Source organism: Trichomycterus rosablanca, chromosome 9 (assembly GCF_030014385.1).
Source record: "Trichomycterus rosablanca isolate fTriRos1 chromosome 9, fTriRos1.hap1, whole genome shotgun sequence".
NCBI lineage: Eukaryota > Metazoa > Chordata > Actinopteri > Siluriformes > Trichomycteridae > Trichomycterus > Trichomycterus rosablanca.
In genome coordinates, this window is record NC_085996.1 from 1035977 (window position 1) to 1178949 (window position 142973).

The window sequence follows — 142973 nt, forward strand, 5'->3', positions numbered from 1 at the left end:
GAGAAACCAATCTGTGAGTAAAGATTCCCATCCAGTTCTTCTGGACATCAAACCATCATCACCGAACCGTGTTTCATTCTTCTTCTCTCATCCAAAGGCATCAAGATGAAGAAAAAGAAGGACCAGATCCTGGGATTCTTCAGGAGATCCTGGCAGAGGGTGAAGAGGATCTTTAACAAGAGATCAAACAAAGTTTCCCCCCTCTAATTTCCCCACAATCCCCCAAATGATATTCCCTCCTCAGCTAGATAGCACGTTCTCAGAGAATTCTCCATGTAAGATCATTTGGTGAGGAGCAGAAGACTCAGCAGACCTCAAACCAGCTTTTCCACCTTCAGGACTTCAGCTTTTATCAACGTGAAGATGCCGTTCCCTTGACCATCCACCTGGCACTGCTGCGTTCTGCCCCACGTTGGTCCCTCCAGACTTGGACCGGTCCATCTTGTTCCCTTCTTGCTTCTTGGCTGAGAGCTTTGTGGTTGAGAGCTCCGCCGTACCGGAATGTTCTCCGGTGCTCTCAGGGTCAGGTCCGTCTTAAACTACTCTGTGCAGGATACGATCGCTGTTCCAGACTTGGGTTCCATCTTGGTACCAGAAGTCCTCATGATACCAGAGTCTGTGGTTCCTGGTGCTTCTGAGAACTGTTGGTTGCTCGTGGTGGTGGTTTTGGATTTCTAAAGGAATTCTGGGACTTTGTGAGCTGAGCTTGATGTTCTTAGATGTTGGGCTCCTCCAGTACCAGGATTCTGTCTTCACCACCCCATACAGAGCATCATCGGTTACCTCAGCACCGTCGTATACTTGATGTACCTGCTCATCATGGTTCTACCCTGTGGAACTCTTAGATCTGGAGGATGAAATCATTTCCTCTTGGGGGCAGAACAGTGGCTCCGTGGCTCCGTGGCTAGAAAAGCCGAAGACGTGACGCCCGCTCCTCACCCAGGTTCTGAAACGAGACGTGGATCTAGCTGAGGACGTGAATATCTCCGACCGGCTGCTTCCTTCTCTTCCCTTTCCCTTCTTCTCCATCTAATAAAGCTGGTGTGAGATGAACGCTGGTTGTTGGAATCGTGTTTGTGATGAGATTTTACACACAGCAGCATCATTTCTCACGGCAGAATCAATCAATCAAGGAGGGTTTATTGTCATTCACATCATATGTGGTACATGAGGTGGAACGAAATTATGACCCAAGGTCCCAGTTACACCCAATAAAATATCTAATATATACAATACAAATCATCTAGAGAATCGAATCGAACCGTGAGAAGCTCAGCAGAAGCTCAACAGAAGCTCAGCAGAAGCTCAGCAGAAGCTCAGCAGAAGCTCAACAGAAGCTCAGCAGAAGCTCAGCAGAGGATCAGAACCAACATTCACAACAGAGACTTTCATTCATACTGAGAATTCTTCAGGTTTCTTTTAGGTTTTAATTCTTATAAAAAACAGAAGCTGGAAAAACTAAAATAAACACAAAAAACTGAAACATCAAAGAATTAAAAGATTTTCTAGTTAAGAGGAAATGAATAAATACAGCAGGTTCACTGGAGTGTGTGTGTGTGTGTGTGTGTGTGGATGTTTCTTGCCTTTCGCTCAATGATTCGGACCCACCGCAACCCTGACCAGGATAAAGCAAACAGAATAAACATATGAAAACTATAAAAATATACACCGATCAACCATAACATTATGACCACCTCCTTGTTTCTACACTCACTGTCCATGTTATCAGCTCCACTTACCATATAGAAGCACTTTGTAGTTCTACAATTACTGACTGTAGTCCATCTGTTTCTCTGCATGCTTTGTTACCCCCTTTCACCCTGTTACTCAATGGTCAGGACCCCCACAGAGCAGGTATTATTTAGGTGGTGGATCATTCTCAGCACTGCAGTGACACTGACATGGTGCTGGTGTGTTAGTGTGTGTTGTGCTGGTATGAGTGGATCAGACACAGCAGCGCTGCTGGAGTTTTTAAACACCGTGTCCACTCACTGTCCACTCTATTAGACACTCCTACCTAGTCGGTCCACCTTGTAGATGTAAAGTCAGAGACGATCGCTCGTCTATTGCTGCTGTTTGAGTCGCTCATCTTCTAGACCTTCATCAGTGGTCACAGGACGCTGCCCACGGGGCGCTGTTGGCTGGATATCTTTGGTGGACTATTCTCAGTCCAGCAGTGACAGTGAGGTGTTTAAAAACTCCAGCAGCGCTGCTGTGTCTGATCCACTCACACCAGCACAACACACACTAACACACCACCACCATGTCAGTGTTACTGCAGTGCTGAGAATCATCCACCACCTAAATAATAGCTGCTCTGTGGTGGTCCTGTGGGGGTCCTGACCATTGAAGAACAGGGTGAAAGGGAGTAACAAAGCATGCAGAGAAACAGATGGACTACAGTCAGTAATTGTAGAACTACAAGGTGCTTCTATATGGTAAGTGGAGCTGATAACATGTGGAGGTGGTTTTAATGTTATGGCTGATCGGTGAGGTCTGAACCGATTAAAAACACATCTCCATACTTCCTCCACCACACTTCACACTTGGAAGAAGTTCCAGCAACAATAACTGAACCAGATTCTGTTCTGACGTTTGATTCGGGCCGATATGAGAACAGATTTCTCTTCTCAGCTTCTCTTATAAATATTTATGAATAAAAACCGTGGTTGATATTGCGGCCGCTCTCGGCTGATCTGCAGTGCGGTGATGAGGCAGGAAGACGGTGAAGACGTTGGTAGAGGGCAGCCGGGCGGACGCAGGAGAAGCCGCCACAACAGTTTACAGATGTGATGAGAGAGCGAGAGCGAGCGTGGCAGCACAATCCTGCGCCGTGTCGGCTATAACAGGACGGATCGTGATCTACATCCAGATCCTGCAGCTCCTCCAGCTTCACTAGTACACACCGTTCCATCAGCTCCAGTGGAGCTTTGTTGTTTGGTTGTACCTGATGTGAGCAGGACGCTCAGAGCCCACAGGAGTGTACGTGTGGGCGTGGCTGAAGAATAAGCGTTTTGTGTAACATTCACCTTGAAATTAGGCGAATACGGACAATTATTGTGGCGTTTAATCCCTTCACAAGAAGCCTGCAGTGTCACATAATGCTGAGTACAAATCAGACTGGATGGTCACACATTTTTATCATTAATATTATTATTATTAATAATAATAAACAAAAACATTTACAGACAAAAAAGATCCATAAGTGGATTTAAACTTTTTATAAAATACAATCTCCCCTCGGGCGGTTCGGTGGGTAGCACTGTCGCCTCACAGCAAAAAAATCCTTGGTTCGACCCCCAAGGCGTGGAGGTCCGGGTCCTTTCTGTTACCGTGTGTCTTGCGCCCATTGAAAAGCTGGGACGGGTTCCAGCACCCGTCCCCCCGACCATAATTGGACAAGTAGATAAGAAAATGAATCAATTTCCCCTCAATTTTCCTCCCAATTTAGTCGTATCCGATGCCCTGATGGTGTTTCCCCTCTACTGCTGCAGACCTCCACTCCTGACCGAAACGTGCAGTAATGACCGCTTCTTCTCATACAGGAAGATCCGTATCGCGCACACGCACTGATCTCCAATAACCCCCGTCTCTGTGCAGCACCATCGATCAGCCAGCAGAGGGCGTGACTGCAGCAGTTATGAAGAATCCCCTCCCTCACACGAGCCGATCGTTGAGCAGAGCTGAGATTCAAACTCATGAACACGTAGGAATAAAAATGAAAGAAATCTGGAACGTGTTGTAGTTCTTGGACAGTACAAATGAATGAAAGGTCATCTTAGGGAGAGGGGGCGTCTGTGCATCTTTTAGTAAACGCGCTGTATGATGGCTGGTAGACGAGACGTAGACGGCGATGTGTCTGAGCGGGGTTTAGGACGCAGGTATTCCTCCACCGATGGGAGGGGTCGAGAGTGGTGGCAGCAGGAGAGATTTGAGTTTGAGCGACATGGCGGCGATTTCTGGATCCTGAGACTCGTACATCTTCACCACCCGGGCAAACTTCAACACACCTGAGGGACCAAGAGGGCACAGAGAGCTATCAGCCAACATGCCAAATTTCTGGACTGGAAAATGGACTGAGCCAAACGTCAGTCTGAATTATTCACTGTGATCCGGTGCTGTCAGTAAGTTACAGGCTAAAAATAGGGCGACCAGCAGTGGGACTAAAACCGAGTCGATCGTCCCAGAGAAACAAAGCAGTAACGGTAACGGTAACGGTAACGACAACAGTAACAGTAACGGTAACTGTAACAGCGGTAACGATAACAGTAACAGTAACGGTAACAGCGGTAACAGTAATGATAACAGTAACAGTAACGGTAACAGTAACGGTAACAGCGGTAACGGTAACGATAACAGTAACGGTAACGGTAACAGTAACGATAACAGTAACAGTAACGGTAACTGTAACAGCGGTAACGATAACAGTAACAGTAACGGTAACAGCGGTAACAGTAACAATAACAGTAACAGTAACGGTAACGACAACAGTAACAGTAACGGTAACTGTAACAGCGGTAACGATAACAGTAACAGTAACGGTAACAGCGGTAACAGTAACAGTAACGGTAACAGCGGTAACGGTAACGATAACAGTAACGGTAACGGTAACAGTAACGATAACAGTAACAGTAACGATAACGGTAACAGCGGTAACGGTAACGATAACAGTAACAGTAACGGTAACGGTAACGACAACAGTAACAGTAACGGTAACTGTAACAGCGGTAACGATAACAGTAACAGTAACGGTAACAGCGGTAACAGTAACGATAACAGTAACAGTAACAGTAACGGTAACAGCGGTAACGGTAACGATAACAGTAACGTAACGGTAACAGTATCGATAACAGTAACAGTAACGATAACGGTAACAGCGGTAACGGTAACGATAACAGTAACGATAACAGTAACGATAACAGTAACAGTAACGGTAACGGTAACGATAACAGTAACGATAACAGTAACAGTAACGGTAACAGTAACGATAACAGTAACAGTAACGGTAACAGTAACGATAACAGTAACGGTAACGGTAACGATAACAGTAACGGTAACAGCAGTAACGGTAACGGTAACGATAACAGTAACGGTAACAGTAACGTAACGGTAAGCGTCCTCTCACCTTCCCCTTCGTTGTTGAAGCCGTAGGACTTGATGACCTCCTGCTGGATCTGCGTAGCGACGGGCAGGACCAGCTGCAGCATCTTTCCCATGTCGTTACAGGTACTCTCCCGCGCCTCCTCCATCCGCGCCGCGTTCTCCGGTACAGAGAAGGCCTGGATCACCTCGCTCAGGACCACTGCAACACCAACAAGCACCACAACGACACCGCGAATCAGAGTCAGTGATTAGATGGATGATTGGATGTATGGGTAAATGAATGAATGGATGAATTAATGGATAGATGGATGTATGGAATAAAAATAGATGTATGGAAAGGCAAATAATATCCCAAATCAACTGATGGATGATGGATGGATGAGTGAGTGGATGGATGGATGAATAAATTAATTACCTCTGGTTTGCTCTGTAGTGAGAGTGGGTGGGTGGATGGATGGATGAGTGGATGGATGGATGAGTGGATGGATGGATGAGTGGATGGATGGATGGATGAATTACCTCTGGTTTGCTCTATAGTGAGAGTGGATGGATGGATGGATGGATGAGTGGATGGATGGATGAGTGGATGGATGGATGAGTGGGTGGATGGATGGATGAGTGGGTGAGTGGATGAGTGGGTGAGTGGATGGATGAATTACCTCTGGTTTGCTCTATAGTGAGAGTGGATGGATGGATGGATGGATGAGTGGATGGATGGATGGATGAGTGGATGGATGGATGAGTGGATGGATGGATGAGTGGATGGATGAGTGGATGGATGGATGAGTGGATGGATGGATGGATGGATGAGTGGATGGATGGATGAGTGGATGGATGGATGGATGAGTGGATGGATGGATGAATTACCTCTGGTTTGCTCTATAGTGAGAGTGGATGGATGGATGGATGGATGAGTGGATGGATGGATGAGTGGATGGATGGATGGATGAGTGGATGGATGAATGGATGAGTGGGTGAGTGGATGAGTGGATGGATGGATGGATGAGTGGATGGATGGATGGATGGATGGATGAGTGGATGGATGGATGAGTGGATGGATGGATGAATTACCTCTGGTTTGCTCTATAGTGAGAGTGGATGGATGGATGGATGAGTGGGTGAGTGGATGAGTGGATGGATGGATGAGTGGATGGATAGATGGATGGATGGATGGATGGATGAGTGGATGGATGGATGGATGGATGAGTGGATGGATGGATGGATGAGTGGATGGATGGATGGATGGATGAGTGGATGGATGGATGGATAAGTGGATGGATGGATGGATGAGTGGGTGAGTGGATGGATGGATGGATGAGTGGGTGAGTGGATGAGTGGATGGATGAGTGGATGAGTGGATGGATGAGTGGATGAGTGGATGAGTGGATGGATGGATGAGTGGATGAGTGGATGGATGAGTGGATGGATGGATGGATGAGTGGGTGAGTGGATGAGTGGATGGATGAGTGGATGGATGGATGGATGAGTGGATGGATGGATGGATGAGTGGATGGATGGATGGATGAGTGGATGGATGAATTACCTCTGGTTTGCTCTATAGTGAGAGTGGATGGATGGATGGATGAGTGGGTGAGTGGATGGATGAGTGGATGGATGGATGGATGAGTGGATGGATGGATGGATGAGTGGATGGATGGATGGATGAGTGAGTGGATGGATGGATGGATGGATGAGTGGATGGATGGATGAGTGGGTGAGTGGATGGATGAATTACCTCTGGTTTGCTCTATAGTGAGAGTGGGTTGCTGGGCAGGAGCTGATGCCATCCTGGTCCTTTAATACTGATGGTTCTATTAAACTAAAATAAAACAGATCGAGTCATTTATCGTTGTTACAGTAACACACTGCTGTAAACAACACTGTACAGAGGAGAACATACCAATCAACAAATCATATACACACAGCACTGAAACACATCAACCAACGTGAAATTTACTATCACATAAATTTACGTTTCAACACTTTAAGGCTGTTATTAGTGTACATTTCCCTGAATTGATTTACTGATGAGATGATAATATAATAAACTGCACCGTTTAGAACGAACCGATCCTCTCCTGTACCCACACCACAGCCAGTAGATGGTTATGAGCTTTATCCCACCCGTATTCCGACAGTCCAGCTGCTGTACTCTCCAATCGTAACGCCGCTTCAATTCTATCAGCCAATCCTAACTAGGATCTTGGTACCTCACTGGCCAATCACAGCATAGAGGGCGGGACTTCCCAGAAAGCAGGTAGGGAAAGAAAACAACACGACGCGTTGAGGTACGACTTTTATAAACGTCCGTGTGCAACATCATAACAGGAACTATTATTATTATTATTATTATCACTATTGCAGTAGTTCAGGTTGAACACGTAGCTCAGCGTGATAAATATTGAAGCTTTTTTCATCTCTATTTTATTTACATTTCAATGTTTGAAGATGGAACAGAAGTTAGCAGAGTTCAGAGCCAGGAGGAAAGTGGAGAAGGAAGAGAAGAAAGCAGAAGATGTGGAGGAAAGTGGTTTAAAAGCAGCCGAGTCCGAGACAAACACAGAACCGAGTGAGAGGAGCACCCAGCCTGAGCAACACCCACCTGTACAGGTAAACATTATACAGGTAAACATGTCTGACTATACAGTCTGATTATACAGGTAAACATTATACAGGTAAACATGTCTGACTATACAGTCTGATTATACAGGTAAACATTATACAGGTAAACATGTCTGACTATACAGTCTGATTATACAGGTAAACATTATACAGGTAAACATGTCTGACTATACAGTCTGATTATACAGGTAAACATTATACAGGTAAACATGTCTGACTATACAGTCTGATTATACAGGTAAACATTATACAGGTAAACATGTCTGACTATACAGTCTGATTATACAGGTAAACATTATACAGGTAAACATGTCTGACTATACAGTCTGATTATACAGGTAAACATTATACAGGTAAACATGTCTGACTATACAGGTGTGTCTGATATCATCCAGCATGTCTGATAAATACTGCACTCTACTACAAGGTCTTACTCTTGGTCTCAATGTGTGTCCTGGCTTGGGATCGTCACTGAGAGCGCACCGACTGCTGCAGCAATCTGACTAAACTGAAGCAGGTGCATTATGGGAACTGGAGAACAGAATCTGAGAAACACACAACTGGTGCGTTTCAGATCAACCGAGGATTGTGTTTGCTCCAGAATAGAATCAGAAGCTGCTGCAAAATCACTTGTCGGAGTGTGTGTTTGAGATAGTGTGTGTGTGTGTGTGTGTGTGTGTGTGTGTGTGTGTGTGTGTGTGTGTGTGTGTGTGTGTGTGTGTGTGTGTGTTTGAGATTGATTGTGTGTTTGTGTGTGTGTTTGTGTGTGTGTGTGTGTGTGTGTGTGTGTGTGTGTGTGTTTGAGATTGATTGTGTGTTTGTGTGTGTGTTTGTGTGTGTGTGTGTGTGTGTGTGTGTGTGTGTTTGAGATTGATTGTGTGTGTATGTGTGTTTGTGTGTGTGTGTGTGTGTGTGTGTGTGTGTTTGAGATTGATTGTGTGTGTGTGTGTGTGTTTGAGATTGATTGTGTGTGTGTGTGTGTGTGTGTGTGTGTGTGTGTGTGTGTGTGAGACAGCAGTACCCACCGTGCCATATCCTCATATCACAGGTCGACTCTGGCCCGATGGTACTGGTATGTTGGACTTGGGTTTGGATCAGGATCCTTTCTGGTCTGGTGTTAATTGTTCGGATGGCTGTAGAGTTTGAGAGTGCTGTTGAGAGTGCTGTTGAGAGTGCTGTTGAGAGTGCTGTTGAGAGTGCTGTTGAGAGTGCTGTTGAGAGTGCTGTTGAGAGTGCTGTTGAGAGTGTTGTAGTTTGATTGTATTGTGCTCTGCCCTGTAGCAGGACAGCTCGGACTGGTTGCTGGACAGCGCGGTGGGCCGCTGGCTGGGCGTGGACCGTTTGGCCGTCACTAACCTGACCCTGCTGAAGGTGCTGCTGTGGCTGGTTCTGCTGGGTCTCTTCTGTGAGCTGGACTTCGGGCTTCCCTTCTTCCTCATCTCTCTGTTCTACTGGCTGTACGAGGGTCTGCGCAGCCCCACGCTCAGGAGACCCGGAGAGATGAGCGCCTACTCCGTCTTCAACCCCGACTGCCAGCCCATCCTGGGGACGCTCACCGCCGAACAGCTGGAGGGAGAGATGGGCTACAGACCCCTAAACACCGGGGCACGGACGTAACGCTCGAGACCCTGACAGAACCGCTGGAATTCGGAACATCCAGGTCCGAGTGCAGCGGTCAGACTTCAGCTGGAGCCTCGGGGGCTGAACGAGGACGTCGGTACATTTATATAAATTAATGATGAAAAAAGAAGAATGTTTTTATTTTATATATTTATCTACACATGAAACTATGAAATTCTTTCTTTGTATATCCCAGCTAGTTTGAAAGCTGGGGTCAGAGCGCAGGGTCAGAGCGCAGGGTCAGTCATTGTATGGCACCGGAGCAGACGGGGTTAAGGGCCTTGCTCAAGGGCAATTTTCTGACTGATAGCCCAAAGCTCTACCCACTAGGCTACCACGGTCCAATAAGAACCTTTTTTTAAAACAAGAATTTATGGCGTGTCTGAGGGAATTTGTGCCTGTTCAGTCAAAAGAGCATGTGACGTCGGGCACTGATGCTGGATGAGAAGGTTTTTGATCACCATGACCCTGACCAGGCGGTAAAAACTATTTAAAACTGTAGTCGTGCCAAACAAGGGCCATAAAGTATGTAGATGTAGAAAGTGTGTAAGCATGCAAATTCTTTAGCATAATTACTAAAACACATGAGCTTAATTAGGAAGGACGTCCACATACTTTTGGACAGGATTTTGTAAATGGCAAGTTTATGTTTTTTACAGGTTCTAAATTCCTATTTCACGTTCAGTTTGAACAGTTTGTAGGATAAACCAGAACATCATCATCATCAGTACCCAGCCTTACTAATGCTCTGTTGTACTACAGAATGAGCACAAATTCCCACAGACACACTTTAAAGCCTTGTGAGAAGCTTCTCAGAGGAGCGGCTGCTGTTCTAGCTGAGAGATCACACAGAGGATCAGTCAGTTTTTTTTTTTAAATGGGACGTCCGACAAGCTAATGGTCGGGCGTCCGAATACTTTTGACCATACCAGCTGAATACAGATCAGCTACTTACAGTTCAGAAAGTCATTTAAGTGAATTTAATAAAGTAAAAGTCGTGGGTCTCAGACTATAAATTGATAATAATATAATTCATCTTGTTTATAAATGCAGAAAAACTGCAGTTGTGGTGACAGAACTTGTACCAAAGATCAAACACAGTTTAGTGAAGATAAACTCATATTTTTTTTATTTTTAATGCTGAACAAGAACCTGAACCTTTTAATAACAATTTAAATATTTTTTGATGAACTGAATTGAACAAAGAAACGGAACGCATGTGTGGGTCAGTGTGTGTGTGTGTGTTGGTGTGTGCGTGTGTGTTGGTGTGTGTTGGTGTGTGTGTATACGCGGTGCGATTATTTGATATCACACAGCAGGGCGACACCGCGCAGGATCCAGTGGTCGGGGGGCTGCACCGTACGCAGCACGATTCCGGTGATGTAGGTGAGGTCGGTGCGCCGGGGTTTCTTGTAGACGGGGCAGACGTACAGTCTGGGGTCTTTCGGGGCGGTGGAGTTGATGGCGAATATGTGCACCACGGGGAGAGGGGTGAACAGCACTTTGGGCGTGGCCTCGACGAGACAGCAGTTCTTGCGGTCCCAGCCGGCTCCGTCCAGATAGAGGCCGTACACGTACACGCCCTCCTACACCACAAACATAAATACATGAATAAATATAAGCATGGACAGTGTTGAAATTAGGAGCAGGCTGTGCTGTGGAATAAAGCATTTACCACCTTAGCTACTAAATCAGAATCTGCTTTATATAAAGTATGTTTACACACACGAGGAATTCGTTTCCAGCTGTTGTTATCTCTCTACAATATACAGACAAGATTATACAGATAATGTACTAGACAGAATTTTGTATATATACAGAAAATAGAGAAATAGCACAGATAAATAGTAAATAATTCAAATGAAATTACAGCAATGTACAGTATGTACATCATTTGGTGTTGAGTGTTCTGCCCTCTGTGTGGCGCTCTTACCGTGGGTGCGGTGGTGATCTCCTCCTTGGTTTGCTTTAACACCTCGTTGTGTAGAGTGACGGTGTCCAGCGCCCAGCCTCGGTGTGCCCTCGTCACCTCCTGCATCATCGCTGTGAGGAAACCTGCAGCGGTCACACACAATAATAAATACTAACCATGGTACGGACGGTTTATTTACATGCAGTTGTTTAGAATACGGACTTCGTCATTTGGACACGTGATAAGATAAAAACGTACAGCACTAAAGATGCACTAAATCTTATTAAAGAGCTACGATGTGATTCCAGGATTAGGAAATGTACGACTGCTACCTATAATGCAAACCCGCTCTCACCTTTCTGTGTTTTTCCCACAATGCCATGGTTCTAATTGGGTTTTGTGAAACAATGCTTCACTTTTCACTGTCCTACTGGTGGTGCTTTGAAAAGGTAAGTGACAAATCAGATTAAAGTTTGAGTGTAGTGGCGAGCGGTAAAAACCGAGCGTCAAAGAATAAATGGAGTAAATGTTACTTGAGGTAGCACCGAGGCAAGGTAAACGGCACGGCCTCACAAGAAACTAATGAGTGTTTAATCCAGCCTTAGAATTAATTCTAGCCTTACTCATGCAGTACTGGTTTGACGTGAGCTGGTGTCTCATACTGGCTGGCTTTTCATTCATTCTAATTCCTAATACAATCTAAAAAAAACTCCAAATTTAGTGATTAAATGTGCATCTTCTCCATTTTTAATAAACAGATCAAAGTGATTACAGTCTGGTTACCCTGGGGATTGAAGAATCCGGTCATCCAGAATGTTTTGGGCCTCCCATCGAACAGCCAGCTATGGAACTGAGCGTTTCTCTCCAGGAGCTCGGTGAACCAGAACCCCAGGGTGGACGACTCCCAGGAGAGCTTCTTCCACAGGTTTGGGACTCGAGCGTCGAACATGTTGTCCAGCGCGTCCCTGAGGCTCTGCAAGCCAATACAAACGCTCGTTACTGGCCAGGCAGCCTCAGAATGACCGAGCTTACAGTGGTGGTGAAAATGTGCAACAGTGGGTAAGACCCAGTCATCAGTTCCTACCTCACTCATGATGATGGTGCCCTCAATGGCCAACTTGAGATCGATCAAGCTAGTCCGGACCACGCTGATGACCCTCTGCATGCGGTCGATCTCCTGCCTCAGGAAGATGTTCATGGAGGTCAGGGCTCCCATTTTCACCAGCCTGGCTTTCACCTGGTCAGTGATGTTACACAGATTATTAATCGAGAACATTTATGCGTGGCTGTAATTTAATAATCACCACTTATAAATTCATTTCTTTATAAAGTAAACGGCACTGTTAAACACTCTTATACCTCATGAGGTACGTAGTTGGGAGGGAGTTTATCCAGCATGTCCTGGGCGAGGCGGTAGACGATCGACTCTCGCGTCTCTCCTGAACCTCCGGCGCTCTCTTTAGGCTGGATGTTTGTGATGGTGTCCAGGACTTCGGCTGAGGTGTTACCCTGATACCTGTCAGAAGTTCATTTCTAGCATTTAGCAAAGACAATTATCCTCACAACTTACCAGTAACTAGTAAACACAGGATTGCTGGTTTGGGCTCCTAAACGAGGCCCTTAGCCCTTAATGGCTTGAACTGTGTTCGGTCACAGTTGTAAGCGTAGACGTACACCGATCAGCCATAACATTAAAACCACCTCCTTGTTTCTACCCTCACTGTCCATTTTATCAGCTCCACTTACCACATAGAAGCACTTTGTAGTTCTACAATTACTGACTGTAGTCCTTTTATGCTGTTCTTCAATGGTCAGGACCCCCACAGAGCAGCTATTATTTAGGTGGTGGATGATTCTCAGCACTGCAGTGACACTGACATGGTGGTGGTGTGTTAGTGTGTGTTGTGCTGGTATGAGTGGATCAGACACAGCAGCGCTGCTGGAGTTTTTAAACACCGTGTCCACTCACTGTCCACTCTATTAGACACTCCTACCTAGTCGGTCCACCTTGTAGATGTAAAGTCAGAGACGATCGCTCATCTATTGCTGCTGTTTGAGTCGCTCATCTTCTAGACCTTCATCAGTGGTCACAGGACGCCGCCCACGGGGCGCTGAGGCAACAGTGTGCCGCCCCACTAGTTTGTAATGTTGCAGGTAGGAAGGTTTTCTAATGATTCATTTATTATGCAGTTGTAGCCGAGTGGTTAAGGTACCGGACTAGTAATCGAAAGGTCGCTGGTTCAAGCCCCACGACTGCTGTGAGTGTGTGTGAGCAGCTCTGATGGACTCTTACGTGATATCAGCGTTGGGATGCAGACCGAACACTTGAGGGGTGTCGACGTAGGGCAGAGTGTGAATATACTCCAGGTATTCCTCCACCGTCTTACACACGGGAACATTGTAGTCGGTGTAGAAGCAGAACGAGGGCTCGAACAGCTGGTCGCCGAACCACACCTGGTAATCAGAGCGGCGGTTAGGATTAAAAACGTCTCTCGTACATCATACGCTAACGTTATTATATTTATTATTAGATTGGGGGGGTCGTGTGTTACTCGTGCAAAACAGTTCAGAAGTCGTTTGTCGTAGTCGTCCGTCACTCTGCCTCCGTACTGCACCTCTCCCAGCATGTAGCGCACGGTGTCCCACGACACGCCCTGCAGATAAACAAGCCAAACTGGTCAGCACGAGCACAGGACACACACTGAACCTAGTGACCCGCCCTGCTCCCCACTGTAAACCTGATCAGCTCCCTCAGTACAGAGGATTCTAATCAGACATGGAGCTCATAATCAGATTATTTAGACGCTCTACTTACTAAGCTCAGGCGGCACAACCCACTAGCACGCCAGCAAACATCTCCCTCCTGCACCTTTATACAAATTAAACATCAATGTGAATTTATTTACATGTCAAAGGAACTCCGTTAGTTGCTCTGGATTGATTCATCCGCCACGTTTGTAGTTTTTTGTGAGCAAAGTTGTGCCGCACTGAATGCTGGGATTGCCTTCAGCACTAAGGAGACGCTCAGTCAGATCATCACTCAGAATTAAGGCGCCTCAGTAGGAGCATTTTAAGGGAGCTAAGAATTTAGACACGCCCTCTTCTCGGGAGTGTAGAATGATGGGAAACGCGTCTATGTACAGAGAGAGCTCGGTTTCACACACACCCAAAGACTTTTTATCAAAGCAAGACATTTTTCCGAACCTTTTTGGGACTGCACTCATCCAAATGGTTCTGGATGAACTGCACACTGGAGCTGAAGTCTGCCGAGTTGAACTCGTACGGAATATTCCAGCCCAGGGGTCCGAACTTGCGACGTTCCTGCATCAAAAAAAGGTGAAGACTGTGTAATTCTGGGAAACCACGTATCCTGTAAGCGCCAGGTCGTTCCTACCTGCACCACCGTGTGCAAGAACGCGACGCTGTACAGCAGCGGCTTCCACATGGGCAGGTTGCTGACGTCCAGCTGATCCTGAGAGATCCCGACGAACGTTCGCTTCAGTCCGGCTTTCACTCCCTGAGGAGGATCGTTGGAGAACTTGATGGAGGACTAAAACGACAAGAAGATTCTTTGATGATGATGATCGGAGACCTCGACCCCCTGGTTTCCCCCAAGTTTCCCCCCTGTCGATGATGTTACATTACCTGCAGCAGCGTGATGGAGAAGCGGTCGTGTGGCTCCGTGGTGATCCACACCCTGAAGCTCTCATGAACGTTCTCCACTGTGCTCACGGTGTCCAGCAGCTCGTCCATGAACTCCAGACCCAGGTGGCAGTTCTGCAGCAGGACCCAGCCTCCCTGTGGACCACAGACGGTCAGACACACAATTACTGGTGATGAGCTTTAAACTGAATGTATGACAAGAAGGTTTGTAAGGTCTTCTAAATAAGACTTGATGTTTGCTCCATACAGAAATGCTTTAGTCATGGCTATGCCAGGTCAGGGTCACGGCAGGTCCGGTTTCACAGACCGCACACTGGGTGCAAGGACTTCCTTCTATCCCTCCTCCCTCAGACACAGCCAATCATGTATGTGCAGACACCCTGTCAGCCTATAGCATCACTGAGACTGGAACCCCAGTACCCTATACCAGTTCTCAGACTTATCTTTAGTGTGATTAAATCTTATTTACACAGGATTTAATTTCTGAATATAATAAACGTCTCTGTAGGTAGTGTTGGTACCTGTGCGATGGACATCTGCACCAGCCTCCTCGCATGCACTTCCTGTCCCTGTCCCATAGATATAGCTCTGCATTCTAAACAAGCAACCCAACATACAGTAAAAAACAGTCCTCCACTTTTTGCTCCACTGTAATTAGTTACGGCTTTATTACCGAGTCCGAGTTTCTTGGAGAGAGCTTCTATCTGGTTGGTTGGATCCGAGCCCATGGAGAGGAAGCAGATCAGAGGGGTACGAGGGTCGCTCTCCTCCCACGTTGCCTCCAGATTGAGAATAACAGACTGGGCGAACCTCGCACCCAATGCGTGCCCTACGTAGCTCCTGGCCTGAGACAGCGTGCGATCTGGACTCCAGGATCTGTCACATGACATTTGTTTTAATTCACTTCATTCACAATGGTGGTGCTTTAAAAGTCCTGGTCTGCTGATACTGTAATGATCCACACATGGTTAATCACAAGCGGTGATTAATTTTCATCCTCTTTTTAACTGAGAAAGCAATTTAATGAATGGTTCTGTTAATAAACACTGAAACTATCACAAAAGTAGATTTAGGGCACCCGGGTGGCACAGCGATATATTCCGCTAGCACACCAGTGCTGGGACTCTAGCGGGCACAAATCTGAGACAAAATTGGCAATCGAAGTCTGTTGTGTGGGAAAAGACGGGACTAAAAAGTAGGCGAGGTCTCCGATGCTGTGTAAGGACCCTGATAAGTAGCCCGAGGCGCGTGATATTCGGCCTCATGTGCCAATCCACTGAGGCGTGGGCAAATAAGAAGGGGTTAAGGGACTGTGCATGCGTCAGAGGGGGCATGGGACAGGCGAATATACCCTCCTCGGACGCAGTCGGGATCCCCAGCGGTGGAAGACTAATTTGCTATGCTAAATCGGGAGAAAAATGGGAGAAAATAAAAAAAGTAGATTTAGATTTAAAGATCTACAGCATCTTTAAGGTCACCCCATCTGAAGTCATAAAAATAAATACATTATTAATATCAGGAGTAAGGAGAGCTGAACTTTTCTCTGGTTTGGAGTAATGGCATTAATCAAAGCAAGACTCGTCCATCATGAGCAAATCAGAGCTCATGTATCTGAATGAGCCCATTTACTTAAAACACAGAATCAGACCTGATCCAGACCCAGACCCATCTTCCAAGTAAAATGAGGTGCATTCTGCTAAATTTTACACTGATTGCACGGCTGATGATGCTTTTTGATGATGTCTTGAGTTGATGTAACTCTTGATGTAAAACTTTTGGCATCAAATTAATTTGCAGCAGCCAGAGGGAGAAGAATCGTACCCTTAGACGACTGATATTGTACCTGATAAGCAGTAATTTGTGGAAGATCTCCAGTGAATCATTATAACCATCGGGAATCACTGCGTCCTCTGGTGCGTCCATATCGAACCACGCCTTCCAGCCCTTTTCATTCCGGGACACCTTTGTGTATGAACAGGAACGTGTGCATAAACATCAATATAATAATACTATTTATTAACTGTATGCCAATAAAACTCAACACAAATGTGTAATCATCATTATTCATAGGCTACAGTGTGTCAGAGTAAAAAGCAAGCTTTGGGTATCAACTGGAAGGCTGTGAGTTTAAATCCCTTTAGTAGGGCCCTTAAATCTCTTAGTACAATGACTGACCCTGAGCTCTGACCCCAGCTTTCAAACAAGTGTTCATATTAGTTTAAATCATTTTTCTATCTGCACATTTTTGGTGAATTTGCCATTAGAAGTTATTATATTATAAAACTTATTTTACAGGATGTTACTGACCTGGCTCATGATGTTGGTGAACTGGGGCAGTTTGCTCAGCTCAACCAGGTTCAGCCATGTCATGTCCAGAATCCAGCGGAAGGGTTTACGAGGACAAGCTTTGAGATCCAGGGCGGCACCACCTTCAAACAGAGAGAGTGAAACAAAAATCAGATAAACAATCACTGTGAAATGTTCTCAGTTCTGCTCTGATAAACTGAACCTGGCTCCAAACATCAGAGGGATCCACAACCATTAATCCTTATATTTCACTGTAAGCTGTCGTGTCAAAGTGGGGACATGAAGAAATACTACTTTTTCAGTGTTGTAGGGAGTTTTAATGAACGTTTTAAATTATATCTCCCGAACTCGTTATTAAATCAATGTGCAGGATATTTTGCTTAATTAAAAATGCATTTTAAAGCCGCTCAGGTGGCGCAGCGGTAAAAACACGCGCTAGGACACCAGAGCTGGGATCTCACATACATCGTATAGAGTCTCGGCTCTGCCTGCCGGCTGGGCTGAGCGGCCACATGGACAACGATTGGCCTGTTGTTCATATAGGGGTGGGATATTAACCCGGATAGGGACTCTCTCATAACTGATGCAACTATGACCTCTGCTGGCTGATTGATGGCGCCTGCACAAAGACTGGGAGAGAGTGCGCTGATCAGGGTGTGTCTCTCCGTACACAGTGCTGATCCGCATTGCACTCGTCAAAGTGTAGGTGATGAGATGCATACGGCTGCTGCCCACGTGTCGGAGGGGGCGTGGGTTGGCTTCGTTCTCGCACTTAAAGTTGGGAGAAAAAGGGAGACAATGCATATACAGTATATATATTATATATATACAGTGTATCACAAAAGTGAGTACACCCCTCACATTTCTGCAAATATTTTATTATATCTTTTCATGGGACAACACTATAGACATGAAACTTGGATATAACTTAGAGTAGTCAGTGTACAACTTGTATAGCAGTGTAGATTTACTGTCTTCTGAAAATAACTCAACACACAGCCATTAATGTCTAAATAGCTGCAACATAAGTGAGTACACCCCACAGTGAACATGTCCAAATTGTGCCCAAAGTGTCAATATTTTGTGTGACCACCATTATTATCCAGCACTGCCTTAACCCTCCTGGGCATGGAATTCACCAGAGCTGCACAGGTTGCTACTGGAATCCTCTTCCACTCCTCCATGATGACATCACGGAGCTGGTGGATGTTAGACACCTTGAACTCCTCCACCTTCCACTTGAGGATGCGCCACAGGTGCTCAATTGGGTTTAGTCCATCACCTTTACCTTCAGCTTCCTCAGCAAGGCAGTTGTCATCTTGGAGGTTGTGTTTGGGGTCGTTATCCTGTTGGAAAACTGCCCTGAGGCCCAGTTTTCGAAGGGAGGGGATCATGCTCTGTTTCAGAATGTCACAGTACATGTTGGAATTCATGTTTCCCTCAATGAACTGCAGCTCCCCAGTGCCAGCAACACTCATGCAGCCCAAGACCATGATGCTACCACCACCATGCTTGACTGTAGGCAAGATACAGTTGTCTTGGTACTTCTCACCAGGGCGCCGCCACACATGCTGGACACCATCTGAGCCAAACAAGTTTATCTTGGTCTCGTCAGACCACAGGGCATTCCAGTAATCCATGTTCTTGGACTGCTTGTCTTCAGCAAACTGTTTGCGGGCTTTCTTGTGCGTCAGCTTCCTTCTGGGATGACGACCATGCAGACCGAGTTGATGCAGTGTGCGGCGTATGGTCTGAGCACTGACAGGCTGACCTCCCACGTCTTCAACCTCTGCAGCAATGCTGGCAGCACTCATGTGTCTATTTTTTAAAGCCAACCTCTGGATATGACGCCGAACACGTGGACTCGACTTCTTTGGTCGACCCTGGCGAAGCCTGTTCCGAGTGGAACCTGTCCTGGAAAACCGCTGTATGACCTTGGCCACCATGCTGTAGCTCAGTTTCAGGGTGTTAGCAATCTTCTTATAGCCCAGGCCATCTTTGTGGAGAGCAACAATTCTATTTCTCACATCCTCAGAGAGTTCTTTGCCATGAGGTGCCATGTTGAATATCCAGTGGCCAGTATGAGAGAATTGTACCCAAAACACCAAATTTAACAGCCCTGCTCCCCATTTACACCTGGGTCCTTGACACATGACACCAGGGAGGGACAACGACACATTTGGGCACAATTTGGACATGTTCACTGTGGGGTGTACTCACTTATGTTGCAGCTATTTAGACATTAATGGCTGTGTGTTGTGTTATTTTCAGAAGACAGTAAATCTACACTGCTATACAAGTTGTACACTGACTACTCTAAGTTATATCCAAGTTTCATGTCTATAGTGTTGTCCCATGAAAAGATATAATGAAATATTTGCAGAAATGTGAGGGGTGTACTCACTTTTGTGATACACTGTATATATATATATATAAATATAAATAAATAAATATATAAATGCATTTTAAAGATTCCTGGGGACAGAAATGGCACCGATTCGGCGGAATGGTCCTACAATAATGTCACAGTATCGTCAGGTTTAAACATTACAGCAATGAAAACATGTTACTTCCAAAAGAGTTCAGCTCTAGGTCTACTACTGCATACAATCTTCTATAAGAACTCATCAATGCTCCTTTTATATCCTGTCAGGACAGCATCACCTGCTTTGTGTTGTTTTTACCGTGTTTACAGTGTTAATTTGCCCTGTGCCAATGTTTATAATGAGTTTAGGGCATTAAATTAGAAAGTTAAAGAGACAGAGGGATAAATATCGTGTGCTGTAGCTTTCTGTCTCGGGTGGCACCTTTAATAAGAATCTGGAACTCGCTGTGCTTGATGTTGCCCTTCTGCAGATCGATCTTGAGAGCCAGCAGCAGAGTGAAGATGAACTTGTGATTCTCGTACAGGCCTCGGACCGTGTATCTGAACACCTCGTACGTCAGACAGTCGATGATGTTAGCGATGCGCTTCTGGGTCAGGGGTTTTTTTTCTGACCTGGAAAAGATTCACTCATAATTAAAAGACGCACTCATAATAAAGTGGTTGCAGATGGAGGTGCGGGGTTAACGGCACCTCGACATGGAGAGGTCGAAGATCCTGAGGAACTGGGCGAGCGAGGTCTGGTACATGACGTTGACCATGCTCATCTCTGTGATGAGGAAGTAGAGGATGCTGCCGCGGGACGCCGCCGGACGGTACTCCTCCTGAGCGGCGAGGATCTTCGTCTCCGTCTCGGTGGCCACGTTGAGCTTCTCGCTCACCTCCGCTGCTGTTTCCTTAGTGACTCTCAAGATCCCGATCATGGACTCGTCGTCGACCAGAGAGCCTGAACAGACAGAGACGGCGGTGGACTAAACAACAAGTCTGTTTTCATTTACAAGACCTCTAAAAGTTTCTTTATTACTTACTCAAATAACTTACTGTGACCTTGTGCTACATGGACCAGCCCATTTAGAAACTAGAATTTGTAAGTTTACTCAAGTTCAACTGGTAATAAGCTGTATTTCTTGTTTGGGCCAGATCTACTCCTTGGTTGACGTGTTAGTTTACTCCCAAAAAACTAAGAAAAGAAAGTAAATTAAATAAATAACTTTTTAACTTTTCATTGCTGAGACCATGCTGGTTTCCCATGCCAGCAGAGAGCTGGACACATCAATCATCTGCGCCTCCGTGCCCCCCTCTGTCAGCCAACATAGCAACACAGAAGGACATGACTCTTTATTTATTTATGAGGATTTTAACATCATGTTTGACGCACTTCATTCATCAGTTCACAGGTTTAATATCAAACACAGTCATGAACAATTTTGTATCTCCAGTTCACCTCACTTGCACGTCTTTGTACTGTCGGAGGAAACCGGAGCTCCCGGTGGAAACCTACGCAGGCATGGGGAGAACATGCAAACTCCACACAGAAAGGACCCAGACCGCTCTACCTGGGGATCAAACCCAGGACCTTCTTGCTGTGAGGCGACAGTGCTACCCACTAAGCCCGACATGGTAAATTCATTCCGCCACGTTACAGTAGCGGTTGTTAGACCTGATCTGTTACAGATGAATACATGAATATACTCATGACTTCATGACTAAATACTAAATTATTATTTTGGTATGATCTTATATACGCACCTTTTGTGGTGCTGAGCTTGTAAAGCAAATTATCCTCCAGCTCTTTCATCTTCCTCTTGTTGGCCGTGACGTCCTGCATCAGATTCAGCCTCTCAGCCTCCAGTTCCTGTGTAACATCAGTCAGTGATGGACCGGCTCATTATTTATCACTGAAAGGAATGTAAGGGATGACGTGAAACGTGTGCAGACGTACGTATTTCTCGGTCAGGATGACTCTGCCCAGCAGCTGGTTCTCCAGGCCCTTCATGGTCACGGTGAAGTCGATGATGGAGGTTTTGGCACAGACCTCGGGCGTGTAGGACGGGTTGGGCAGCTTGGTGGCGATGTAGAGTTGGAAGCCGTCCATCACGTCGATCTCTTTGTCTCCGACTTTAACCTGTCGTACGCAGTGTTTCGGTTAACACTGAACAGGATATGCAGGCACGTCCTGATGTAAAAGCTCTGGTACCCACCTACATCTGCCCTGTGATTAATCCATTCATTGTTTATTTATTTACATGCATGGGCAGTGGTAGTTCAGTGATTAAGGTACTGGACTAGTAATCATACGGTTGTCTGTTTAAGCCCCATCATCACCAGGCTGCCACTGTTGGGCCCCTAAGCAAGGCCCTTAATCCTTAAATGCTCAAACTGTATTCAGTCATAATTGTAAGGGCCTTTGGATGAAATGTGATAGAAATGATTGACATGTAGGGCAGTTGTAGCCAAGTGGTTAAGGTACTGGACTAGTAAGCAGAAGGTCGCTGGTTCAAACCCTACCACTGCCACTGTTTGGCCCTTAAGCAAGGTCCTAAACCCTCAATTGCTCAGACTGTAAGTCGCTTTTGCTAAATTCCGGAAATGTAAATGTAACGCTCACCTTGTAGGAGGATCCAGACTTGATGAAGTTCTTCTCCAGCACGTTATCCAGCGCTGGGTCCAGCTCCTCGGGTACATCCTCGATGAGCAGAGGGCGACCCAGGGACAGGCTGTCCTCCAGATGGGTGCGGAAGTACTTGTGATTCAGAGACGTGACCTTGGAACGATACGGAGCGTTCGTTAGCATCATGTCGTGTACCTAGTGCTGACGTTAGCTAGCCTGAGCCACGGATCTGACCTGGAGCTCGTTGGCTTTCTCCTTCTTCTTGATCCAAGCCTTGCCCTGAGTCTGGGGGTCGATGAGGAGGGGGAAGCGGGTAGCTTTGGTGACAATGATGCCGTTCTGCACCGACAGGTCATCACCCGGAAGGCCCTGCAGATTCCACTCGCTGATCTGAACGAGGGGGGAGAAGATACCACCTGTGAGGGTCTTCCATCAACAGCCTTGACTGATCCCACTCTCATCAGGCATCAGTACTGACTACTGATTAATCAGGGCTTCTCTTTACACTCAGAACATTTACTGTTTTGTTTTGGATAAGTAATCATAAGCTTGATGGTTCAAGCCCCACCTTTGCCAGATTGGTGCTGTTGGGCCCTTTAGCAAGGCCCTTAACCCTTAATTGCTGAGACTGTACTGTCACTCTACTCTAAGTCGCTTTAGATAAAGCACCAGTACCAGCACTGTAACCAGAACTGAGTATCTGGGACTAAATCCCACATCATGTAGTTAAATAAAATCCTACTGTGGGCTGGTCCACCAGCATGGAGATCAGGTTCAGGTTTTCAGTGAAGGGAATGTTCTTCTTCGTGAGCTCGGCCTCCCAGATCTCCTTCAGCAGCATGTTACGGAACTGTTGGTTGAACGGGCCACAGTAGGACAGGAAGCCGGTCAGCTGCAGGACGTCTCCAACCAGCCTGAGAGCAGAGCAGAGACAGACACGTGAACCTCGGTTCGACCCCAGGAGCCGTGGAGAGACTGAGAGAAACCTGCCTGCTGATCTGTGAGGTGAACTCTCTGCTCTGCTCGGTCCAGCGCACTTTCTCCCCGCTCAGCCCGTCGATCAGAGCGGAGGCCGTCTGCATTTTATTTCTGCACGATTCGGCGTCGTTCAGCAGATCCTGAAAACAGTTAACGTTATTCCAGTGTCTCGTAAGCATTAGATGCACGTTTACACACACAGTGATGTGGAAACTGTACTGTACTGAAATAAAAAGGCCACGAAATGCTCTGATTGGGCCCAGGGTATTAGGGAATGTGGACTTGGATCAACAGCTAATGTTAGTACTGTGGTACCTTGTAACTGTACGTCCCCTAAACTCAAAATCTGAAACTCGACGGCCTTCTTTGAGAAATTTGTACCCTTAGACTCAACGTTTCCCTCAAACTCAACGTGTGCTTTGATCAGCGCTTGGCTTGAGCGGTGTGGTAAGATGTCATGTGAACATGAGCTGAATCTGCATTAGTGTGGAATAAGCGTCAGATCCAGGGTTACAGCTCCACATGATTCTCCTTCCTGTTTCACTTTTAAACTTGTGTTACAGCTCCAGCTTCTGAGAAATGGTGAGAATCAGAATCAGCTTCTCCCAGAGTCTAAAACTCTTAACTTAATGTATTAAAAGAACAACATAAAAACACTAAACCTCTCTTCATTATTACTGCTCATAAGTTCTCTCCACTCATTAAAAAGCATAACAAAACAATAAAGTAAAGCTAAAGTGCAGCTTTTATTGTATTTTTAACAGTTAGTAATTGTATTTCAGTGTGTTTATATTATATTTGTGTTATTTTCAGTGTTTAAGAGTCAAAAACAACCTCATTATTTTACATGAGACTAAAATATCTGCAGCTCACCGGGACCATGGACGCATTAACAGGTTCCCCAAACATCCTTATGGGGGAAAATACCTCGAAACTCAACGTCTTTAAAACTCAACGCCACTCCCAGAACCCACTGACGTTGAGTGTCTGAAGTGGAGTCTGACTGGTGACTGGAAATTTAAGGTGGTAACTGCAGTCTGATTGGCTACAGTGAATTTTAGTGCAGGTAGATGGACTGATTAGGTAGGAAGCGCTCACACACACACACACACACACACACACACACACACACACACACTGTGGGCTGAGTGCTTGATCTGTTGAGATGAAAATCCCAGTATCTACAGTTAAAACTGATGTATGATGCACCGGTCACCAGTAGAAGAGGACGTACCTGCTTCTCCTTCATGGCTGCTTCGAATTTGGCCAGCACCATGTCCAGCTCTGCCTGCTTTTCATCCAGCTGGGCCTGAGCGTTAGCCAGTTCCTTATTAGCTGCCGTTAGCCTGTTCTCCTGAACGCTGAGATTAGCCTGGGTAGGAAGAAGGCAGGACATGCCAGTGTTACTAATAAAGTTAGAGAAGAGTGTGTGTGTGTGTGTGTGTGTGTGTGTGTGTGTGTGTGTGTTGGGATGCTGGTAACGAATGTGCTTTTGCCGCTGATGAACCAGAAGTGAACATCACACGTTACATTTAGGTGCAGGGGTATCGTATATTACGCTCGCCCATCACAGCTGAGATCTGGGACTGGCACCCTGCTCTGCAATGGACTGGCACCGAGTTCAGGGTATTCCTGTCTCGAGGTTAATGAAAATTAAATTTGCGATCGTAGCCCAAAATCAAACCCCCTGCACCACTCCAGCTCACAATTTAGGAGTCTAATGACTGGCAGTGATTTAAGTCTTGCTGCCTCAGCATGTCCATATTTATAATCACACAACACACAAAAGTGAGACCTGTAAGAAAAGCCTTTAATCTTTGAGTTTTTAATCGTATAGATTGTATATATCCATGATTAATAAACCACCGTATGTATTTTGAAGTGATTTCTGTGGGTCCGGCTCTCGTGTTTTACCTTCAGTGGCAGCACCTCCTTGTTGATGCTGAAGAAGGTGGCCATAGCCTGTGTCCAGGACAGCAGACCCGCCACGTTTCCGCACACTTTACTGGCGTTCTCCAGCGTGTAATCCTCCATCTGGAAGTACGGCTCCAGCAGCTCCATCGTCTCTTCGGTTATCGTGTCCTTAGGAAACTGCTGCAGTGACGCCAGGAAGCCGCCGCCGCTCATCAGCTTAGGGGTGAAGAGAGGAGACTCGTATCATTAGTCTCATTAGAACCATCAGATCTCGTGAGGTCCTGCACGGTGTTTCAGGGATTTTACCTTCATGGCTTCGCTCCAGGAGGGCTTAAGGCAGTGCCTCTCTGGATCCATGACGACGGGGTCCAGCTTCTTGCGGAAGAGAAGCAGACAGCAGTCCATAATTCTCATGATTAAATGTGGTGGCTTGGACAGTTTCCTCACTGTTGCGATATCGGCCGGTTTGATGGTCTGTTAAAGACACGAGGTCAAAAACGATTTACAAATCTAGGATATAGTGGTTTCAGATCCTACAGTCGTTCCAGTGAACAGGACAGGACAAGGGTAGAAAGGACAGGCCACACAAACAGAACCACACACACTCGGCAGGGAACCGAACAAGTCAACTCATAAAACAGAATCAAAGACCCAGAACGACTCTACCCTGTATCAACTGAGTTAATGACAAAAGTTAGAGAGCGCTAGCAGGAGATCTAGCAAATAATTCAGAGGGCAAAGCCAGTCAGTCAGAGGTACGCTGTTAGACGGTGCTTCTCAGGTAGTGAGGAACCTTTAATGAGGCGCAGAAAATGCTTTGAAGTTGAGTTCAGAGAGAACTACGCTTTCTGTCGGCCTGTGTGGGCGTGGCAGGTTGGGTCTCACTTAGCATTGTGCTTCAGAAATCGTTTTATAAGCACCTATAAGCGTTTCCTGCTTATTTCTATTTTAGGTTTCTTCTGTCATTAAAATTTAAAGAGAGGTAACTCTTGGATCTCACTTCTTCAGGTTTGTATATATAGTACAAAAGTATTTGGACACTTCTTTTAATTATCGAATTCATGTGCCGAGCCATACAAACGCTGTCATCTTTCGACTGAACGGGCACAAATTCCCACAGGCATTCTGTATTTCAAAGTCATTTAAAGAGGCTTTATTAGAAAAGCCGCTGTCGTTCTAGCTGAATAGATCAGACGCCACTGTGTGTTTTTAAAATGGGAGGTCTGACAAGCCCATGGTCAGGTGTCCAAATACTTTTGAGCTGCTACATCAGTTTTTGGAACTCACGTTTAAAGCCGCCTCAGCTTTCATGAGTGCAGGTTCGGCCGCCTGCAGCTTCAGCTCTGCCACACCTTTTTCCTTCTCGATTTCCTCCACGATCTTCAGCGCTTTATCCTTCACCACCTGCACCTCGTTTTTGACCACAGAGGCGGCCTCGGCGCTCACAGTCACCTCCTTGAGGACCTGCACGATCAAGTCCATGAGCTCACGATCGATCTAGCAAAGTGAAAACGCTCTGCTCAGTTCTGATCGAATGATGTACCTTGTCGGCTCGGACCGAGGCCAACGCCAGCTCCTGCTCCTTCACCACCAGGTCTCTGGACAGCTGCGCGACGGATTCGCTGGCTTCCATTAGCTTGGCTAGACCTGGGAAACGAGCAGGGCTTGATCACTCAAACACACTCGTACACACACAAAACACATTACAAATGTACTGGCCTTGTCCCTACCGACATTCATGCGCTCAACAAGAGTGTTGATGTGGGTGTGCTTCTCTGTATAGAGGGTTTTGTACCCATTGATGAAGGACAGGTAGGATTTCGGGGTGACGTGGGCCCTTCGTCTGAATCTGAATTAAAAAAAAGAGGAACAGAAAGGTTGACTCCAGACTTTGGACCACAAAACCTGATCTGTAGCAAAAGAAAGGGACAGATGTCATGAATTCAGCTCGATTATACATGAATACCTTTTGGTATAAGTGGAATTGGTATGACCAAAGGTATCTGGACACCTGACAATGAGCTGTTTAGCTAGAACAATAGCCGATTCTCTAATGAAGCGCTTCAAATGACTCTGATATTACAGTATGCCTGTGGGAATTTGTGCCCGTTAAGTTAAAAGATAACAGCATAGGTTAAACCCTTGATATAAGGTACAAGGGACAGTGGGAGCCTAGTGGATAGAGCTTTGGGCTACCAGTCAATGACTGTCAATGCAAATCCAGGCTCTGTCGTGCAGCCACTGTTGGGCCCTTGAACAAGGCCCTTAACCCATTAAATAAATTCCCTTTAAATGAATGTTAGACGTCATCACTGTGAGATTCGATTGATGAGGCAGCAAAATATGCCCCGAGGACCTGGGTTTGATCCTCGTCTTGACCCTCTTTACTAGTTTGGGTGACTTAGTGTCTATAAAACTGAGGTTCTCTAACATGGCTGTATCTCTAAGTACAGTACGGTACCTCTCAAAGTAGCTCTCGCAGGTGGAGGAGACTCTGTCGTGATAGACGGCCATAGTCTGGACCACCGCAGTCTTCACCTCAGGCGAACAGACCATGTGGAAGTCCGAGAGGAAATACTGGGACACGGCCATCAGGGCTTCACTCGGCCACGGGGTGAACCAGTCCATGGTGCATCCGGATATCAGTCCGGGGAACTTCAGAGAGCGGGAGCGGAACTTCTCCCCCACCTGATCAAAATATTCCACATTATGAAGCGTGTTAATTCACTTCAGTCTTAAAATTACAACGATTTCTGTAACTGCTCTTTTACTGTGAGTGAATCTGACTCACATTCTGAGAGAATAAAATGAAGAGCATTAAACAGAGGGGTGAGACTCACCGGGGAAAAACACAGCACCACATGGAGGTTCTTTTTGGCCCGGGAGATGAAGTATTCATACAGATTATCAAAGGTGGGCGGCACTCGGGGCGTCTCCTTTTTCATTACGGGGATGAGATTCTGTGTTATCTCGTCCAGTTCATCACGAGCAAAAAGGTTCGAGACCTAGAGGAGAAACATGAGAAAGTGAATATCAAGTGCAGTGTGTTTTTACTTCCGCAGGAATGATCCGTATTACTAGGGCTCGACTAAATTCACTGGGAAATGTGCTTCATTTTACGGACGTCTTTACAGTCTTTCATTAATTTATGTCATTAATTAAAAATGTCATTAATTTAAATATTAAAGCTCTTGTCCGTGTTCCACATCTTGGTCATTTTGACTAACTCATTGCTAACTGAATTGCCGTAGGATTGCTAGTGTAAGAGACTTTTCTGTGATGTTGTTTGCTGATAATGAGCGCATTTTGTACCTTTGTGGATTCCATAATCGAAAGTGTGTTTCTCTACACACGTGATCATCAAACTCTAAAGACGCTCGGTTACACTAGGGCGCCTCACAGTGCGGATTAACCAGTAATCTTGATGCATTTGTACTGCACGTGAATAAAAAATGGTAAATCGCTAAACCGTACATTTTAAATTTCACAGCAAATTACATATTACACGGGGAACGGCTCATTTCACGGTCCATGGCGCCATTCTCACGTCCGTGAATCGGTAGGGACTTAGTTATTAGTGATTAGTGAAGCTGCTTCACCTCTCCAGATGACAAAACATTGTTAAGGTACTCTAGGAAGGCCTCGTCTTTTATCTCGTTGTCCGTGAAGATGAACGTGACGCCTTTTCCTTCAGCGCCGGCCGTTCTGAACAGCACTTTCAGGTCATCCATCAGGTTGCTGATGTTATAGGTTCTGAGTGATACAGGATAAAGATGTAAAAAGTGCAGAATCACTGATATTCTGCAAATCACTCAACCCAGGGAACTACGCCGTCTCACCTAGTGAGTGTAATCTGGAATATCCTGTAACCGGCGATGTACGACGCGAGCCGTGAAAGGCTTTGCTTGCCCGACCCTCCCACTCCCACCAGCAGAGCGCTTCCTCCATCGGTCCTGATGATGCGGGAGATCTGCGGCCGAGAGAAACTAGCAGTTTTTATAAACTCTGGGTTTAAAGGCTGAGCTGTGGTCAGAACTTTACACTGACCTTGATGAGGTGGGTCATGGCATCAGTAAAGAAGACCAGGTCCAGATGTGAGCCCCGAACAGCCTCGTTATACTGGCTCTGAAAGAACCGCAGTCTCTCCGACAGGAACTGGAAGTCCGGCACCTGGGAAATATAGCAGAAGTGTGATGTGTGTAAGATTTATACTAGCCCTCGTCCCTTCCCACATGTGCCTGGCTGATCTGTGACACCGGCCAGGTGCTTTACTGTGTATGGAGCATCATGCAATGTCCTGGAGGAACCTCGAGCAGACAGCAGGAGCTGCTGGTGTATTTAATCAGCTCTCATTACAGCCCAGCTGAGACCAGGTCAGGACCATGTTTTAAAATAAACGTACCAGTTCATAGATTTTGGGAGCGTCGAGACAGGCGTCATCAGCCTCCTCTCCTGTAGGCTCTGGAGCCTCTCTCAGGAAGTCCACAAAGTAAGGGTCGGGGTGGAGGTGTGGCACCAAAGCAGGATCCACGTGTTCCTGAATGACCTGGGCTATAGACTTCTCGAACCAGTGCTTATCCTCCTCACACACAAACCTGGAATACACACAGCTAGTCATTAGATAGATAGACAGACAGACAGTGACAGACAAATAGACAGATAGAGATAGATTAGATAGATAGATAGATAGATAGATGATAGATAGATAGATAGATAGATAGATAGATAGATAGATAGACCCTAGATAGATAGATAGATAGATAGATAGATAGATAGATAGATAGATAGATAGATAGATAGACCCTAGATAGATAGATAGATAGATAGATAGATAGATAGATAGATAGATAGATAGATAGATAGACCCTAGATAGATAGATAGATAGATAGATAGATAGATAGATAGATAGATAGATAGATAGATAGATAGATAGATAGATAGACCCTAGATAGATAGATAGATAGATAGATAGATAGATAGATAGATAGATAGATAGATAGATAGATAGACCCTAGATAGATAGATAGATAGATAGATAGATAGATAGATAGATAGATAGATAGATAGATAGATAGATAGACCCTAGATAGATAGATAGATAGATAGATAGATAGATAGATAGATAGATAGATAGATAGACAGACAGACAGACAGACAGATAGATTAGATAGATAGATAGATAGATAGATAGATAGATAGATAGATAGATAGATAGATAGATAGATAGATAGATAGACCCTAGATAGATAGATAGATAGATAGACAGACAGACAGACAGACAGACAGACAGACAGACAGACAGATAGATTAGATAGATAGATAGATAGATAGATAGATAGATAGATAGATAGATAGATAGATAGATAGACCCTAGATAGATAGATAGATAGATAGATAGATTAGATAGATAGATAGATAGACCCTAGATAGATAGATAGATAGATAGATAGATAGATAGATAGATAGATAGACAGACAGACAGACAGACAGACAGATAGATAGATAGATAGACCCTAGATAGATAGATAGATAGATAGATAGATAGATAGACCCTAGATAGATAGATAGATAGATAGATAGATAGATAGACAGACAGACAGACAGACAGACAGATAGATAGATAGATAGACCCTAGATAGATAGATAGATAGATAGATAGATAGATAGATAGATAGATAGATAGATAGATAGATAGAGACAGACAGACAGACAAACAGACAGATAGATAGACAGATAGATAGACAGACAGACAGACAGATAGATAGATAGATAGACCCTAGATAGATAGATAGATAGATAGATAGATAGATAGATAGATAGACAGACAGACAGACAGACAGACAGACAGACAGACAGATAGATAGATAGATAGATAGATAGACAGATAGAGATAGACAGACAGATAGACCCTAGATAGATAGATAGATAGATAGATAGATAGACAGATAGAGATAGACAGACAGATAGACCCTAGATAGATAGATAGATAGATAGATAGACAGACAGATAGAGATAGACAGACAGATAGACCCTAGATAGATAGATAGATAGATAGATAGATAGATAGATAGATAGATAGATAGACAGACAGATAGATAGATAGACAGACAGACAGACAGACAGACAGATAGATAGATAGATAGACCCTAGATAGATAGATAGATAGATAGATAGATAGATAGATAGATAGATAGATAGATAGACAAACAGACAGATAGATAGATAGACCCTAGATAGATAGATAGATAGATAGATAGATAGATAGATAGATAGATAGATAGACAGACAGACAGACAGACAGACAGACAGACAGACAGATAGATAGATAGATAGATAGATAGATAGATAGATAGATAGACCCTAGATAGATAGATAGATAGATAGATAGATAGATAGATAGATAGATAGATAGATAGATAGATAGATAGACCCTAGATAGATAGATAGATAGATAGACAGACAGACAGACAGACAGATAGATTAGATAGATAGATAGATAGATAGATAGATAGATAGATAGATAGATAGACCCTAGATAGATAGATAGATAGATAGATAGATAGACAGACAGACAGACAGACAGACAGACAGACAGACAGATAGATTAGATAGATAGATAGATAGATAGATAGATAGATAGATAGATAGACCCTAGATAGATAGATAGATAGATAGATAGATAGATAGATTAGATAGATAGATAGATAGATAGATAGACCCTAGATAGATAGATAGATAGATAGATAGATAGATAGATAGATAGATAGACAGACAGACAGATAGATAGATAGATAGACCCTAGATAGATAGATAGATAGATAGATAGATAGATAGATAGACCCTAGATAGATAGATAGATAGATAGATAGATAGATAGATAGATAGACAGACAGACAGACAGACAGACAGATAGATAGATAGACCCTAGATAGATAGATAGATAGATAGATAGATAGATAGATAGATAGATAGACAGACAGACAGACAAACAGACAGATAGATAGACAGATAGATAGACAGACAGACAGACAGATAGATAGATAGATAGACCCTAGATAGATAGATAGATAGATAGATAGATAGATAGATAGATAGATAGATAGACAGACAGACAGACAGACAGATAGATAGATAGATAGATAGATAGATAGATAGATAGATAGATAGATAGATAGATAGATAGATAGACAGATAGAGATAGACAGACAGATAGACCCTAGATAGATAGATAGATAGATAGATAGATAGATAGATAGATAGATAGATAGATAGATAGAGATAGACAGACAGATAGACCCTAGATAGATAGATAGATAGATAGATAGACCCTAGATAGATAGATAGATAGATAGATAGATAGATAGATAGATAGATAGATAGACAGACAAACAGACAGATAGATAGACAGATAGATAGACAGACAGACAGATAGATAGATAGATAGACCCTAGATAGATAGATAGATAGATAGATAGATAGATAGATAGATAGATAGATAGACAGACAGATAGATAGATAGATAGATAGATAGATAGACAGATAGAGATAGACAGACAGATAGACCCTAGATAGATAGATAGATAGATAGATAGATAGACAGATAGAGATAGACAGACAGATAGACCCTAGATAGATAGATAGATAGATAGATAGATAGATAGATAGATAGATAGATAGATAGACAGACAGATAGAGATAGACAGACAGATAGACCCTAGATAGATAGATAGATAGATAGATAGATAGATAGATAGATAGATAGATAGATAGATAGATAGATAGACAGACAGACAGATAGATAGATAGACAGACAGACAGACAGACAGATAGATAGATAGATAGACCCTAGATAGATAGATAGATAGATAGATAGATAGATAGATAGACAGACAGACAGATAGATAGATAGATAGATAGATAGATAGATAGATAGACAGACAGATAGAGATAGACAGACAGATAGACCCTAGATAGATAGAGAGAGATAGAGATAGATAGATAGACAGACAGACAGAAAGACAGCCAGACAGACACCTTACCGGTCTGCGATGACTCGAGTGCATTCACACTTGAACAAGGACAGGAGGGTGGCGACTGTATCACACTCTTCTGCTCTGATCTTCAGCATGCCCTGCCAAATCCTGGACAGATCTCTTAGGTTGAAGAAGTAGTGAAACTTTGATGGAGTGGGCAACATCTTCCCCTGTAACACAGTGCAGGAGAGGTTTGGACTCTTTCACCTCACAGGGAGTGATCATTTTACTAACGATGCATTTTACCTTGGTCCATTGCCAGAGAATCCGGGAAGCGGGTACGAGACGCTGTACAGTGTCAGAGATCTCTGGTGTAAATCCTCGACACTGATGGAAATATCCACAGCCAATAATTCCTAATAGAAAAGTACTGGTCAGTTCTCTGTGAAACAGCTTCAAAGGTTTGGCATGAAAAAGAAAGATAGAAACCTCTAATAATCAAGGTCCTGCCTAATTCAGACCGTGAAAATCACAGCACGGATCGTGAAATGTGCAGTATAAGGCATCCTAGCAATCTTACAGTAATTACATTAACCTACGAGACTTCACTACCTGACCGTGTTTGATGTGTGTTTTACGTATTAAGTGCATTTTGTCCCTTTGTGGATCCATAATGAATGTAAAAGTGTGTTTCTCTACACACGTGATCGTCTCTTGCTGCACCTCAAAAAGAACAAACCAGTAAAGTTTTCTGCTCTAAATAGTTTGTCTGTGTTCAGTTGATTTCTTTCTTTATAGACTCAGTAAACATTAAAGACGCTCGGTTACATCAGCAATCAGTGTAAAGCAGCTAAAAACACCAAAACATCCCCACATTTTGCCCCAGTGTTCCTCCCAATCTAGTCGTATCCAGTTACCCCATCATATTTCACTCCTGACCGAGCGCAGTACCGACGTGATTATTACCGAAGATCATGTCGATGGAGGAGTTGGCCGGAAGCGTGCAGTTAAACACTGTGAACTGTCTCTTCAGTCTCTGAGGAATATCGTTCCTGCCACCGCCGGGATGGATCATGGCGGCCATCATCTGAACGTCTGTTATGGTGGTGAAATCACCGGGTTTATCCAGACTGTACATGCCCGACATCTCCATCGTCTGACGCACTATTTCATTTGTGATCTACAGAAAAAAAACATGAAATATTACAGATTATTTATAGACTGTGTGGCCTCCACTTCTTATCACCATTACTGGACAAACAACAATTAAACTGGACTTTAACTCCAACCACCTCCTTGTTTCTACACTCTCTGTCCATTTTATCAGCTCCACTTACCATATAGAAGCACTTTGTAGTTCTACAATTACTGACTGTAGTCCATCTGTTTGTCTACATGCTTTGTCAGGACCCCCACAGAGCAGGTATTATTTAGGTGGTGGATGATTCTCATGGTGACACTGACATGGTGGTGGTGTGCAGGTATGAGTGGATCAGACACAGCGGCGCTGCTGGAGTTTTAAAACACCTCACTGTCACTGCTGGACTGAGAATCGTCCACCAACCAAAAATATCCAGCCAAGAGCGCCCCGTGGGCGGCGTCCTGTGACCGCTGATGAAGGTCTAGAAGATGAGCGACTCAAACAGCAGCAATAGATGAGCGATCGTCTCTGACTTTACATCTACAAGGTGGACCGACTAGGTAGGAGTGTCTGATAGAGTGGACAGTGAGTGGACACGGTGTTTAAAAACTCCAGCAGTGCTGCTGTGTCTGATCCACTCATACCAGCACAACACACACTAACACACCACCACCATGTCAGTGTCACTGCAGTGCTGAGAATGATCCACCACCTAAATAATAGCTGCTCTGTGGTGGTCCTGACCATTGTAAAACAGGGTGAAAGCAGGTTAAAAACAAAGTGCTTCTATGTGGTCAGTGGAGCTGATAAAATGGACAGTGAGGTGGTTTTAATGTTATGGCTGATCGGTGTATATTTGTATCGATGTTTAATTTTCCGACCTGATCTCCCCATTCATTGACGACAGGCATGTTGATGTCATCAATAAAAACGGTCAGTCTCCGTCTGCCGGGGGGTCCGTATGTGCTGCCCAGCCGCTTCTCTATGTAACTCTCTACTGCCCGCTGTAATCAGAACGGCGTTAATCAGAATCAGTCATCGGTAATGGTGAGTTTTACTGCATCTCCTTCCTTTCCTTCACCTGGAACATGATCGGCTCCGTGGCGGAGGAGAAGTTCATGGATTTGAACAGATCCATCTCAGGGTTGTATTTCTTCGTGTAGGCCTTAATCATGACCGTCTTGGCAGTCCCCTGTTCACCGGTGAGGAGAACAGCCTAAGCACAACACACACACAAAATTTCTAATCAAGGGTCAGAGACACACAGTCCACGTGTGTTCCAGCAGTTAGATATGTGACGACCTTGCGCTGTTTTGCGATGGCCTCAATCAGGAAGCTCGTTCTGGTGTTGTCCACGTTGGGAACGAGAATGGACGTGTAGTCTGGTGCCGAGTCTGTGGGGTAGACGTACTCCACGACGTATTTACTCCAGTGATCCCAGTCACCTGAAATAAAAAAAATCCACCTTATAGGCTGCAAATAATCAGCAATAATGAGTAGGGATGTAACGATACACTACCCACGATGCGATGCGATTCACGATACGAATCTTTCCAGATTGTTTTAAACAAAATTAAATTGAAGACAAATTTTGACAAAGTTTCCTTTTATTATTCTCTTTAAAAAAATAAAAAAAAATACTGCATTTGTGCTTATCTTTTATTTATCTAAATAATGAAAGTCCTTTTATTTCTGAGGTAGGTGCAAACTATGCAAAACAATGCTGCACGTTTCCCTTTTTGTGTAAAAGAAAAACTGAAATGAAATTTTAAAACAAACCCCACATTAAATAAATACATAAATGATACAGATAAAGAAAGTATCCTCACATAAATACATTCTGAACCTGGCAACCCTGTAGTGACTTCAACCAGGCGAGGTGAATAGCACCAGCGCCCTCTGCTGCTTAAAGTCAATATCGATTCATTATACTGTACATGTAAACCGATTTGAATCGTTACACATGTGAATGGATTTTTAACTGTCTCGTGGTGCATCGTTACATCCCTAATAGTGAGGGCTCATTTTTTATTAGGCTGGACGCAGTCGTTTGTTCCATGATCTGCTTCCGGAAGCAGAGACACGATTCCAATCACCAAAATACCCCACAGTCCCAAAAACACCAGGAATACCTGTTGCCTCCAGCTTTATTAAGTCGATGTGGTAAACTTGCCGTTCTGATTGACCATGTACTCGAACATGGTCTGGCCAGGCTCTGTCGGTGGCAGGTCAAGCTTGCTTTCATGAGAGCGAACGAACAGCTCCATCTTGTCCCGGTCATCCAGTTCCAGCAGAGCTCCCAGACTCCACATCATGCAGAACACGAAGAGGCGCTCCAGGTGCTCGCTGCTCAACGTGCCTCCAGCATCTTTAGGAGGAATCAGACCCTCCAGCAGGTTTACCGACTGGACACACACGTCAGGGGGTGAGCACCAGTACGGGTATCAGCGCAGTAAAGTAACATGACGTAATAGTAACCGGGTAATTATTCAAGTGTAATGATTATTAATAAAGATTTAAAACTGATCTGGATGCTGATAATGAAGTACTGAAGTACTGACCACACTCTTTCATACTGCATGACTGTAGTTTACCTGCATAACGTAGTTGCACTCCAAGAGCTGCATTTTTGGCTTGAGGTTTTGTTTCATGAATATATAAGCATCTTCAAATATCTTATCATACAGGCTCATCAGGCTGTCAGCTTCCTGAGCACTGCGCTTGTTGGTCCAGCCCTGACACACACACACACACACACACACACACACTTTGATATACTGCAGCTTGAATTGTTATTAACCAGACTTATAACTGGTCACAAAAAGCTTCATTATTATTATTCCTTATTTTACTAAGCAGATGATGAGAGTGAGACCTGTTAAGGAATCCTGTTACGGAAGAATAAATATTGTACATTTATATTTTTATTTAGTTTGACTGCACTGTAACCACCAAGGGAAAACGACACATCATGTTTTATTTTATTTGAGACTTTATTTCTACAGCAGCATGGTTGCATCTTTCCCTTTTTCTCCAAATCTAATCACATCCAATTCCCCAGTTATATCTCAGAATCAGAATCAGATTTATCGGATAAACACAAGGAATTTGGTTCTGGCTGATGGTATCTCTGTAGTATAAATATCTCATATAAATATCTGCTCTACTGCTGTAAATCTCGACCCTGACTGAGGAGCACAGTACCTAACACATGCCCCCTCCGACACATGTGTAGCAGCCACTTCTTTTCACCTGCATTAGGTGGGCAGGGATCAGTATGGCGTACTGAGAGTCACGCGCTGCTCTCCGCTATTCACCATCTGTGTCATGCGGTGTCTCGACCAGCCAGCAGAGGCCGCTATTGCAGCAGTACATTTACATTTTCAGTATTTCACAGACACTTTTATCCAAAGCGACTTACAGTACTGTGACAGTATACAATCTAAGCAAATGAGGGTTAAGGGCCCTGGCAACCTGGCAGTGGTGGGGCTTGAACCAGCAACCTTCTGATTACTGGTCCAGTACCTAAACGCTAGGCTACGGCTGCCTGTAATGAGGAATCCCTTCAGCCCATTGGAACTTAAGGTCATAAGATCCACTTTCCTACAGAATCCTTATTTTCTTCCTACTTCTTAATACTTGCCAGTGGGTGGATTAGCAGATCTAAATTCCCTCTAGGTTTGAGTCTGTCTGTCAATGTGGTATTTCTTCTTTGCATCTAGCTTTTTTCCTGGGTGGATCTGAATCCCCCTTGACCCTGATCAGGACTAAGCAGTAAGTGAGAGTTAGCAGTTATAAATGAGAACCTGCAGAATGGGTCTCCAGCTGAGAGCGGAGGAGCTCATGAACACCATGCCCACTCTGGAGACGGTAGCGGGAGAAGCATTGTCCATGTTGTGCACCTCAAACACCAGCTTACAGCTCGGGGACATAGGGATCCGGTCACCGTTCGCCAGGGTCAGAGTTTTGTTGTCGTCCAGCACCGAGTTCAGGTTCTCGATCCAGATGGCGTCTACTGGCCCATCCAGCACAATCCAGATGTTTTCTCCTGAATAAAGAATAAAGACATGATGTGCAGTGCTCATTCTGAGGGAGTGAAAACATTTACAAAGCCTAAAGATAATAATTGAATAATATTAATGTCATGTTTAATACATGAGCTGCAGTTATGTGTTTGTACTGGTTTATGCTGCTACTTCAAATACAGCAAAGAATCCTGGGGGTTTTAAAGCCTGAAGTTGTTAATTTTTCTCACTTCAGACCAGAACAATGGTTCACTCTGCCCTTCAAATGGCTGATAACTTTGGAAGAGTTTTTAAAACCCAGCTCATGCTCACCCTTTTTAGTTCTGAGAGTTTTCCTCCACAGGGTGGAGAAGATCCCGTCGGTCCAGTCGTTGGTAGCGGCGTCCAGACGGCCGAACATCTGGGGCGCGGTGATGGCTTTGGGGTTCATCCTCATCTCTCTGTGAGCAGCGCCGCACTCTGTCATGGCGCGCATGAGGATGTTAATGGCGGTCGTCTTTCCGGCTCCGCTCGGGCCGAGGGTCATCAGGCCGTGACGCACCCGCGACGCCTCGTATAACTGCCGGAAACATTTACAAAACGTAAACAGGTGATTATAGTGTAGTCATGATCATCGGTTCTGGTTTCACTGATGTAATGGAACTGACTGTGGGGTGAGTTAGATGCTTGTTATTAGTAGTTAATGCATATAGAGGCCGTATATTTATTTATGGGCGCTTGGGTGGCCACTATGCCAGGATCCAGGGTTCAAATCCCTAGTGGTGCACACAGACTTTACTGGCAATGTCTGGGGGTAAACAAGGCCCTGGCATCCTCACACACATATACACACACACACACACACACACACATATACACACACACATATACACACACACACACACATATACACACACACACACACACACATATACACATACATAAACACACACATACACATATATATACACACACATACACACACATATATACAGTGTATCACAAAAATGAGTACACCCCTCACATTTCTGCAGATATTTAAGTATATCTTTTCATGGGACAACACTGACAAAATGACACTTTGACACAATGAAAAGTAGTCTGTGTGCAGCTTATATAACAGTGTAAATTTATTCTTCCCTCAAAATAACTCAATATACAGCCATTAATGTCTAAACCACCGGCAACAAAAGTGAGTACACCCCTAAGAGACTACACCCCTAAATGTCCAAATTGAGCACTGCTTGTCATTTTCCCTCCAAAATGTCATGTGATTTGTTAGTGTTACTAGGTCTCAGGTGTGCATAGGGAGCAGTTGTGTTCAATTTACTAGTACAGCTCTCACACTCTCTCATACTGGTCACTGAAAGTTCCAACATGGCACCTCATGGCAAAGAACTCTCTGAGGATCTTAAAAGACGAATTGTTGCGCTACATGAAGATGGCCAACGCTACAAGAAGATTGCCAACACCCTGAAACTGAGCTGCAGCACAGTGGCCAAGATCATCCAGTGTTTTAAAAGAGCAGGTTCCACTCAGAACAGACCTTGCGTTGGTCGTCCAAAGAAGCTGAGTGCACGTGCTCAGCGTCACATCCAACTGCTGTCTTTGAAAGCTAGGCGCAGGAGTGCTGTCAGCATTGCTGCAGAGATTGAAAAGGTGGGGGGTCAGCCTTTCGGTGCTCAGACCATACGCCGCACACTACATCAAATCGGTCTGCATGGCTGTCACCCCAGAAGGAAGCCTCTTCTGAAGTCTCTACACAAGAAAGCCCGCAAACAGTTTGCTGAAGACATGTCAACAAAGGACATGGATTACTGGAACCATGTCCTATGGTCTGATGAGACCAAGATTAATTTGTTTGGTTCAGATGGTCTCAAGCATGTGTGGCGGCAATCAGGTGAGGAGTACAAAGATAAGTGTGTCATGCCTACAGTCAAGCATGGTGGTGGGAATGCCATGGTCTGGGGCTGCATGAGTGCAGCAGGTGTTGGGGAGTTACATTTCATTGAGGGACACATGAACTCCAATATGTACTGTGAAATACTGAAGCAGAGCATGATCCCCTCCCTCCGGAAACTGGGTCGCAGGGCAGTGTTCCAGCATGATAATGACCCCAAACACACCTCTAAGACGACCACTGCTTTATTGAAGAGGCTGAGGGTAAAGGTGATGGACTGGCCAAGCATGTCTCCAGACCTAAACCCAATAGAACATCTTTGGGGCATCCTCAAGCGGAAGGTGGAGGAGCGCAAAGTCTCGAATATCCGCCAGCTCCGTGATGTCGTCATGGAGGAGTGAAAAAGCATTCCAGTGGCAACCTGTGAAGCTCTGGTAAACTCCATGCCCAGAAGAGTTAAGGCAGTTCTGGGAAATAATGGTAGCCACACAAAATATTGACACTTCAGGAACTTTCACTAAGGGGTGTACTCACTTTTGTTGCCAGTGGTTTAGACATTAATGGCTGTATATTGAGTTATTTTGAGGGAAGAATAAATTTACACTGTTATATAAGCTGCACAAAGACTACTTTTCATTGTGTCAAAGTGTCATTTTGTCAGTGTTGTCCCATGAAAAGATATACTTAAATATCTGCAGAAATATGAAGGGTGTACTCACTTTTGTGATACACTGTATATATACACACACACACACACATATACACACACACACATATACACACACACATATATATATACACTCACATATACACACACACACACACACATATATATACACACACATATACACGCATATACACACACATACACACACATATACACACACAGACACACACATACACACGCATATACACACACAGACACACATATATATACACACACATATACACATATATAAACACACACATACACACGCATATACACACACAGACACACACATACACACACACACATACACACAGACACACATGTTCAGGTGAGTTTACCTGTACGAGCTTGAGGTTCCACGGCGGGTGATTAACGATTCCTGCTTGTTGCACTTGTGTGGCGACTGCAGCCTGCAGCTCAGCGTAGGTGCTGTTATCCAGCTGAATCCCAGGAAACAGGTCACTGATCAGACTGAGAAACAGAGGCTCGTCTTCATCCACCTGTAGCAGCACAAGCAGGGTGCATGAAGATCCCCAAAACCAGGAGCACAACGTGGGTCCTTTCCGTGGCGTCATTTAGTACTGATACTGCAATGGTTACGGTTCTCACCAGTTTGGAGAGGTTCATGTCACGCAGAACCCTCATCACGATGCTGGACTCGGAGTCTGAGGGTCGAGCCCGTTTCTCAGCTCCCAGAGTCCTCAAAACCGACAGAATGTTCCTCAACCCAAAATCATAGTGAACCTACAGAGAGAGAAGAGTTTATACATGAATATTCTGATTTACATTCTTAACAACAAGTGAACAGAATTATATACAATCCAGTATGAAAAAAAAAAATCCTTATTTATATTCTGTAACTGTTCACTGATCAACTCTAACTGACCAGATTTATTTGATCTTCTGGCTGCTCCATATTCATGGTCACCACAGCAGATCTGGTGTGTGTACAGTCTTTACACTGGATGCCTTTTTTTATTTTATCTTGGCTTGGGACCGGCAGTGAATGCACCCTGACGAGTGCACCTCTCAATGGCTAGGTTGTTCAGCCCCCAATTCCAAATCCCCCAAGGCATAGCCAATTATATCTGTATCTGGATGCCCGACCGGCCGATAGCACCAAGGATCTCAGTGTTAGTGGCTCAGCGCAATTTACCACGAATGCTTTAATCACTTTTATCATTATTGTTTCTTTTTTATTATTTACCACTTTATCCTTTATCCTGGTCAGGGTCACGGTGGGTCCACTTATTTAGGAGTCACTGGGCGCAATGCAGAAACACACCCCGGTCAGAAACGAACCCTCGGCCACCTTTAGCTTCGAGACATGGTCAATCATGTCTGTATGTAGACGTCCAACAGCAGCGCCGATTTAAACCCTGGACCCCAGCGGTAGTACGCTATTACGCTAGTACGGAATTTACCACTGCACCACCTGAGCGCCAATTTTGTTATTAATTATAATACAAACTGTATGAAAATATGTTTGATTTAACTACAAGCAAACATTCATCATCTGAATTTGATCTCACAGATACACCACTGATCAATAATGAAACTGGATGAACTGCACATGCTCAGTACACTGCTGACTGCGTTCCATCCACCTTTAATAATTAGGATGGGTGTTTCCATACTTTTGGCCATTTGGTGTGTGTTTGCTGACATGTACCTGCTTCGTGAGCTGCTCCTCACACAGTTTATAAAGCACAAAGAACTTCTGAGCCAGTATAACGTTCTCGATGAAACCACAGCTGGCCAGTTTGACTCTCATGATGATCTGAAACACAGAGGGTTTCGCTTAGCTGAGCTTCTACAGAAGGGAAATGAGTTCACGTACCAGTACCAGTGTATAAAAACCTCACCTGTCTGTCAGGAACCATCATAGAAACGGTCCTGAACTGCACCTTTAGATTTTCGGGCAGTTCCTGGCGACCGGCGTAGCCCGGGTTCTATAACAAGACACATTAGTTTAAAGTAAAGGACGCCTTTAATCCTGCCCGTGTCATTCACTGTGTTTCTTATATTACTGTTCTTACATGACTGAAATGTCAATGTTGTGTTGAATGTATTTGGGCAAGATGTTGATGACACAACGTTCACTTACTCCATGTCCATTTTTATCTAATGATTGGCTTTTTATACCAAACAATCAAAGGTGCTAAAATATGGACCACACGTGTATATTTGAACATCTGTAAATACGTTACCATGGTAATAAAGAGTCCGAATTCGGGGTTCAGATCCACACAGTCTCCGTCGGTGAAGAGGAACTGAGCTTTGCGCTCTTTGCGAGCGCTCAGGACGATGTGGATCTGCTGTGCAGCGACCGACAGCACGGGCAGGTCGATCCTGTTAAACTCATCGAAGCATCCCCAGGACCCAGACTGAGCCAGACCTAACAGAAAGTCCTTTATTAGAGTGGATATACGTGATCGTTTTATCCTCAGTACCATTCTGAATAAAATCTGGACTGATAGCACACTCAGATACGTCTCTTTAATACAGACTTATTCTGCTGTTACACACTACACGGTCGAAAAGTGTGGACACCCCTCCTAATCATTACGTTTACATGTTTCTCTATACACAGTACTAAGAGTGGTAAAAATGCTATAATGTTATGCTATAAACATTTAGACAACATTCTGGGGAAGGTCCCTTCCTGTTCCAGTATGACTATTCTTCTGTGAACTATGCACAAAGGTTAAAGTCTCTGGTGTGGAAGAATTCAAGTATCATGTAAATCAGAGTTTTTTAAACTTTTTTTTAAACGTCTCACATGTTGTCTATGTCATGATTTTTACAGCAAGCCAGGCCACACAAACAATGCATTAAAACAAAACACAAAACAAATAATACTTCATTAATAAAAATGGTAGCAATCTGGTCCCACTGTGGTCTACGAGATGTAACGTAAAGCCTTCACAAGGGGGCGTTCTTGTACAAGTTAATTTCTGTTAATCTTTTCTCTGCAACCCATTTTTTTGGCTCCCCCGATGTAGAACACCCTGAGCTCAATCTCACTGAACACAAGTGAGCAAAAACTGGAATGTTGATTGTAAGCCAGGTCTTTTCACCCAACATTTACCTACATGGACACAAATTTCCACATGCACACTACCAAAATCGTATAGAAAGGCAAGTCCATATTAAATCTAATGAGTATGGAACGGGTAACCAATACGCTCAGGGTCAGGTGTCCACATACTTGTTGACCTATAGTGTAGCGCCGTGTTGACTGACTAAATAAAATCACCTTTATAAATCCTGCCCAGTCCTCTGAAGTCCATCTGGTCGGAGCAGTTAAAGACCACGACGTACTTCCCCAGGCAGCGGCCCATGTCTTTGGTGGTTTCGGTTTTGCCCGTCCCAGCCGGACCAGCAGGAGCTCCGCCCATACTCATACCTAACGCCTGAGCTAAGGTAATGTAACACCTGGGAGAAAAACATTATTGTTATTTCTATTGAATGTACACGAGGACCTCCTAAAGGACGAGTAGAAGCACCTGTCTGTTAGAGGAGTGATGACCAGCCTGTCCGTGCAGCCTAAAAACTCGTTCTGATAGATGAAGTCGACGTCCGTGATCGACACTGCGACGTGATCCTGATCCTCCCGGAAATAAAATCTGCTCTGCTTCAGCCATTCAAAGTCACCGACGGACCTGATGTTCATTTTCACCTAACAAGCACAGGGCTACGGTTAATTCTATTCCTGATACAGACTACAACTGCGCTTTAACCTTGTATTTATTAGTATATAAAATAATAACACGCTGGTAAGGATTTACTGACGCTAGACAAAGTAAACATTCATGTTTGTATGGAATATAAAATGGGTGGGTAAAAAAGTGTGATGCTTTTTTGAACAGATAACATCACAGAGAGGAAAGAGATTTATTTCATCGTAAACTACGTGTGTGTGTGTGTGGTGTGTGCACACAACCCAAAATTCCTTATAATGGTCCTAACAACAACTGGCCGGTCAGAAAATGATCCAGAAGGAAGATCTGAGCCACCGTTTGTTCCGCACTGCTCGGTTGGGTGGAAAATCTTCTTATACACAGAAAAATTCATGAACGGATTTCAATGCTTGATATAAAACTCAAAGTAACATGTCTAGATGATTAAATGTTTTCAAAACATCTTCTGACTCCATTTTTACCTTTTTTGCCCAAGACTGTACAACAAAAATATACAAAATGATGATAAATAATGATGTTAATTTAATAACTCTCTTTTTATAAGCCAGAATATAAAGATATAAAGATAAAATGAAAGGACTGGGTGCTCGGGTGGTGCAGAGGTCTATCACACTCATGCTGAGATCCAGATTCGAACCTCAGCGGTGCGAGGCGTCTACACAGATATAATTAGCTATGTCTAAGGAGTGTGGGGATAGCTGAAGTCCTGAGATGGGTGGGTTCCGGTGAAAGCGAGCCCACAGCGACCCTGACCAGGATAAAGATGCTGATAAACATGCCATAAAAGGAATCACGTGATTACAGAAGTCATATTCTTACCAAATCATTAAAAATGTCTCTCTGATGGACGTGGATTGTAACCAGCGTCTCAAACTTAACACGCTCGAACTTGGACAAGTCGTGAGTCGTCTGTGCTATCAGCGTGTTCAGCAGATCCAGAAACTTCTGGTTTGTCACAGACATGACCCTCTTGTCCTTCTTGGCATTCTGCAGTGCCTCCTCTGAGTCTCGAGTCCAGAGCATCTGAATGCCCAGCAGGCCCACCTGAAGGAGAGGAACATCACCGGTGCATGTATTTTTAAGGCTGTGCTATATGTTATACGCATTGTTATGATACGCACGCTCTGAGCTGTTGCGTACCTGAGCTTGGACCTGGTTAAGGAAGGTGAGGAGCTGGAAGTCGGGCTCATTAATCTGCAGCTGAGCTGCTTTTATGACTGAGTGCAGTGAGGCTTGCTGTTGCACCAGTAACTCTCCCAACCAGAGTTCCACAGGACCGCGCGCCATTACTGGTTTGTCCAGCTGGTAAACACACACAGCACATCAGAGCAGCTCCATCCAAATCAATTATCATAATCAACACAGAAATAAAAACTTCATTACTGGTTCTTCCTCTTAGTGAGTAGGATGTATATATAATGTATATATAAAATACCACACCACTAGAGGTGCACTGTTTATCTCTATCATCAATTCTGGTTTCCTCACAGAAAATAACTTTTATTTCATTAACTCAGAGTCTTTTCTTCAGATCGTTCATTAAAAAATGTCATAACATAACATCGAATAAGGTAAGAGGCAACTGGATCTACACTGTATGGCCAAAAGTATGTGGACACCTGACCATGAGCTTGCAAAACGCCTCACTAAGGGCAGCTGTAGCCTAGTGGTTAAGGTACTGGACCAGTTACCAAATGGTCACTGGTTTAAGCCGTACCACCGCCAGGTTGGCACTGTTGAGCAAGGCCCTAACCCCTAATTGCTTAGACAATACACTGTCTAAAATAAAGTGACTTTTTCAGGTAGAACAGTCGCTTTACTAAGAAGCTTCTAGGGTTAGACTTTGTGGTATGTCTATGGGAATTTGTGTCCATTCAGTAGTACAGATGATGGCAGCATGTGAAGTTTCATTAAATTGAGCTTTTCTTCATGTAGGGGGACAGTCATGCTGGAACAGGAACAGGAAAGAGAAGTCCCTAAACTGTTGCTGCAAAGTTGAATTCATGACTTCTTGTATAATTGATTTATTACACATGTTATAGATTGTTGTGCCTAAAACACATTAATTAAAAGATTAGAAGGGGCGTCCCAATACTTTTGTCTATATAGTGTTTTTAACACAACAATAAAATAGAATAGAATGCCTTTATTTGTCATATATACATATACAGACGTACAGAACGACTAAATTCTTTCTTCGCATATCACGGCTTGTTTCGGAAGCTTGGGTCAAAGCTGGGGTCGGCCATCGTACAGCGCCCCTAGAGCTGAGAGGGTTAAGGGCCTTGCTCAAGGGCCCAACAGTGGCTGCATGGCAGAGCCGGGATTCGAACTCTCAAGCTTTCAGTTGACAGCCCAAAACTCCACCCACTAGGCTCCCACTGTCCCAGCCTCACCTACCGTTGCCCTTTATAATCCTGGCTGATCACTAACTACGACTGATCTCTATTTGACGTGATAAGATGAAGGATTTTGGAAACATCACCCACCCCTACTTCTCATCTGTACTCTGTTCCCCTGTGTGTGTGGAAATAAATACAACCGCACACTTCTGAGCTCCAGCTGATACGTACGGGTACTTTCTCGCCCTCCTGAGAGATCACCGCCAAAATCTTGTCGTAGTCCTTGACATGAAACTCCACCTCACTGACGTTGTCGAACACTCCCAGGAGATGAGCCTGCAATCACCAGTGCAACGATGGTTATGAAGCTGGACTGACGTGGAGAGCGTTTATACTGGTGCGCCGCTCGTACCTGGATGGTGTGAGAGTCACTGGCTTGTCCGAGGATTTCCAGTAAAGCAGGATCGGACACAAAGAAAAAGCGGGGGAACTGCAGTCGTTTCTTTTCCAGGTAGCTGTACAGAAACAGGTGAAGCCTGATGATGCAGATGTTTTGAGACAGCTGCTGTCACATGTGCTTAGATAAAGCCTCACTAATGCACGGTAATAATACTGGGTTTTGGGATGAGGGATGTGTGGACAGTGAGGAAAATAATAATGTGAGTGTTTTTGTTTGTTTGTTAGCATCAAATCAGTGATTTGCTGACATTTTCTACATTCAATTAAATAAATAAATAAATTAATAAAAAAATAAATAGGACATTTGCTTTGAATTGTATGTCCAGGTTTAGTTAGTTAGCACTGATCTAGTGATTTATCATGTAAAAGACATGGCTCACACTGTGTTCATGCCTACACAGATGCATGCTATATGGCCAAAAGTATTTGGACCGTGAGCGTGTTAGACATCCTATTTACATTTTCAGCATTTAGCAGACGACTTCATCCAAAGCGACTTACAGTACAGTTACAGTCTACAGTCTGAGCAATTGAGGTTTAAGGGCCTCGCTCAAGGGCCCAACAGCAGCACCCTGGCAGTGGTGGGGCTTGAACCAGCGATCTTCTGATTACTAGTCCAGTACCCTAAGCGCCAGGCTACGGCTTGCCCTATCTAGTGACCTCTGTGTGATATTTTCAGCTAGAACAACAGCCTCTGTTCTGAAGTATGGGAATTTGTGCCCACTCAGTGATAAGAGCATTAGTACGACTGGGCATCGATGTTAATGTTCTGGTTCATCCCAGAGCTGTTGAGTGGGGCTGAGGTCAGAGCTCTGTGCAGGACACTGGAGCTTCTTTGCGCAGTCATGCTGGAACAGAAAGGACCTTCCCTAAACTGCTGCTGCACGGTATTATAGTTTTATATCATGAATTTCAGCGGTTGTGTCTGAAACATGTGAATCATTTGAATAATAAGAAGGGGTGAAACCAGAGTTCTGCAGACCTAGGTTTGATCCGTGCCTTTGGTCAATGGGCAATATATAAGCTGGTTCAAGCTACACCACTGCCACTTGTTGCTCGATATACATCCACCATGAGAAGTTTTGTATGTTCTTCGCTTGTCCATATGGGTTTTCTTCTGCCCTGAAATAGATCGACACCCTGTACAGTGTGGGGCTGTGTTCATACCCTGTGAGAGATTTCTGGCAGAGTTCAAGCTGCTCCTGCAGGTGAGGTAGAAGCTGGCTCATGGTCTCATCTCCCACGCAGCACTGCACCACACTGGGGATCTCATGGGCTCTCTGCATGATCTTTATCCATAATTTATCGATGTTCTGGAAGCGCTTCGCTTCCTACAAGGTAATAATACGTAAATGAAGCAGTTCATGATTACAGGTGAGTAAACATACAGGCTGCAGATTAATGATGTACCTGTGGAAGCTGCTTGGCAATGTCTCCACCCACAAACACGGCCTCCAGGTACACCCACAGGTTCTGAACAAGCAGCCACTGCTCGATGATGTCTGATGATGTGGAGAGCTTAAAAACCCAGTTCTGGATGTCTTTCTTAAAAGGAGTGTTGTATCTATGTACAGAGAAATCAAACAGAGATTACCAGTCGCTGCCACATCTATTCACCTGCCAGTGGCTGAGTCTCATATAGTGCTGCCACGCTAAGCAAATCATGAGCAACACTAGTGCAGGTGCTTCGGCCAGACAACGAAGGGCACAACCGTACAGCTGCAATGAAACCTAATGTGCCTGTTGGTTGCCCAGCCAGGTTGGTAGCACCACTGCCTGGGATTGAAACAAACCGGTTCGATCGATTACAGCTGTGAGTGTTGGGTTGTGTCCCTTCCTTAAAAAGAGTTTTTTACTAGTCAAGTAAAGTCACATTTATTTATATAGCGCTTTTTACAATAAACATTGTCTCAAAGCAACTTTACAAAGTCCGGGACCAACAGATCAAAAACCCCTATTGAGCAAGCCGAGGGCCACAGTGGCAAGGAAACCTCCCTTAAAAATACAGGAAGGAACCTTGAGAGGAACCAGACTCAGCAGGGACCCCCGTCCTCTTTGGGTGGCCTGGAGGATACTTTAGATCAATAGAATTTACACAAATCATACAAACACAAAATTAAATTGAACCACACAGTTTCATTTCATTTTTACCATTGCTTTATCCTGGTCAGGGTCTTGGTGGGTCCTGGAAATATCAGGCGCAATGCAGTAACACCCCCCCGACAGGACGACGATCCATTGCAGGGTCCTGGCTACCCCCCACCTCAGGCATAGCCAATCATGCCTGTATGTAGACGCTGAACTGACCGATAGCACTGAACCCTGGATGCCAGTGGTAGTAAGCGAGCATTATTTACCATACTTTATTTACCATCATTTATTTGATAATTTCCTTATTTTTTATTTGATTCTACTCTATTTTCATTTACTGTATTTACTCTACTTACACTGTACTGGAGCTGCTGTAACACTCGAATTTCCCCCATGGGGATCAATAAAGGAATCTTATCTTATCTTATTTACCCATGTGCCACCCACACAGAGCGCCCACTACACAGTTAAATAAACTTTAGTTTGATTAATTAAGTTCAATGAAATACTAAACTAATAATAATAATAATAATAATAATAATAATAATTCTGTAGAATCATCAGAATTATGACTTGCACCCCTCAATCTACCAAAATTACCATAACAAAGAAAGTTTTATGTGCATTATGACTATGCTCCAGTGTTTAAACAGACAGAAGTCATCATTGTTTTATTTGTTTAAGCTTGCTAAGCTTACTGAACCCCTATACATCCGTATAAAGGAGAATAGTCTCTATATTTAAACTTCATCAAAGCAATGGTCAAAGCAATACCAAAAAATCTACAAAGTGCTAGTCTAGACTGTTATTTCTAATGAGAACATCAGTGTGTGAGACATGAACAGAACCTGATGAAACTTACCTGTTGCTTAGAAGTGATCCAAGCACCATCAGACTGTCCTCCATGGCAGTGATGATTTCTGCCGTCTCAGCTCCTTTAAGCATCAGCTCTCCTCTGCCTTTAAAAGCCATAAATGTGAGCAACTGACTGTACCATAAATCAACCACCTGTGCCAGCTTGGCCTCGATATCCTTCTCCTTTACTGCTGAGATGCAGATGTCCTAGTGTGAGGAGAAAAGTAAGGTCATCATTATAACACAAGTCTCTTTCAAACCCTGGTTAGACTAAGCATGACTTTAGCACAGGGATAGCTTAAATGAACCCAAAACAATGTATGTCATCTAAAGAGCAAAAGACACCAGTATCTACATACACTGACCAGGCATAACATTATGATCGCTGACAGGTGAAGAGAATAACACTGATTATCTCTTCATTATGGCACCTGTTAGTGGGGGGGGGGGGTGTATTAGGCAGCAGGTGAACATTTTATCCTCAAAGTTGATATATAAAAAAAAAAAGGCGTGAGCGTGAGGATCTGAGGGAATTTGACAAAAGCCAAATTGTGATGGCTAGACAACTGGGTCAGAGCATCTCCAAAACTGCAGCTCTTGTGGGGTGTTCCCGTTCTGCAGTGGTCAGGAACAGTGGTAAACCGGCGACAGGGTCATGGGTGGCCAAGGCTCATTGATGCACGTGTGGTCGGATCCAACAGACGAGCTCCTGTAGCTGAAACTGCTGAAGAGGTTCATGCTGGTTCTGATAGAAAGGTGTCAGAATACACAGAGCATCACGGGTTGTTGTGTATGGGGCAGCAGAAGGGGGGCCAATATCAGAAAGGCGGTCATAATGTTATGACTGATCAGTGTCTATATACACAGAGCCTCAGTGTAGCATTACCTCTATGTCTTCTTTGTGTTTCAGCAGTGGGGCCTCCATTATGTTTTGAAGGCAGAACGTGTCCGAATCCACGTGAAACTTGTGCTGCGTCAGGTCAGCGATGCGTTCCCAGTGTCTCTGCTTCATCGCTCTGTGAGCCATCATCTCCAGGAGAGGGCACGACTCGCTGAAGTCATCGATCCTTTTCTTCAGATCTAAAAACGCCTGCCAGTCTCTCAGTCCTTTGGGGAGCTTTCGGCATCTGAGTACAATTCAAAACACACAGGAGTTCTTACAGTTCTGAGAGGAGCTGCTGCTGTAACACTGTGCAAGAGTCGCGACGGTTACCTGGTTTGGAATTCTGAAAGCTCCGTGTTGATCTTTTCAATATCCACTTCGGTCCAGAGGATTTCGTAATAGCCGCTGATCTTATTCATAACCGCATCGTAGAGGCCGTACAGCTTCTGAAGAAGCCCGAGCTCTTTCCTAGTTTCAATAACATAAGAGAGAGGAACACCATTATAATAGAATAGAAAAGTGACACGGGAATAATACAGAATTGTATGCATGTTTTAGGCCAATCAGCAGTGAGCATCATCATGTTTCTGGAGAGTGTTTACCAGACAGTGACAGACTGTAATTACCGAGCTTTCTGTAGAACATCATATTCAGTGACGGGCAGGCCGAACAACTGTTCTCCAGAAGAATATGTGGTGAACTTCCTCCACAGGTCATCAAACCCAGTCTGAGATCAATATCAGAGCACGTTTAAGGTGGAATAAAATTGTATTTAATATAAAATGGTTAGATGTACAGTCGGCATTAGTCTGGCTGATTTATATTTATAATATTTTGTTTATGCATTTTCCCCCTTTTTTCCCCCTTTTAGCGCGTACGATTGCCCGATTGCGTCACGCTTCCTCTCCACCAATGCTGACCCCCGCTCTGACTGAGGAGAAAGAAGCTACCACACGCCCCCTCCGACAAGCGGGCAGCAGCGGTATGCATCTTAACACCTACACTTTGACGAGTGCAATGCGGATCAGCACGGTGTACGGAGAGACACACCCTGAGAGCACTCTTTTCCCATCTCTGTGCAGGTGCCATCAATTAGCCAGCAGAGGTCGTAATTGCATCAGTTATGAGAGAGACCCTATCTGGCTTAATCCCACCTGAGTTATATTCCTAAGTATTGATTACAGTAAGTTTTTGAAACAGTTATAATACATTTGCTTTTGAGTGCATGTCTGGGACCACCTAATGTCACATGAATAATATTTATAAGTATAAACGAGCCGAGGTGTGAGAGATTTATATAGAAAGAATAATGAATAAAAGCATTTTGAATTCTGCATCTGTCATACCTGGAAGATTTGAAGTCTGGTGCTGGCCTCCTGAGGTGAAATGCCTGAAACATTCGGGCCTTCCTGATATCAGACAGACAAAGAACCATATATGAATCGCTAAGTGTCATACAACAGATTATTAATATTCTTATGATCGGCTTTCTTCTATTTATTCTAATCTAATGTGATTCTCACACACTTTGGTCAGTTAATATCACTGGTTCAGTTTTAAATTCACAAAACCATACCAAAGCCACAGCCTAAAGTGACTCGAGGAAAAAAAAGCTTATGTGAGAGCAGAAACACTGAGAACACAGAGACAGACACAAGAACAAACAAAACAAAAACGTCTGGGCAGCTCCGCCAGCAAGTGTAACTCAGACGATCACTGCAGGAACCAGACAGGGGAAGTGAGAAAACCATCAGCAGCAAACAACCAGAAAGATGACATGCCACACAAGGACAAAACTCAAACCAGACAATTATCTGTACATAGTTGCTGCTTGTTCAGATCTTTGGCTAGTTAATTTAACCTGTCTGTTTTTTTGTCCAGATATTTTTTTTATTATGGCCGGGTGGTGTTTAAACTTTAGTTTGTCTTTATTTTAACAATAACTAGTGACAAATACAAAAGCAGAAACATCAGAGGTGACAAAACATCATGGTGACAAAACATATTCACTTAATAATGTTTATTATTTGTTATGATGTGGGAGGAAGGACCCAAGGATGCGGAGGTTTTAACTTAAAAGGGTTTTATTTACAAAATCATAAACGTAATATACAATAAAATAAAGGAATAACAGTAACAAAAAACACTTCGGGGAATCCCGAAGGCAGCCGGTGACGCCAGACTGAAAGAAACAAGGGAAAAAACATAAAAGGGAAAAAGGGAAAGCGCGAGGCGCGAACCCTGGTCGCTCACCTCTAGGCTGGGAGCTTAAGCACGCTGCCACAGCAACGCTGAAAGTAAAACCGCTCCCAGCACTAAAGAGGCGAAGCGACCGGGTTCGCGAGGTGGGAAACCTCGCGCTGTTGGCCGAAGAAGGGGGGATGACACCGCCGGTAGATAAATGGCACGGCGCTCACCAGCAGTTAATGCTGGTCAGCGCCATGCCATCCACCGGGTGTGATTTACTTGCGGATTTATAAAGTTAAAAGCAAAGGCGCTGTCACCAGCCAGGGTGGCTGGGAAGTGGCCGTTTGCTCCTGCGCTCCAGAGGGCGGAACGTGACGCTGTCACCAGCGGTAGCTGGGAGGGGGTCACGTTCCTCTGGGCGCAGTCATGGGGTCTCTAGGTGGCGGCGGCACGGCGGCTCGACGGCTCGGCGGCAGCGGCCCGACAGCGACCTGAAAGCAACCACCAGGCGGCGGCGGCGGCACGACAGCTGCGGCACTCTGGCGGCAGCTTGGCGGCGGCGGCGGCGTGGTGGCGCCCACTAGCGGTGGCCCGGCGGCAGCGGCACGGCGGCGGCGGCACAGTGCGGCGGCACAACCTAAAGATAATAAAAAAAACAATAAACATAAAAGGACACCGCAGTGTCAAACAAACTCAAAGAAAGAAAAAAGAATCAGCCAATATGAGCAGAAGGTGCGACGGCTACAGCTCTGCACCTATCCCTTAAATAAGGGAAGGCACAGGTGTAGCCACTTCGCCCTAACGAGCTGGCCAGGTATTTAAAGGCACAGCTCGTTTCTGCTTTGTAAGGCCTGTGGCATCAGGGAGAGATGGTACATTCCCCTGATGCCACAGAGCCTAACATTATTCTTATATTTGCTCCTTTAATAGATTAATTGTGTAGGTATAATTACTTTGGAATTGAAGCTGCTTGCTTATATACACAAGAATTAACTTTTAAATACATTTAAATAGTTCTTAAATAAATATGTACTTGTTTTATTTGCACATCATGCTTAAAGAAAGTGTTTCAGTTTATCTGCTAGTCAGTGTCTCATTGTCTGCTGTTTACTTCAAACAAAAAACAAGATGATTTATTTAGTCAATTGCATTATTCTATTCCCGAACTCACTTAAATCCCTGCACCCTTACAATTAGATGGACTCGGGTCTGAAACAAAAGTGTCAGTGTGGCCCTCAGGAATGAGTTGATTGCTCACCGTTTCATACTTCTGGCCGAAAGTCATCAAGTCATTCTGAAACGTGCCGACTGATTCCAGGAGAATCTCTTTCAACTTGGGCTGCGCACTGACCAGTTCATGCTGGACTGCTCTCTGTGTAGGGGTTTTATATAAAAAACACATTAGACTAAATGCTGTCCCTTCGTCTCCCACATGTTTTATTAAAACACCAGAATATGTAACATGGTTTTAGAAAGAACAGAGGACTCGATTTCAAAGCAACGCTTTAAATGGTCTATAAGGAGTTTGGTATGTTTTCCACAAACATATCTCATGCAAGTAAATGAGAGGGTAAGGTAGTCAGGGATGCCTGGTGATGCACTGGCACACTGTTTAGATGTATTTCCTGGGTAATACTATACTACTGGGTATAACTATACACTGACGAGGCATAACATTATGACCACTATCAGGTGAAGTGAATAACACTGATTATCTCTTCATCACAACACCTGTTAGTGGGGGGTGTTCCCGGTCTGCAGTGGTCAGGAACAGTGGTAAACCGGCGTCAGGGTCATTGATGCACGTGGGGGGTGAAGGCTGGCCCGTGTGGTCCGATCCAACAGACGAGCTACTGTAGCTCAAACTGCTGAAGAAGTTCATGCCGGTTCCGATAGAAAGGTGTCAGAGTCGACGGGTCAGGGCTGTTTTGGCAGCAAAAGGGGGACCAACACAGTATTAGGAAGGTGGTCATAATGTTACGCCTCATCGGTGTATATATTTCATATAAGCTGGACTGCAGTTAATAACACACTACTAAACACATTACTTAGACCTAGGGCATCACCAGCAGTGTTTTCACTGCTTTCCAGAGCCACGGTGACCCTGACCAGAATGGATAAATGATTGAATAAATGTTTAAATGAAGGAAGAATCAGCCATGAATCATCTGTGATGGATCTTTCATAAAGACAGACACTGTGGAATCTGAGTTGAGAATGAGGAACGCACCTCTTTGGACTGCAGTTTAGCAAAAGAGTATCTTAGTGTATCCACACCCTCGGCCTCCTCCTTCGTCACTTCCACTTCAAACTTGTTTAGTATAGAATAGGCTTCCTAAAAACATCACTAATCAATTTCATGTCTAAAATAAACCATAGATTAGTAAGATTAGGATGAGAAATATGGCTTATCATTATGTCGGACCTCGATGGGCCCCATGGTCATGTCCATTATAATTTCTGAGTCCCGGATATTGGACAGGGCTTCCATAGCGAATCTCACGTCGTCCAGGTCAGCTATAGGGCGTGAGAGGTTTTTTTGCTGCTCACTAATGAAAGCGATCATGTCCATCAGCTTCTTCTTGTATTCCTTTTGTACGTACTTGCACAGCATCAGTTTCCAGGCTTTCGCTTCCACACTCAGGGACATCTTCAGTGGAGCTACAGACATCACCAACACAAACAACAAGCATGTGAATAAATGAAGCAACACTGTAAAATTCTGTAGGATTTAAGGTTATGACTTCAGAGTCTGAGCTGAACCAGCCGTATGCACAGAAGACGTGGAATAGGCGTACCTGGCACATCCCAACCCTAACTTCAATCCACTTATTTTTTCAATATTTAACAGTGCAATATAATTATATTAAACAAAACCAGTGATGCACTGCAGCTTTGATGACATTAATGTGCCATTTTTCACACATAACACATAAAAACCTCAACTGTAATAGCTAATGTGAATATTTGGTATTATTTTACCTGTTGACAATTCCATTCCACCTAAAACGACGATGGGCGTGATGTCCGCGATCTCCTGTTCAACCGTTTCATAGTGTAAAATTTGCTCCTTTATCAGGTATAGGTCGGGGTTGCTACTGATGAATTCCTGACAGAAAACACAAACATGCGTTTATGATTTCATATTAAACAAATGTACACTGTTATAGTGATGTCTTTCAAATGTGATTCTTCAAAATTTGGGTGTTTATTCCACTTATAATCACCATTTACAAACTATTTTCAATCCTCCTTAACAATGTAAAAAACTCCAGCAGAATATCACATTCTATCTGTAACAAGTCCATCTACTGGGAGCTATAATATGGCTAACAGAGGGGGCATGAAGGCGCAGATCAACAGCAGTCACCCGTCACTCCAGTAGGAAGTGTTTCCATTCATCATGGTTTCTTATTCACAGATTTGTCGGCTCCTCAATCATGAGGCCGGCACAATATTTGGAAACACCTGCCGCCTGAGTATTACTGTTGTATTACCGCTGTATTACACCTAACAAAATGTAAACATAACATGATCTATTCAGGTGGCACATCGGTGCCGCTGAGAAAGTGAGAGCTGCACAGTGACATGGACTGATGACCTGGGTTTGATCTAATCAATGTCTGTGACAAATTTAACATGTTGTAATTGTTTATCCAAGTCCAGTAGTTTTGTCCGTTTTACATTAATAAGTTGAGTTGAGTGTTGAGCTACCTTGACTTGGTCGTCTCGGTCCTGATCCCAGATTACTTTGAAGGCTCTGAACTGACTGAGCACATCTCCGGGCTGTTTACCCAGGAGGTTCACCCCTGACATTAGAAGTCCTACAGGCTTGCACACATCCTTGTTTTCAGAAACACTCTGGAAGAAGTTCCTCAGCCGCCCAGCTAGAGAAGAAATTTCCATTTAAACGTTTTTAAACTCAAAATGTCGGATGCTTTCAAATGTTAAAACGAGGAGAAAAAGTTAATAATGTTTCATCGGAATTATTTCACGATCTTTATTTAACATTCACAGCCTTAGTGCTTTAAAAAGCTGTGTTAGCCTTTATAATCGATTAGAACCAATTAAAAACATATTAACAAAGGCGTGTACATTATACTTTGGTTTACACCTGGTGCCCGTGCTGCCACACAGATGAAAAAAAAAGCCGTCAGTATGTCGTAATAACGAGAAAAGTTCATTTCCTTAAATGCTGCGTAGCCGAACCCAGCTTGAAGACATTTAAGATGCTGTAGCTTGTAACCTTGTAGCTTGCTGTGCCGATCAAGATTCTCCATTAGGAATAGTGCATGTCTAAGATATGTGAGCGGTTTTTACGGCTCTATATAAAGACTAAGATTTAAGAATCCTTCGCAGTGTTTAAATAGTGATAAAAATATCATCTGTGCTGCTCAGTGACACCAAAACTCATGAAGTAAAATTTGATTCTCTTTATAACAACATACTGACATTTTTTTTCATCTGTGTGGCAGCAATACGCTTCCGGACTTTACAGTACAGAATATGTCTTTCTGTTTTTTGCAGGAAACAAAAAAACTCCAAATGCATCAAGCTGAAGGGAAACCGTGGAAGATTCTTAATGATTGTTAATGCCGCCTCTTACATCCAGACTTTCCAACGTCGTCTGAGCGGCAATCCTGTTTCCAGCATGCCACGCCGCGGCTCACCTCCAGCACCAGATGCACCAGGTGAATGATTGCTTGCTGGATCTTATCAAGACTCGGTATCATCACCTTCATCAGAACACAGAACTCTCAATGTGCTTATGGTTCCAAGATTCAGTAACAGCACAGAGTAAAGCATTAGTAATATAAACACTTACCACATTGGGTATGGTCAGGTGGATCTCAGATTTTATTAAAGTTATCACCTCATCTGAGACACTGGAATGGCCGCCAGATGAGCTAGAAAGAAAAAATGACTGATTTAAATGTTTTGTGTATTTTTTAATGATTTATTTACATGGTGAAACATGTTCATTCTCACCTGGAAATAAACAATCTTCTTTTTAACGTGTCCAGAGACAAACATGTGGCCTTCACCAAAGCGTCCAGAAGTTTTGCGCTGAAGTGAGCATACAGTTCTCTGCACTCCTACAAATAACCAGGAAAATAAACAGCAGGGCCATTAATGATTTAAATTTAATTACATTGTTTTTAGGTCTCTTTATCACATGAACATAAAATTGTTATTGTTTGTTTTATACATGGTATGTTGTACATCATAAAGGCCAAACAGAACTAGGTGGAGATTGACGGTGTGGCTCGATTACAGAATTATGTCTTTCTGCCTTTCCAAATCTGGTCGGGAGAGAAGGCATGGAGGTGCAGATGGTTGCCATTGTTTCCGTGTAACAGACAGTCACCTGCGCCTGGTTGAACTTTCATTTGCTCCAGGTGGAGATGTTTCTTTTTATTACAGTTTCACACTTACAGATTTGCTAGCACCTCTGTTGGATCAGATTTGCCAGCTCCTTGTTGGAACTGTGAACTACTTGTGATAATAAAAATAAAAATAATAATAAGAAGAGAATGCTGTTTGCTAAGCAGAAACCAGATTGCTAGTGAAAGAGATGCAGAAGTGTTACTGTTGTGTCTGATGCTCCACGGGGAAGTATGAGTACACGATGCACATCACTGTGTTGCTTATCATTTACAGCTAAAGGTTTTGTGTGTGAGACAGTAATACGGTGGCTTCAGGGTATTAGTGGTTAACATTTCACTTGGTGCATTGGTATAACAAATATTAGGTGGAGCAGTGGTCATTTACTTTGGCCTACTATTGCTGAGATCAGGGGTTCGAAACTCAGAGGTGCTACCAGGCAGGCAAGCATCTACAGTGGCATGATTGGATATGTCTTAAAGGGAGATGGGTAGCTGAAGCCATGTGATAAATTGGAATCCTGTACTTATTTAACACCGTCCTTGATTTATGTAGAACATGGGAAGCTCTAACTAGAAGGTCTATATATATTATATACATATATACATATATATATCAGTTTGTTTTACAGGCAGTATTTTAGTTATAGATTAATCTTAACTATAGGTGAAGTATTTATTTTAGCTGACAAATAGTGGACCCAGCATTTACGTTTTTAAAGTCTTCGTCTTTATCAGCTTCACGGGCTTCTGCCTTGAACCTGTCTTTATCGTTTGATGAGCCCAGATCTTCTGAGAATGCAACACGTTTGTGTCCTACAAATACAAAACAGCATCATTTTCGTTACTTCTGTTTATATAGAAACGTTTGCAAGGCCTGTTCAGATCAATCTAATCAAAATACCTTTAGGTTTCTCAGCCGGGTCTTTGCTTTCTTTTGGCTCATAAATAGCACTGAAGATTAAAGTCAGTTCCTTCACTGCCTCCTCTACGTGGCTGCTCTTTTGGTTGAGAGTCTGAGCCCACAGCTTAGTCTGAGCCTGTATCAGATTTAAATGTTACTTCATCATAAAGTATTCTTAAGCATCCCGAATGCTGGGGGTAACATGACGTTACCTCGTTGGTGGTAATCAGGTCCTGTAGAGATGAGGCTCTGTCCTCTGGCAGGGTGATGAGGACAGTCTCGGAGATGTTGTGTAAAACACCTTCAATGCGAATCTCGCAAAGATCTGTCACCTGAACATGTTACATGCAGTTAGAAGATACTGTTAATCATGTCACTATTGTTCTCACATACACACTCAGAATGTACCTTCTTTAGAACATGCTGCAGCTCAGCCATGGCAGCATCAAGATCATTGAAAAATGTGTCCAGGATGAGAGACGACCAGCTGAGAAACACCAAGCCTTGACGAAGCACAGAGTCCACCTGGTACACAGAGCATCTGCATTAGATAATATATTCATTCATTCTCTGTTTTACCACTGCCTTATCCTGGTCAGGGCTGCAGTGGGTCTGATTCACCAGGCAAAATGCTGAAAACACCCCAGACAGACACACACACACAATTAGGGCAATTATTAGTAGCTCCAGTTAACCTGACTGCATGTCCTTGGACACAGGGAGAACATGCAAACCCCACACAGAAAGGACCCTAGACCTAGGGGAATCAAGCCCAGGCCCTTACTGCTGTTGTGTATTCTGCTTTACTCTGAAGCAATCAGACCTACAGTGTGAAACAAGCCATGGAAGAAATTTAAGGGAGACCCAGCTGATGCACACTGTGATAAGACACTTAATCTAGACCAGGGTTTTAAGCAACCCAAATTCATTTTGTCCATGATTTTTTACACAACCCAGGCAACACAAAGAATGCTATTTACTGTATCTGGTCTCACTGTGATTTACAAGATGTAATATAAAGCCTCCATTTCTCTGCGACCCACTTTGTCTGATTCACGACCCACCCAGGGTTGGAAAAACTCTGATCTGGCATTAATTCATATTTACATGTTGATATATTCTATTTAATAATTTATCAGATATAAAAGCCAGTGAGAAGAATATCATACCTTTTTTATTTTTGATATCATCAGACTGTAAAACATAGCAGGAATTTCCTCAAGCGTATCCTCATAACTGCTGATAAACGTCTACACATCACAAACCAAACACACACACACACACACACAGTTCACTGTGATTAGCAGGTTTGTTGTAAAGTGAATGAACTGAAAGCTCATTTTTTCCCACCTCTAATCTGAATTGTGTTGTCTTTAGGTGTTTCTCTGTCCTAAACATATACAGAGCCTTCTCGGGAACCTTCAATTCCAGTTTAATCAAGCATTTAATCTCTCGTAATGTCTCGTTTATTGTAGAACTGTTCACCAGCAGTTTCTTTGATTCTGGGTCGCGAACAAGCAGGGTTTCATACAGGGCTGTAAAAGAGGTAAAATCATGAGTGTTTTCCATCATTCCTTTAGGGTTCAAATGTAAAAGAAACGCTTAAGATACTTGCCATATTCCAACTGTGGGAACCTGTTCATCCAGGCTGTATAGTAAAGAATCTCAAACTCCACAAACACCGCTGCAGACCTGTTGTACAGCTGCACAACATCCTGCCCCTCAGATGTGGACAGGACCTCTGAGTTTTTCTGCATATTGTTTATACAGCATGTGTAAGTACTTGGTGTATATGGTGAAAATGTTTTTTAATTATTACATGAAACTGAACTGTTCCAAATACACATTTACTGAGACTTCTACTAACAATTCTTATTAAATGATTGAGCTATTTTCTTTAAATTATACTGAATTATTAGCATTAGATTATTTTGCACGACCTTTCACTAGCAACAAATCATAGTGATTGTATAAATAAATGAAACAGTGAGTCATGGAGGCTTATGAAAGCAGTGTAGCACAACATGAAATGTTCCTTTAAAAACAAGGAGCGTTCATAAAGTCTGTGTGCACCTCAATGTAACTGATGGGTTCCTGTATTTTGCTGAACAGCTGCCTGACCCAGACAATCCTGCCCGCCACTGGAGGCATGTTTCTGCCTATGGGAGGATCTTCTCTGTAGGTCTGATAGTGCTACACATATAAACACAGGAGTTAATGTTAATTCTGTTGTTCTTTTAGTGTGACAATGATCCTCAGATCTTTAGACCAGCAGAGACCTGGTTTACAGCTTCGATCTCTGTGACGTAGTGCTGCAGAATCAGGTGGAGGGTTGTGGAGATTTCTGCCTGCAGACACGACATGTTCAGTTTCTGAAACCTAGAAACCAAACACATTCATTAACGACTGAACGTGATCTGCTTTGTCAAACATTAGCTGATATTAGATAACACAAAATATTACATTTTGGTAAAGGCCAGGTGCAGAAAAAATATGCTGTCAGTCTGTTTGCCACCTTAAACTGTACCATTAAATAGTTCTGCATGAATAATAATTACAATAACAATAACATAGTTCTGAACAAAGTGATAGAAATCAGCTATGATACTTAAAGAGATCAGCAAGACGTGCAGGAGCTAAACCGGACTTTGTAGTAACAGATGTACCAGACTGCCAGTGTAACTTAATTATCCTGCCATAATGTCATCTGGGTTTTTAGTGACTTTTTATACGTCATACTGCCTTATTACAGCGACCGGTTTCTGGCAAATTATTCACACACATTTCCAGCTAAATCAGTCTCTCTGATGTGGGTGTCTGAATTGAGAACTGGTCATCCTGTCTGGAGTGTTTCTGTCACCCACTGCTATAATGGTCAGTCCTTTTTATTGATACTCAGTGTGAATAAAACAAACTTACAAAGACCGGTTAAGACTTTTTACATCATATCAGCCAATGCCTGATTGTATAGATCTCTGATCCAGTCCTTCCTCTATTCTTTTCATCAGACTTTCAAACAATTAACCAGTTGAAGGCAAATTCAAAAGCATTTGAAGCCCCGATTTAACTATTATAAACCCAATACGATACACTGTCTGTACTGTAATATGTGGATTTGAATAGCTGTATGTTAAAGAGCACCTTTGTAGGAGGTTTAAGGCTTGTTGAGATGAGAAAATCTTGGAGAAACATTTTCTCATTAAATCTTGAAGTTGGTGCTGAAGAAAAAAAAATTACGTTTATGTTATTTATGTTTAATTGTATATATATGTAAAAGTAATTGTATACATGTAAAAGAGTGCAAACTGCAGCTGATTTAATTATGTTAGACGTTTATATTATATTAATCATAATGATAAATGACGTATGAAAGGATAATCTACTCTAATCAGACACAACAAATAGAACTCTTTGGTTGGCACATTCAGTTTGGAGGGAGAAGGATGGCACATATCCATAAAACAGCACACCTACAAATAAGTATGAAGCTGAAAGCATTAGGATATAAGGCTGCTTTTCTGTAAACGCTACAAGAGCACAAAATCTGGGAACATACCAGAACTTACTACAGAAATAATCGTAATATTACGAAAATAACTCGAGACGTGATTCTAAAATAAAATGATAATGCCCGAATCTCCGGACATAAATTATTTTGGAAATTTAACAGTTTTTTAAACTGTGAGTACATCAGAAATACCAAAATTGTGAAATGGAACGGGCCAAATCCAACCTGTAATGCTGTAGAACAGTGGTGCCCAACCACTGGGCCACAGGCCGGGTCATTTATTACCGGGCCGCACAGAAAGAATAAATAATTAGAGATCGCTACAAAGGCAATGACAACACTGGGTCCATTTCTAACATCCTATCTTTGTGAAGCGGGATTTTCTGCAGTGGTGAAAGTTACGGATTAGACCGAACATAAGGAACAAACTTCAGGTGTTATTGCCTCCTATCACCCCTAGGTGGGGGTGTCCATTATTGGTGAGTAGTATTGTTATGCACTTTGTGTTTTTATTATGCCCGCTGGCCCGTGAAATTATATCTTATATGAAACCGGTATATGGTGCAAAAAAGGTTTGGGACCGCTGCTATAAAAAGCAAATGATGTCTTAGTGTAGACATTCCAACTTTAACTGCTAACAATGGCACTGGAAAAAAAGTACTAATGAGTTTAGTCTGTTTAATGTTTCTTAAGTCAAACACTCCACTCACCTCCAGGTTACTGATGTGTGACATGAACTCGGTAAAGTCCACTTCAAACACCTCTCTTCTTTGAGCCAGTATGTCGTACTCCTTCTTTTTTATGTTGATGTAGATGTTCTGAAACTTTGCAGCTAGAGTCTCGAGCCCTTCGATTCTTGACTGGCCGAGGGCCGAGAACGATTTTATCACTGTGATCATCTGAGTTATCTAAAAACACAAAACACTTCAGGGATTCAGGGATGGACCAGGACGGCTCTGCTCGGTGTCGTGGTCATGTGAAAATGGCTGGTCACCTTCTCGAGCCTCTTGCAGAAATCGTCAAACTTGCGGAAGATGTACATCTCCGACACCTCGAATGATTTCCCGGGCTGCGTCTCGAGCCTCTGCTTCTTCGTACTTTGGAAGCATGACCGATACTCCTCAAACAGGCAGATACACTCCTGTTGAAAAAAGATAACAGACGATTCGTTTAACTGGATATAAAACGAGGAGAGCCGAATAAACAAACCACACCCTACCTGCATCTTCTTAATGAGATCGTGTGTGTCCTGATCCCAAATGCTTGAGGTGCCATTATTAGTAAGGTAAGCTCTGCAGGCGGTCACCATCTGATTAGTAACCTGTAATGATGTATACACAGTATTTCGGATTCTCTGTATGATCAAATGAAACCACCAGGTAACTAAAACAATCCGATCAAATATACAAGTATGCACGTACTTTAATAAAAAGTGTAGACATTCGTTCAGACGTGTTGTAATATCTTGACACATCATGTATCATGCAAATGGCGGTGATGAGAGTCCGGATACTTTTAGCCATGGTGACCTAAAAATAATATAAACACAGAAGTGATACAAACCTAATAAACAGTGATAGTATTAGGGAAGAGCGATTTAGCCAAAAGTATGTGGACACACAGCATGAGCTAGAGGGAGAAGTACATATTGAAAAGAAACAACGTTCCTCCAGGACCAGGGTGCAACACAGAACAAAAAGTCCTACAATAAATACAAAAGACATTTCTAATCTAAAAAAAAATAAAAATAAGGGAGACAAAAATAGAGGCAAGAGTAGTGTTGGCCTGTACATGGTACTGAGAAGATGATAGGTGAGGTGAAAAACAAGTACATCCCATACCAAAACCATGGGTGCAAGTATAGTGTTCCCACCCAAACTGAGGCTGTCACAGTCTACTCAATTCTGGGAAGGCTTTCCACAACATCTTAAAATATCTATAGGAATTTGTGTGGATGATCCTGATTTCTTCCTAGCATGTTCAGTAGTGCTAAGGTCAGGGCTTTATGCGAGCCACTTCAGTCCCCTCAGCAAACTCATTAAACCATGTCTGTATTAACCAGGTTATGTGCATGGGGTGCAGTCAAACTGGGGCACCCTCAAACTCCAAGAGAACGATCCACCTCAGAACATACAGAAGTTAAAGGAGTAGCTGATAATGTCCTGCTATAAGATACCACAGGACTCTTTCAGATGTCTGAGCAGGTCAGAGCTGTTTAGGCAGCACATATGGCGGGTAGTCCTAATGTTTTGGCTCATGGGTGTGCATATAGGTCATATACTTAGGAGCACAAAGATTAAATTCTTATTTTCTTTTATTCACTTACCCTAGTGAGCCACTAATTCTGAGCACGTTGGAGTAAAGTACACTTACTGGATCAGAGTTATAAAGAGGCCGACATATTTTCTCCAGGCTGGAGAGATATTTTACGTTGTCCTTAGCCTCGTTCGCACAGTCAGTTATTCTGTTATCTAGCTCCCGCCATAGCTGAAGAACAAAACCATTTTATTAGAGCCACAATAAACTGTGGTGTACGATGTCATGCCTATCTCTGTACGTCATTATACATTACCATTAAAAAACAGATATTTTTTATGATGTCTTGTACCTTTATGGTCTTTGATCGGTTTATATGAAGGACGTTCACCACAGTTTTACATTCTGAGCCTTTGATGTGTTCTATGATGGAGCTGAACTTTGCAGACATCCTTTTCCAGTGTTCGAGTTCTGTCAAAGGCCCCGACGCATCATCTTCTCTACGAATCTGATTCCTTTCTGTCAGCACCTACAACACAAAAGGTCTCACACGGTCACCTTTAAATCTGCACGACAGGATGTAGTGGCAGTACAAAGACCATAGATTTGTGGCAAGGCAGTGTGTCAGACGTGCTAAAATAACTTAATAAATAACATGTATGGTACATTAATATTACCCAAAGCTGTAGGGAATATCTCTAGTTTCTAAGCTGCTTATTTGCAAGGGGTGCTGGAGCCTATCCCAGCTCTCAATGGGCGCAAGGCACACAGAAACACCCTGGACGGGGCTATTGTACCTCTAGCTATAGTATACATCTTCATGTTCCTGTTCTGTCATGTTTGCTGTGATTTTGATAGCTGTTTTTAATTAAATGAACAACTTGTTGATAAGAAACCATGTGACGTGATTTAAATTTTAACAGGTCATTTATGGTAAATTGAAAGCTAATGTGACTGAAACACTTTAAAAAGTCGTACATGTGCTGTAAGGGCAAATTTACACAGGTAACATGACTGTACTGTTGTTATGTGAAGGCGCGCACCTGTTCGATCTGCTTGTACCACCCCATTAAAATCTCCTCGAGTCTGCGCACCATGTCCGCGTCTTCAGCCGCCGCTTTTACATTCTCAAAGGTCACAAGTCTGGAGAAGTCGATCTCTGAGGCTTTTGTTAGTTTAACGGTACCCTCGATGCTCAGCTGCATCTCTGCAGAATGAATCATACATGACCAGCTTAAACACGGGGGGGGTGAAACGGCTCAGGTGGCTTTTGCTTTTCCACCCAATCTAGTCGTATCCGATTCCTCGACTGTAACTACTCCCACGCTGAAGCACAGACTATCATGCGCTTCCTATGACACATGTGCAGTCACTGACCGCTTCTTTTTTCCTGCCAGGAACAGCATGTCACAGAGAGGCACATCAAAAAGAACCCGACTCATGCAGATGAAGCGTTTGGCTACTGCACACGTGTCAGAGGGGGCGTGTGTTAGATACTGCCCTCCTCAAACAGGGTCAGGTCTGCAGCAGTGGAGGGGCGATATAATCGAGAGAACTGGATATGACTAGGTTGGGAGAAAAAGGGAAAATGCATAAAAACAATAAAAAAAGAAACCTAGAAATAACCTCAGTTAATTTACATTATCTAAACATAAATTACACCAGTCAGGATTCTATTTGCCTTTTAATTCTTTATCAGAACCAGCCTACATACCACTGTTTATAACCTTTTTAGAATTACAGAAGATATAAAAACACATATTTTTAAAACATACTCTTACCATCCAGAAAGTGCGTGAAGTGAAACAGGTCATCTTTAAAGTTCTGCTTGATTTTCTCTCCATGTTTAGACTGGTTTAAAGCCCCCCAGTTCTCAGTTGTACAAACTGCTGGTATGTACACATTTGATAACAAATCTCTTATTCCTTTCAGCATCCCCTCTGTGGCGCTGAGCATGGATAGATAAATCTCCTACAATAAAAACAGACCAGGCATCTCTGAAATGAGCACAGCTCACTGCAGAAATAATAACAATGTGCTAACTAAGTGCAGTTTGTCACCTTGTGGATGTTCGCTGGGTTGAGTGCAACATCCGTGTTAATTCTCAGAAAAAACAAACAAAGTCCTTCAAAGCATGTGTCGGACATATCGGCCAGGAACAGTCGCATCATTTTGGTTCCCTTCGACACGCCAGGAAAAGTGCGACCACATTCTACAGCATTTAATATGAACAGGATGAGAAAAGAGAGTGTTCAGTAGCAGAAATTACCTTTGTGTAAGATTATAGTGAATGTCCTTAATTGGCCAAATCCTGTTTAAATAATAATAATATGCTTCCTTAACAAATATTGAATCAATACATAACAGCAACACCCTGTCAATAATAAAACATAAATGTATGTAAATAAATGAATTAATACACAATGTTTAAGAGACGTAGGGAGCAGAACATACATGCTGTTTATTACTGTGCATGACACGACTATGCTGTTGTTATAACAATATAGCTGATTTGTGGATATTCTTTCATATGTTCTGTTAATACAGATAAAAAGCAACATAAAGACGTTCAGCTCTTCATGTCCTCACCTACTCCTGGAACCTCTGATTCCTGGTATGCAAATGAAATAACTTCTGACCCTCCTTTGGCAAAGAAATCATCAAACGGTGCTAACTATTTAAAAAAGACAGAAAGGCCTGGTTATGTGGTGCATTTTAAATGCAAAATAAGTGAAAGAAACTGAGTAATGCATCACTGTTTGGCTAAGCAATACATTTAATTGTAGTTTGTTTCCGTTATTTTGTCCACCTCTGTTGCTTTCACTGTATAAATTAGGGCTGGGCGATTTTCACGATTAATTCGGTTAATTCGCATGAACGTTTTCAATCGCGATTGTTTACATACTTTATATTTTAATGAAAATACCAACATGTCACGAAGCAGAAATATAAATCAGGGAAAGTTTCATATAAAAACAGGGTACAAAATCAGTTGGAGTCCAAAACCAGCGAAAACCAAAACAGTAAACGGAAGATAACAAGGATTATACACGCTAACGGTTAGATTCAGAAATAAGGAGCGCAAACACGATCGGCAAAACGAGACACAAACAAAAGAGTTTCATTCAGAGTCACTGAATCAAACACCGCTGAACTGAATCAAAATACGGAGCCGATGAGCGCGATCAGGATTGGCTGGAAAGTAACGAGTTACATTTACTCGCGTTACTGTAATTGAGTCGGTCTTTTTGTGTACTTGTACTTTTTAAAGTAGATTTTACAGCCTGTAATTTTACTTTTACTTAAGTAAGTTTTGTACTAAGAATTGTAATTCACTACATTTTAAATCACATCCGTTACTGAGTAAATAAATCGCGTCTGGGAAACTGCTGCAGTGAATTCTGTGATGGGGAGTCGGATCTTTTGTCTCGGTTCCTTTTAAAGAGCCGTATGTATGTAACGACTCCCAAATGCGTGAATCGGTTCCTTTATTTTGGCTTAAAGGGCCGTTCAATAGAATCGAATCATTCTACGACACATAATAGTGGTTAACACAGTTTGAAGGTTTTATGGGACTAAAATGACACATTACACATCCTTACATGTTTAAAATGTTGTATCCACCCCCCAAATCACAAGAGGACAAAATCAAAGCTGAGCTGAGTGATCGCTTGATGCCCCCCCCCCCCAGTGTAGATACTGATACAGACTCACTCAGTGGTGGAAACAGCACAGTACAGGCTCGTACGAGTTCCTTTTAAGAAACCTGTAAAGAACTTTTTGTAGTTTTTTTCCTAATGTAAGGAGGTTCTGCTGAACATCATTTAAAATTAAAGTTGTTTGTGAGCTATTCTTAGATATAGATAGATAAGGATATAGATCATTTAGATCTATTTTGTTTTAATTATTGTGATATCGTTATTGTTATAAAGTTTGAGTCCCTTAAAAGGATTATTATAGGTGGTGCTGTTACTATTTTTGCACTTCTGCAGCCTTTAATTACAATGCAAAAAAAGAAATTTGAGTCTTATTTTAATTGCATTATACAAGAACAAAAAAAAATCTAAATCGTAATCGACAATCGGGTATAATTTTAAAATAATCGAGATTTTTTTTTTTGCAAAATCGCCCAGCCCTATAAATCTGCTGTAAAACTTACTGATGGGGCATCAAGAATAAAATCTTCCACCGCTGCAACTTCCAGGCCAAGCACAACAGCCAGGACTTCAAAGATGTACTGGTGTGCTGGCGTCAGACTAGCCTTCCTCACCTCCCTCTCCTGTCTGTATCTGGCCTACAGGTTAACAAAGTCCTGCTGGTCAGCTTCACGTCTACAGAACAGGTCTTTCATTATGGTTTAATGTAAATTCATCTCACCTGTTTCTCCATTGTGGATTTGTGAATGGCCTGCATGCTGACAACAGATTGGTGAGACCTGCCTGGCCTTTGTTTTACAGACTCTGATGGGTTCATTTCTATCAAAAGCACAAGTGCATTAAATCCATATAGAGTTATGTGATATTTAAAGCTGCCATATAAAATGAATCAGTCACATCACTTCCTGTAACAGGACAAACACTGATGTGACATGAACTTTAAAGGATCGTCAGTGTTTTTTTAATGTTTTTTGTTTTGTACTACTGTATTTATGTGTCACCACAATGGATCTGGATGCTCTTCCTGAGGCGACCCTCCCTACTTAATAGTACACAGACAAATGCCCAACCTCCCCAATTTAGAATGTGTGTGTACTGTACAGTTTAGATTAGCCATTCCACCTTCTGCATGTTTTGGATGGTGCTATCAAACCACAGTACACAGTAGAAAACCATGTGGACTTGGGGAGAACGTGCAAAATTTCTCATAGTCAGCAGCCGGAGGGGCGATTCGAATCCAGGCCCTCGGAGTTCATGTTGCTAGGCCACATCTACTCGATCTGCTGCGCACCCGTGCACTGTAGTTAGTTACATAACAGATTTGTCGATACCCAGGTCCTTTTTGTGTGGAGTTTGCATGTTCTCTTGCATGTCCATGTGGGTTTCCTCCAGGAACACTGGTTTCCTCCCACAGTACAAAGACGTGCCAAGTTAACTGGAGAAACAAAATTGTCCTTGTGTAACGAGTGAGTACCGTTTCTGTCACGCCACGCCCCCCTCCCCTTGTTGGAGCGCGTAAGCGCGGAGCAAACGCGTGTGACAAGCGCTGCTTCTGCCACGCCCCCTCCCCTCGTTGGAGCGCGTAAGCGCGTGCTAAGCCCTACCGCGGCCACGCCCACCTCTCCTTGATAGAGCGCGGAGCAAACGCGTATAACAAGCGCTGTTTCTGCCACGCCCCCTCCCCCTGTATGGGGCACGACTCGGGCACAGGTGCCACGCGCAGCGGCTGCCGCCGCGCCCCCCCTTCCCCTCAGTGAGCCACGGCTCAATCGCGGATGCCTGGAACATCTTCCGTCAGTCTCCTGTGCCACCGACTCATAGTAATAATCTCGTAGTGCCACGCCCCCCCCCCCCCCCCCCCCCCCCCCCCCCCCCTGATGAATGTAACCAAAGTGTGTTAAAATCCTAATAAATAAATAGATTTAAATTCGTTCTGAAGGAATCAGTAAGTAAAAGAATCGATTCAGTAGGACCTGCACCGAGAATTCATAGAGGAATCGATTCATTTACACATTGACTAAAACGAACCGACTCACCAAAAATAATCATTTGTAAATCATTTGAAACCGTTAACCGGTATAAAACGGGTTCATTGCAAAATCATGAAATGAAAATAAATACCGAACGGTCTAAGTAATAATTTATCTAAATGAATATTAAACAGGACTTACTAACTAGCTCAGAGCCAGGGTCGATTCAGTAGTAACTGTCATTAACGTTAGCTTACCTTTTAACGGACTTACCTTAACTTTACCTTTCAAAATAACGTTTTAAAAATGAATTTCCCTCGAATTTTTGGCTAATATTTCAGTTTCATTTCGATTTCAAATATAAAAGTTATAAATGTTTGGATAGAAAATTACCGATAAGAGAAGCTCCCTCTGGCAGAAAACCGTTATTTCTTTGTGTATACATTTGAATTTTAACCGTCGAGTCTCGTGAGAAGAAAGGGCGCGAAGGAATGGTCGCGTCCCAAACCGCACACTGCTGTACTAACTAGTGTGTAAAAACACCATAGATACCATGTTATTGTGCACTCGTTAGGCATCCTATATATTAAACCTGTATGAGATAACGCAGCTGTTTGGTATGAAACCAGAATGCACTTACAAAATCATTAAAACGATTATGATAGGTCGCTCATTAATAATAACCTGGACACATATGCAGAAATGTAAAGATTGATAAATTAACATAACAGAAATAAAAGTTACATTCTTTTCTTAATTCTGTGTAAGGTATGACTGGAATACACACTAAAATGCGAAACTTTATTAGTCATTTATACATATTCATATGTACAGTACAATTACATTCTTTCTTCGCGCATCCCAGCTTGTTTGTGCAGGGTCAGCCAGTGTACGGCCCCCCTGAAGCTTGCTCAAGGGCCCAACAGTGGCTGCATGGCCGAGCTGGGATTCAAACTTTCAACCTTTCGGTTGATAGCCAAGAGCCCTACCCATTAGGCTACCACTGTCCCCACTGTCACTGACCCTAGGCAGAGTGCCAATCCATCACAAGGCTACACACTTTTATATTCACTCGTTCACACACCTAGGGCCACGTTAGGGCAGCCAATCCACCTAGTAACATGTTTTGGAGAACAAGTGGGAGAAAGCCTGAGTGTCCAGAGGGAACTGTCCCCTATGCATACTACATCTGGCTTTTTTTTTTTTACCAGGCTTAAACATGTGGTCTAAATCAATCATCAATTTCCTTTCAACTTCTAAAACCAATGTGCAGGGAAAACTTTTTTTTGACCTTTTAAGGCATATATACAGGCATTTTTTTATGCCAAAAAAGCTTGGTTACATTCTATATCAATGGGCGCTCTTTCCCCTGCCTAAAAGAGAAAAATTATAGCAGTATGTTTAAATATGACTTCTTACTTCTTGGTATTTAGGTTGTTAATAGGGTAGTGTCAGTAAACCCAACACATTTTGACAACCTTTTCCTGCTTTACCTGCTTTAACTTTGTGTTGCAACACCAGTACAAGGATATGGCACTGACACGTGCACCTTCCAATGGGTAGGATGTTTGGCATACCCCAGCCCTCAGACATAGCCAATTGTGGCTGTATAGATGCCAGACTGGCTGATAGCACCACAGGGATTTTAACCCCATATTTCAGCAGTTGCGGGATGGTGTGATTTACCACCGTGCCAACAGAGCGTCTGACTTTAAAATATTAAGACAAGATAAGACTTTATTGATCCTCCTAGGAAAATTAAGTTGTTATAGCAGTACAAGACAAGGGTAGCAAAGAACAGAAAGAAACGACAACTAAGAAGAAACATTAAAAATGAAATAAATAAATAAATAAATGAATAAAATACAGATTTAAGAGCTGACAGACAAAATGCACACATGGTGTGTGGTTATTTACACTAGGTTGAATTTTTTCTATTTTTAATTGCAACAGAATTGACCTTTATCTGTTTTTAGAGTTATCTGTTCTGGTTAAAGTGAAAAAAAAACCGACTTCAATATTATCTCAGGTCAAGGTTTTGAGATACAAAGTCCATGTGTTAACTGATGCCCCTACCATACCTGTCAAGTTTTGGATTTAAAAATAAGGGAAATTTTCCACCGCACGCTTCGAGCCGTCCCACCAGCCCAACCGAGGTTCAGTATCCCTTACATTTTAAAACAGGTTTACAAGAAATCTAAAATAACCACCTGTGAACCACAAACTACAATTAGATGATCAGAATCTGATAGGCCTACCTTTGTTGACACTGAAATGCTGTGGACATTCCTACATATGTACTGTAATTCTTATAATACAGCCTAAATGAAAACACAAAAGGGAATTGAAGCACATTTATTTATTTGACATATTTTCAGCATATATACACATTGCTTGTCTTAAAGTGAAACACGTTTTATTTTCTTCTGCTCTTTAGAAAGGTAAATTCGATGTCCTATTTCTCTAGATATTTACATGCAGTCTTTACTTTTTTGGCAGGAATGCCCTCACTCTCCTTGCATCCATCCATCTCTCCCTGTTCCAGGTTTGTTCCCGCTGTCCGCACTAACCTCGCGAGAACTGCCGCTTGCAGCAGCCTGGGTGGCAGTTCTCGCGAGGTTAGTGACATTTCAGTTTGGAGAGGCACAGGAATGTTTTTGAAAATTATAATATAATACGGGAAATTTACGGGAAAATACTAATACGGGAGGACGGCAGGAAAGACGGGTAAAATACGGTAGTTTCCCGGACAAAACGGGAGACTTGACAGGTATGGTTGGCTCATTACCTAAAGCCAGGTTTCTATTGGGCGGATTTTCATACCACGCGGAAGAAAGTGATATTTGCACAAGGGCGGGTTTGTCTGAATACGGGTAGGGTGAAGATTGTGGAAACGCCTGTTTTCAGGCAAGACCGTGTAGTTCAGTGTAAAGCTGATCCAGCACTCTGAACCCTGAGCTTTGCTGGGACTGTGAGCACTGTGAGTATATAACACATGATTTCTCATTATTTAAATATAAATGTATATGTGTTTTGTGTTTAATATATAATACAGGTTTGCTCGGGTTTTCCTGCATTATCAGATTGAATGAGCACAGCTAGGCAGGTCAGACCTGATCAGATTCTTGCTGCTTGTGTCTTTCATTGCAGGAACTTTTGCTCTAAAATGTTTAGTTTTTATTGTTTAAATAAGATGTCAAAGCAGCAAGAAACACCACAAGGATGGAAGCTTGAATTTAAAGTGACTTAATCAGGGGTTGCCAGTCGTTTCCATGTCAAGGTCCAACTTATCTGTATCTTTCTTCTGCATGTTCCTCTCTCTGTTGCTGTTTTCCAGGGGTCCTCAAACTTTTTAATCGAAGGGCCAGATTACTGTTCTTCAGTGTTTCGGGGGGCCGGACCGCAGGTGAAATAGTAAACACACCCAAAAAAGCTATTTACTATGTATACTGGATGTATTGTCTGTGCTTTGTATAATTGTAGTTCATAATGATAATGCAGAAATTTTTATTTATTTTAATAATTTCCATTATCCTTCCTCATACAGTGTTTCCTTAAAAAAATCAGTGTGAACTGTGAGCCTGCTTTTGCCTGACGAGAGTAAGCGTCAGGTTCCATATTTGTTACTGCCAGTCATAATAGCTAATAAATGTTGATCAGTGAGTCTGGATCTGACTCAGACTCAGCTTTATTGTCATTCAAAACCATGTACATGATTAGAACGAAATGCAGTTACTCAGGTCTCGGCGCGTGTAAACATAATAATATATAAAATATAAATAGCAAGAAAACCAAGTTAAGTAAAAATAAAACTTAGGACTTAAAAAGACTAGAAGAAATAACTAAGATAGGAATTTTAAATATTTACATTTACAATCAAGTATTGCACAGAAACTACAGCAGCTTGATGTGGATCCAAAGTGCATGATTCGAACTATATCAGCAGAAAAAGGCAGCACCAGGTCACAGGTGTTTAAGGTAACTGGTGAATAGACAGTACATGAGGGGTGGAGCAATTTAGCAGTCTGACTGCATCCGGTTGGAGATTTAAGGTGTTTCAACTTCGAAAAAGTCTGCACACAGATGCAGATGCTCCCGAAAACGGTAGTTACTTTGAGTGCATGTTTTATTGAGATCGGGGAGCTCACAATGGAAAGAGAAGCATAAAAATTAAACAATGTGTTTGAGTTTTGATGCGTTGATCTCCGGGAGCAGGTCGTTAAAACATTTCAAAACTCGCCCCGACTCATCCAGCGGATCTCAGTAAAGCACATCTTCAGCTCAGACAAGAATTCTTGAAACTGCCTGTAGTTAAGAGCATTAGCTTTAATGAAACTAACACAGGACACGAGGATTTTCATAACGAAATCCCACTCATCAGAGTGGGCGGAGCTGGTTGAGAGCTCCACCGTACCGGAATGTTCTCCGGTGCTCTTAGGGTCGGGAACTCTTAACGTTCCAGTCTTTGCTGTCGTCTTAAACTACTCTGTGCAGGATACGATCGCTGTTCCACAGACTTAGGTTCCATCTTGGTACCAGAAGTCCTCATGATACCAGAGTCTGTGGTTCCTGGTGCTTCTGAGAACTGTTGGTTGCTCATGGTGGTGGTGTTGAATTTCAGAATGAATTCTGGGACTTTGTGAGCTGAGCTTGATCATCTTAGATGTTGGGCTCCTCCAGTACCAGGATTCTGGCTTCAACACCTCAAGTGTTGGATTTCTGAAGGAATTCTGGGACTTTGTGAGCTGAGCCTGATCTTAAATGTTGGGCTCCCCCAGTACCAGGATTCTGTCTTCACCACCCCATACAGAGCATCATCGGTTACCTCAGCACCGTCGTATACTTGATGTACCTGCTCATCATGGTTCTACCCTGTGGAACTCTTAGATCTGGAGGATGAAATCATTTCCTCTTGGGGGCAGAACAGTGGCTCCGTGGCTAGAAAAGCCGAAGACGTGACGCCCGCTCCTCACCCAGGTTCTGAAACGAGACGTGGATCTAGCTGAGGACGTGAATATCTCCGACCGGCTGCTTCCTTCTCTTCCCTTTCCCTTCTTCTCCATCTAATAAAGCTGGTGTGAGATGAACGCTGGTTGTTGGAATCGTGTTTGTGATGAGATTTTACGCACAGCAGCGTTTTCTTCTCACGGCAGAATCATCTAGAGAATCGAATCGAACCGTTAGGCGGCGGCAGGACGCCGGTGCAGAAATGTCCAGAACGTTATTATTATTATTTATTAGAGAAATAAACAAAGCAACGAGGGGACTAAGACTAAACACGACAGGTACTAACTAGGGACGAGGAAACAAATCGGCGTACATGAAGAACACGGCAGGAATAAACTGCCGCGAACGATAAACGTAGAACGTGAGGAATAAAACACAATGAACACCATGAACAGAATAAACTAATCTAAACCCTATGCTAATGCTAAACGCTAAAAACACGGTGGTGTGCCAGCGCGTAAGACCAGACCGCTGTGCCATCCAGCGTCTGTACTTTTTAATTACAGTTATAAAAGATTTGCAAGACAATGTGAATCTTGGCTGTGCTATCGACCGGCTGGAAGCCCACACAGGCGGTCGAGGAAGTTACAATTAAAATGAATCAGAATAAAAAAAGAAGCTTTTGCAGATAAAAAAAAGGCAGTTTTATTTACATTGTTTTGCTTCTGCCTCTGTTTTTTTGGATTTCGGGTTTGCGGATGAGAAAATGTTTATTTATAAAGGAACAGACGCTCAGACAGACGCCGCACCTCAAATAAACACACAAACGTGCCGAGGTGTTTCATAAGAATATCACAGGTCCGTCAGAGTCTGCTTCCCGAGAGCCGGAGTGCCACGCCCACCCAGATGTGAGCCGTGCCGAATGTATGTAGCGACGCGCTCACTGGAAGCGAGCGGCGATGTTCCGCTGGGCCGACGGAGCCCCGGCCTGCTGGTGGCGGAGCTGCTGCGAGTACGGATCCTCCATGGACTTGACGCTGACGGTGCTCTTGGGTCCGGTCTTCCACTGGACGCCGCTTTCGTCCACCACGCTCGCCTCCACCGTCACGCCGTGGCTCCCCAGCACCGAGAAGTTGAGCAGGAACTGGGTGCTGAAGTAGTCGTTGTGCGGCTCCACGCGCTGCTCCATCTCGTTGGACTTGGACTCCAGAGGAACCTGCAGGGCGACAAAAGAACTGACCACTCACGTCTCCACGATGCACTAACATTCAGTACAGACTGGTAATCAGAAGGTTGCTGGTTCAAACCCCACCACTGCCAGGTTGCTGCTGTTGGGCCCTTTAGCGAGGCCCTTAACCCTCAATTGCTTAGACTGTATACAGTCTCAGTATTGTAAGTCACTTTGGATAAAAGCGTCCGCAAAATTCCTACAATGTAAATCTAATATGGACAAAAGTATTGGGACGCCCCTTCTAATGATCAACTTCATGTGTTTCAAGCACAACAGTTGCTAACAGGTGTAATAAATCAATCATATTAAGGAAATTATATGTTTCCAGCTTTGCGGCAACAGTTTAGGGAAGGCCCTTTCTGTTCCAGAGCCACGACCTCAGCCCCACTCAACAGGTCTGACATGAACCGGAACATCGACTGATCAATCAGCCTTCTCAGAAGATCACACAGACGTCACTCTATTTTAATACCATTTGTTTTGCTCTTGGTCAGGTGTCCAGATACTTTTGGCCATGTAATGTATCCTTTGTGAACACCAAGCCCACAGTGAAGTATGGTGGTGGTAGCATCATGCATTATAAAGAGCTGCTTCTGGCTCACTGTGCATCACTGAAGGAAACGTGAATGGACCCGAACATGCTGCAAAAGTAAAGCACAAGATTTTGGAGTATGACTATGGGCATTTGTTCCTTTACAGTCAGAAAGAGTAATCTGAGGTGAGGTCTGAAGTCTGGCTTTCAACCAACATTCCAATTCATCCCAAAGACGTTCAGGGGCAAAGTCATGCTAAAACAAGCGAGGGCCTTTCCCAAACTGTTGATTCTGTACACTTGTACGTAATTCTGGCTGAGAGATGCGTGTATCTACAGTACCGACATCATGAAGAGACGCGCGACCCTCACCTTGAAGTCGGGGGTGGGTTTGGACTGCAGGGCGGAGCTGACGTTCAGGCACACGGCCTGGATCTTGCGGAAGAGACCGGGCGTGGAGCCGTGCTGGATCACGCCCTCCACCTTCAGGGTGAGCTGCTGGGTGTTCTGCACCGGGATGGGCTCGCTCGGGGTTCGAGGGGACGGAGACAAGGCCAGCTAGGAAAACACACACACACAGGAAATTACATCACAGATTCTCGTTATAATACATAATAAAGATGGAAAATAAAAGGAAACCAGCGGTTTGGCGTAGCGGCCTGTTACAGGAATATCCTAAACAGGGCGCCGATCAGTCACAGGGCTCTGTCCGTCCCCTCCCTTTCCTCAGGCAGCCAGTCGTGTCTGTGTAGACGCCAGGCCGGCCCATAGCACAGTTGAGATTCGAACCCGGATCCCAGCAGTGGTGGGCTAGAGCGGGCGACCCACTTTTTTTTTTTCAAGCAACCCACATTTTGTCCAAGGTTTTTTTATGTGACCCACAAACGATGCATCTTTCTCTCTCTCTCTCTCTCTCTCTCTCTGTACAATCTGGTCTCACTGTGGTTTACAAGATAAAATAAGATAAAATAAAGCCTCCACAAGGGGTGACCCACTTTAAAAAAAATTAAATAAAAAGAGCAGTCTGCCTGAAAATAAGTGGGTCACAGAGAATAATAATAATAATAATAACATTTAAATAAACTTGTACGTGAGCGCCCCCTTGTGGAGGATTTATGTTACATCTCGTAAACCACAGTGGGACCAGATCGTACAGAGAGATAGAGTACGATGCCTTGTTTGTGTTGCCTGGGTGGCGTAAAAAATCGTGAACAAAATGTGGGTCGCCTGCTCTAGCCCACCGCTGCTGGGATCCGGGTTCGAATCTCTGCTGTGCTACGGGCCGGCCGGGCGTCTACACAGACACGACTGGCTGTCCGAGGAAAGGAAGGGGACGGAAGAAGCCCTGCAATGGATTGGCGCCCTTAAGGGTTTAGGATATTCCTGCCTTGTGGCCAGCGTTTACAGGTGGACCCAAACCCACTGCAACCCTGACCAGGACGAAGCGGTTGATAAAAATGGAATGAGTGAGTTGATGTGTGATAGTGTGTTGCTTAGTATTGGATCGACACCCTGTCCTGATATTTATGACCCTTTTATTAACCTTATCAAAAAGCTTTATCCTGGTCAGGGTTGCGGTGGGTCTAGAGCCGAGCCTAGCCGAACAGACCAGGCAGAAGGTGTGAAAGCAAACAGAACAGAGCATGGTTTAATGGAATGATTTAACCTAGTGGTCAAGGTACTGGACTAGTAACTGCCAGTTTGTCACTGTTGGGCCCTTAAGCCTCAATTGCTCAGACTGTACACTGTCACACTACTGCTTTGGATGAAGAGCGTCTGCTAAATGCCAAAAATGTAAATGTAAAGGGTGATCAGAAGGTCGCCAGGTGGCCACCACTGGACCCCTGAGCAGTGTAATCGCTTGCACTGTGTTCTGTCCCTTTATATAAAGGCGTGTGTGAAACGTGACGGCGGTAGTGGACAGACGGAGCGGAGAGCCACCTTGATGCTGGTGGACTGAAGCTTCTGGAAGAAATATCTCTGGAAGCTCAGCGGCACCTTCAGCAGGGCGATGACGGCATCGCACAGACAGTTGGTGTGCTACAGAGAGACAGGACAGAGAACACCGGGCATCAACACCAAACATCAACACCGGGCATCAACCGGAGAAAACCACGATAAATCTGCTACATACAGTATGTGGTCAAAAGTATCTGGACGCCTGATAGTGAACTTGTCGGACATCCCGTTTCATAAACAAATGCTATTAAAATAGAGTGACTGTGTGACCTTTTGAGCTGGAACAACATCCACTCTTGAGAAGGCCTCTCACAAGACTTTGAAGTATGTCTGTTGGAATTTGTGCCCATTCAGTCAAAAGGTGACAGCATTTGTATTTGTACAGCTGGGCACTGATGATATGTTGGTGTTCCGATTCATCCCAGAGCTGTTGAGTGGGGCTGAGGTCGGGGCTCTGCGCTTTTCTTAGTTCTTAGTCGTGCTGGAACTGGAAAAGGACCTTCCCTAAACTATTGCTGCAAAGCTGAAAGCATATAGTTTCCTTACACCTGTTAGAAACTGCTGTGGCTGAAACTCAGATTAGAAGGGGCGTCCCAATACTTTCGTCCATACTAGAACCGCAAGTGCACTTTGGTTCTAATATGAACAGGCACAAATTCCCATACACAGACACACTTCAAAGTCTTGTGAGAAGCTTATATGAAGGAAACTACATGCTTCCAGCTTTGCAGCAACAGTTTAGGGAAGGTCCTTTCCTGATCCAGTACAAAGCGAGCTTTATAAAGACATGATTAAAAGCTCTGACCTCAGACCCACTCAACAGCTCTGGGATGAACCGGTACATCTACATCAGCGCCCAGCCATACAAATGCTGTCTTATTTTGTTTGAATAGGGACAAATTCCCACAGACACACTTCAAAGTCTTGTGAAAAGCCTTCTCTAGGTCGGCTGTTGTTCTAGCTAAAAGGTCACACAGAGGTCACTCTATCATAATACTGTTTGTCAGGCATCCGAATACTTCTGGTCACACAGCGTGGGTTTAAACGCCGTGTCTGTGTTTACCAGGTAGGAGACGGGAGGGTGTTTCCTGCTCAGGGCCTCCACCTCCTCCAGGACCAGGTTGAACACAGCCAGCATCCCGCGCTCGTACTTGCTCTCGGCCTGAACCGAACCCGCCGCCCCGAAGTCCTGAAAACTGGGACAAAGACAAACAAACAAACAAAGCAGTCAGTGGTTGAACTGGAACCTTGGTTCTGCGTGACGGGAGATGGTTACTGGTTCTGTTGGTACCTGGCGCTCTGAGGGTCGAGTATTAAAGCTTCAATCACGTAGGAGATGAGCAGGCAGCTCTGCTGTTGCCTGGGACGCAGGTTAAGGAAAATCTGTACAGTAATTTAACAGTTCATTAAGTACATTAGTTAGGAATCGTCATGCATTGGAACTAAATCTAGTTTAGGTGGGACTGGGGTTGCAAATTTCACCTGTTTCTTAACCTAGTTCAGTCTACACTAGCCCAGAAGTCTCGAGTTGGAATCTCAGCTCTGCTATCAGTCACGCTGCCCCTTCTAATCTGCACAGACACACAACATGTGTAGCTGTGTGTATTTGTTCGATTCGCAATGCCATGTCAGCTGCTATTGAGTTTATCACAACTGAATAAAATGTTCCATCATTAGCTGCGTCCGGAATCACATACTTACAGAGTACGTACTAGATTGGAGGAAGTATGCACTACTCAGCCGGTAAAAAAGTACATACTCTCAGTACAGAAGTGTACAGTATGCACACAACACCGCTACGTACTACATCCGCCATCTTACCAACATCAAGTGATGACGTGATGACGTAATATCACCATAGTTACAGACTCATTACAAACCCCACTTACCAAAATTTTAGATATTTATCGTCTTTTTGTTATTTATTCGTCTTTAAAATTTTTATTTTATTTATCTTACTTACACTTGTGAACAGAGGACTCCGTTTTCCGCTATCTTTCTTGTTTCTTATTACGCTTCGGATGCCTACGCAGCTCCAGTTGCATTATGGGATACATTAGCGGACCACAAGTGTGCATCACTTGCATACTCAAACATGGCTGCCCAAGAGGTACGTCATCCGGGCACTTCTCGCGTACCTCTTTGTGTATACTACGTATTCGGACATACTAACCGCTCTCGCGTCCTCATTTCGCGTACTATTGAGTATGGAAGTATGCGATTCCGGACGCAGCTATAGTGGGGACAATATGTTTTTTTTATAGGAATTAAGAACTTAATATGGATTAGGGCACGTTTTTTCAAACCCAGAGAAGCACGCTAGCACACCAGCGCCGAGATTCTGAACTCCTTGGTTTGAAACTCGGCATTGCCACCGGTCGGCTAGGCGTCATCTAGTGGCCACAATTGGCAGTGCCTGCAGCAGACACTGGGTGGGGTCTTCAAACGCTGTGTAAGGACCCTGATTAGCAGATAGAGAGGCGTCTGTGCAGAATGAATGGGTGAAAGAGGGTTCCGCTAAGGGCTGCCCGCAGGTCGGAGGAGGCGTGAGCAGCAATATACCCACCTCGACTGCAATCAGGGATCCACCAGCAGCGGAGGACAAACTGACTACACTAAATTGGGAAAAAAATGCATCAATAAAATAGAAAAAAGTAAACAAGAACTTGTAAACAAGAACTCTTCCTTGTGGAGGCTTTACGTTACATCTTGTAAACCACAGAGGGACCAGATTGACACAGTTTTTATTAATTAAGTGTATTTCGTTTTCTGTTTGATTGCATGAAAAGAGGGAAAAGGCTCAATTAAAAACAAACAAAACAAAAAAAAAAATCGATCAGCTTTTCCCCCTGCAGACACACGCGCACTTTCTGACCGCTTCTTTTCCCCAACCAGCAGCAGGTTCCCACACGTAAGATATACGCAGTGCTGGTAGCACAGAGCACAAAGAAACATCCGCGAATGAAGCAACGTCACCCCCCAATACAGCACACAGTAACAGCACATCCAAGTGGGTCGGGACGCAACCAGAAAATCACTAAACAACATTCACCAGCTCTCAGTATCATAACTCATTCTCTCTTAACATCAGTGCAGCAGAAAGGATACAGCTCGACGTTTCTGAGCGTGGCCGAGTCGGCGTCAAAGGAGGACTGGTACAGGTCAGAGTAACGTCCGGCCAAGCTGCGGAATTCATCCATGCAGCGCTTCATCTGCACAGGAGCAAGATAAATAAATAATAATAAGAAAAAGTCACAAGAGAACCCAGACGTCCTCAGATGAGGACCAGGAACTATGAGGTGTGAGAATAATCATAAGGACACAATGATGTCACTGGTCAAGACTGATAAAAGAGTAAAAAATAGCCAAACGGAATGCGCTCGTACCTGCTGGGAGATGCGGCCGCAGCGCTGCAGCTCGTTCCCGGAGGACAGCACCATGCTGGCGGCGATGGCAGGCGGAGGGCTGGTCTTCAGGCTGTTACAGGTACAGACCAGCTGAGCCAGAGCCTGCAGCATGTTGATGCGCAGCTTCACGAAGTCACACTGGAACGTCAGAGGACTCAGGGGGGTGCTGGCAGCCTGGACGCACACAAACACATAAAACCATGTCAAGTATTATTTTATCACCATGCACAGTGTGCGCTAATCCACCTCTAGTCCCTCAGACGCTGACCGTGAGAGAGGTGAAGCCTTTCTGGTAGGACTTGAGGGCCTCGGTGATGGCGCTGACGGCGGCGCTGTAGTCTCCGTCGGTCAGGCCGCTCATGCAGCACTCGGCCTGTGAGAACTCCATCAGCGCGTTCAGCCAGAAGTAGAAGTGTTCGGAGGCGACGCGGGTGCGCAGGTTCCGATACAGCTCACCGGAGAACTCGTGGCAGCCCTACGACAACGAAAAGACGCGACGCCGGTCATGGCACGGCTGGTAGCATCAGAACTGTTAACACGAGGCAATAATTTGTGTTGGAAACGGGGGTGGCACAGAGCTGGGAGGGGTGGTCGGGCAGGGTTTAACCTTAGTGCCTCTTAGGTTCCAGCTCAAGTGGTAAAGGATTAAAATAAGGGCATAGTGTGGCTTTCGGTGTGAGAATCCACCACTAGCTAGGGGGAAAGAACATGCCATGGGGCAGGTGCTAGTGTGCAGCTCTCCTCAGCCAGCCTGTGGCTGGTCCAAGCGGCATAGGTGCTGCAAAAAGGGAATTGGAAATGACTAAACAGAAATGAGTGATGAGCAATCGAGACTTACAGTACTGTGACAGTATACAGTCTAATCTATTGGGAGTTAAGGGCCTTGCTCAAGGGCCCAACTGTAACAACCTGGCAGTGATGGGGATTGAACCAGCGACCTTTCGATTACTAGTCCAGTACCTTAACCGCTAGGCTACACCTGCCCTCATTTCCATCACATCTGGGTACTCCTAAACACAAACACAGAGCAGGTCCAGTCCCGGGTGAGGAGCTCACCATGCGCGAGGCCTGGCGGGCCACGCGGTACACCGTCCAGCCGTTAGCCGAGGCCTCCAGCTGCTGCTGGATGACGGATTTGGCCTCGGCGCTCAGAGACGCCTGACTCGCCACGAACACCACCGTCGCCAAGCACACCTGAAAAACACCAGAGACCACAGAACTGCATCACTGACCACGAACAAAATGTCCATCTCGGGCCAGACAGCCGGGGGCGCAATTACACAGGGGGCGGTGAGCCCCCTCCCACAGACACGCCCAGTATCAAGACCTGAGTGACTTTGATAAGGTTCGAATCATGATGGCTAGACGATTGAGTGGAAGCTTCTCCCAAACAGGCGTGGGAAGTACCCACAGGCAGCGGTCCGAGGAGGGACGAGTCGCAGGACAAACCGCAGACATGTTGCTGGTCCACCGAGACGGCATGCAGGCTGGTACATAGAGACGAATCCACAAAGACTCGCAGCTGTAATTGTTCCCAAAGGGGCTTCCCCAAAGTGTTGAATTAAGGGTTTACTGCAGAAGGGCCATTCCACTGAATGGTGTAACTGGACTGCATTCACATTTAGCAGACGCTTTTATCCAAAGTAAACAGTCTAAGCAGTTGAGAGTTAAGGGCCTTGCTCAAGGGCCCAACAGTGGTAACCTGGCAGTAGTGTGGCTTAAACCAGCAACATTCTGATTATTACTCCATTACCTTAACCATTAGGCTACAACTTAAGTACTCAGAATGTGTTTTGGTCGAATCTCAGGCACCTTTGTTCATTTCTACAAGGTTTCTAAGTGGAAGATGAGCTACATATGAGTAACAGGACGGTAACTGGAGTTTTTAACCTAGAATTAGTAAATACACGGAATATAGCAGCATGGAGAACATGCTAAAGCACGAGAACACCGAGCACAGTCTAGTGGTTTATCACAAAATGTGTTATTAAAATAACTAAGAATAAATGGAGGTAACAGGAATGAACTTGGAGATGAATCTTCTCAGTTACAATATTATCAAACATACAGGGGGAAAAAGGGAGAACCTACTAATGCTCTTTCTGTGAGCTTCAGTAGACACAGAGAATGTACATTTATGTTCGAAATGTGACCTGATCGATGTGATTATTTCCACATTTTTTTTATCAGAAGGATGAATATGTGAGGGTAACAGGACTGACTGAGTGAAAACCTGGGGACGTGAGTAAAACATGGATTTTAAACACATTATTCTACATTTCTTATGGATAAATAAAGATTAAAAACATCGATGGGATCTGGAGTCACCAAATACTGCAGGAAAAAAGGATTTCTGACAGGTTTTACTCTTATATTTCATTCTAAAGTGTCAGGTAAGAGAGAGGGGACGTGAAATAAAAAAAAATACTATTTTTTCAGTCTTGGGGGGGTTTTTAATGAACGTTTTAAATTATATATCCTAAATTTGCAATTAGATCAACGTGCAGGACACTTTACTCATATAATGTCCTGTTGACGGAAACGGCACCAATACCCCTTAACACTAACCAGTAGTTCCTGCTGTTGATCCGAGCTCCTGAGGGTGGCGTTCCGGTACAGCTCCAGCAGATCTCCCAGCATGCTCTCTCCCAACACGGGCAGCTGGGCGACGATGGCGGCCAGGGCGTGACAGATGACCACGCGGGCCGAGTCGCAGGCGTGGTGCAGCTGGGACAGCAAAAACTCCACGGCCACCTGACTGAGGTGGGGACGCGCCCGCAGCATCCTCACCGTGCACGTCATCGCCGTCTGAGAGGCGGAGAGAACGCGGGTTAGGTCACGTGACACGCAGAACCGCCGGTTTAACCAAACTTACTACCGAAAAAAAGTTGGGACGGGGTGCGATCCAACAGGGGTGAGCCTGTATAGTCTAATCTAGTCACACACTATATGGACAAAAGTATTGGGACGCCCCTTCTAATTGCTAACAGGTGTATTAAATCAATTATAATCAATTATTATGCTTCCAACTTGGAAGCAGCAGTTTAGGGAAGGCCCTTTTGCCCCTGTGCACAAAGCGAGCTCTATAGTCCTGGATCCAGCCATACAAATGCTCTTTTGACTGAATGGGCACAAATTCCCACAGACATAGTCAATAAAGCCTCAGTCGACGTTCCGGTTCATTCCAGAGCTGTTGAATGGTGGAGCTCAGGGCTCTGTGCAGCTTTTCTTCATGTCTATATAGAGCTCACCCATGCTGGAACAGGACAGGGCCTTCCCTAAACTGTTGCTGGAAAGTCCGACACAGCACAGAACACACACACACACACACACTGGACTCACTTTAAGCGTGGTGTGTGCTGTAGCGCTGTCCTCCTGGCTACACAACATCAGCAGTGATTCCATCCCAATCATCGTGTTCTGCTCCAGCTCCACAACATCTGCACACACAAACACACACAAACATCTGTATAGATTCACATTCACAATATGGCTAAAAGTATGTGGTCACATGACCATGACCATGGTTCCCTTTCAAATGACTGGCCAAAAGTATGTGGACAATGAGCTTGTTGGACAGCCTCCGCTTTGTGTGTGTCTGTGGGGATTTGTGCCACAGACTGTATACTGGATAAAAGCGTCCGCTAAATGCCAAAAATGCTGTTTTGTGACATTTTCAAAGCTTCTCCAATGAGACGAAATGTTTGATACAACATGGTAAAAGCGATTTAGACCGGACGAAGGACGCTAAACGTGACTTATTGCAGTAAAACAGCGAGTGAGGAATGTGATTAGTGGAGGAACTTATGAGCAGTAATAATGAAGAGAAGTTTAGTGCTCCTGTCTCCTTCTTTTACTACATTAAACCACGTTAAGCTTTATTCTCAACCAGAAGCGTTTTAGACTCTGGGAGAAGCTGATTCTGATTCTCACCATTTCTCAGAAGCTGGAGCTGTAACACAAGTTTAAAAGTGAAACAGGGAGGAGAATCCAGATAAACACAGATACATGTGGAGCTGTAACCCTGGATCTGACGCTTATTCCACACTGATGCAGATTCAGCTCAGATTCACACGCTGGCAGTTTAAATGAAATCGTCTCAGACCCGGTCCTGTGTCTACCTTTTTCTGGACAGGAGACGGCGATGTTAGCCAGCACGGTGATGCCGTGGGCCGCCACGGCCAGGTCGCTATGGTAACAGCATTCCTGCGCCAGCTTGACAAGGTCGGTGAGGTGAGGAGCCGGAGAAGGTTCACCTGAAAGAGAGGAGAACATTTATACTCTTTATTGTGCCCTCACAAAGTGAGGTCCATACACAATACTTATAATAAGAGTTTCCATAAAAGCTGGGACACTTTGTAAAATGCAATAAAAACATGAATATGTGATCCACAAAGTTGAATCAGTTCATCTGGACACAAGTTTGTTGTAGAGATACGTTTCGTCACTCAATCCGAATGACTTCTTCAGACTGAAGAAGTCATTCGGATTGAGTGGCGAAACGTATCTCTACAACAAACTTGTGTCCAGATGAACTGATTCAACTTTGTGGATTTGTGTACCTGGATTATTGAGCATGCATCAACAAATGAATATGTGATGTGTTAATTATGTTGAATCTTTATTTAACTGGAACAAAGGAGAAAGAAAAGATTTCTAGTGTTTTCACCTATCAACTTCATGTTAATATCTTGTGAACACACTCAAAAAAGTTGGGACAGGGGTGTGCTCCCCCCTGTGTTCCATCGGCGTTCCTATTACCGAGACTTTTTAATGCTTTGGGAACTGAGGACACTAATTCTTGCAGTTTTGTGAGAGGATTTTGACATTGAGACTTGCAGGCAGGCCAGTCAAGCACACGCACTCTGTGTCTATGAAGCCACACGCCTGGCATCGTCTTGCTGAAATAACCATTTGCTGAAATAAGCATTTGTCTCAACTATTTTGACAAATATGGTGAGCATAGGGGGCATGGAGGCGCAGATCAATGACAGTCACAAACAAAGGCGCCTTGTTAAACATTAATTCGCTCCAGGTGGAAGCGCTTGTATTATGGTTTCTTCCTAACAGACTTCCTAACACTTTGTGCTCATTTTGGCTAATTTGGGGTGTCGAACTTAACCTCCCTGGATGAGCGAGCCACCCCAAAGGTGGCGTTTGGATCCACACTGACCACGGGCAGTGCCAGGTTGTGGGGTGAGGTGCCGCTGGTGTATTCAAAGAATCCAGACAACCACCAAACCACTGATACATCATACATATTTTATTTTGTGCTTTGATGTGGTTTCTGTATCAAGAGTGGGGCGTGTGTGGGGGATCTTTACCTGTGGGGGGGTTAAAGTACTGCTTGATGGCGATGGTTCCAGAGAGAGTCGAGAGGACCGACGCCATGCCCAGTTTTACACCATTGTACGGGGTACTGAGGGCACACTCGCACAAAATCTACACACACACACGCACAGGTGAAACGTGAGTGCTAACGGCTAATCAAACCTCTGCTTTGTATAAAAGTGTGTATTATTATTATTCTGTGTGGCCGTTCTGACCTGGATGTTCTTTCTGGTCCACATGTGAGGAGCTTTCTTGGCGAGCAGCTTCAGGTCCTGGATGGCGAGACGTTTCACGGCCTTTCTCGCGTCGTCCTTCAGATACTGCAGCAGCAAATCGATCTGCGGGAGAAATAAAACCGTCCGTCATTATTAAATACATGAAATATTACTGAAGCACTGAAACGTCTTGATTTTATACACAACTGATCATTTTCTACCTTTTTTATAAAGTTTTCTCCATACAGTGTATTAATAAAATATAATAATTTCATTTCATCTTCAATACGGTCACTTGATTCTGGTCAGGGTTGCAGTGGGTCCAGGATCAATAAAGTTAAAATGGATTTAAAAATATATTACAAATAATAAATGATTAACTAAAAATATAATTTAATAAATTAGAACAATTATGAATAATTTATTATTAACAATGTAAATAACTGTTATTAAAATATATAAATAAAATAACATTTAAAAAGAACAAATTAATTTCAATTTAAGAAAGTAAATTAATCAGAAATGTAAAAGTTCAAAATAGATCAAAAAATATAGTTAAAATAAAATGAGTTACAAATGACATTTTAATAATAATTAAATACTAACAATTAAAATTTATAATAATAATTTAAATTAAATAAATTAATCAGAAATGTAAAAGTTTAAAATTGATTTAAAAAATATATTAAAAATAATAAATATTACCTAAAACATAATTTAATAAATTAATAAACATTTAATACAATAATAATTTAATATCAAATCAAATAAATGTTATTAAAATATATAAATACAATAACACTTAAAATAATAATTTAATTTAAATTAATCAGAAATGTAATTGTTTAAAAGAAAACCCAGAATTTAAAATCTTTATAATCATATTCAACCAAAAAAATCCCCAAAAAGATGCCAAAATAAATATAATATAAACATTTGATATAATATTAAATATATTCAGATTACTCAATGCGGCAACTTCCACAGTAGCAGCCGAAAGGCATTCTTGATATGCCAGATTAAAATCATTATTTTATGTGTTAAATTAAAATCAGTCGTATTTAAACGGACAGAATCTGTTACTGTTGTCCATATTTAACCACTAGAGCAAAAATGTCAACCAGCCAAACATTTCATTCTGTTCCTATAGAAAACGTATTACTGTATACACGTATTAATGTCAGTGTGCAGACGTTACTGATGTTATCCAGAGATGATCAGGCCGTTTCTGTGATAATGAAGTCTGAGAGCAGAACAGGACTGACCTGTTTTGGAATGTGCATGAGGGCAGAGATGGACAGCTGGGTGAAGGTGTGCAGGGTAACGATCACCATGGGCGTGGACGGGTACGAGGACACCAGCTCCTGCAGCAGCTCCCTGCTCCGAGAGGCCAGAGCTGCGTCGTGATGCATGTACTGAAGCATCGGGATCAGCTTCAGCTTCAGCTCCACCGGGGTGGCCAAACCTGGGCACACACACACACATGCACACAGACACACACACACAGACAGACAGACACACACACACATGCACACAGACAGACACACACACACACACACAGACACACGCACACAGACAGACACACGCACACAGACACACACACACAGACAGACACACACACACAGACAGACACACGCACACAGACACACACGCACACACACACAGACAGACACACACACAGACACACACAGACACACACACACACAGACACACACAGACAGACACACGCACACACACACAGACACACACAGACACACACACACACAGACAGACACACACACAGACAGACGCACACACACACAGACAGACACACGCACACAGACACACACAGACAGACACACGCACAGACAGACACACACACAGACAGACACACGCACACACACACAGACAGACACACGCACAGACAGACACACAGACAGACACACGCACACAGACAGACACACACACAGACAGACACACGCACACACACACAGACACACACACAGACACACGCACACAGACACACACACGCACACAGACACACACACACACAGACACACGCACACACAGACACAGACACACACAGACAGACACACGCACAGACACACACACAGACAGACAGACAGACACACACACACACACACAGACACACACACAGAGACACACAGACAGACACACGCACACAGACACGCACACAGACACACGCACACAGACACACACACACAGACACACACACACAGACACACACACACAGACACACGCACACACAGAGACACACACACACAGACAGACACACGCACAGACACACACACACACAGACAGACACATACACACACACGCACACAGACAGACACATGCACAGACACACACACAGACAGACACACGCATGCACACACACACAAACACACACAAAGACACACAAAATTATGCAGTTTATTAGAGGGCTGGTGCAGATATGCCACATTGCTTTTATTGCATGCAACTGAGTGATAAGGGCCTTGCTCAGGGGCCCAACAGTGGGGCTTGAACCAATAACCTTTCATCAATAATCCAGTACCTTAACCACTGAGCTACCACCCCCCACGTCCTATAGTTTGCTAATGGGAATTTTTAATTGCTGCAGTAATTGTGAAACACTGAGGTTGGTGGGGGGGTCAGTATTTTGGAGAAGAGATATATACTATATATGTATACTGTACCAAAAACACTGTTATTCAAAAATACACATTATTTAATGCCCCATTCGATGGTGAACACATGACACACCACTGAGTGTAAGACTCCTGTATTTAAGGGTCGATTCAGCGGATCTGCTCAGTTTTTATGCCTGATTCCAGGCTTGGGAGCAGCACTGAGAGTGCACTGACAAGTGCACCCCGTAATGACTCTGCCGTTTTAGCCACCCACCACCCTCAGACAACACCAGTAGTCGATAGCACCGTTGAGATTCGAGACACCACCTGAGTGCCAAGTGTGAAACATTTTAATCATCTATATAATCATTTACAGCATGAATAATCGTTTACCTTGAATCATTTCACTGATTTTGTTGCAAATTCCAGCTGCAAAGTCCCTGAAAAACAGAAAATCATTCAGCTGCAGTCAAATCCAACCACAACAACAACAAAAGCTCAGAAATAATTCATAACTGTTGTTTATTTACAATTAGATTTCTTCATTCTGTCAAACGCTTCTATCTAAAGTGCTCACAACTGGGACAGGATCCAATCCAATCCAATCCAATCCAATCCAAGCAGCTAAGGGTTAAGGGCCTTACTGAAGGGGCCCTGGGGCCAGCTGGGGTTCAAACCCTCAGCCATCTGATCAATAGTTCAGTACAATCGTCCATCAATATGGATGGACTAGAGTAATCACTCCCATCAGGCAACTGAAGATTAAGGGCCATTCTCAGGGGCTCAACAGTTTAGGAAAGGCCCTGTTCTGTTCTAGCATGACTCTTCCCTATGTGCACAGGTATTACCAATGCTGGTTTTTCAGTATGTGAACAGTGCAGAAATCTGAGAGCTTGTACTTGGACTGGGATGAGAAACTGGCCGCTGCGAAGATGGCAGCCTCCACCTCAACGTTGTCATGGGAGTCCAGGCTCTGGCGGATGCTGTGATGGGCGTTCTTCCTCTCGGGAATGATGGACGCCAGGCTGCCCAGCATCCTGCAGATCAACATGAATGAAGACGTTTGTCATCATATGTACAGTAATGAGCCAAAACATTAAAGCCACGCCCTTCCAAAAATGCACACGGCAATGCCACACCCACTGCTAACAAGCGTTTGAAATCAGTATGTTATGTGCTATAGCTTTGCTGCAAGAGTTTAAGGAAGGCCCTTTCCTGGGGCATAACACGTTGCTGTGCACACCTGAGGGTGATGGCTCTGGCAACAGGATCATTGCTATGGATGACAGAAAAGATTCGTTTCACAAACTCGTCCACGTTTAGGATCTTCTCCAGATGTTTCTCGCTCTGCTGCGTCACTTTCAGCACACACAGCCGCAGGAAATTGTTCCTGAAAATAAGGAAGGAGTGGGTTTGAGTTCCCCATGTAACACTGAGCTATAAGAATATAATAATGATTAAGATTCACATTTCCAGTTTATCTTTTAGTGATTTTATTATTAAATTTGTAAGTATGAGCTACAGGAGACTAAATACGTACCCAAGTCTGAATATGTCGGCCAGTTTGAGGAAGGCGGAGTTGATGAGGATTGGGAAGGGATATTTTTGGAAGAGTTTGGGAAAGAGGACCACGGCTTCACACTGTTCTCCCAGTTTGCAGGATCTCAAGCCTGGGTTTAAAGACAGCAAAGAAAAATGAAGTACAGTCATGTTCCACATACAAGACTTTAACAATTACTGAAACTATTTAGCTGATTTCTTACAGCCACATCATATTGGTCATATTGTTCTAGTTTTGTTCATGGCTTTGAAGCCCAGTACCATCTCCAGTGCTTTTTTTGATTTTTTTTAATGATTTTTATTAACTGCACAATAAATAACATTAAAGGACATTTTGGTGTAACACGATGAATATGGTAAAATGAGAGCTGATCTATTTTGTTGTTCCCTCAAGTTCATGGCCTGAACTAGGCAGTGTGGCTAAAGTTTTATATTTTATTATCATCCTTAAATAATATTATAACATAGCATATACTATGTTCAGTATGATGTTATTTCTATGATATTTTAGAAGTGTGAAGTTTAGATACTGTATTAAAAGGAAATCTATGATTTCATCCTATTAAAGAAAAGCGCTGGTAGATACAGTAGTGTTCAAAAAAATAGCAGTGATTTTAAAAAAGTGAATAAAGCACAAAATCATTATAATAACTTTTATTTCCATAAATGCAAACGCACTGAAAATACTACACTTTCAATTCTAAATCAAAACATTAACAAAATTTTGCCAGTTTGTGTTCATCCTTTACAGAAAGTTAAGAAAAATGAATGTTAGGCTGTTGAAAAAAATAGCAGTGCAGCATTTTTCTTTAAAAACTCAAAAAAATGTATCTATAACATGAAAAAATGTTTGAGGTTTCACTTTACTTTAAATTACTGAACTAATATTTAGTGGCAAAACAATTGTTTCTGAGATCTGTGTTGCATGGAGTCGACCAACTTCTGGCACCTCTGAACAGGTATTCCAGTCCAGGATGATTAGACGACGTTCCACAGTTCTTCTGCTATTTTGGGTTTTGCCTCAAAAAAACACGTTTCAGATTTCAGCCCACAAGTTCTCTCTGGGATTGAAGTCAGGGGATTGGGCTGGTCACTCTATTACCTCAATCTTGTTTGTCTGTATCCAAGATGTTTTGGGTCATTGTCATGTTGAAACACCCATTTTAAGCACATTTCTTCTTCAACATAGGGCAACATGATCTCCTCAAGTATTCTGATATATTTAAATTGATCTATGATCCCTCGTATGTGATAAATAGGTGTAACACCACGGTATGAAAAACATCCCCATATCATAATTTTGTACCACCATGCTTTACTGTCTTCACAGTGAACTGTGGCTTGAATTCAGTGCTCGAGGGTCGTCTGACATACTGTCTACGGCCACTAGACCCAAAAAGAACAATTTTGCTTTTACCAGTCCACAAAATGTTCAGCCATTTCTCTTTGGACCAGTCAATGTGTTCTTGGCAAATGTGAACCCATTCAGGACACGTCTTTATCTTAACAACGGAACTTTGCAAGGAGTTCTTGCTGGTAAATCGGCTTCACTTAATCATCTTCTGTACTCACTGGTAACTTCAGATGTTCCTTGATCTTTCTGGAGATGATCATTGGCTGAGTATTTGCCATTTTGGCTATTCTTTGATCCTATCGAACAGTAGTTCCACGCTTCCTTCCGCATCTTTCAGGTTTTGGTTGTCACTTCAAGGCATTTGAGATCATTTTAGCTGAGCAGACGATAATTTGCTGCACTTTCCTGTATGTTTTTCCCTCTACAATCAACTTTTTAATCAAAGTATGCTGTTCATCAGAACAATGTCTGGAACAACCCATTTTACCCAGTATTTCAGAAGGAAACGTGCTATGACCAACCTGTGCAACATTTGCCCCCCTCCTAAATTAAATAAGGGCCAAAATTGACATTTGTTCTTCTGCAGAATGAATGATTTCACCAATTGAACTCCTCACTGCTATTATTTTGAACAAGCCCCTTTCAATCAATGCTTCAATTACTCAGAATGAGTGGCATGCATGTCCTAATTGTTGGGTTTGTTTTGTTTTCATTACTCTACTACACTTTCAAGTAAATTATTTGCTATGTAGAAATATCACTTCTACTAAAAACAGTGATTCATCAGGTTAATGGTGTTGGACTGCTATTTTTTTTTAACACCACTGTACTCAGCCAGAACATTTTTCCATGCTTCTAATTCACTGTGTTGTCATTGATGCTCCAGTGTTTGGGCTGTTTGCAAGTGTGTGGTCATTATACCATTATACCTTATTTATTTCCTTTTTAACTTCTGCAACATAATCTAAGGCTGTATGAAGTGTTGTACTGGTGACAGTAATTAATTCTGAATTGCCATTAAGGAACGCAGCTGCAGTAGCAGACATAATACAGCGCTTGAAGCAAAAGCAGTGTGTTGGACAAGTATTACTAGTTAAACACAGTCCAAATATTTTAAGATGGGGATCTGAGGTTGCTTGACTTTGGGTGATACCCACAGATTCTAAAAATACATTTGGAACGGCCTGAAATTAGTTGAATTAAAATGTCTTTATTTGTTATATATACATATACACGTGTACAGTACAACAAAATTTGTTCTTCGCATATCCCAGCTTTGGAAGGCTCAGAGTGCAGAGAGTACAGAGCAGAGAGGGTTAAGGGCCTTGCTCAAGGGCCCAACAGTGGCTGCATGACGGAGCTGGGATTCGAACTCTCAACCTTTCAGTTGATAGCCCAAAGCTCTACCCATTAGGCTCCCACTGTCCCAAAAATTAGCAGTGTGGTTGTAGTTTTATATGTTTTTCACTCCTAGAATGACCTGAATTGGGAAGGGTGGCTGTAGTTCCTAAAATTATCTTCTTTACTTCTTGATGATGAACTGAACTGACTTTTGAGGAATGTTCAGCACATTTAAGACGTCTCAATAAGACTCAAGTTTAACATAATTAATATTAAATGATAAAGTTCTGCTCTGCGTGGTGTACGGAACACTGTGAAATTACTGCCCATTCCAATACATTTAGCATTGTTATTATTTGGCTAACTCTTTAAATTATTCCTGCTTTTTAAGACTGTATATAATAAAAAATAGCTGCACAGAAAATGAGTTATTGCACGTGTACACGAACACAAAATGAAATAATGAGCAAAATGATATTAATTTATAATAAGGCAATTTTGTAATAGTTAGCTAGGTAGCAGCTAGCTCTGTTAGCATTGATAAACCGCACACCTTTGTCCAGCTCCATGAGAGCAGAATTAGCATCCAGCTCCTGTTCTCCATATCCAGCCTCCGATAAGAACGACCGCGCTGTAGAGAGAGACATTTCTATTCACAATAAAAATATAAATTCTTTAATTTTGTTTACGAGACTTTAAAAACTAGCTGTATTGATGAGTTACACCGGGTTGTTACTTTCCTACCCGTATTACGGCATATGCATAACAGGAGCGACGATTCGCTGGTAGAGTTAGAGTGAAGAATATAAACCAATCATTGCACCGAATGCAAAACTGTTAGCCAATCCGAGATCGGAGGCGGGAGTTGTCGCAATACAAGTGTGAATACACAGTATGTAGACTGCACGCTTTCTGTCAGTTTCTGTGTGGAGCAGAAGAACAATTATAAGCTTTTTATTAGGAACACCTATCAGAAATGTACATTCAGTGATTACTGTATAAGCTACAGCTAGTATACAGATGAACTTTGTGGATATACAGTTACTGACTGTAGCCCACCTTCTGTTCTGTTAAACTTTGTCACCTACTGTACCCCATTTATCAATAAAAATGATGTTCTGGTAAAAAAAACAACAACAAAAAAAACAGTTGTGTTAAGTTGTGTAAAACCAGCTCTGTCAGGGTTTGTGTTCATAATAGAGAGTCTGGTACATTTAAACAGGATTTTAAAATGCCAACAACACTGCTGTACCTGTTGCACTTCTATCAGAATACCTACTTAATTACCATGTTATTACTATGTTAGTGTTATTGCACTGGGGGTAACAATGTACAGAGCAACAAATGGACTACAGTCATTAATTGTATAACCACAAAGTTCATCTGTATGCTACATCTTATCATAAAATATTAAAAAACCAGATAGGTCTTCTTAATAAAATGCTTAGTGAGCTCAAAACACACATTATGCATCAAACACCACTGGAGAACTCAGGCAAGACAGAACAAACACAACAATTAATAACTAATAAATTATTTCACAAATATTCAACTTTTTTATTTGTATTAAATACACTTCTAGTTTATGCGGATAGATCCATTTCATATTTAGGTTTTTATTTCTACATTATGTTTTTTTTAATTAGTACTTAAATATAAACAAAAACATGTATGGTTATCAATAAATACATGCTTATATATAACTATAAAGGGAAAAACATTTTAGATACCACAACTAAATTAAATTAGTACTTTGTTCAGGGACAATTTGTGGTTGCATGAACTTTTCACTTGTGGGTGGTTATTGAACTGATGTGTTTTCTACTGCACAATACCCTATGGTACATTATTAAATCTATAATCCCAAACGTAGTGGTTGTTGTCATTGCCAAATGGCCCTACACTTCAGTGCCTGTGATAGCCATCCCACCCACCCAGGACACAGACTGTACAGGACAGTAAAAACTCGGTCTAGCAGGCTGAGGAACTTCTATACACCTTGGTTAATCTTGAATCTTGAAAGAACAGCTTCTTCCCCAGAGCTGTGACCTCCATGACTCCCTCTGTACACCCCTGCCCAAACCCTTAGGAACTCACGCATTTTTGCACCTCATTGTTGCATTTTTGCCACTTTGCACCTTAAATCTGATATCTATTTTATTCTATTCTATTCTATTCTTGCCAAGGCCCTGTAGTCCAGGGTGTTACTCCATTGCATTCAGTATCTGCAGTACGACCAGGATAAAGTGGTGGTTAAACATAAAATTGACATGAAGCATATTTACGGCACTGCTATCAATGTCTGGTTTTAAATATCTGAGTTCAGTAGAGATACTATTTAACAAACATTCTGCCATGATTCTTGTTTTACCCATGCAGCCCATTTCAGTACGCCTGGTCCCTGGTCAATAAGGGTAGCCAAATTTAGTACTGGTACGAACTAGATAATGTGGAATCAATGTTTAAAACTGAACATGATCATGTTGTGTACCACTGTGCATGATGTGACGTAACAATAAAGGCGTGGTCCCTGTCCGTGTAGACCAATCAGAGAGCCGGACGTCACGTTAGCGGGAGTTTTGGTCTCGTCTCTGGCGGTGATCAGTTTCGCGGGAAGCTCGGAGCCGAAGTTTCTCCCTCAGGACTCTAAATTAAATAGATTTTATCCTGAAATCTTAGCGCTTCTACACTCAGGATGCTTTTTCAGTGTGTAGTAGATCGCGGGGCGAGTAAAAGAAGACGGAACGGTGAGTGGATTCGTGTTTATGCTCCAGATCAGCGGGTTTTTACAGAACCAAGTGTAGTCAGGGTTGCGTCTCAATCAACACAGTGCTCATCTTTTAGTTCACTACATAGTGGCGATAATAATGGCGGCGTGTGCTTAATGTAGGGCACTTCTTCTTATTGTGGATGTCATTTGGGATGTGGCCCAAGTCTTTATGTCTGGTGGTCAGAAAAACAAGTTAAAAGATCTTATTATAAATTATTATAAATATTCATGTTTTAAACGATCAAACACTAGTTTTAATACAACAGCTGTAGAAATGTTACATAAATATTAGATTTGAGCATGTTTGTGCTGTATTCTTTTTAGATTAAAGGAAAACAATGTTGAATAGCAAACGAGAGTTGGGATTGTATGCATTATTTATTATTATTATTACTACTACTATTATTATTATTTTATTATTAATTATTTGAGCTTACATGGAACGTTTATTATTTTATAATAAGATAAAGAGGAACTGTTTGTGAACTGATTTGCATTATTAAAAAAGGACTTTCTAATCACTTCATTATTAATTAATTATTATTTATATATTTTTTAAATACACTTAGCGTTATTTTACTTGATTCAGTGGAATGGGGTAATCAGACTCGAGATTAAAAAATTCTACGATACTTTAAAACCATATTTAACTTTATTTTTCAAATTCTAAAGCTGATCAAAAAATTCTCATAATAAAAACCTTTGTACTGTATTAAAAAATGCAAAATAGCAGTCCTCAGACTTTTGGCCTCCACTGTATGTAAACATGTGATCAATTTCCTGACAGGCAGGCAGATAAATCTAAGGCTGGGTCAGAATTTGGCATAACTGGCAATCTAATGTTCTAACATGCACGTGTGGAGTCACTGACCTGTCAGGGCGTCCACACAAACACTACTGGGTGTGTCGTAGCTCAGGAAGGTCTTCCTGTATCACGTCTTATTCACTGTACATGTATTGTTTATTTCTTCCTGCAGATCAGCGTAGAGAGCTTCCGATATCATCCCTGCTGAAATGTTTCCACTGTGTTCGTTCTGATGAGCACACATCGTACGGAGACTCCGGTGTGGCTGTCCCTCCGTTCGGATGCACCTTCTCCACAGGTAAACTTACCTTAAAGCTTCAACACCTAGTAATGATGCATGGTCATAGTATGTGGACACCTCTGATAATGAGTGTGTTAGTGTTTCAGCCACATTCACTGCTGACCGGTGTACAAAATCTAACTCGGTCAGTCCCATCCTTTTCAGTTCCCCTTTGTAGGATGCCCGACCAGGTTGGTAGCACAATGTGTTTAACTGTCCATTCTTTGTGAGAACTTTGTTCCTGGATACCAGGACTGTAATCCGGCGGTATATGATGCTTATTTGAGACAGAATCTTGTGGGATAGGCACATTAGAGGTAGTGATGTATGCTGTTTCCCTAATGTGTGTGTGCGTGCGTGTGTGTGTGTGTTGTGTAGCTCCAGGACAGGGCGGCACTCTGGCTGTAGCGAATGAGGAAGGAATCATCAGCCTCTACACGACTACAGAGAGACGCAGCGCTGTACTGAAGGGTAACGTCACCCCCAAAATCACCATCATGATCACACTCGTTCCAGTCTAATACACCCCAAAATCCTCCCTGGTATTTAATACTGTTCCATAAACCCCATGTCCCTCTGGCACGTGTATTTGTCAACCGCTTCTTTTCACCTGCATGAAGCAGGTTTATTCAGGGATCAGTATTGCGTACCGAGTCAGGCACTGCTCTCCGACGTTCGACCAGCCAACAGAGGCCGCAGTTGCAGCAGTAATGAGAAATCCTTCTTACCCTCCCACCCTCAGACACAGACAATCTTCTAAGCTTGTGTATGTGCCCGCCTGGTCAATACCACAGCTGAGATTCAAACCTCGGATCTCAGTTATGGTGGGTTAGTTAATTAGATACCAGATTAGATTCTGTGCCACCAGATTGCCCAATTGCATAGACGTTCTAATGCGTATTTGACAGACATCTGTACATTCTTACACAAGACGTAACAAGAACAGTCTTAACGTTCTTTGCAGCCATAAAAATAAAATATAAAATAGCCCAAATTATAGTGACAAGATAAAATAAGCAAATAAAAATATAATACCTATCTTGTGGTGACATCTGCAGACAGAGCGGTAGAACCGCGTGTCCTTCATGACCTGTTGCTGCAGGATGACACTTTTGCATCAGTAACACTGTGTTTCCGTTTCTTCTGCAGAATGGATGGCTCATGATAACGCAGTGTTCGACATCTCGTGGGTTCCTGGAGCGAACAGCTTGGTGAGTCCGAGCGTCCCGGTGAATGAAACCAGGAGCCGTTGATTCGGTGTTGATGAATCGTGTGGACCCTGGAGCGTTTTCACTGTGTGTGTCGTGTCGGTGTGCAGGTGACGGCGTCGGGTGATCAGACGGCTCGTATGTGGGACGTCGTTACCGGGGAGCTCCTGGGAACCTTCAAGGGCCATCAGTGCAGCCTGAAGACCGTGGCCTTCCCTAAACACGAGAAAGGTAACACCTACAGTACTGTACAGTACACATGGGTTCATGTTGAGGGTGCTTGGGTGGCACGGCGGTCCTAAGGGTCTTAGACCGGGTCTTGGGCAGCACCCTTGATGTTAATAATCCAGTACCATCCATTAAAGGTGTTTGATTAGCTGTGCCTTGCTTGGTAAATGCACTCATCAGTTCTGAGACCCTTTTTTCTTCATTTCTCCCCCTCAGCGGTGTTCTGCACCGGCGGCAGGGACGGGAACATCATGGTGTGGGACACGCGGTGTAGTAAGAAAGGTAAGAAGGTTCTCGTGAATAGTCCGGTGCGTACGGTTCTAAAACGGCTGATATGAACCATCACCGACTCTTCATTGATCCTCCTGCTTTAGGTGGTTTCTACAGGCAGATGAAGCAGATCAGTGGAGCTCACATGAAGACGGAGAGAAGCACGCCGCAGACGAAGAAGAAGCGGGCCATGCCCAGAGGAATGCCTCCGTCTGTGGTGAGTCCGCTTTAATCAATAAACGTCCAGAAATTTGGTGCTTGATGACATCTCCAGCTCTCGAATTCAGATCCCAGGTGGGGCTATCGACCTGGCCGTTAGGTCATTCTGTACGTTTGGTAAATTTGATTCAATGAAAAGTTTAGAAGTTTCCTCCAGTAAATGGATATTTATTGTGCTTTGATGATCTCTAGGACTCCCAGAGAGGTGTGACAGTGGTTCTTTTCAGGGATGAAAACACGCTCGTGTCGTCAGGAGCGGTAGACGGGTAAGTCAACCGTATCTTTTCATCTGCAAGTGAGCCTCACTTCTAAGTCTCACAGAGAACCGTATTGCACACAGAGAGACACGTTTGGGGGGGGGGGGGGGGGGGGGGGGTGCTTGAGGGGTTTTAATGTGTAATAGCTCCAGCATTCAGGATTTATATATAAGTATATAAATACATAAAAAGCACTATAAGTCTGCAGCTCCACTAAACTAATCAAGCAGCGATTTTTATGTCGCTTGTTGGTTAATTGCTGACAGACCCAGCAGCGATGTGTTAACAAGACGTTTCTGTGCTGTGTTTTCTCTACAGAGCGATAAAGATGTGGGATTTACGGAAGAGTTACACAGCGTACCATCAGAACCCCACCCCGCTGCAGACCTATCAATACCCAGGATCCTCCACTCGCAAACTAGGTATATAAATACACTGTGACCTTTCCTATCTGTCTGTCTGTCTGTCTGTCTGTCTGTCTGTCTGTCTGTCCGTCTGTCTGTCTGTCTGTCCATCCATCCATCTATCTATCCATCCGTCCGTCCATCCATCCATCCATCCATCCATCCATCTATCCATCTATCTATCCATCTATCTATCTGTCCGTCCGTCCGTCCGTCCGTCCATCCATCCATCCATCCATCCATCCATCTATCTATCAGTCAGAAAAGTATTCTGACCATTTATTCGCCCCTTTGTAGAAGTTATTTCGGCATCAAATACAGCTGTGACTATTTTTGGATTCGTCTCTACAAGCTTTACACATCTGGATTTGGGCAGTTTATCCAATTATTTAGGTCAGATCTGCTCAAGCTCAGGGTCTGTGAACTGCCATCTTCAGGTCTCTCTGTAGTACTGTGTGGTTTAAGTCTGGGCTTTAGTTCTTAAACCGGTCCAGTGTTGTTTTATTTGTATGCTTCGGGTCATTGACATGATAAAAGGTGAATTGTTGCCTCAGTCTGAGATTTTAATCAGAAAATGTTTCCATACTTGGCTTTCTACCAGTCTTCCCCGTCCTTGCCACTGACAAGCAGTGCATGGCATGATGCTGTGATAGTATTATGCCTTGTGTTCAACCATGGCCTCCTGCCATAAAGGCCTGGTTTATGGAGTCTGGACAGGAATTGAGTGCAGCAGCAAAAGGTTTGAATACGGCACAGGGAGGATGTTTCAGAGACAAAGTCAGGGAGGCCAGATTAAGACATTCTGAGCATGTGCAGAGAAGGGATGAGAGTTCTATCAGGAGAAGGGTGCTGAGACGGAGCAGGAGGTCTGTAGGTGGTGGGGGAGGACATGCAAGTGGTTAGTGGGACAGGAGTATGTTCAAAACAGGACAAGATGGAGATGAGTAATTCCCTGTGGCGCCCACTAGTGGGAGAAGACTAAAAGTAAATGTTAGGCCTCTCCTTGTAAACACCAGTCACCCTATATTCTTTGTTATTCATGAATCCTTCTTCCTCTCCCTTTCGTTTCAGGTTACTCAGGACTGACCATGGACTCCTCCGGCTCCAGACTCTTCTGTAACTGCACTGACGACAACATCTACATGTTCCACCTCACTGGATTGAAAACCACACCAGGTCTGTGGGTAGTTTCAGCAACACGTCTTCTAGTTTTATTTTGGGACATTAAGCTGACACATTTATTTAAAAAAAACAGTGACCGAAGGCAATGCGAGCAATTTAGGGTTAAATTTAGGATTGAGGGCCTTGCTCAGGGGTCCAACAGGGACTGTGGTAGGGCATGAACTGGCAAACTTCTGATCACTAGCCCAGTATTTTAACCGCTGAGCTACCACTGCCAAGTTCAGTGCAAACCTGGTTTGGTGGTTTGTTGGTTTCAGCATAGGATGACGCCCTGACCTTGCCAGATGACCACTGTTCCATGTAGTTTTCAAACTAGCCTTTTTTATATGGGTACATACAGGTTAGAGCACACATATTCTTTTTATTTATTGATTCTTTCCTCCTTGTCCTCAGTCGCTGTGTTCAACGGCCACCGCAACTCCTCGTTCTACGTGAAGTCCAGCGTGAGCCCTGACGACCAGTTCTTGGCCAGCGGTTCCAGTGACAACCACGCTCACATCTGGAAGGTGAGTGACCGGTCCGATCTGCCTTCGTTATAAAGTTTTCTGCTGCGAGGTGCTGATGATGTCCCTCTGTGCAGATCTCGGACCCGGCTCAGGCTCCCGTCATGCTCCAGGGTCACAGCCAGGAAGTGACGTCGGTCACCTGGAGTCCGTCTGACTTCACAAAGGTAAATAAATCTCAGCCAGAGAGATGGAGATGAGGAGAAGCATGTTGGGTGATGAAGATACAGTCCCGTGTAAATACTGTGTGTGTGTGTGTGTGTGTGTGTGTGTGTGTGTGTGTGTGTGTCTGTGTGCAGATTGCTTCGTGCTCTGATGATAACACAGTGAGGATCTGGAGACTCGGCCGGGGTGCAGACGGAGAGAAATCCTTCCTTGGTGAAGCGAACCTTGTAGGATGGGCACGTCGCAAAATACAGACGCCCCCCAGACCGTGTGGTATTAATAATTTTTTATTTTTTATTTTTTTTTTTTTTTTTGACCACAGGAGGCGCCTAGTGTTTATTTATATACTCAAAGGTGAGGTCAAAAGTTAACATGCACTGACAGATTGATTAAGAATTTGTTGATGTAAAGAGAGCAGTCATTTCTTTAATGATTGATGGCTGTTGGTGATGTCTCTGTGCCCATACAGATAGGGTGTGTTGGGCTTGTGTGTGCATTCATTCCCTTTTACAACGTTCCCTGCCTCCTGCACCACTTCGGGCTGACCGAGAGCTTCTTTACACCAGCCAGCGGTGGATTCATTCACACAGAGATCTCTGTCCGACCTTCCTCCCTTCAGACACGACCAGTTGTGTCTGTTTAGTGCTCAGCCAGGCTGGTACCGCCACTGTGGTCCCAACTCAAGCTCTAACTCACGTAAATGGAGCAGGTTTGACTGCATGTGTTAAAAAGTTCAAGGGGTTCGAAATGACTGGACTGGGAGGACAAAGAGGAAAATGCAAGAGTTTGGGGAGAAAACCTAAAGAGTCTGAAGAGGTTTTGTGCTTATATAAATAAGTCTAAATCACGCCCAGGTGGCGCAGCGGGATAATCCGCTAGCACACCAGTGCCGAGATTCTGAACTCAGGTTCTGCGTCCCTTAGGACTAAGGGGTGGACTTATCAACGCTGTGTAAGGACCTTAGTTGCCCAGGGCGCCTGTACTGAGAGTGGAGGAGCGTAGAGATCGGGGCGTGTCTCTGCGTACCCGAATACCTTGCTTGGAGGCTGTCGGGGTCCCCAGAGCTGAATTGAAGGAAAAAAGGGAGAAAAATGCATAAAAAACTTCGTATATAAATAGGACTAGCTCGATTGCATCGAGTGTAGGTCTAGAAAGCTCTGTATCCATCACAGCAGTAGGAATGAGGAATCGGACATCAGGACCACCTGAATAATATGTCATCAGAACATCTTTAACCCATTTAAGACATCTGAAGAAGTCCTGTGGTATCTGGTACCAGGATGTTACCAGCAGGAGTGAGCATGAGCTTTTTTGACTACACAGAATGGATTTATCATGTGTTTGCATCTAATAGTGATGTAGATTAAGTTGCAGTTTGAAAATAAGGGTTGTTCTTACCTGTCCAGAAGAACGTCCATGTTAGTCTTCACCTTTCCTGATCAGTAGCTCAATGGATTGGACCACATGGCGTTTGTACAAGGGTCTAACAAAGGCTTGAGTTTTTTGTGCAGCACTGATTTAAATGTCCTGACCTGAGAATCTGTCTCTCTCTCTCCTCAGGTTCTGCCATTCTGGCGGATGTAACACCAGTTCGGAGTTGCCGGTCAGGCAGTGTCGAGTCGCTGGTGTCCCCTCGCCCGGGCACGTGTGCCCCCAGCGGCGCCGACTTCCCTCTTTCCTCTGTCACCTCATCACCCTCTGAAATCCTGCGCCCCTCCCAGACCAAAGCTCCCCTCTCCACCCCCGTCAGGAACGGCATCAGCCCGGAGCGGCGTGCCAAACGGCGGCTGGACACGAGCCGAGTGACCTCGGAGGAGGACGAGAGCGATGGCGTGACGGAGCTCTATCCGGACTGTAAGAGGAGCCGGGGTTCGGCGGGCACTTTGAGCCAGTCTGCGGAGGGAGAGGTGACTGAGGGGAGGGAGCACAGGACGGGCGTGGCGGCTCAGGCTGATAAAGAGAACAGCTCTCCGCTGAAAGCTGATTGGCTCTCAGCAATGAGCCGAAAACTCAAGCAAGCTCAGAGCGGAGCGGCTCTGCCCAAGAGTCCCACCGCAGCCAAAAGGCAAGACAGCAGGACGCACCCGTCCCTCTCTGTGAGTGCTGCTTTGTTATGGATTATAAATCAAAACAGGGGTGTATATATATACTTGTGGCTTTATCGTGTATCTTTGTAGTTTTGGTTTATTGATTTTTGGTGTTTTTGTCTCGTGCAGATGTTGAGCTCTCCGCAGTCCGGGAGGAGGACGTCGTCTCCTCAGTCTCACAGGGTCTCGTCTCCAGCTTCTACCAAAAAGATTTCTGCTTATTTTCAGAAAACTCCACAGAAATAAGACTTTATGAGCATTCATGGACTCGTGCGTTCCTTAAGGAACGTTTCTCCTCTCGGTGTTCCTGGAGGAACATCTGTAAAGCGAATTAAACACTTGGATGCACAGGGATGCTTTATCGTAAATGTATGATTATTTCAGAACTTTGTTTTACAGTTTGTACAGTTTATTTGCAAAGCTTCTAACTGTATGATTACAGCGTGAATTTCTACATCGTTTTTATCTGTAAATAAGTTTTTGTACACAGAATATTTTTAGCTGTCGGTTGATGTGTGTAACACGTGATTAATTAAACGCAGACGCTCTGGTTGAGGTCTGAACTTTTATACTGTCGACTTTCATTGTACAACCACTAACCATCACTCCTAGTGAGGGAGGTGTGGTCTTTGTACCTGTCAGTCTCAGAACGGGGGTGTGGTCTCTACTCATCAGTTTCAGTAAAGGGGGGTGTATTATCTACCTGTCTGGGGGCGGAGGTCGCTGGAGAGAAATGGTAAATAATGGAGATCAGTCTGTGACTTCATGTGTGATACAGATTGCCATATGAACACACCTGATGCAGGTGAAAAGCAGTGGTCATTACTGCACGTGTCGGTCAGGAGTGGAGGTCTGCAGAATGATACCGGTGTATTACTGATCTAATGTTATGTCTGGTAAGGTCGGTCTGGGACACGCAGCAGTAGACCTTTGCTTTGTCTGCTGCTGTATTTGTATATTTTGTTTATCTTTATCATCAGAGAAGTTTAATGAAAATAAAAATAGTGTAAATGTCAGCACTACTGTTAGTGCGCTGGGTTCTCATGGAAATCTGTGCTTCCCTTCTCTACACTGAGATTGTTTTTACTCGCTGCAGTGCTCTAAACCGCTCGGGCACAAATATATATAATATAATGTCTATCAGTCTACAGTATATGCAGTCTATCCTTTGAGTGCATTAAATTTAATCTAGCTCACTAATGCTGGTTGTTTTCAAAAGTGAATAAAAAAAATTATTGTACTGTATATTGTTGATAAATACTGTAGTGTGTAGCTATACCATTTATAGTGCTCTAATTAACTGCTAAGCCTTCAGGATGCAGACCTTGGTTTATAATATTTAATCTGAGTTTCTCCAAGCTTTTTTTATTAAGTAAGAGAAGACAGCTTGCTCTGCAACACCAGCGTTTGATTCGTCTTGTTGGTTCTCAAACTTGTAAATAAAGTTCAACTTTTATTTCTTCACACGGTTGCGATATAGCCTACCTGTAATTCAACTGTCATTTCCTGTTTACGTGGGTTAAGCTCTGTGGCTGTAGCTCAAAAACCCATGTCTCGACGCAATCTGAGCACAGACTGTTCCAAATATAAATATTAAGAAATACTTTTTGGTCGCAGATCCCACATAATGTAGTATGGCAACCCTAATAGTAAAGAATCTTGATGCTCATTCCTCCTTAAATATGTGTTTAGGTGCTCAGGTGGAGCAGTGGTCAACTGGCACTGCAATAATGTGCTAGCCCACCACTGTACCATCACAGACGCAGCTTGCAACATGTAAAGAGAGACCTGCTGACCAGCTGTAGCCTTTGACGTTATAAATGTATAGATTGAAAACACTCTCTAAATATTACCTACGTAGATCTTTCAGCATGTTTTGAAACGTTTCTGAGTTGAACCGGTCCTGATTGATGTGCACCAATGTTTTCCTCAGGGCATCATGGGAAACAACAGCATGCAGGTTACTGGATGATGAACAGGGCAACACAAAAATGTGAAAAACCCGGTTTAAACATTTCTGCTGAAACTATTTGGCTTTGTTCACATTATCAGTCATTTAGCAAGTTTTTGTATCATTAGTTCAGTGAGTGCTAAACTGGTGCACATTTCTCTGCTGTGATGCCCAAGCAGACATCACGAATGATTTAAAATGAACAGACATGATACATTAGGAGGTTCCCAGAATCCCAGAATAATTTATTTAAACTGTTCAGGCTCCGATCTGTTCCTCTGTTCAGTGTTTCCAGGTGGCGCTCTTCCCACAGTAGACAGAATTTAAGATTCATCAGTTCAAGTTTAATATCAAACACAGTCATGGACAATTTAGTCTCTCCAATTCACCTCACTTGCACGTCTTTGGACTGTGGGAGGAAACCGGAGCTCCCGGAAGAAACCCACACAGACACGGGGAGAACATGCAAACTCCACACAGAAAGGACCCAGACCGCCCCACTTAAGGATCAAACCAGGATAAAGGGATTAGTAAAAAAGAGGAGAATAATAATAATAATAATTTGATAACAATATGATAATAATATGTTAACAACAATAATAATGACAATAATAATAAGTATGATAATAGTAACAACAATAATAACAATTATTATTATCATTTTTTGCTCTTATTGTTGTTATTCTTGTTTTTGTTATTAGTATTAGTATTATTGTTATTGCTGTTATTATTGCAATAATAATTATTGGTATTACTGATGTTATTACTGGTATTAATGTTATTGTTTTTGTGATTAGTATTGTTGTTATAGCTGTTTTATTATTGTTATTACTGTTGTTGTTATTGTTGTTGTTTTACTGTTGTTATAGTAGCTTTACAGACTTTTTTCAGAATGCACTGTACCGTTTCCACCCATGTAAATATCCTAATCTGATCACAGTCACGTTATACACACATACCCATCATTTATTTTATTTATTTTTGCAATTTATACTTCAGTTGTACTGGTTCCTAATTTGTTAATATTTGTTGTTATGTATTTTTTCTTCTTTTGTCTTTTTTGGAGAGTGTCACAGTAAATTTTATGTATTATTGTACGCATGTATAATGACAATAAGGGTTCTTCTGCTTCTTCAGTTGTTATTATTGTTGTTATTGTTGTTTTTACTATTGTTATGAATGTTTTTCTCTAAAACTTTATCGTGTTTGACTCTAAACATCAAAGAACTTTAAATGCTAACTCGCTCACTACTTAGGTGCACTATATAGTGAATTAAACGAGGCCTTATGCGTCCTATAATAGTAGTGTACTAGTGTTTTATTTGTGTTATAAGGATACAGCCGCTTGCTTGTGGAACCTGTTTGAATGCGAATCTGATTGGTCGTGGAGGGTCCCACCCTTCAATCTGATTGGATGAACGATCTGCTCATCGATGACACACCGAGCCCGAGCTGTAGGCTAGAATTACAGTAGCTGTCAGTTCGACTCCGGTTCTGGTGCGGGTACTGGGAGAGTAAAGGTCAGTTCTCGGTTAAACAGCGCTGTAGGGCCGGTAATGCGGGAGGATACAGGGTGTACCGACTGACCTCTGGAGCATTTCCGTCTAAATGAAGTTTTCGTGGTTCCTGGTGTGGAATACTCAGCCGTAGTTGGTGCGACTGGGCTGTAAATTCCTCAACTAACGTCCGGGGATTGATGAGCACTGACACGGAGAGACAAACCGGTTTTACGGAGTGCTATTTCAGTACAAAATGTGCGACTTTCACGCCTGTAGAACACATTAAGCGTCCCCGTGAACCTGTGGATCACTTCCTACAGTAACGCTGCGAGTAGAACTTCAGACCAGAACTTTGAGGCGACCGTTGACTTTGACATGAACGACGGTTACATTTCCGATAAATTTCAATTTTTTGGATTCTAATGCGCGAGCGGCTCTAGAAGCTTCTGTTCGGACTCCGCGCCACGCGCCGCGCTCGTGCTCGTGCTCGTGCTCGTGCTGCTCCACAGGTCTGCAAGTTCTCCCTGATTAAGTGGCTCCGGACGAACCATGTCTAACATCTCAGCGACCGAGAAAGTGGACGGCTTCACCCGCAAATCGGTGCGCAAGGCGCAGAGGCAGCGGAAGTCTTCGAGCTCGTCCCGGTTTCGGAGCAACAGTTTGTCGGAGGAGCTGTCAGCACTGCCGTCGCTCAGAGGTAAGAGGATCAGTGGGTTCTGCAGGGTGCACCACAATCATACCAGCTCTGTGCAGAGTCGGCATGGTCTGTAGGTCTGGTCGATATGCCACAGACATCATACCGCGATATTTTGTCTCACCCTGCACCATACCATGTGACTGTGTGAATTTGAAGTCACATTCAAGGAACATTTAAAGCAGACAATCTACCTACTGGCATGGTTTTTTTTTAGATATAGCTGGGAAAACAGTACTAACTAAACCCGCTGACACAGATAGTGATTGGACATTTTACATTACATTACAGTTACAGTATACAGTTTGAGCAATTGAGCGTTAAGGGCCTTGCTCAAGGGCCCAACAGCAGCACCCTGGAAGTGGTGGGGCTTGAACCAGCAACCCTTTGATCACTGGTCCAGTACCTTAACCACTAGGCTACAGCTGGCCCTACAGCTGGACATAAGGATTGAACCCAGGTCTCCAGAACCCTGGTGTTGTACGGCACCACTTGCTGCCTTTCTAGCTACTTTTCTATGCACTGGATACTTTCACTAAATACTTTACCCTGGTCAAGGTCACAGTAGGTCCCAAAGCCTGAAGAAACACTGAAAACAGGGCAGGAATACACACTGTACTAACAGCCAATCAACGGCAGGGCAGCACACACTCACCTTTCTTATTTACTCACACCTAGGGGGGGGAAGTTAAAGCAGCCAATACACCTTCTGCATGTATTCTGTGAGGTTGTGGGAAATCAGCAAAACAGCCCAGCGATAAACATGCCAAATCCACAAACAAACAGTGACCGCTTGCTTCGCTGCTGGGTCACCATGCTTGCCCTATTTAATTCAAAATCACATGAAGAAGGGCATCAAGGGTAAAAAGTGTACCAGATCAGGTGTGCAGATCTGAGTGATTCACTGTGGTGACATTTAAATATGTGAGCAGCCAAAAAAACCCAAAACAACAACAAAAAAACACACTTGGTGCTGGGCTGAACAGTGCAGTGCATGCTGCCATCCACCTCAAAGTACATTCAGATTTTTTTTACTAATACGCTGGTGCTTAGAAAAGGAAGGAGTGTTTTTGTCCTGATAATAATTGGGAGTTTTTCCTTGTTACTGTGGTGCTAGGCTTTGAGGTTTGAGGTTATTGAACCTGGAATTGTGACGAGTTGTTGTGAGACTGTGTTCACTGTGAAATACACTACACACATTAATTTGACTGGACAAGTAATTTAAGACCTCAGGAGTATTAATGTAACAGGATATCTGTTCCATCACTGGAGGCTTCTCAGTGCATTGTGGGACTGGAGTGTAACAGCCTCCTGCTGCGCTAACACAGGATCTACACCATGATTCGTCATTAAAGATCGCGTCGTGTAGTTCTGATCTACAATTCTTAAAGACGTTCATTTGATATAGAGGTGAGAAGTCAAACTCGTCTGAGCAGGCACACCGGTGAGACTGGTTTCACCACCCTCATCCACATCTGATAAACCACTCATTGTTCATGGTCAGTGAAAGGTGACAAGTCCTCTTCTCGTTACTATCTTGATAAGTAAGACCTCAGAGAGCCGAGCCAAAACGAACTACAGAACGCCTCGAGCCTGTAATGGTTTAAATGTGGTGTTTTTGCTGTCCTTATTATTATTAGTTGGGTAGTAAACGTAAAAAGTGCATTGTCTTATCTGTTGTGCCTGAGACTAATTCTGTTTCATGTTAAATTAAATTACATAAGCTAAGCAGCGTTTTGAAAGAATCACACTGATTCTAGCCGGTTCTAATCTCGGCAGAGCCACCGACCTGGCCGGGCATCCACACAAACACACCTGGCCGTGTTTGAGGGAGGGAAGGTTGGACGGGGTTTTATATAAACCGACTTACATTTATGACTGAACACAATTTTGAGCAATTGAGGATTAAGAGCCTTGCTCAAGTACCCAACAGTGCTAACTCGGTGGTGGTGGGGCTTGAACCGGCAACCTTTTGATTACTAGTCCAGTACCTTAACCACTGAGCTATCACTGCCCTTGTGCAGCAAGCAAGCCAGTGTTTGTTTATGATGATGCCAGCACAAAGCGGCCATTCGTGTAGCAATCAAGCGTTCTCACGTTTACTGGTTAATTTGCACTACGAGGCGGCCTAGCAATCCTACGGCAATTCAGTTAGCATTCGCTTAGTCAAAATGTCCAAGATTTTGAAGTCTAAAGAGCTAAAAACACGACTGGGGTAACTGAGTTTGGATGCAAAGGGAGGGTGTCAAATTTTCGTATTTGAGACAGAACCTTGCATTGTTGCTGGATGTTTTAGGTTTACATTCAACTGTTAAGGTAGCTGTGCTGTGTGAAAAAAACCTGTAATATCTGTGATTTAAAGAAAAAAAAAAGGTCCCGTGAATTAAGTAGGATCCTACTCATCGGTGTAGACGTGTGGAAAGTTTTATTAGACACGGCACGGAGCCAGGCGGTGCATTTCAGCCTGTTAAACACTGTCGCTTATCTTACTGTACTCGGAACACTCACTTCACTTCTCACGTTCAGTAAACACACGTTTGAACCACATTGTAAACTGGCATGTTCCGCTCCGGCTGTACCCAAACACGTAGCAGAACACTGTGTGTGTTTACTTCCACCAGCGTACCACACACACCGACATCCTGACTCGACAGGAACAACGTTCGCTCTGTTACCACGGTAACCACAAACCCAGAGTGCTCATGACAGCCCTCGCCGGACTGATTGACAGAACGTGTGTGACCCGACGTCCGTGCGTGTCGGAGAGCGAGGCTCACCAGGAGAAGAATCGATGAGTGTGTTTGATGAGATCAAAGAGGACGAGATGTCTTTCATGTCAAAGGGCTCTTCATTCATACGAGTGTTTATCTGCAGCCTGAGCTGAGCTGAGCAGACCAACCAGATCCTCAAATTACATTTACTTAAGATGCCAGTTTTACTGAAGAACACTATTAGCTTTTAAACTTTATTCTAAATAACAGGGGTGGACAAATCTTTACTTCTTTATGTAACACATCAGGCAAACGAATCCTCAAACGTGCTCATTCGGTTCCGTCTTTTGTTGCCCAGAAGTGTAATTAGCAAGACTAAACCACATGACTCCACACTCACTGACTTTGACCGTGAGTTTGTTGGACATCCAATTCTGAAAGAGCTGGATTTTCATTTAAAGCCTCCTCACTTGAGAGCCTTCACTCCTCTGAGACGTTTGCTGACATTTCAGACGCTGATGTTGATGGAAAAGGCCTCACAGTCCACGTTCCTATTCGTTTATCTCAAAGATGTTCAGTGGGATTAAGGTCAGGACAAGGCCAACATAGCTCACTCACTCACTTTCTTAACCGCTTATCCAATCAGGGTCGCAGGGGGGTGCTGGAGCCTATCCCAGCTTTTCAATGGGCGCAAGGCACACAGTAACACCCTGGACTGTGCACCAGTCCATGGCAGGGCGTACACACCCATTCACCTATAGGGCAATTCAGTATGCCCAGTTAACCTGACTGCATGTTTTTGGACTGTGGGTGGAAACCGGAGCTCCCGGAGGAAACCCACGCAGACAAAGGACCTTCTTGCTGTGAGGCGACAGTGCTACCCACCGAGCCACCAGAAAATTTTTTAAACCAATATCTTTATGAATCTTGTTTTCTGCACAATTGCACAGTTATCCTGGAACAGAAAAAGGGACTTCCCCAGACTGTTGGCACAATGTATATTATAAATTAATTCTATACATCTGTAAAGTCACAATGAAATACATAATTAGGAGGGGTGTCCATGCACTTTTGACCATATGGTCACGGCGTGGCATTCAAAATTCATACATTCATCGACTGCTTTACCACCGCATTATCCTGGTCAGGGTCACGGTGGGTCGGATTAATTGGGAGAAAGGCAGAAAACACTCAGGACAAGTCACCAGTCCATCACAGGACACACAGTCACACTAAGGGTCATTTCTAGTAGCTCCAGTTTTCATAACTGCATGTCTTTGTACTGTGGGAGAAAACCGAAGCACCTGGAGGAAACCCACAGAGATAACATGCAAACTCCACAAAGAAAGGAAAGGCATTCCTTCTTGCCCTTCTTACCATGCCACTGGCAACTTTTTAAATTTAACAGCACAGAAAAGGTAAAAATCTAAATTAAAAACTAATTTGACATGTTACGTAGTTCACTGTTGCTCATGCTCTATTTTATCTTTCAAATACACCTCAATATGCAAGCATAAACCCAGATGGTTTCAAACTGCCCTGTTATTATAGGATCACAGATTTTCCCATGAATAAAGGAACTGTAAATCCATTAATACAAATAAATGAACAGAGGAACATACAGAGCTAACGCTAAACACAGAATGTAGAGAATAAGTCACTAAACTAGAAGCAAAAATAATAAATGGGGATTAGTACTCACATATATAATAATAATAATAATAATAATAAGGGGGGTTAGTACTCACATATATAATAATAATGGGGATTAGTACTCACATATATAATAATAATAATAATAATAAGGGAGATTAGTACTGACATATATAATAATAATAATAATAATAATAAGGGGGGTTAGTACTGACATATATAATAATAATAATAATAATAATAATAAGGGGGGTTAGTACTCACATATATAATAATAATAATAATAATAATAATGGGGATTAGTACTCACATATATAATAATAATAATAATAATAACAGGGATTAGTACTCACATATATAATAATAATAATAATAATAATAATAATAATAATAATAATAATAATAATAATGGGGATTAGTACTCACATATATAATAATAATAATAATAATAATAATAATAATGGGGATTAGTACTCACATATATAATGATAATAATAATAATAATTGGGGATTAGTACTCACAGTGAGTGTTGTATATATATTAAATAATAATAATAATAATAAAGGGGATTAGTACTCAGTGAGATTTTTGTTTATATAATAATACTACTACTACTACTACTACTACTAATAATAATAATAATAATAATAAGGGGGATTAGTACTTACTGTGGAAGTGTTGTATATTTAATAATAATAATAATAATGGGATTAGTACTCACATATATAGAAATAAGGGGGAAAAGTACTCACATTGGGAGTGTTGTATATAATAAATAATCATAAAAATAATAATAATAAATCATAATAATAATATTTGGGGATTAGTACTCAGTGAGTGTTGTGTATATAGCAACAATAATAATAATAATAATAGGGGGATTAGTACTCACATATATAATAATAATAATGGGGATTAGTACTCAGTGGGAGTGTTGTGTATATAATAACAATAAGGGGATTAGCACTCACATATATTATAATAATAATAATAGGGATTAGTACTCACATATATAATAATAATAATAATATAATAATAATAATGGGATTAGTACTCACATATATAATAATAATAAAAAGGGGGATTAGTACTCACATACTGTATGTAGTAATAATAAAATAAAATAAAAAAATAATAATAATAATAAAAAAAAAAAAATGGGGATTAGTACTCACATATATAATAATAATAATAATAATAATAAGGGGGATTAGTACTCACATATGTAGTAATAATAATAATAATAATAATAATAAAAAATGGGGATTAGTACTCACATATATAATAATAATAATAATAATAATAAGGGGGGTTAGTACTCACATATATAATAATAATGGGGATTAGTACTCACATATATAATAATAATAATAATAAGGGAGATTAGTACTGACATATATAATAATAATAATAATAATAATAAGGGGGGTTAGTACTGACATATATAATAATAATAATAATAATAATAATAAGGGGGGTTAGTACTCACATATATAATAATAATAATAATAATAATAATGGGGATTAGTACTCACATATATAATAATAATAATAATAATAACAGGGATTAGTACTCACATATATAATAATAATAATAATAATAATAATAATAATAATAATAATAATAATAATAATGGGGATTAGTACTCACATATATAATAATAATAATAATAATAATAATAATAATGGGGATTAGTACTCACATATATAATGATAATAATATTAATAATAGGGATTAGTACTCACATATATAATAATAATAATAATAATAATAATAATAATAAGGGGGATTAGTACTCACATATATAATAATAATAATAATGGGGATTAGTACTCACATATATAATAATAATAATAATAATAATAATAATAGGGATTAGTACTCACATATATAATAATAATAATAATAATAATAATAATAATAATAATAATAAGGGGGATTAGTACTCACATATATAATAATAATAATAATGGGGATTAGTACTCACATATATAATAATAATAATAATAATAATAATAATAATAGGGATTAGTACTCACATATATAATAATAATAATAATAATAATAATAATAATAATAATAATAATAATAGGGATTAGTACTCACATATATAATAATAATAATAATAATAATAATAATAATAATAATAATAATAATAGGGATTAGTACTCACATATATAATAATAATAATAATAATAATAATAATAATAGGGATTAGTACTCACATACAGTGTATCACAAAAGTGAGTACACCCCTCACATTTCTGCAAATATTTTATTATATCTTTTCATGGGACAACACTATAGACATGAAACTTGGATATAACTTAGAGTAGTCAGTGTACAACTTGTATAGCAGTGTAGATTTACTGTCTTCTGAAAATAACTCAACACACAGCCATTAATATCTAAATGGCTGGCAACATAAGTGAGTACACCCCACAGTGAACATGTCCAAATTGTGCCCAAAGTGACAATATTTTGTGTGACCACCATTATTATCCAGCACTGCCTTAACCCTCCTGGGCATGGAATTCACCAGAGCTGCACAGGTTGCTACTGGAATCCTCTTACACTCCTCCATGATGACATCACGGAGCTGGTGGATGTTAGACACCTTGAACTCCTCCACCTTCCACTTGAGGATGCGCCACAGGTGCTCAATTGGGTTTAGTCCATCACCTTTACCTTCAGCTTCCTCAGCAAGGCAGTTGTCATCTTGGAGGTTGTGTTTGGGGTCGTTATCCTGTTGGAAAACTGCCATGAGGCCCAGTTTTAGAAGGGAGGGGATCATGCTCTGTTTCAGAATGTCACAGTACATGTTGGAATTCATGTTTCCCTCAATGAACTGCAGCTCCCCAGTGCCAGCAACACTCATGCAGCCCAAGACCATGATGCTACCACCACCATGCTTGACTGTAGGCAAGATACAGTTGTCTTGGTACTTCTCACCAGGGCGCCGCCACACATGCTGGACACCATCTGAGCCAAACAAGTTTATCTTGGTCTCGTCAGACCACAGGGCATTCCAGTAATCCATGTTCTTGGACTGCTTGTCTTCAGCAAACTGTTTGCGGGCTTTCTTGTGCGTCAGCTTCCTTCTGGGATGACGACCATGCAGACCGAGTTGATGCAGTGTGCGGCGTATGGTCTGAGCACTGACAGGCTGACCTCCCACGTCTTCAACCTCTGCAGCAATGCTGGCAGCACTCATGTGTCTATTTTTTAAAGCCAACCTCTGGATATGACGCCGAACACGTGGACTCAACTTCTTTGGTCGACCCTGGCGAAGCCTGTTCCGAGTGGAACCTGTCCTGGAAAACCGCTGTATGACCTTGGCCACCATGCTGTAGCTCAGTTTCAGGGTGTTAGCAATCTTCTTATAGCCCAGGCCATCTTTGTGGAGAGCAACAATTCTATTTCTCACATCCTCAGAGAGTTCTTTGCCATGAGGTGCCATGTTGAATATCCAGTGGCCAGTATGAGAGAATTGTACCCAAAACACCAATTTTAACAGCCCTGCTCCCCATTTACACCTGGGACCTTGACACATGACACCATGGAGGGACAACGACACATTTGGGCACAATTTGGACATGTTCACTGTGGGGTGTACTCACTTATGTTGCCAGCTATTTAGACATTAATGGCTGTGTGTTGAGTTATTTTCAGAAGACAGTAAATCTACACTGCTATACAAGCTGTACACTGACTACTCTAAGTTATATCCAAGTTTCATGTCTATAGTGTTGTCCCATAAAAAGATATAATGAAATATTTGCAGAAATGTGAGGGGTGTACTCACTTTTGTGATACACTGTATATAATAATAATAATAATAATAATAATAATAATAATAATGGGGATTAGTACTCACATATATAATAATAATAATAATGGGGATTAGTACTCACATATATAATAATAATAATAATAATAATAATAATAGGGATTAGTACTCACATATATAATAATAATAATAATAATAATAATAATAAGGGGGATTAGTACTCACATATAATAATAATAATAATAATAATAATAATGGGGATTAGTACTCACATATATAATAATAATAATAATAATAATAATAATAATAGGGATTAGTACTCACATATATAATAATAATAATAATAATAATAATAATAATAATAATAATAATAATAGGGATTAGTACTCACATATATAATAATAATAATAATAATAATAATAATAATAATAATAATAATAATAATAATAGGGATTAGTACTCACATATATAATAATAATAATAATAATAATAATAATAATAATAGGGATTAGTACTCACATATATAATAATAATAATAATAATAATAATAATAATAATAATGGGGATTAGTACTCACATATATAATAATAATAATAATGGGGATTAGTACTCACATATATAATAATAATAATAATAATAATAATAATAGGGATTAGTACTCACATATATAATAATAATAATAATAATAATAATAATAATAAGGGGGATTAGTACTCACAGTGGGAGTAAACGCAGAAGTGTGGGAGGAGAATTGATCCAGCTGGACTGAGCTGGAACAGGAGGATCAGTGGTGATCAGTCACATGGAGGTGATGAATCTGATCGGGATTGATTGATCACTGTAGATTAGACTTTATTTATATAATCCGGTCCCGTTGCCATGTCAACCGCGAGCGAGTCCGCATCAGGTCCCGCCGATCAATCAATCAATAATTCAATCGATCCATCCATGGCTTAATCAATCCCGCTGGAGTAGAAGCAGAGGAGAATCATGCAGCTGTACTCCGGGGATGAGTGGATGAGATGAGCGGATGATTTATCAGATTAATCCCGGTGTGATGATGTCAGAACTACTGAGCGCTCCGTTATCGTCACTCCTCCCGCTCCGGCCTCCACACATCAATAATCCGGAATTAAACGGCGGGTTGGATAAATTTACTCTGATTTTTTAGCCCCGGATAATAAAACTGAGACTTTATTACAGAATCCGGAGCGTCGAGCACAAACGCAACGGGCTCCTTTTTCTTCTTCTTCCTCTTCTTCGGCTGAATCCTCTTCTTCGCTGCCTGTGTGCTGGGGAATGCCGGAGAAACACGACGCTACACCGCCACCGCCAGGTCAGCCGCCGTATAACTAACCAACACCAACAACCCTAAACCACCAGTACCAACAACCTAACTAACCCTAAACTAACCCTGAACACCTATACCAACACCAACAACCTAACTAACCCTAAACCCCTATACCAACACCAACAACCTAACTAACCAACACCAACAACCCTAAACCACCAGTACCAACAACCTAACTAACCCTAAACACCTATACCAGCACCAAAACCCTAAACCACCAACACCAAACCCTAACTAACCCTAAACACCTATACCAGTAACAAAACCTAACTAACCCTGAACACCTATACTAACACCAAACCCTAACTAACCCTAAAACCCTATACCAACACCAACAACCTAACTAACCCTAAACATCTATACCAGCACCAACAACCTAACTAACCCTAAACACCTATACCAGCACCAACAACCTAACTAACCCTAAACACCAACACCAACAACCTAACTAACCCTAAACATCTATACCAGCACCAACAACCTAACTAACCCTAAACACCTATACCAGCACCAACAACCTAACTAACCCTAAACACCAACACCAACAACATAACTAACCCTAAACACATATACAGTGCCTTGCAAAAGTATTCAGCCCCCTTGAACTTTTCAACCTTTTGCCACATTTCAGGCTTCAAACATAACGATATGAAATTGTAATTTTTTGTGAAGAATCAACAACAAGTGGGACACAATCGTGAAATAGAACGAAATTTATTGGATATTTTAAACTTTTTTTAGAAATAAAAACCTGAAAAGTGGGGCGTGCAATATTATTCAGCCCCTTTACTTTCAGTGCAGCAAACTCACTCCAGAAGTTCAGTGAGGATCTCTGAATGATCCAATGTTGACCTAAATGACTGATGGTGATAAATAGAATCCACCTGTGTGTAATCAAGTCTCCGTATAAATGCACCTGCTCTGTGACAGTCTCAGAGTTCTGTTTAAAGTGCAGAGAGCATCATGAAGACCAAGGAACACACCAGGCAGGTCCGAGATACTGTTGTGGAGAAGTTTAAAGCCGGATTTGGATACAAAAAGATTTCCCAAGCTTTAAACATCTCAAGGAGCACTGTGCAAGCGATCATATTGAAATGGAAGGAGTATCAGACCACTGCAAATCTACCAAGACCCGGCCGTCCCTCTAAACTTTCAGCTCAAACAAGGAGAAGACTGATCAGAGATGCAGCCAAGAGGCCCATGATCACTCTGAATGAACTGCAGAGATCTACAGCTGAGGTGGGAGACTCTGTCCATAGGACAACAATCAGTCGTACACTGCACAAATCTGGCCTTTATGGAAGAGTGGCAAGAAGAAAGCCATTTCTCAAAGATATCTATAAAAAGTCACCTGGGAGACACACCAAGCATGTGGAAGAAGGTGCTCTGGTCAGATGAAACCAAAATCGAACTTTTTGGCCACAATGCAAAACGTTATGTTTGGCGTAAAAGCAACACAGCTCATCACCCTGAACACACCATCCCCACTGTCAAACATGGTGGTGGCAGCATCATGGTTTGGGCCTGCTTTTCTTCAGCAGGGACAGGGAAGATGGTTAAAATTGATGGGAAGATGGATGGAGCCAAATACAGGACCATTCTGGAAGAAAACCTGTTGCAGTCTGCAAAAGACCTGAGACTGGGACGGAGATTTATCTTCCAACAAGACAATGATCCAAAACATAAAGCAAAATCTACAATGGAATGGTTCACAAATAAACGTATCCAGGTGTTAGAATGGCCAAGTCAAAGTCCAGACCTGAATCCCATCGAGAATCTGTGGAAAGAGCTGAAAACTGCTGTTCACAAACGCTCTCCATCCAACCTCACTGAGCTCGAGCTGTTTTGCAAGGAAGAATGGGCAAAAATTTCTGTCTCTCGATGTGCAAAACTAATAGAGACATACCCCAAGCGACTTGCAGCTGTAATCGCAGCAAAAGGTGGCGCTACAAAGTATTAACGCAAGGGGGCTGAATAATATTGCACGCCCCACTTTTCAGTTTTTTATTTCTAAAAAAAGTTTTAAATATCCAATAAATTTCGTTCCACTTCACGATTGTGTCCCACTTGTTGTTGATTCTTCACAAAAAATTACAATTTCATATCGTTATGTTTGAAGCCTGAAATGTGGCAAAAGGTTGAAAAGTTCAAGGGGGCTGAATACTTTTGCAAGGCACTGTACCAGTAACAAAACCTAACTAACCCTGAACACCTATATCAGCACCAACAACCCTAAACCACCAACAACCTAACTAACCCTAAACACCTATACCAGCACCAAAACCCTAAACCTGAACACCTATACCAACACCAACAACCCTAAACCACCAACACCAACAACCTAACTAAGCCTAAACACCTATACCAGTAACAAAACCTAACTAACCCTGAACACCTATATCAGCACCAACAACCCTAAACCAACAACCTAACTAACCCTAAACCCCTATACCAACACCAACAACATAACTAACCCTAAACCCCTATACCAACACCAACAACATAACTAACCCTAAACACCTATACCAGTAACAAAACCCTAAACCACCAACACCAAATCCCTGAACCACCAACACCAAATCCCTGAACCACCAACACCAAATCCCTGAACCACCAACACCAAAACCCTAAACCACCAAACACCAAATCCTACAAACCAAAACCAGCATCAAACCCTAAACATCTATCCCAGCACCAAAACCTACAAACCGAAACCAGCACCAAAAACCTGATATATTTATGAGCTTGTGGCTGGTTATTGGGTTGGTGAACATATTTCTGGTTGAGTATTAAATTGAAAAACATATTAGTGGTTCAGGTATTTAATGGTAAGTGTGTGTGTGTGTGTGTGTGTGTGTGTGTGTGTGTGAGAGAGAGAGAGAATGAAGTCTGCGGTGCCGTCGTCCTTCAGTATTTCTGTCTGTGGTCACTACACCTGTCTGGACGTGTCCATCAGGACGTGACCTCGTCTGCTTTAAATACAGCTGGAGGTTCAGCTGAGGAGCAGCTCGGTGATGGTCAGGAACAGCTGACGGTTTAATCTCGCAGTATTCCACGACCTTTACGTTGGAATTTCCCAAAAAACTTCAAAGGAAAGAATTTGTGTGTTTGTACGGTTAAACACACACGTATGAACGACACTCACGGCACGTTTATAAATGGATCCTCTGCTCAGATCTGCTGTGGATCTCCGGCGCTGCCTCATATTCACGTGATTTACTGACTGGTGTCAAACCAGTTTAGCTCTTCATACACGCCGCTGTTTCTAAACTGGGTTTACTGGACCAGCCGAATGATGCACGGACACCAAAAATGACCCGACAGCAATAACACAGACACAAGTGGGTGTATGTGGTGCATGAACATCACAACCTCGTACAGCATTACAACACTGAACTCACAACTCACAGTGACGCTGCTCTCAGATTAATTATTCCATCAGTCACTTGCAGTAGCGCTTTTCTTCCACAGGGGGTCTCCAGCTCTCCCAATCCTGAAGAGTTTCACACTGCAGCTTTAAACCTCCTGAACAGACTTACTGATGTTCACGCTGTTTATTTATTTATTTATTTATAAAAAAGCTGCAATATGTCACTTTTTTGTTAAAATAAAGTAAGTTGCATTTATAAGAGTGGGAGGAATCACGTCTCTGTGTGAGATTTCTGCAGGACGGTTCTGTTTGTTTGTTTATTAGGATTTTAACGTCATGTTTTACACTTTGGTTACATCATGACAGGAACGGTAGTTACTCATTACACAAGATTCATCAGGTCACAAGTTTACATCAAGCACAGTCATGGACAATTCAGTGTCTCCAATTCACCTCACTTGCACGTCTTTGGACTGTGAGAGGAAACCGGAGCTGCGGAGGAAACCCACACGGACACGGGGAGAACATGCAAACTCCACACAGAAAGGACCCGGACCGTCCCATCTGGGGATCGAACCCAGGACCTTCTTGCTGTGAGGACAGTTCTGTCTTATTATTTACTGATCTGAGCTTTGCTCAAATATCCTTTAGTTTTATTTTGTTTATTGAATTATAATATAAAAAGAGTTTTAGATGAAACATCAACAGCAGTGCACATTACCCATCAGCCCCTCTTATTAACATTCAGTACTGCGGTCCGGTTCCAGTCGCTCAAGTTTTTGGTTTAGTTCAGAATAAAAAAGGAGCCAGGGCGTGAATCTACGATTTAGAATTGTGTGGCAGCCAGTGGCTCCGGAAACATTTCACATGTCGATTTTAAATATATATTTTACACGACCTGAACAAGTTAGTAAAGAAACTGAAGCAGAGAGGAGAGCGACTACTACAACAGAACAGCATCCAAAACACTAAAACACTCAAATCTACCCTGAACTCCAGACAGAAACTCCAGCTAAAGCTGCTGGATCGGTCGTCTCCAACCCCTGAGTTTATTTAAGATCTGTGGCGTATTCTATCATATATTAGCGTATTCTATATTCTGATCATGATGTGCATGGGTTCGGATCCGCTACATGTTCCTTTATGCAGACATCCCAAGTCTCCAGAAGTTCCGGGAGTCTCGCGCATATACATAGCGGCTCCCTGATGCCCACAAGTCAGATAAAATCTCCCGGAATCTAGAACGAGCGGCCAAGAGCGACACACACACACACACAAACGCGCATGCAGGCGACACAGACTTTTTTCCCCGATCGCGTATTAAATCCGTTATCTGATATACAATCTAGCGCACTGTGTAGGGAACATAAATCAATTGTCTAATATACTGTCTAGTGCACTATGTAGGGAATATAAATGCGTTATCTGATATACAATTTAGTGCGCTATGTAGGGAACATAATTAATTATGTAATACACTATCTAGTGCACTATGTAAGGAACACAAGTCATCAACTAGTTATACCTTCTAGTGCACTATGTAGTGAACATGAATGCGTTATCTAATACACTATCTAGTGCACTATGTAGGGAACATAAATCCGTTATCTGATATACAATTTAGTGCACTATGTAGGGAACCTAAATCTGTTAACTAATACGCTGCCTATAGCATTATGTAAGAAACATAAGTCTATTATCTAGTACACTATCTAGTGCACTATGTAGGGTACATAAATCTATTATCTTTCGGGGGTACCTCCCTGAAATGAGTTTTTGCAACTTGGGATGTCTGCTTTATGTGTAACTGTGTATAAAACGTGACATTCAGGAGTTTAAAACCACACTGAGTGTTGAGGTGTGAGATGTACAGAGGTGAAGGATCACTGGAACCAGTTACTGATCGTCGTTTAAAACTTCATGATGATTTAAGCCGCTTTAACACCAATTATTACAATAATACATCAAGCAGCTACACGCGGAGTTACCGCGCATGCGCGTCCACGCCGGTACTTTAAACTCAAATCACGTGACCGAGCAGCCGCGCAGCGACGCGTCACACCTGAGCTGAGGTGCTGTTTCGCCTACTGTGACGTCACGGGATTCCTGATCGCGGTGCTGCGGGTCCTTCAGGAGGAGGGAGAGAGTTCATCACTTCACTTCTGCACCCGGAGAAGCAACAAGCGCGAGAGAGAGAGAGAGAGAGAGAGAGAGAGAGGTGAGATCAAACAACCATCTGATTTTATTTCATATCATTTTATTTAATCTGATTTAAAATAATCTAATATCTAATGTAATATTTATATAATCTTATTTTATTTAATTTACTCTCATTAACGGTCATTTTATTTAATCTGATCTCATATAATATCATAATATTTAATCTAAAATAATCTAATATCTCATCTAATCTCATTTAATCTGATCTAATGAACATTTGACTGTTTCAGCTCTTATTTGAATAGAATAATTGAGACGTTTCAGGACGTCCCGGTATTTTATACAAAATAATAAAGAATTAATAATAAAAACTGATCCACAACATCACCAGTGTCATGAATTCATATCAGACTCGATATTTAATCAGTTCAAAGCTGAGGAATTTTGCAGCGTTAATAACAGAAATGATTTGAAATGAATTTTTAATAAAAGAACTGAATTAAATTTCTTCTCCTGGGTGAATCAGATGGAGATCCAGAGAGAATCCACACCGATGCCTGAGGACGACGACATGGAGATCATCACCATCTACATTGGCAGAGAAATCATGGAGCAGGTCCAGGACTCACCGGGGAGCGCCAACGTCCCCCTGCCCGATAGTGTGGACGAGAAGGTTGGGGACGCCGAGTCCAGCACCAGCATCATGTCAGAGGAGCTTAATGTGGCCTCCTCTCAGCTGACCGACTCCATACTGGACACGCTGACGGACACTTTCGATGAAAGGAAGGAGATCGTGAAATTCACCAGGAGTATCTGGATGCCGAACCCTAAACCAGCCTGCGAGAAGATCCTGGTTGAGCCGAACATGAACACCAGGGACCAGATAATCTCCAAAACCACCGTGAAGGAGCAACCTGCTGAAGCTCCTGCCGAGAAACCAATCTGTGAGTAAAGATTCCCATCCAGTTCTTCTGGACATCAAACCATCATCACCGAACCGTGTTTCATTCTTCTTCTCTCATCCAAAGGCATCAAGATGAAGAAAAAGAAGGACCAGATCCTGGGATTCTTCAGGAGATCCTGGCAGAGGGTGAAGAGGATCTTTAACAAGAGATCAAACAAAGTTTCCCCCCTCTAATTTCCCCACAATCCCCCAAATGATATTCCCTCCTCAGCTAGATAGCACGTTCTCAGAGAATTCTCCATGTAAGATCATTTGGTGAGGAGCAGAAGACTCAGCAGACCTCAAACCAGCTTTTCCACCTTCAGGACTTCAGCTTTTATCAACGTGAAGATGCCGTTCCCTTGACCATCCACCTGGCACTGCTGCGTTCTGCCCCACGTTGGTCCCTCCAGACTTGGACCGGTCCATCTTGTTCCCTTCTTGCTTCTTGGCTGAGAGCTTTGTGGTTGAGAGCTCCGCCGTACCGGAATGTTCTCCGGTGCTCTCAGGGTCAGGTCCGTCTTAAACTACTCTGTGCAGGATACGATCGCTGTTCCAGACTTGGGTTCCATCTTGGTACCAGAAGTCCTCATGATACCAGAGTCTGTGGTTCCTGGTGCTTCTGAGAACTGTTGGTTGCTCGTGGTGGTGGTTTTGGATTTCTAAAGGAATTCTGGGACTTTGTGAGCTGAGCTTGATGTTCTTAGATGTTGGGCTCCTCCAGTACCAGGATTCTGTCTTCACCACCCCATACAGAGCATCATCGGTTACCTCAGCACCGTCGTATACTTGATGTACCTGCTCATCATGGTTCTACCCTGTGGAACTCTTAGATCTGGAGGATGAAATCATTTCCTCTTGGGGGCAGAACAGTGGCTCCGTGGCTAGAAAAGCCGAAGACGTGACGCCCGCTCCTCACCCAGGTTCTGAAACGAGACGTGGATCTAGCTGAGGACGTGAATATCTCCGACCGGCTGCTTCCTTCTCTTCCCTTTCCCTTCTTCTCCATCTAATAAAGCTGGTGTGAGATGAACGCTGGTTGTTGGAATCGTGTTTGTGATGAGATTTTACACACAGCAGCATCATTTCTCACGGCAGAATCAATCAATCAAGGAGGGTTTATTGTCATTCACATCATATGTGGTACATGAGGTGGAACGAAATTATGACCCAAGGTCCCAGTTACACCCAATAAAATATCTAATATATACAATACAAATCATCTAGAGAATCGAATCGAACCGTGAGAAGCTCAGCAGAAGCTCAACAGAAGCTCAGCAGAAGCTCAGCAGAAGCTCAGCAGAAGCTCAACAGAAGCTCAGCAGAAGCTCAGCAGAGGATCAGAACCAACATTCACAACAGAGACTTTCATTCATACTGAGAATTCTTCAGGTTTCTTTTAGGTTTTAATTCTTATAAAAAACAGAAGCTGGAAAAACTAAAATAAACACAAAAAACTGAAACATCAAAGAATTAAAAGATTTTCTAGTTAAGAGGAAATGAATAAATACAGCAGGTTCACTGGAGTGTGTGTGTGTGTGTGTGTGTGTGGATGTTTCTTGCCTTTCGCTCAATGATTCGGACCCACCGCAACCCTGACCAGGATAAAGCAAACAGAATAAACATATGAAAACTATAAAAATATACACCGATCAACCATAACATTATGACCACCTCCTTGTTTCTACACTCACTGTCCATGTTATCAGCTCCACTTACCATATAGAAGCACTTTGTAGTTCTACAATTACTGACTGTAGTCCATCTGTTTCTCTGCATGCTTTGTTACCCCCTTTCACCCTGTTACTCAATGGTCAGGACCCCCACAGAGCAGGTATTATTTAGGTGGTGGATCATTCTCAGCACTGCAGTGACACTGACATGGTGCTGGTGTGTTAGTGTGTGTTGTGCTGGTATGAGTGGATCAGACACAGCAGCGCTGCTGGAGTTTTTAAACACCGTGTCCACTCACTGTCCACTCTATTAGACACTCCTACCTAGTCGGTCCACCTTGTAGATGTAAAGTCAGAGACGATCGCTCGTCTATTGCTGCTGTTTGAGTCGCTCATCTTCTAGACCTTCATCAGTGGTCACAGGACGCTGCCCACGGGGCGCTGTTGGCTGGATATCTTTGGTGGACTATTCTCAGTCCAGCAGTGACAGTGAGGTGTTTAAAAACTCCAGCAGCGCTGCTGTGTCTGATCCACTCACACCAGCACAACACACACTAACACACCACCACCATGTCAGTGTTACTGCAGTGCTGAGAATCATCCACCACCTAAATAATAGCTGCTCTGTGGTGGTCCTGTGGGGGTCCTGACCATTGAAGAACAGGGTGAAAGGGAGTAACAAAGCATGCAGAGAAACAGATGGACTACAGTCAGTAATTGTAGAACTACAAGGTGCTTCTATATGGTAAGTGGAGCTGATAACATGTGGAGGTGGTTTTAATGTTATGGCTGATCGGTGAGGTCTGAACCGATTAAAAACACATCTCCATACTTCCTCCACCACACTTCACACTTGGAAGAAGTTCCAGCAACAATAACTGAACCAGATTCTGTTCTGACGTTTGATTCGGGCCGATATGAGAACAGATTTCTCTTCTCAGCTTCTCTTATAAATATTTATGAATAAAAACCCTGGTTGATATTGCGGCCGCTCTCGGCTGATCTGCAGTGCGGTGATGAGGCAGGAAGACGGTGAAGACGTTGGTAGAGGGCAGCCGGGCGGACGCAGGAGAAGCCGCCACAACAGTTTACAGATGTGATGAGAGAGCGAGAGCGAGCGTGGCAGCACAATCCTGCGCCGTGTCGGCTATAACAGGACGGATCGTGATCTACATCCAGATCCTGCAGCTCCTCCAGCTTCACTAGTACACACCGTTCCATCAGCTCCAGTGGAGCTTTGTTGTTTGGTTGTACCTGATGTGAGCAGGACGCTCAGAGCCCACAGGAGTGTACGTGTGGGCGTGGCTGAAGAATAAGCGTTTTGTGTAACATTCACCTTGAAATTAGGCGAATACGGACAATTATTGTGGCGTTTAATCCCTTCACAAGAAGCCTGCAGTGTCACATAATGCTGAGTACAAATCAGACTGGATGGTCACACATTTTTATCATTAATATTATTATTATTAATAATAATAAACAAAAACATTTACAGACAAAAAAGATCCATAAGTGGATTTAAACTTTTTATAAAATACAATCTCCCCTCGGGCGGTTCGGTGGGTAGCACTGTCGCCTCACAGCAAAAAAATCCTTGGTTCGACCCCCAAGGCGTGGAGGTCCGGGTCCTTTCTGTTACCGTGTGTCTTGCGCCCATTGAAAAGCTGGGACGGGTTCCAGCACCCGTCCCCCCGACCATAATTGGACAAGTAGATAAGAAAATGAATCAATTTCCCCTCAATTTTCCTCCCAATTTAGTCGTATCCGATGCCCTGATGGTGTTTCCCCTCTACTGCTGCAGACCTCCACTCCTGACCGAAACGTGCAGTAATGACCGCTTCTTCTCATACAGGAAGATCCGTATCGCGCACACGCACTGATCTCCAATAACCCCCGTCTCTGTGCAGCACCATCGATCAGCCAGCAGAGGGCGTGACTGCAGCAGTTATGAAGAATCCCCTCCCTCACACGAGCCGATCGTTGAGCAGAGCTGAGATTCAAACTCATGAACACGTAGGAATAAAAATGAAAGAAATCTGGAACGTGTTGTAGTTCTTGGACAGTACAAATGAATGAAAGGTCATCTTAGGGAGAGGGGGCGTCTGTGCATCTTTTAGTAAACGCGCTGTATGATGGCTGGTAGACGAGACGTAGACGGCGATGTGTCTGAGCGGGGTTTAGGACGCAGGTATTCCTCCACCGATGGGAGGGGTCGAGAGTGGTGGCAGCAGGAGAGATTTGAGTTTGAGCGACATGGCGGCGATTTCTGGATCCTGAGACTCGTACATCTTCACCACCCGGGCAAACTTCAACACACCTGAGGGACCAAGAGGGCACAGAGAGCTATCAGCCAACATGCCAAATTTCTGGACTGGAAAATGGACTGAGCCAAACGTCAGTCTGAATTATTCACTGTGATCCGGTGCTGTCAGTAAGTTACAGGCTAAAAATAGGGCGACCAGCAGTGGGACTAAAACCGAGTCGATCGTCCCAGAGAAACAAAGCAGTAACGGTAACGGTAACGGTAACGACAACAGTAACAGTAACGGTAACTGTAACAGCGGTAACGATAACAGTAACAGTAACGGTAACAGCGGTAACAGTAATGATAACAGTAACAGTAACGGTAACAGTAACGGTAACAGCGGTAACGGTAACGATAACAGTAACGGTAACGGTAACAGTAACGATAACAGTAACAGTAACGGTAACTGTAACAGCGGTAACGATAACAGTAACAGTAACGGTAACAGCGGTAACAGTAACAATAACAGTAACAGTAACGGTAACGACAACAGTAACAGTAACGGTAACTGTAACAGCGGTAACGATAACAGTAACAGTAACGGTAACAGCGGTAACAGTAACAGTAACGGTAACAGCGGTAACGGTAACGATAACAGTAACGGTAACGGTAACAGTAACGATAACAGTAACAGTAACGATAACGGTAACAGCGGTAACGGTAACGATAACAGTAACAGTAACGGTAACGGTAACGACAACAGTAACAGTAACGGTAACTGTAACAGCGGTAACGATAACAGTAACAGTAACGGTAACAGCGGTAACAGTAACGATAACAGTAACAGTAACAGTAACGGTAACAGCGGTAACGGTAACGATAACAGTAACGTAACGGTAACAGTATCGATAACAGTAACAGTAACGATAACGGTAACAGCGGTAACGGTAACGATAACAGTAACGATAACAGTAACGATAACAGTAACAGTAACGGTAACGGTAACGATAACAGTAACGATAACAGTAACAGTAACGGTAACAGTAACGATAACAGTAACAGTAACGGTAACAGTAACGATAACAGTAACGGTAACGGTAACGATAACAGTAACGGTAACAGCAGTAACGGTAACGGTAACGATAACAGTAACGGTAACAGTAACGTAACGGTAAGCGTCCTCTCACCTTCCCCTTCGTTGTTGAAGCCGTAGGACTTGATGACCTCCTGCTGGATCTGCGTAGCGACGGGCAGGACCAGCTGCAGCATCTTTCCCATGTCGTTACAGGTACTCTCCCGCGCCTCCTCCATCCGCGCCGCGTTCTCCGGTACAGAGAAGGCCTGGATCACCTCGCTCAGGACCACTGCAACACCAACAAGCACCACAACGACACCGCGAATCAGAGTCAGTGATTAGATGGATGATTGGATGTATGGGTAAATGAATGAATGGATGAATTAATGGATAGATGGATGTATGGAATAAAAATAGATGTATGGAAAGGCAAATAATATCCCAAATCAACTGATGGATGATGGATGGATGAGTGAGTGGATGGATGGATGAATAAATTAATTACCTCTGGTTTGCTCTGTAGTGAGAGTGGGTGGGTGGATGGATGGATGAGTGGATGGATGGATGAGTGGATGGATGGATGGATGAATTACCTCTGGTTTGCTCTATAGTGAGAGTGGATGGATGGATGGATGGATGAGTGGATGGATGGATGAGTGGATGGATGGATGAGTGGGTGGATGGATGGATGAGTGGGTGAGTGGATGAGTGGGTGAGTGGATGGATGAATTACCTCTGGTTTGCTCTATAGTGAGAGTGGATGGATGGATGGATGAGTGGATGGATGGATGGATGAGTGGATGGATGGATGAGTGGATGGATGGATGAGTGGATGGATGGATGAGTGGATGGATGGATGGATGGATGAGTGGATGGATGAGTGGATGGATGGATGAGTGGATGGATGGATGGATGAGTGGATGGATGGATGAATTACCTCTGGTTTGCTCTATAGTGAGAGTGGATGGATGGATGGATGGATGAGTGGATGGATGGATGAGTGGATGGATGAATGGATGAGTGGGTGAGTGGATGAGTGGATGGATGGATGGATGAGTGGATGGATGGATGGATGGATGGATGAGTGGATGGATGGATGAGTGGATGGATGGATGAATTACCTCTGGTTTGCTCTATAGTGAGAGTGGATGGATGGATGGATGAGTGGGTGAGTGGATGAGTGGATGGATGGATGAGTGGATGGATAGATGGATGGATGGATGGATGGATGAGTGGATGGATGGATGGATGGATGGATGAGTGGATGGATGGATGGATGAGTGGATGGATGGATGGATGGATGAGTGGATGGATGGATGGATAAGTGGATGGATGGATGGATGAGTGGGTGAGTGGATGGATGGATGGATGAGTGGGTGAGTGGATGAGTGGATGGATGAGTGGATGAGTGGATGGATGAGTGGATGAGTGGATGAGTGGATGGATGGATGAGTGGATGAGTGGATGGATGAGTGGATGGATGGATGGATGAGTGGGTGAGTGGATGAGTGGATGGATGAGTGGATGGATGGATGGATGAGTGGATGGATGGATGGATGAGTGGATGGATGGATGGATGAGTGGATGGATGAATTACCTCTGGTTTGCTCTATAGTGAGAGTGGATGGATGGATGGATGAGTGGGTGAGTGGATGGATGAGTGGATGGATGGATGGATGAGTGGATGGATGGATGGATGAGTGGATGGATGGATGGATGAGTGAGTGGATGGATGGATGGATGGATGAGTGGATGGATGGATGAGTGGGTGAGTGGATGGATGAATTACCTCTGGTTTGCTCTATAGTGAGAGTGGGTTGCTGGGCAGGAGCTGATGCCATCCTGGTCCTTTAATACTGATGGTTCTATTAAACTAAAATAAAACAGATCGAGTCATTTATCGTTGTTACAGTAACACACTGCTGTAAACAACACTGTACAGAGGAGAACATACCAATCAACAAATCATATACACACAGCACTGAAACACATCAACCAACGTGAAATTTACTATCACATAAATTTACGTTTCAACACTTTAAGGCTGTTATTAGTGTACATTTCCCTGAATTGATTTACTGATGAGATGATAATATAATAAACTGCACCGTTTAGAACGAACCGATCCTCTCCTGTACCCACACCACAGCCAGTAGATGGTTATGAGCTTTATCCCACCCGTATTCCGACAGTCCAGCTGCTGTACTCTCCAATCGTAACGCCGCTTCAATTCTATCAGCCAATCCTAACTAGGATCTTGGTACCTCACTGGCCAATCACAGCATAGAGGGCGGGACTTCCCAGAAAGCAGGTAGGGAAAGAAAACAACACGACGCGTTGAGGTACGACTTTTATAAACGTCCGTGTGCAACATCATAACAGGAACTATTATTATTATTATTATTATCACTATTGCAGTAGTTCAGGTTGAACACGTAGCTCAGCGTGATAAATATTGAAGCTTTTTTCATCTCTATTTTATTTACATTTCAATGTTTGAAGATGGAACAGAAGTTAGCAGAGTTCAGAGCCAGGAGGAAAGTGGAGAAGGAAGAGAAGAAAGCAGAAGATGTGGAGGAAAGTGGTTTAAAAGCAGCCGAGTCCGAGACAAACACAGAACCGAGTGAGAGGAGCACCCAGCCTGAGCAACACCCACCTGTACAGGTAAACATTATACAGGTAAACATGTCTGACTATACAGTCTGATTATACAGGTAAACATTATACAGGTAAACATTATACAGGTAAACATGTCTGACTATACAGTCTGATTATACAGGTAAACATTATACAGGTAAACATGTCTGACTATACAGTCTGATTATACAGGTAAACATTATACAGGTAAACATGTCTGACTATACAGTCTGATTATACAGGTAAACATTATACAGGTAAACATGTCTGACTATACAGTCTGATTATACAGGTAAACATTATACAGGTAAACATGTCTGACTATACAGTCTGATTATACAGGTAAACATTATACAGGTAAACATGTCTGACTATACAGTCTGATTATACAGGTAAACATTATACAGGTAAACATGTCTGACTATACAGTCTGATTATACAGGTAAACATTATACAGGTAAACATGTCTGACTATACAGGTGTGTCTGATATCATCCAGCATGTCTGATAAATACTGCACTCTACTACAAGGTCTTACTCTTGGTCTCAATGTGTGTCCTGGCTTGGGATCGTCACTGAGAGCGCACCGACTGCTGCAGCAATCTGACTAAACTGAAGCAGGTGCATTATGGGAACTGGAGAACAGAATCTGAGAAACACACAACTGGTGCGTTTCAGATCAACCGAGGATTGTGTTTGCTCCAGAATAGAATCAGAAGCTGCTGCAAAATCACTTGTCGGAGTGTGTGTTTGAGATAGTGTGTGTGTGTGTGTGTGTGTGTGTGTGTGTGTGTGTGTGTGTGTGTTTGAGATTGATTGTGTGTTTGTGTGTGTGTTTGTGTGTGTGTGTGTGTGTGTGTGTGTGTGTGTGTGTGTTTGAGATTGATTGTGTGTTTGTGTGTGTGTGTGTGTGTGTGTGTGTGTGTGTGTGTGTGTTTGAGATTGATTGTGTGTGTATGTGTGTTTGTGTGTGTGTGTGTGTGTGTGTGTTTGAGATTGATTGTGTGTGTGTGTGTGTGTGTGTGTGTTTGAGATTGATTGTGTGTGTGTGTGTGTGTGTGTGTGTGTGTGTGTGTGTGTGAGACAGCAGTACCCACCGTGCCATATCCTCATATCACAGGTCGACTCTGGCCCGATGGTACTGGTATGTTGGACTTGGGTTTGGATCAGGATCCTTTCTGGTCTGGTGTTAATTGTTCGGATGGCTGTAGAGTTTGAGAGTGCTGTTGAGAGTGCTGTTGAGAGTGCTGTTGAGAGTGCTGTTGAGAGTGCTGTTGAGAGTGCTGTTGAGAGTGCTGTTGAGAGTGCTGTTGAGAGTGCTGTTGAGAGTGTTGTAGTTTGATTGTATTGTGCTCTGCCCTGTAGCAGGACAGCTCGGACTGGTTGCTGGACAGCGCGGTGGGCCGCTGGCTGGGCGTGGACCGTTTGGCCGTCACTAACCTGACCCTGCTGAAGGTGCTGCTGTGGCTGGTTCTGCTGGGTCTCTTCTGTGAGCTGGACTTCGGGCTTCCCTTCTTCCTCATCTCTCTGTTCTACTGGCTGTACGAGGGTCTGCGCAGCCCCACGCTCAGGAGACCCGGAGAGATGAGCGCCTACTCCGTCTTCAACCCCGACTGCCAGCCCATCCTGGGGACGCTCACCGCCGAACAGCTGGAGGGAGAGATGGGCTACAGACCCCTAAACACCGGGGCACGGACGTAACGCTCGAGACCCTGACGGAACCGCTGGAATTCGGAACATCCAGGTCCGAGTGCAGCGGTCAGACTTCAGCTGGAGCCTCGGGGGCTGAACGAGGACGTCGGTACATTTATATAAATTAATGATGAAAAAAGAAGAATGTTTTTATTTTATATATTTATCTACACATGAAACTATGAAATTCTTTCTTTGTATATCCCAGCTAGTTTGAAAGCTGGGGTCAGAGCGCAGGGTCAGAGCGCAGGGTCAGTCATTGTATGGCACCGGAGCAGACGGGGTTAAGGGCCTTGCTCAAGGGCAATTTTCTGACTGATAGCCCAAAGCTCTACCCACTAGGCTACCACGGTCCAATAAGAACCTTTTTTTAAAACAAGAATTTATGGCGTGTCTGAGGGAATTTGTGCCTGTTCAGTCAAAAGAGCATGTGACGTCGGGCACTGATGCTGGATGAGAAGGTTTTTGATCACCATGACCCTGACCAGGCGGTAAAAACTATTTAAAACTGTAGTCGTGCCAAACAAGGGCCATAAAGTATGTAGATGTAGAAAGTGTGTAAGCATGCAAATTCTTTAGCATAATTACTAAAACACATGAGCTTAATTAGGAAGGACGTCCACATACTTTTGGACAGGATTTTGTAAATGGCAAGTTTATGTTTTTTACAGGTTCTAAATTCCTATTTCACGTTCAGTTTGAACAGTTTGTAGGATAAACCAGAACATCATCATCATCAGTACCCAGCCTTACTAATGCTCTGTTGTACTACAGAATGAGCACAAATTCCCACAGACACACTTTAAAGCCTTGTGAGAAGCTTCTCAGAGGAGCGGCTGCTGTTCTAGCTGAGAGATCACACAGAGGATCAGTCAGTTTTTTTTTTTAAATGGGACGTCCGACAAGCTAATGGTCGGGCGTCCGAATACTTTTGACCATACCAGCTGAATACAGATCAGCTACTTACAGTTCAGAAAGTCATTTAAGTGAATTTAATAAAGTAAAAGTCGTGGGTCTCAGACTATAAATTGATAATAATATAATTCATCTTGTTTATAAATGCAGAAAAACTGCAGTTGTGGTGACAGAACTTGTACCAAAGATCAAACACAGTTTAGTGAAGATAAACTCATATTTTTTTTATTTTTAATGCTGAACAAGAACCTGAACCTTTTAATAACAATTTAAATATTTTTTGATGAACTGAATTGAACAAAGAAACGGAACGCATGTGTGGGTCAGTGTGTGTGTGTGTGTTGGTGTGTGCGTGTGTGTTGGTGTGTGTTGGTGTGTGTGTGTGTTGGTGCGATTATTTGATATCACACAGCAGGGCGACACCGCGCAGGATCCAGTGGTCGGGGGGCTGCACCGTACGCAGCACGATTCCGGTGATGTAGGTGAGGTCGGTGCGCCGGGGTTTCTTGTAGACGGGGCAGACGTACAGTCTGGGGTCTTTCGGGGCGGTGGAGTTGATGGCGAATATGTGCACCACGGGGAGAGGGGTGAACAGCACTTTGGGCGTGGCCTCGACGAGACAGCAGTTCTTGCGGTCCCAGCCGGCTCCGTCCAGATAGAGGCCGTACACGTACACGCCCTCCTACACCACAAACATAAATACATGAATAAATATAAGCATGGACAGTGTTGAAATTAGGAGCAGGCTGTGCTGTGGAATAAAGCATTTACCACCTTAGCTACTAAATCAGAATCTGCTTTATATAAAGTATGTTTACACACACGAGGAATTCGTTTCCAGCTGTTGTTATCTCTCTACAATATACAGACAAGATTATACAGATAATGTACTAGACAGAATTTTGTATATATACAGAAAATAGAGAAATAGCACAGATAAATAGTAAATAATTCAAATGAAATTACAGCAATGTACAGTATGTACATCATTTGGTGTTGAGTGTTCTGCCCTCTGTGTGGCGCTCTTACCGTGGGTGCGGTGGTGATCTCCTCCTTGGTTTGCTTTAACACCTCGTTGTGTAGAGTGACGGTGTCCAGCGCCCAGCCTCGGTGTGCCCTCGTCACCTCCTGCATCATCGCTGTGAGGAAACCTGCAGCGGTCACACACAATAATAAATACTAACCATGGTACGGACGGTTTATTTACATGCAGTTGTTTAGAATACGGACTTCGTCATTTGGACACGTGATAAGATAAAAACGTACAGCACTAAAGATGCACTAAATCTTATTAAAGAGCTACGATGTGATTCCAGGATTAGGAAATGTACGACTGCTACCTATAATGCAAACCCGCTCTCACCTTTCTGTGTTTTTCCCACAATGCCATGGTTCTAATTGGGTTTTGTGAAACAATGCTTCACTTTTCACTGTCCTACTGGTGGTGCTTTGAAAAGGTAAGTGACAAATCAGATTAAAGTTTGAGTGTAGTGGCGAGCGGTAAAAACCGAGCGTCAAAGAATAAATGGAGTAAATGTTACTTGAGGTAGCACCGAGGCAAGGTAAACGGCACGGCCTCACAAGAAACTAATGAGTGTTTAATCCAGCCTTAGAATTAATTCTAGCCTTACTCATGCAGTACTGGTTTGACGTGAGCTGGTGTCTCATACTGGCTGGCTTTTCATTCATTCTAATTCCTAATACAATCTAAAAAAAACTCCAAATTTAGTGATTAAATGTGCATCTTCTCCATTTTTAATAAACAGATCAAAGTGATTACAGTCTGGTTACCCTGGGGATTGAAGAATCCGGTCATCCAGAATGTTTTGGGCCTCCCATCGAACAGCCAGCTATGGAACTGAGCGTTTCTCTCCAGGAGCTCGGTGAACCAGAACCCCAGGGTGGACGACTCCCAGGAGAGCTTCTTCCACAGGTTTGGGACTCGAGCGTCGAACATGTTGTCCAGCGCGTCCCTGAGGCTCTGCAAGCCAATACAAACGCTCGTTACTGGCCAGGCAGCCTCAGAATGACCGAGCTTACAGTGGTGGTGAAAATGTGCAACAGTGGGTAAGACCCAGTCATCAGTTCCTACCTCACTCATGATGATGGTGCCCTCAATGGCCAACTTGAGATCGATCAAGCTAGTCCGGACCACGCTGATGACCCTCTGCATGCGGTCGATCTCCTGCCTCAGGAAGATGTTCATGGAGGTCAGGGCTCCCATTTTCACCAGCCTGGCTTTCACCTGGTCAGTGATGTTACACAGATTATTAATCGAGAACATTTAAGCGTGGCTGTAATTTAATAATCACCACTTATAAATTCATTTCTTTATAAAGTAAACGGCACTGTTAAACACTCTTATACCTCATGAGGTACGTAGTTGGGAGGGAGTTTATCCAGCATGTCCTGGGCGAGGCGGTAGACGATCGACTCTCGCGTCTCTCCTGAACCTCCGGCGCTCTCTTTAGGCTGGATGTTTGTGATGGTGTCCAGGACTTCGGCTGAGGTGTTACCCTGATACCTGTCAGAAGTTCATTTCTAGCATTTAGCAAAGACAATTATCCTCACAACTTACCAGTAACTAGTAAACACAGGATTGCTGGTTTGGGCTCCTAAACGAGGCCCTTAGCCCTTAATGGCTTGAACTGTATTCGGTCACAGTTGTAAGCGTAGACGTACACCGATCAGCCATAACATTAAAACCACCTCCTTGTTTCTACCCTCACTGTCCATTTTATCAGCTCCACTTACCACATAGAAGCACTTTGTAGTTCTACAATTACTGACTGTAGTCCTTTTATGCTGTTCTTCAATGGTCAGGACCCCCACAGAGCAGCTATTATTTAGGTGGTGGATGATTCTCAGCACTGCAGTGACACTGACATGGTGGTGGTGTGTTAGTGTGTGTTGTGCTGGTATGAGTGGATCAGACACAGCAGCGCTGCTGGAGTTTTTAAACACCGTGTCCACTCACTGTCCACTCTATTAGACACTCCTACCTAGTCGGTCCACCTTGTAGATGTAAAGTCAGAGACGATCGCTCATCTATTGCTGCTGTTTGAGTCGCTCATCTTCTAGACCTTCATCAGTGGTCACAGGACGCCGCCCACGGGGCGCTGAGGCAACAGTGTGCCGCCCCACTAGTTTGTAATGTTGCAGGTAGGAAGGTTTTCTAATGATTCATTTATTATGCAGTTGTAGCCGAGTGGTTAAGGTACCGGACTAGTAATCGAAAGGTCGCTGGTTCAAGCCCCACGACTGCTGTGAGTGTGTGTGAGCAGCTCTGATGGACTCTTACGTGATATCAGCGTTGGGATGCAGACCGAACACTTGAGGGGTGTCGACGTAGGGCAGAGTGTGAATATACTCCAGGTATTCCTCCACCGTCTTACACACGGGAACATTGTAGTCGGTGTAGAAGCAGAACGAGGGCTCGAACAGCTGGTCGCCGAACCACACCTGGTAATCAGAGCGGCGGTTAGGATTAAAAACGTCTCTCGTACATCATACGCTAACGTTATTATATTTATTATTAGATTGGGGGGGTCGTGTGTTACTCGTGCAAAACAGTTCAGAAGTCGTTTGTCGTAGTCGTCCGTCACTCTGCCTCCGTACTGCACCTCTCCCAGCATGTAGCGCACGGTGTCCCACGACACGCCCTGCAGATAAACAAGCCAAACTGGTCAGCACGAGCACAGGACACACACTGAACCTAGTGACCCGCCCCGCTCCCCACTGTAAACCTGATCAGCTCCCTCAGTACAGAGGATTCTAATCAGACATGGAGCTCATAATCAGATTATTTAGACGCTCTACTTACTAAGCTCAGGCGGCACAACCCACTAGCACGCCAGCAAACATCTCCCTCCTGCACCTTTATACAAATTAAACATCAATGTGAATTTATTTACATGTCAAAGGAACTCCGTTAGTTGCTCTGGATTGATTCATCCGCCACGTTTGTAGTTTTTTGTGAGCAAAGTTGTGCCGCACTGAATGCTGGGATTGCCTTCAGCACTAAGGAGACGCTCAGTCAGATCATCACTCAGAATTAAGGCGCCTCAGTAGGAGCATTTTAAGGGAGCTAAGAATTTAGACACGCCCTCTTCTCGGGAGTGTAGAATGATGGGAAACGCGTCTATGTACAGAGAGAGCTCGGTTTCACACACACCCAAAGACTTTTTATCAAAGCAAGACATTTTTCCGAACCTTTTTGGGACTGCACTCATCCAAATGGTTCTGGATGAACTGCACACTGGAGCTGAAGTCTGCCGAGTTGAACTCGTACGGAATATTCCAGCCCAGGGGTCCGAACTTGCGACGTTCCTGCATCAAAAAAAGGTGAAGACTGTGTAATTCTGGGAAACCACGTATCCTGTAAGCGCCAGGTCGTTCCTACCTGCACCACCGTGTGCAAGAACGCGACGCTGTACAGCAGCGGCTTCCACATGGGCAGGTTGCTGACGTCCAGCTGATCCTGAGAGATCCCGACGAACGTTCGCTTCAGTCCGGCTTTCACTCCCTGAGGAGGATCGTTGGAGAACTTGATGGAGGACTAAAACGACAAGAAGATTCTTTGATGATGATGATCGGAGACCTCGACCCCCTGGTTTCCCCCAAGTTTCCCCCCTGTCGATGATGTTACATTACCTGCAGCAGCGTGATGGAGAAGCGGTCGTGTGGCTCCGTGGTGATCCACACCCTGAAGCTCTCATGAACGTTCTCCACTGTGCTCACGGTGTCCAGCAGCTCGTCCATGAACTCCAGACCCAGGTGGCAGTTCTGCAGCAGGACCCAGCCTCCCTGTGGACCACAGACGGTCAGACACACAATTACTGGTGATGAGCTTTAAACTGAATGTATGACAAGAAGGTTTGTAAGGTCTTCTAAATAAGACTTGATGTTTGCTCCATACAGAAATGCTTTAGTCATGGCTATGCCAGGTCAGGGTCACGGCAGGTCCGGTTTCACAGACCGCACACTGGGTGCAAGGACTTCCTTCTATCCCTCCTCCCTCAGACACAGCCAATCATGTATGTGCAGACACCCTGTCAGCCTATAGCATCACTGAGACTGGAACCCCAGTACCCTATACCAGTTCTCAGACTTATCTTTAGTGTGATTAAATCTTATTTACACAGGATTTAATTTCTGAATATAATAAACGTCTCTGTAGGTAGTGTTGGTACCTGTGCGATGGACATCTGCACCAGCCTCCTCGCATGCACTTCCTGTCCCTGTCCCATAGATATAGCTCTGCATTCTAAACAAGCAACCCAACATACAGTAAAAAACAGTCCTCCACTTTTTGCTCCACTGTAATTAGTTACGGCTTTATTACCGAGTCCGAGTTTCTTGGAGAGAGCTTCTATCTGGTTGGTTGGATCCGAGCCCATGGAGAGGAAGCAGATCAGAGGGGTACGAGGGTCGCTCTCCTCCCACGTTGCCTCCAGATTGAGAATAACAGACTGGGCGAACCTCGCACCCAATGCGTGCCCTACGTAGCTCCTGGCCTGAGACAGCGTGCGATCTGGACTCCAGGATCTGTCACATGACATTTGTTTTAATTCACTTCATTCACAATGGTGGTGCTTTAAAAGTCCTGGTCTGCTGATACTGTAATGATCCACACATGGTTAATCACAAGCGGTGATTAATTTTCATCCTCTTTTTAACTGAGAAAGCAATTTAATGAATGGTTCTGTTAATAAACACTGAAACTATCACAAAAGTAGATTTAGGGCACCCGGGTGGCACAGCGATATATTCCGCTAGCACACCAGTGCTGGGACTCTAGCGGGCACAAATCTGAGACAAAATTGGCAATCGAAGTCTGTTGTGTGGGAAAAGACGGGACTAAAAAGTAGGCGAGGTCTCCGATGCTGTGTAAGGACCCTGATAAGTAGCCCGAGGCGCGTGATATTCGGCCTCATGTGCCAATCCACTGAGGCGTGGGCAAATAAGAAGGGGTTAAGGGACTGTGCATGCGTCAGAGGGGGCATGGGACAGGCGAATATACCCTCCTCGGACGCAGTCGGGATCCCCAGCGGTGGAAGACTAATTTGCTATGCTAAATCGGGAGAAAAATGGGAGAAAATAAAAAAAGTAGATTTAGATTTAAAGATCTACAGCATCTTTAAGGTCACCCCATCTGAAGTCATAAAAATAAATACATTATTAATATCAGGAGTAAGGAGAGCTGAACTTTTCTCTGGTTTGGAGTAATGGCATTAATCAAAGCAAGACTCGTCCATCATGAGCAAATCAGAGCTCATGTATCTGAATGAGCCCATTTACTTAAAACACAGAATCAGACCTGATCCAGACCCAGACCCATCTTCCAAGTAAAATGAGGTGCATTCTGCTAAATTTTACACTGATTGCACGGCTGATGATGCTTTTTGATGATGTCTTGAGTTGATGTAACTCTTGATGTAAAACTTTTGGCATCAAATTAATTTGCAGCAGCCAGAGGGAGAAGAATCGTACCCTTAGACGACTGATATTGTACCTGATAAGCAGTAATTTGTGGAAGATCTCCAGTGAATCATTATAACCATCGGGAATCACTGCGTCCTCTGGTGCGTCCATATCGAACCACGCCTTCCAGCCCTTTTCATTCCGGGACACCTTTGTGTATGAACAGGAACGAGTGCATAAACATCAATATAATAATACTATTTATTAACTGTATGCCAATAA

The 142973-nt window shown here is 43.3% G+C and overlaps 8 protein-coding genes and 3 long non-coding RNA genes across 14 annotated transcripts in view; 5 read left to right on the top strand and 6 right to left on the bottom strand.

Annotated features, from left to right (window-relative positions):
- Positions 1 to 3121: 3121 nt before the first annotated feature.
- On the bottom strand, positions 3122 to 7239 carry LOC134320220 (protein C10-like). Its single transcript, XM_063001547.1, has 4 exons — positions 7158 to 7239; positions 6839 to 6922; positions 5126 to 5302; positions 3122 to 4010 (listed from the first exon to the last, which is right to left on the bottom strand). The coding sequence occupies exons 2-4, from the start codon at positions 6888 to 6890 to the stop codon at positions 3871 to 3873; spliced, it is 369 nt and encodes a 122-aa protein (XP_062857617.1). The 5' UTR covers positions 6891 to 6922; positions 7158 to 7239; the 3' UTR covers positions 3122 to 3870.
- On the top strand, positions 7086 to 10361 carry saysd1 (SAYSVFN motif domain containing 1). Of its 2 annotated transcripts, XM_063001543.1 has the most exons (3): positions 7086 to 7360; positions 7552 to 7713; positions 9007 to 10361. In XM_063001543.1, the coding sequence occupies exons 2-3, from the start codon at positions 7552 to 7554 to the stop codon at positions 9340 to 9342; spliced, it is 498 nt and encodes a 165-aa protein (XP_062857613.1). In that variant the 5' UTR covers positions 7086 to 7360; the 3' UTR covers positions 9343 to 10361. The 2 variants fall into 2 exon arrangements, with proteins under 2 accessions (XP_062857613.1, XP_062857612.1); XM_063001542.1 differs by lacking the exon at positions 7086 to 7360 and having other exon boundaries at positions 7377 to 7713.
- An 85-nt stretch (positions 10362 to 10446) lies between these two features.
- On the bottom strand, positions 10447 to 69889 carry LOC134320233 (dynein axonemal heavy chain 8-like). Its single transcript, XM_063001560.1, has 93 exons — positions 69792 to 69889; positions 69574 to 69708; positions 68004 to 68088; positions 67475 to 67626; positions 67196 to 67385; positions 66458 to 66621; positions 65767 to 65943; positions 65532 to 65645; positions 64580 to 64687; positions 64378 to 64479; positions 64153 to 64299; positions 63869 to 64066; positions 62792 to 62868; positions 61930 to 62029; positions 61724 to 61843; positions 61266 to 61401; positions 61001 to 61185; positions 60820 to 60900; positions 60059 to 60175; positions 59863 to 59982; positions 59651 to 59786; positions 59459 to 59562; positions 58352 to 58458; positions 58188 to 58269; positions 57959 to 58098; positions 57475 to 57488; positions 57077 to 57249; positions 56345 to 56471; positions 55788 to 56023; positions 55593 to 55697; positions 54621 to 54734; positions 52522 to 52584; positions 51802 to 51902; positions 51506 to 51643; positions 51179 to 51419; positions 50300 to 50499; positions 48757 to 48910; positions 48514 to 48677; positions 47300 to 47402; positions 47119 to 47223; positions 45686 to 45847; positions 45365 to 45589; positions 44351 to 44523; positions 44101 to 44279; positions 43052 to 43239; positions 42707 to 42793; positions 42514 to 42621; positions 41451 to 41585; positions 41180 to 41341; positions 38566 to 38812; positions 38035 to 38276; positions 36823 to 36963; positions 36402 to 36633; positions 35531 to 35673; positions 35310 to 35444; positions 35110 to 35232; positions 34054 to 34267; positions 33394 to 33503; positions 33154 to 33317; positions 29516 to 29708; positions 29161 to 29283; positions 28953 to 29083; positions 28713 to 28866; positions 27954 to 28118; positions 27575 to 27801; positions 26844 to 26962; positions 26657 to 26760; positions 26401 to 26577; positions 25420 to 25587; positions 25114 to 25329; positions 24434 to 24571; positions 23212 to 23339; positions 22964 to 23135; positions 22456 to 22611; positions 22219 to 22374; positions 21553 to 21735; positions 21360 to 21465; positions 20304 to 20556; positions 20035 to 20225; positions 17228 to 17349; positions 16764 to 16882; positions 15594 to 15796; positions 15442 to 15515; positions 14903 to 15055; positions 14652 to 14807; positions 14462 to 14578; positions 13810 to 13911; positions 13551 to 13711; positions 12617 to 12773; positions 12342 to 12494; positions 12041 to 12230; positions 11279 to 11400; positions 10447 to 10931 (listed from the first exon to the last, which is right to left on the bottom strand). The coding sequence occupies exons 1-93, from the start codon at positions 69885 to 69887 to the stop codon at positions 10644 to 10646; spliced, it is 13758 nt and encodes a 4585-aa protein (XP_062857630.1). The 5' UTR covers positions 69888 to 69889; the 3' UTR covers positions 10447 to 10643.
- A 6372-nt stretch (positions 69890 to 76261) lies between these two features.
- On the bottom strand, positions 76262 to 100812 carry LOC134320210 (integrator complex subunit 7-like). 2 transcript variants are annotated; one of them, XM_063001537.1, is made up of 21 exons: positions 100420 to 100812; positions 96083 to 96451; positions 92815 to 92944; positions 92518 to 92664; positions 92174 to 92311; positions 91668 to 91714; positions 89928 to 90127; positions 88663 to 88785; positions 88441 to 88558; positions 87238 to 87372; positions 86459 to 86556; positions 85685 to 85924; positions 84173 to 84310; positions 83385 to 83591; positions 83096 to 83290; positions 82818 to 82921; positions 81001 to 81069; positions 80773 to 80905; positions 79692 to 79790; positions 78123 to 78308; positions 76262 to 77203 (listed from the first exon to the last, which is right to left on the bottom strand). In XM_063001537.1, the coding sequence occupies exons 2-21, from the start codon at positions 96174 to 96176 to the stop codon at positions 76928 to 76930; spliced, it is 2877 nt and encodes a 958-aa protein (XP_062857607.1). In that variant the 5' UTR covers positions 96177 to 96451; positions 100420 to 100812; the 3' UTR covers positions 76262 to 76927. The 2 variants fall into 2 exon arrangements, with proteins under 2 accessions (XP_062857607.1, XP_062857608.1); XM_063001538.1 differs by lacking the exon at positions 100420 to 100812 and having other exon boundaries at positions 96083 to 96160; positions 96274 to 96925.
- On the top strand, positions 87273 to 88834 carry LOC134320215 (uncharacterized). Its single transcript, XR_010013616.1, has 2 exons — positions 87273 to 87349; positions 88692 to 88834. It is a non-coding gene; the product is annotated as an uncharacterized LOC134320215 (long non-coding RNA).
- LOC134320211 (denticleless protein homolog) lies at positions 98124 to 106482 on the top strand. Its single transcript, XM_063001539.1, has 15 exons — positions 98124 to 98276; positions 99277 to 99402; positions 99763 to 99855; positions 100534 to 100595; positions 100703 to 100823; positions 101037 to 101102; positions 101195 to 101307; positions 101502 to 101575; positions 101885 to 101988; positions 103042 to 103146; positions 103546 to 103658; positions 103733 to 103822; positions 103955 to 104093; positions 105381 to 105916; positions 106037 to 106482. Exons 1-15 carry the CDS (start codon positions 98225 to 98227, stop codon positions 106151 to 106153), a joined length of 1911 nt encoding a protein of 636 aa, XP_062857609.1. The 5' UTR covers positions 98124 to 98224; the 3' UTR covers positions 106154 to 106482.
- On the bottom strand, positions 105968 to 119413 carry LOC134320214 (uncharacterized). Its single transcript, XR_010013615.1, has 3 exons — positions 118926 to 119413; positions 107761 to 107871; positions 105968 to 106106 (listed from the first exon to the last, which is right to left on the bottom strand). It is a non-coding gene; the product is annotated as an uncharacterized LOC134320214 (long non-coding RNA).
- Positions 109317 to 120002, top strand: LOC134320213 (uncharacterized). The gene is made up of 2 exons (XR_010013614.1): positions 109317 to 110054; positions 119411 to 120002. It is a non-coding gene; the product is annotated as an uncharacterized LOC134320213 (long non-coding RNA).
- A 9130-nt stretch (positions 120003 to 129132) lies between these two features.
- LOC134320219 (protein C10-like) lies at positions 129133 to 133214 on the bottom strand. The gene is made up of 4 exons (XM_063001546.1): positions 133133 to 133214; positions 132814 to 132897; positions 131137 to 131313; positions 129133 to 130021 (listed from the first exon to the last, which is right to left on the bottom strand). Exons 2-4 carry the CDS (start codon positions 132863 to 132865, stop codon positions 129882 to 129884), a joined length of 369 nt encoding a protein of 122 aa, XP_062857616.1. The 5' UTR covers positions 132866 to 132897; positions 133133 to 133214; the 3' UTR covers positions 129133 to 129881.
- On the top strand, positions 132758 to 136381 carry LOC134320218 (SAYSvFN domain-containing protein 1-like). Of its 2 annotated transcripts, XM_063001545.1 has the most exons (3): positions 132758 to 133335; positions 133527 to 133688; positions 135027 to 136381. In XM_063001545.1, the coding sequence occupies exons 2-3, from the start codon at positions 133527 to 133529 to the stop codon at positions 135360 to 135362; spliced, it is 498 nt and encodes a 165-aa protein (XP_062857615.1). In that variant the 5' UTR covers positions 132758 to 133335; the 3' UTR covers positions 135363 to 136381. The 2 variants fall into 2 exon arrangements, with proteins under 2 accessions (XP_062857615.1, XP_062857614.1); XM_063001544.1 differs by lacking the exon at positions 132758 to 133335 and having other exon boundaries at positions 133347 to 133688.
- An 85-nt stretch (positions 136382 to 136466) lies between these two features.
- LOC134320216 (dynein axonemal heavy chain 8-like) overlaps positions 136467 to 142973 on the bottom strand; it is a 32376-nt gene continuing 25869 nt past the window's right edge. The window contains exons 39-51 of the mRNA XM_063001541.1: positions 142783 to 142901; positions 141613 to 141815; positions 141461 to 141534; positions 140922 to 141074; positions 140671 to 140826; positions 140481 to 140597; positions 139829 to 139930; positions 139570 to 139730; positions 138636 to 138792; positions 138361 to 138513; positions 138060 to 138249; positions 137298 to 137419; positions 136467 to 136950 (exon numbers count right to left, since the gene is read on the bottom strand). Of these exons, the coding sequence (XP_062857611.1) occupies positions 136663 to 136950; positions 137298 to 137419; positions 138060 to 138249; positions 138361 to 138513; positions 138636 to 138792; positions 139570 to 139730; positions 139829 to 139930; positions 140481 to 140597; positions 140671 to 140826; positions 140922 to 141074; positions 141461 to 141534; positions 141613 to 141815; positions 142783 to 142901 (1995 nt within the window). The 3' untranslated portion in view covers positions 136467 to 136662. The remainder of the gene's footprint in view (positions 136951 to 137297; positions 137420 to 138059; positions 138250 to 138360; positions 138514 to 138635; positions 138793 to 139569; positions 139731 to 139828; positions 139931 to 140480; positions 140598 to 140670; positions 140827 to 140921; positions 141075 to 141460; positions 141535 to 141612; positions 141816 to 142782; positions 142902 to 142973) is intronic.

Excerpts from the sequence above, each read along its gene's own strand:
- LOC134320219 (XM_063001546.1), bottom strand. The coding sequence starts at position 132,865 with ATGGCATCAGCTCCTGCCCAGCAACCCACTCTCACTATAGAGCAAACC. Across the intron at positions 131,314-132,813 it reads CACTATAGAGCAAACCAGAG|TGGTCCTGAGCGAGGTGATC; the intron begins GTAATTCATCCA and ends TTGGTGTTGCAG. Across the intron at positions 130,022-131,136 it reads CTTCAACAACGAAGGGGAAG|GTGTGTTGAAGTTTGCCCGG; the intron begins GTGAGAGGACGC and ends TTGGTCCCTCAG.
- LOC134320233 (XM_063001560.1), bottom strand. The coding sequence starts at position 69,887 with ATGAACCCATCAGAGTCTGTAAAACAAAGGCCAGGCAGGTCTCACCAA. Across the intron at positions 59,563-59,650 it reads CCCGGCTGAGAAACCTAAAG|GACACAAACGTGTTGCATTC; the intron begins GTATTTTGATTA and ends TTGTATTTGTAG. Across the intron at positions 24,572-25,113 it reads AGGAGGTGCTGCCACTGAAG|GCTAATCTCAGCGTTCAGGA; the intron begins GTAAAACACGAG and ends CTTCCTACCCAG.
- LOC134320220 (XM_063001547.1), bottom strand. The coding sequence starts at position 6,890 with ATGGCATCAGCTCCTGCCCAGCAACCCACTCTCACTATAGAGCAAACC. Across the intron at positions 5,303-6,838 it reads CACTATAGAGCAAACCAGAG|TGGTCCTGAGCGAGGTGATC; the intron begins GTAATTCATCCA and ends TTGGTGTTGCAG. Across the intron at positions 4,011-5,125 it reads CTTCAACAACGAAGGGGAAG|GTGTGTTGAAGTTTGCCCGG; the intron begins GTGAGAGGACGC and ends TTGGTCCCTCAG.
- LOC134320210 (XM_063001537.1), bottom strand. The coding sequence starts at position 96,176 with ATGTCTCTCTCTACAGCGCGGTCGTTCTTATCGGAGGCTGGATATGGA. Across the intron at positions 85,925-86,458 it reads CAGCACACACCACGCTTAAA|ACGGCGATGACGTGCACGGT; the intron begins GTGAGTCCAGTG and ends TCCGCCTCTCAG. Across the intron at positions 82,922-83,095 it reads GCGGCCGCATCTCCCAGCAG|ATGAAGCGCTGCATGGATGA; the intron begins GTACGAGCGCAT and ends GCTCCTGTGCAG.
- saysd1 (XM_063001543.1), top strand. The coding sequence starts at position 7,552 with ATGGAACAGAAGTTAGCAGAGTTCAGAGCCAGGAGGAAAGTGGAGAAG. Across the intron at positions 7,714-9,006 it reads AGCAACACCCACCTGTACAG|CAGGACAGCTCGGACTGGTT; the intron begins GTAAACATTATA and ends TCTGCCCTGTAG.
- LOC134320211 (XM_063001539.1), top strand. The coding sequence starts at position 98,225 with ATGCTTTTTCAGTGTGTAGTAGATCGCGGGGCGAGTAAAAGAAGACGG. Across the intron at positions 101,989-103,041 it reads ATCCTCCACTCGCAAACTAG|GTTACTCAGGACTGACCATG; the intron begins GTATATAAATAC and ends CTTTCGTTTCAG. Across the intron at positions 103,659-103,732 it reads ACCACGCTCACATCTGGAAG|ATCTCGGACCCGGCTCAGGC; the intron begins GTGAGTGACCGG and ends CCCTCTGTGCAG.
- LOC134320218 (XM_063001545.1), top strand. The coding sequence starts at position 133,527 with ATGGAACAGAAGTTAGCAGAGTTCAGAGCCAGGAGGAAAGTGGAGAAG. Across the intron at positions 133,689-135,026 it reads AGCAACACCCACCTGTACAG|CAGGACAGCTCGGACTGGTT; the intron begins GTAAACATTATA and ends TCTGCCCTGTAG.